Source organism: Platalea leucorodia, assembly GCF_965183815.1.
Source record: "Platalea leucorodia genome assembly, chromosome: 4".
In the NCBI taxonomy this organism is placed as follows: Eukaryota; Metazoa; Chordata; class Aves; order Pelecaniformes; family Threskiornithidae; genus Platalea; species Platalea leucorodia.
Window position 1 is genome coordinate 33,420,948 of NC_138826.1, and position 144,179 is coordinate 33,565,126.

The following is a 144,179-nucleotide window of genomic DNA, read 5'->3' on the forward strand; positions in this document are numbered from 1 at the left end:
CTGCAGGCAAGGTGTGATGCTCTCAGGGTGGGACACCTCGTAGGATTCCAGACACGGCGCTGCCAGAGTGTCTTGTAGCAGACGGCTTTTTCACCGGAAAACAGTGATTCATCGAAACAGAAAGCTTTTGTTGGAATGTGTGTTGTGCAGCGTAACTTTTTTGTCAGAAAGGATATCTCAGATTCAGGAGAAATGAGCTGGCTGGCACCGGAGAGACCCAAAGAGAGAGAGGTGTGCATGCCTCACCCTCGCCTACCTGATTTAGGCAGCCAAACTTTGGGCAGCTACCAGCCTCTCGGGCAGTGTGTCTGGCTGCGGGAACAGAGTAACAGCACCGCTACAACCGAACCGGTATGACTGTTCATGCCGACGCTCCCTCTACACCAGTGTGTGCTTTTGGGCTTGAACTCTTTGTAAGTGACACGAACTGTGCCGTGGTAAAATCTAGCACTGGGATGCTGGGTGTGGATTAACCCACCTATGCCTCGAAGGTGAGGGATGCGTAATGCGGTTTCTTGAGGTGCTGCAGAGCAGCGCAAGGCACTTTGCCATTCTGAGGCTTCATACAGAAAAACCGCTGAGCCAAAAGCCAGGGCCCTCATCGCCATGAGGAGATTTGCCAGCCACGCCAAGCGAACGGCGTTTCCAGGACATGCCGGCAAAACTTCGACTCGCCCGTTTCTCCTGCGCACACAGGCACGTTTCGGGGGGACCGGTTTTGGGCGGGGGTGTTATTTAGGGCCCGTTTTCCAGGGCCGCCACCCCACCCGTCGTGTGTTTCACCCGGTGCCGCACGACCGCTGCCGACCCTCCCTCAGGCGGCGGAGGCGGGACGGCTGAGGGGGCCGCGGGCAGGCCGGCACCCCCCGCCCCGCTCCGCCCCGGGCACCGCTCACCTCACGGCAGGGCCTGCCCCGAGCGGGGGGCGCCCTCCGGGGCGGGCAGGGCGGCGGCGGCGCCCCTGGAGCCCCGCTGACAGGGACCCCGGCCCGGGCCGGCCCTGAGGCGGAGGCGGTGGCGTTGGGGCGGGCATCTCCCCGCCCTCTCCCCTCCCCTCCCTCCTCCCGCCGCGCCGCGCCGCCGCCCCCTCCTCCCGGGCCGCGGCCGGGGATATCCCTGGCCCCTCCCCGGCGGGCCGGCGGCGGCCCAATGGAGGCGGAGATGCTGTGCGGGCTGCGGGCGGGCTGGGGGCGCCGCCGAGCCGCGGACGCCGCCGCCGGCCCGGGGGCGCGCACACTCGGCGGGGAGCCGGAGGCAGAGGCGGGCGCAGGCGGCGGCGCCGGGGCCGGGACTCTGGCAGGCGGCGGCTGGGATGAGCCGGGGGGGCGGCTGTGGGGGCAGATAGCGTCCCGCGGGGAGGCGGCCGAGTGGGGCTCGGAGCGGCGGCGGGGTCCGCCCGGCAGCGCCATGGCGGCTCAGTGCGACCCGCTGAGCGGGTACCTGCAGCAGCCGCTCTCCGACCCGGGCTCCAACAGCGAGCGCAGCACCGACTCGCCCGTGCCCGGCTCCGAGGAGGACTCGGCCGGCCCGCCGCGGCCCCTGCACAGCCCCGAGTGGGGCGAGGAGCGATTCCGGGTGGACAGGAAGAAACTGGAGGCCATGCTCCAAGGTGAGGGCGGGGAGAGGCGGCGGCGGTGGTGGTCCCCCGGGGGCGCGGGGCGGTGGCGGCCCGCGAGGGGAGGGGGCCGCGTCCCCGGCCCGGCCCGCCATGCCCTGCCTTCCCCTTCCCGGCCGGGCCGGGGATCCTCCTGTCAGCCCCTCCGGCGCCGCAGAGGGGCGGCCGCTGGCCGGCCGGGCGCTGGACGCGGCCCTGGGGCGGCGGGAGCCCTGCGGGCCGGTCCCGGGCTCCCGGGCGCCGTCGTGGCCTCCCCGGACAGCGCAGCTGGGGTGGGGGGTGGAGGCTCCATGTCTCCCCCTGGAGCGGAGCCCAGCGTCGCGGCCCCTGTCCCGGCCTCGCCAGCGGCGGGTGGCGGGGGCGCCCCCGGGTCGTCAGATGTCGCTGGGGAGCGGGCCGGCCCCGGCGTCGCGGGTGGCGTCGGTGCCCGGCCCCGCCGGGGCTCGTCCCGCAGCGGCGGCCGGCGCGCTGAGAGGCTGCAGCTTTTTTGAAGGTCGAGGTCTCTCAGAAATCCCTCTTTAAAAGCACAATATCCCCGCTCTGGCAGGGTGGTTCTGACTCTCGGCTTTCGAGGAACAGCCGAGGCCGCCCCGTAGCGGGCAGGGAACCTCTGAAGCCGGGCGTCCCGGCCGGAGGAGCGGGGACGGCGCCCGGAGAGCTGACAGCGGCAGCCGCTGCCTTAGGACTTGCTCTGCCTTTGGCTCCGCTTTTTTTTCTTTTTTTTTTTTTCTTTTTCCTTGAGACTACATATTTTGTCGCAGTATGTTTTGAATTATCTAGCTCTCAGTGGAAGTTACATAGGCAGTTTTTGACAAAATAGTACAAGAGTAGCAATTGCTGGTTTTGTCGCTAAAGAGCAGATGAGTAGATTTAAACCAGCTGAGGATGTTGCTGAGTGGGGTGATTCCCCTGGGGTGTTCCCTGCTGTCTGCTCGGAAGAGCTCATGAGAACAGCGGTGAGTTTCAGGTCTTACATTGTCAGATGTTAGGGTGTGTTTGGATCAACAAGGAAAGATGATGATGTTTTTGAGAAGCGTGCTCTTTCCTCTGGGACTACTGTTTTGTAAACATTTAATGTTACACTAACATGGTAACTCAAGTATTTACATACATTTTTCAAAACAAATAAACCCCTGACAAATATTTCACTGTTGTTCATGTGGCGTGTCACATGGAAGGCATTTCATTCACTTACTGGAAACCGTAGGTACTGGCTCCCTGACCGTCCCCTGTCAGAGTACCTGCCTCCCCCAGCGATGGGAGGCTGCTGGAGCTAGCAGAGGAACAGGAGCGGGTGAGTTGGGTTGGCCACTGAAGAGCTGTGGTTTGACTTGGTGACTACAATGATTGGAATTTTTTTAATTGAGATTCTCTCTCCTGGGGGTGAGTTAATCTTTAATCAGTTAATGCTTTAGTGCTAGTAGAAAAATCTCATTATGTAATGCAGTAAAGAGGAAGGAATTCAGAGAAACAGAAGTCTCCTGATCAGCAACAAGTATTTATAAAGATGTGCTCATCAAAAGTGTCTTAAAACCAAAAACACGTGGGTATTGAAAAGAAAAAAGTATTTCTGTGTATGAAGTGGTAGGAAAAAGGGTCAAAAGTTACAAAGTGCTGTAAGAAGATTGAAGGTTGCCTTAACATTTTCCTCTAGTAGCAAAATAAATTTCCATTATCTCATCCCACACACAGTCCTTCCTTCTACTGCCTGAAGTAGTACGCATGTGAGGGTAAACAAAGCTGCTGAGCAGAATCCAGATACTGTATAGGTTGTGTCATCCAGTAGTAGCCAGTGTCAAAATGTGAGATTTTTTTTGTTTGCTCCTTTTTTAAAATTTGTTTTCTTATCCTCATAAGAGTGTAGTAAAAAGTGTATGGTTGATAGAGTACAGTGAATGAGTGCAAACAGAATGCTGCCTGCTTTTTGGTGTGAGGTTGCTGTATGTCCAGTCTAGAATACATATGCTTCAGGTGATGGTTTGAGGAGTTTTTGCATCAGATAGTTATCCTTTTTTTGTGAAGAAAAGCACGTGTTGGAGTCGATAATAAGTGATTTAGTGTGAAAACCTAAACTTTCTGGCTTATTGGTAATGAAAAACTGCTTATTAGGAAACATGAGGCAAACATAACAGTTCTTTCTGTCAGAAAACTGTGAACTGTTTGTTAAGCAGGATTGCTTTCATTCAGTTTCCCCTCCGTACCTTACAAGTTTTTATCTCATCTCTTGACTTCCTACAAGATAGGTTTTACTTATCCTTTTCTTGTAGGAGAATCTCAAGCATGGAGTAGCTCTGTCAGGGTGTCACAAAGATGTGCCTTCACGATGCTCTGTAAGTGGTACTCAGAAATTCAGAGTCAATTATACTGCTGATTACAAGCCAAAGCTGATTTTATTTTTTAACCTCCCCGCCCTCTTTTTATGTGGCCATCTTTTGGGAGTGGAAATTTTGACTCTCCCTAGTAGGAAAGGAACAATGGAAAAGAAGCAGTGTGCCTTTTGTTAGACAATTCATAGGGTCGTGTTTCCTATGGTTTCTAATACCAGATGCTTCACTGGAAGTTCTTAAAATATGCAGAAATTGCATCACGGAAGGGAAACATCTCTGTAGTCTAAGTGATGATGACCAGATTTCTGATTTCCAAAAGTTATCCCATTTTTTGCCCTTTTTTTTTTTTCTTTAATTCGAGCTGCTGTAAATACAGCTTCTTGTTCATATTAGATGCTTAAAGGCTCTTCTTTTGCTTTTACCAGCTGCTAGAGAGCATGTTTACACTTGGAAAGTTACTTTTTAAATGATTTAAAAACTTATGATTTCTTCTAGTGTTCACCATAGCTTTCTTATATTATGGGAAAGTGAGAATATGTCATCTTTAGTTCAGTTGTCTTTAAAGCCAAGTTTGAAACAGCATCTGTTGAAGAAACCTGTCAGGAAATGTTCTCATTCTTGCTTGAGGATCCCTTATTTTTTTGCTAGTCAACATCTGTTGTTTACTGTACTAATAATGAAATGTAAAAAACCCAATCAGGAGTAGGAAGAATACGAAGAAGCTCAGTGCTAGGCTTTGTGCTTCTGTTACGTTCTGTGATTGCGTTGCTAAATATATAAAATTCATGGCGTTTCTGCCATGGTTATTTTCATCTTTCCTGCACTTGATATTTTGTGGATAGTTTCTTGAGGGACGTTGCTGACTTCAGCAAGACTCACCTGGGCATAGCAGACTATATGGCTCCAGGGAACTGGGGTACCTTACTGTCAGACACAGAGTCCACGACTGTAGCTGTCTTTCAAAAAAGAGTTGATGTGCCTAGTTTGCTACCAGTTGTATCTGAAGCATAAACCAAATCTGAACTAAGGTGTCAGAAAATCTTGGTAGATTTGAGGGTGCTTCTGGTACTTTTTTTCCACTTGGAAATAATTATTTTAGTATTTTTGGTGTTTTGAGGTTTAGTTCTGAATAGACTTAAGGTAAGTATGTTAAATGAAAGGTAGAGGGAGCTTCTCCAAGAGCTTTGCTTTTTCTGTTTGGAATATCAGAAAATGCAAAAGCTGTGGTAAAAGCCTTGAACACAAGGATAATTTTTTTTCATGTTGTGTCCAACTACTTTGTATGACTGTTTTATTACTTGCTCATAGCTGACTGGAATAATGTTCCATAAACAAATCTCAGTCTTTACAGTGGGCTGTAAGCTATCTTATGTTGCATGTCTTCATCAGTTTGTTGGTGAACAGATCTCTTTAGAATAAACTCTTCTTTTGCCAGGAAGCAAATTTGAGTAAAACAGATCAGCTGTTCTTTTCAGCAGTGACAGAAGATGATATTTCATACTAGTCCTATTAATTATAGCTGCTCTTCACTAAATTCTGGTGAATGCTCAGGTGACTTAATACTGTGGGATGATTTACTTAGTGCGTGTTTGAGTGCCTGTCACCATAGCAGCTGAGTATTATTGCAAAAATGCAAAACACTAAACTTAGATTATATTTTTTGGACAGATTTTCTGACAGCTAATGTCACAGCAATCAATAGACTTAGACAAGTTGGCCATGAACCTTAAAAAACCAAAACAAACCAACTAAACAAAAAAAAGCAATACCTTTTACTCTTGCATGGTTTGTCTTATCTTGGCTACAAAGTGTTATGCCAGTCTTGCATTTCAAATAATCTTTTTTCTGCGTCGTGTTCTTTAACAGACATTGGGGGTTTTGATGGGATGTATGTACAGCAGCTGCTTAAACACTTTGTGACTTTATAATGCACTGTCACACAACAGGACTTGGGTAAAAAACCAAATCCATGCTGTCCACTAATAAGAGTCTAACTCTAGCAGTGGTGTGCATGCCATATTATATGTGGCTCTTTCTTTGAAAAAACAATGGTGTGCCTGTTGGAATTCTGTTTTTCTCTGTTCTGTTTTGGTTTTTTATGCATCATCTTTCAGTTTGAGGACTCTTTGGGGTAATTTTAATTATGGGATCTGAAACTTTATGGGTGTGGGTTTGTTGTCGTCCCCCCTCCCCCCCATGAGATAATTCGGCATTTACTTGACTATTGATAAACAGATGAAGAAAAGCACAGACCTCCATGCTCAGGAAACTCTTCAGGAAACTCTTCAGAGTACTCAGCACCACAAGCATCCTGCTTTCTGTTGAGCTCATCTTACCGAGCAGGTTGTGTTGATACTGAGTGGGAATCTTGGAAAATAGCAGTGCCCTGTGCTGATTTAGTAGTGACTGTCATTAGTGCCTTCATATGTTAACTGGAGTAGGTCAGCATTATAGGAATCATGCCAATGTTATGTAATGTAGACTTGATTTCTAAACGTAATAAAGGATCATTAAGGCTAAAAGTACTGTAACTCAAATTTAGTATGAACAGTCAGTACAAGCAGCTTATTGAGTACCTTTGTGTAGCTCTCCATCCTGCCATCGCAGCGTTGGGTGAGCACTCCCCTGTCCTGCTCCCTCAGTTTTGGTGATCTCTGCCTGTCATGGGGAGTTAGAAAAATGCTCAACTAGTTATTTTTTGCCAAGGAACTCCTACTTTTCTTAGAGGGAAGTGACATAAATACTTAGATAACTTCTTGGCACAATTTAATCTAGGTGAAACTTATTTACTGTAAATCTACTGAAAATCAATTGTTAATTCCTTTGCCTAAAGGTCACCCTTGAGGCTGTTGCCCGATCCTAAGACTACTTATGCAATGCCTAGTCCTCATGCTTGGATAATAACCTATTTATTTTGTTTGCTGATCCATCAGGTAAAACTTGCTGTATTTAAACAGGTATATTTTCCCTACTTAATGCATAACTATGTGGGAAAGTGTACTTTTAATACTTTCCTTGGACTTCTCTACTAGTTTGTTTCAAGTACAGAGAATGATAAATTGATAAGCGTGTTACGCAAAGGTTGGGAGGGTGGGGAGAAAAAACACTTATATTTGAATGTACAAAGAAGATGGACATGTTCTAGGAAACCTGGGCTGCTGCTGAGACTTTGCTACAAACAATAGTTTTATTAGAGGCTAGACCCTGAAGACATGAATTAATAGATTTTGAGCGAGTTAGTTGCTTAATGGGCAATCGTAACATAAATAGAATGGTCCTGACTGTGATGGTTTCTGTGTGGGGATGGCAAGCTCCGTGTTAAATTTCTGTTGGGTTTTTTATGTTTAAATGGCTAGGCAGGAGTTACTACTTCTCTTCTGGATTTTTTTTTTTGGTGTGTGATTGTGGCAGAAATCTGTATAATAAAACTAAATGTACTGTGATCCTTCAAATAATTAGTGTACCTTGCTTGCAACCGAAGTGAAAAATACTCAGAGTGCTATTGATTTATACTCCTGTTTAAAGTTTCCCGTGTCCCTGTTGAGCTTTAAGAGATGTGAAGTATGTCTTTTCTTTGACCAGATTCTTACATAAATATCTTCTCAAACTCTTTATTTTAGTAGGTTCTAAACACTGTTTCTTTTCCTAGAGGAAGAAAATGTTTTTTTCTACTAAATTGTGAGACTTCTTTTGGTGGTTTTTATTCTTTTTGTTGTTGTTGTTCCTTGAAATGCATCAGCATAACCTGGACAAGGACATAGTTGTGGGGAAACTGGAACTTTTCTAATAGCATTTACATTTGGTGTTTAACTTGCATGTAGCAGAAAAAAAAATATAAGTTCTTTGTCAGGTTTTCAAATCCCTAAAGTGCTGAATAGTCTATTTCTACAAAAATAAATATATGAAATGAATTTGTGTGACTTGTAGTTTAAAAATGTTCTTGCATTCCATTGTTAACAATTGTAATAATACCACTTTCTCAAGTTTCAGTGTTTTTTAAGTAGTACAACGGACTATCATGGTTTGGCATGAACTGCTAAGTTAAGTATTGCTGGCTTGCACATTCCTGTTGGTTATATTGTAATCTTTACCTCCATTGGAAAATATGTCCTATTTTGAGTACTTATTTCAGACCCTTGGCTTTATGCCTGTCAAACAATGAAACATGCTAGTTTTCTTTAATTTCAGACCTCTGTGTTGAAGAACTAATAGCTCTTTTAATTTAATCTTTTTTACAGTAATATCCTTTACTGTGAAGACTCAGTAGTGACTTTCATGAACTTTGAGCATAAAAACTAATATGACTACGTGTGAGTTAGAGTTCAGATAGCTTATTAATTGGGTGTACTTTTTGTAGCTGAAGGAATGAGTACTTGATTTAAGGATTTCTTCTTTAAGATGCTACCTGTTAATCAGTGGTAGTTTTTAAGATGATTTTGACTTAAGCAACTAAAAGCATTCCTTGAACATATCTGCAACTTTTGTTCAGTGTCTATTTTTGTTTATGACTAGGCTTTCTTGTCTCTGGTTCAGATCAGTATGACTGTATTGCATGGGGCAATGTAACTCTTCATGTTTCAGTGACTTTTATAGCTGATTTATGTAAAGATGTCTACAGTGATATCCTCTTTACTGGAATAGGAATACATAATTTTCAAAAAAATTGTTTCCTGTTAAAGGTTCATTGATGTTGTGAGGGAGTGCTCATGAGTGATAGCAACCCTCTGCCAGGTCACTGTATGTGTGGAGCTATTGCAGTAACTGTAATCCTCATAGAAAACACAGGGCTGTATCCTTTCTGCTGTTATCTCTCGAGTTGATAGAGTCTAAGGAATCTGGCTATTCAACAAGTTTTCTCATTTATATGTAAAAGTGTAGTTTTTGGATACTTGGGGGGAAAAACTCTTGATGTCTATGCAAGAAAAGATGGGTGTGATGTATAGGGGTTTGAAAACAAATACAGAACAGAGATAACACTAGGTGTCTGAATGGGTAAGTCACTTGCCTAGTAGCATAACTATGTTTATTTTTGTTGTTGCAAACCAGATTTCATGGAGAGGTTGATGGGCATGTAGCAACATTGGTCTGTCCCAGTCATTATCCTGGCTATGTAGCTCTAGTGTAACAGAAATACAGCATAGAAATCAGGAAGGCACGCAATAGGCATGTGCCTGCAGGACAGTTACAGAAGCTCTCATACCTTTTCTGGGAAATCCCCATGAGTGGGTACTTCCCTGAAGTGCCTGATGCTAATACAGGCAGCATGGATATCAGACAGGTGGAACTGGAGGTCTGCATGCAGTTGCAGGGCTATGATCTCGCTGAGGTTGGAGAGGTGTTGTGGGATAGCTCTTGGGACTGGAGTCCTTCAATGACTGGATACAGGCTCTTTAGGATGGACAGGTTGGGATGTTGAGGTTGAGGTGTTGCCCTTTTATGTGAGAGAGCAGTAGGGTTGAATGGAGCTCTGCCTTGTGGCAGATGATGAGCCAGTTGAGAGTGCATAGGTCAGAATTGGGTAGACCTATCTGGGTGGTGTTATGCATGTCTTCTACAGGCCATCTGATTAGGAAGAAGCAGCAGATGAGGCCTCCTTCAAACAACTGGAAAAAGCCTCCTGTTTGCAAGCCTCAGTCCCCATGGAGGACTTTAACCGCCTTGCTCTCTGCTGGAGGAACAGCACAGCAGGGCACAAGCAATGTAGAAGGCTTCTGGAGCGCATTCATGACAACTTCCAAACATAGGTGATAACAGGAGGTGCTCTGCTGGACTTTGTACTTGCAAGCAGGGAAAAGCTGGTCAGGGATGTGAAGATGGAGGACAGCCATTGAGAGGGACCTCAACAAGCTGGAGAAATGGGCCAACAGGAATGTCATGAAGTTCAACAAAAGGAAGCATGAAGTTCTGCACTAGGGGAGGAATTGCCCCATATGCCATCACAGGCTTGGGCCTGACAAGCTGGAGACCAGCATCCCAGAAAAGGACCTGGGATTCCTGAGGGACAATCTGATCATGAGCAAGCCTGCAGTGTGGCATTGTGACAAAGAAGCACAACAGCTTTCTGGGCTGCAAGAGAAAGGGTGTTGCCAGCAGGTTGAGGGTGATGATCCTTGCTTGCTACTCAGCCCTGGTGAGACACATCAGGAGTGCTGTGTCCAGGCCTTGGTTCCCCAGTATGACAGAGATATGGGCATACTGGAACAAGTGCAGCAAAAGGCCACAAGCTATTGAGGGACTGGAGCATCTGACTTAGGAGGAGAGGCTGAGATATCTGGGACTGTTTAGCTTTAATCTTGAGAAGAGAAGGCACAAGGAAGACCTTATTAATTTTGTATATGTGTGTCAGGAGGTATAAGCAGATGGAGCCAGACTCTTCTCAGTGCTGCCTAATGACAGGGCAAGAGGAAAAATTTCATTTTATGACTTTTCTCCTTTTTCTGAAAAGGAAACAATCCATAAAATCTGGAGACTTGTCAGTTTTGCAGTGTTTGGTGCTGAAGTGAGATCACTAATGTCTCTCTTTTGGAGAGTGAAGAGATTCTTAACTAAAAAGCTTAATGTTAATTTTTACATCTTCAATTGTTAAAATACTAAATCTAATATTGGACTGTAATATTAGAGCATAATATTTATTAATGTTTTGTATTGAATAAAACTATAAATACACATTTTTAGGTAAATTCTTGATCGGATACCAGTATTAAAAACGGCACTTTGCAGCCTGAACTGTACTCCAGGGTTGGTAAAATTGTGACTGAATATAGGGGTCAACTTGTTTTCCCCAGGGCAACAAGAAACATCTACTGGGAAAAAATGGTCTGTACATCCCACCTTTAAAAGTCCTAGTAGGATTTAGATTTTTTTTTTTAAACTTCAGATTTCTTGTGCCTGATTATTGATGCTTTTTAGTGGCATGTCAGTGAAACTTAACTTTCGACTGCTCCATCAGTATTTTATTTAGGTTGCCTTTTCATTTTTAAGCTGTGGTTCTCTTGAACAGGTAGAAAATCACTAATACTTTAAGTTTTTAGTCCTGTTCTATTTGTTTATTGTGGTTACTGCTGTTTTTTAGACACCACTTTATAATTTATGGTGGCTCCTAAATATAGGCTAATTATCTTCTTGCAAGTCAGTGTTTACCCTTTTATAGTGTCTCCCAAAAAAATAGATGTGTATGATGCCGTTTCACAGGCCAGTCGCTGACCACTGGCCTCTGCCCTGGGAACTGTTGTTTCACGATGTACAGTGAAGATCAAAATGTTGGGGCAGCTGACCTCTTCCTCTTTATACCCACTTTTTATTTTTTTTTGACCCTTGTATCAGCTCTTGTGCCAAGGCTGTATCCTGTCTTATTTCCTTAAATATTTATATATTCACAAAAAAAAAGAAATATTTTGGATAGTCTGTGTTAGGTGTTGATATAGCCAGGGCTTTAAATAAGCAGAACTGAGAACAAGTGACAATGCACAGCATGTTTCATGTTTCATTTGCTTGCACCAACCTGAATGATGCAGTCATGGGTTCGGTATGTGAGACGACGCGTGGTGACCCCGCTGTGTGGCTGGCAGCAGCATGCGTGCACGTGGCAGTTGAGTACGTACCCTAGGTCTGTTGTGTGCAAGGGCTGGGTCCATCTGATGCGGGCTCGGCTGCGCCCTGTGCCTGGGGAGGGTGCTGGCACCCAAGTCCCCACAGCCCCTTGGAAGATGGTGGCTGGGACAGGTGCTGCTGCCAGAGCAGGTCTTGGTGGGCACCTTCTTTTAGCTTGCTCTCCTCCACAGGAGGGGTGCACGGGTGCTGTGTTTGGGTGCAGATTGCAGTCTTGCCAGGGGTGCTGTGGCCTTTGGGAGCGTGACCAGAGGGTCCCTGGCGGGAAGGGGACCTGCAGCCTGGCTGGACAAATTGGGACACAGGTCTCCTGTGGCAATATATTGAGCACTGCTGCTTTGCTGCCTTCGAACAGCTTTTAAAATCACCGTCAGGCAAGGATATAGCTATCTCTAGTTACCTTATGTGCGCTTCTTAACTGTGCGAGTTTAAACTGAGGCATCAGGGTTCACTTAGAGGAACTGGATAAACTCACTGGAGGTTCAGTGGCCAAGCAGTGGGAGCTGGCTGCGGGTTGGAGTGGCTTCGCTGGTTCAAATGGTGTAATTCATGACTTCATGCTATGGCTTACGCTATGTCCTACTGAGCTTTACGTTCTTACTGATGACATGCTAACAAGTTGTGAAAACAGGACTTCCTAATGCAGTTTAGATTGGAGCATAGTCGTGTTATGTCTATCGCTTGGATTCTGTTGTGTAAACCACAGAAAATCTTGTTGCTCAATGTACCCTCCCTGGAAGTCTCTTCCTTGCACATGTGAGTGAGAACAAACAAGAGAGAACTTGTTCATTAGGTTTCTTTTCTTTCAAGGGTGAAGGGTTTTTAAACAATGCTTAAAATGTATCACTTGTGATGAGAAAGACAGATAATAATAGATGTTTCATTTAAAAGACATGAGATTTCCAGTCATTCTGATTACCTCCCAAATGGCCAGCTGCCAGCAGATGCTGTGCAATAAAGCTACTATTTTTAATGCTTAGGGTTTTTTTTAAAGTTTCCCAGGTTGATATCCCCTAGAACTTTAAAGATCAGATTTTGACCCATTTTATTAGAGGCTGAGGACTATTGGAGCACACTGTGGCCTCTTGGGAGGTCACTTGCACACACACCATCTGTGTCACACACAGATCAGCTGAAGATTTTTTGAAGACATAGTTAGCACCTGAAAAGTGATACTCATGTATGCAGTTAAATGTTTTAGCTGTTAGGCCATCTCTAGAGAGGTAGAAATGCAACCTGATAGAAATGTTACTGGACTAGGAGTAATATCCTTCATTGATCTGTCTTGAGACCTCGATTAAATTGCTTTTCTTTCTTCAGTCCGATTTGACTGTTGAGCCTTTTCCCAGAGGTAGGAAGCTGGTTACTGTGGTGCCAGCCACAGCGTGGCCTCAAATTCCCTGTTCCAATGCAATTCCAGTACTCACCTAGTGTGTAAGTGTTGTAATAAACCTTGTGAAAAATACTCCTTATGTAGAAAACTTGATAAACTTGTATGGAGAAGCTTTCTCTCAAATATTAATTTAGGAAAATAGTGACTCCCCGCTCCTCTTGGGGCTTTTTCCCTGTTGGGAACATGTGTAGATGCAAGTGAAGCATGAGCTGTCCATTTTGCATTTGCTAAACTTCTGTGCAGGCCAGGCCTGGGAGGCTTTGCGGAATCTTGGTTCTATTTTCTGCTAAAACTGTGTGATATGAATCAGGTCTGTAAGAATTGTTTTTGAGGAAAAATAAGCAGTAATCTTTGTGCTTATATGGTTATTGTGAGGCTTGCAGTATGAAGATGCTGAAGAATTTCTTTGTAATACTGTGGCTGTCATAGGTACTTTTTTTCCCCCCGTCCCACAGAAAGGTTTTTCTGATATTTTTTTTTCTGTGGGCCTGCCCAACATTTTATTTAAGAAGCTATGGGATGGTCATATTTTAGGTCTTTCAGTCCTTTGCTAAAGCTTTTTAATTTGCAAAGACAACTTCTACTTGTAAGAGTTACAATGCCACAGGATGTTTTTGCTCTAGATGACAGAATATTACAGAGCTTTTGGAAGCAAAAAATATAAATTAAAAATGAGTGCCAAGGAAAGAAAAAATGAAACCTTATTCCAGATGATTCAAGTGAAATAAGTATGTAATTTAAATATGAATATAAAGAAAAAAGATTGGGCTGTGTTATTTCTCACTTACTTGATAAAAAGTATCTATAAAAGCTAGATTAGTTGCCCATACTACCAATGAGATCACTAGCAGAACAAAACCAAAATGCTGTTCTGCTGCTTGTGGAACAGATCAGATCATGGGCTTTGTCTGATAAAACTTCATTCTTGGAAAGGAATTATGCTATGTTTCCTTGTGAGGAAAACTTGCAACATTGTTATAATGAAGTTCAGCTAAACAGTTTATAGTATAACATGTCTGAAAATGGGCATTAAGCCAAGAAAAGACTGTCCTGAAAGAAACAATGTTAATAGATAATTGGAGGTAGAAATCATTAATGATTTATCCTAGTTTAAAAAAAAGTGCCATTTCAGTCCTTTTGAACATAATATACATATGTGATTTTTTTCTTAATGTAATATGCACGTACACAAGCTGTCTATTGTATGATCTACCTGTGCTATTAGTATCATGCTATATAAATTTTTAAAATTTTTAATTGTATTGATATTCTAAAGTTTCATGGTGAGGTTACCAGCTATTCCAAAGTTTTAAATATATTTTCACCATGTCCTTTTTTTATTTATAAAATATTTTTTAATTCTACTTACAGGTGATGATACTTTTTTCCATTTTAAGCAAAGTGTGGTTTTACGAATCTGTATTGCCACTCTGAATTAATGGTTTAAATTAACCTTTGAATTTGCCTTTTTCCCTATTGTCAATAGCTTTGTGTGAATGGAGGGCTTTGATTATATCTATTTTTATGGGCTCTGTTCTGTTCAGATTGTGCCTGCAATAAATTTATTTGAATATATAAGATCAGTAACTTAAGACTAAGTGTCTTGAGAAATGTAAAAAATGAAATCCATAATTCCAAAATAAATATTAGGTCCATTAAGTAGATGCAGTGAAGCATTTTTATGTTACGGAAAGCTTTAGCAGATTGATGTCTTCTGAAGATAGTCCCCATGACCTTTATGGTAAGATAATTGAATTGCTTGAGGGAATATAAACTGGGATTCAGTGAACTGTTTGTGGCATAATTAAACCAGAAGCTATGTTGTAAGGTAGTTCCTGTGCAGAACACTACACTGCACTACAAAAGCCATGATGAGTGAAAGGTTAATCACTTGATGAAAAAAATCTGTGTTTAAAATCATATCTGTGTGTGTAATACATATATTTAAATAACAGATATGTGTATGTATTGTGTGTAATTCAAATGAAGGATACATATGCATGTTGTCCTTACTGTGACATGGAAATACTTCATCATGATCTACTTAAAAGAATACAAGACATGGTCTCACTTCTTCTGGATGTGGAATACATTTTTAAAATATTGCTTTATATAGTGGAAAAGAATCTTGGTACTTTTTTTTTTTTAGTAAAACAAACATAAGTGCTGTTTTTCCTTAGTAAATTTACTCCTGGAGTGTGTGTAAAATAGTGGATAAGAAAGAATCTGTTTCTAATCTATTCCATGTGCAGAAACAGTGAATAAATTAGATCAAATCTTTAGTCCTTTATAAGCAATTCCTTTTTGAAATACAAACATATCCTGCAGAATTTTCTTCTCTCCCTCTGTGTGGAAGACATGACTGTCATTAGAGTCTAGAATACATGGATTCTCAATATGTGTGAAATTTTTTAATGCACTAAACAATTGAACATGTAAGGATGTTTTCTGGGTTGCTTAGCAGCAGTCAGGTTTTTTACTTTAAGTGGCCTTCAGTGACATCTTTAGATTGTTTGGAGATTTGGCAGAAATAAAAAAGTCATTCCGGTCTTTGAAACATGAGGAATCATTTAAGCTGTGAAAAAAGTAAGGTCAGCTTATTGTAAAGTTTTGTTTATATTTAAACATTTACAAAACTTTATATTCTGTGTTCTTGTAAATGTTTGGGAGAAGTGAGTGCTAGAAGAGTATTTTGTTGCATGTTAAGTATAGTTTTGGGTGACTTACCACCTGAAAGATGCAAACTGTGATTACAGATCAATTGTATCTGAATTAATTTTTTTTTTAAATTGGGATATATCTAGTTGGAAGTATGTTTTCTGTATTTATATATAGAGCTGAGTATTGTTAGTGGTGTTTTGAGTTGAGAATATAATTCAAACCAACTAAAATGTAAAATATTAAATATACTCTTTTTTTCCTTATGGTATATCAAATGCATATTTACAAGAATCTTTTAATTGAGCAGGTCTCCTGTATCGCTGCAGAGCTGGTGTAGGCACTGCCTTCCACTCTGACTTGAATAGCCAGCAGAGTTTGAGACTGGTTTTAATACGTGTTAAAGGGTTATGTGCTGGCAGCTTCCTGCTGTGGCTCCTTGCTGACTTAAGATGCTTTTTGCGTCCCTCTTCCCTGCTACCTTCTTTCTACATTGCACAAGTTAAAGAAGCGTTCGTCCTCCAAGCGGAGTAGTCGTTTGGGTCTAGTGGGAGCGTGCTGCTGGACTGAATAAGACTTGGGAGAAGCGAGTGGCTGAGTGAAAGGAAAGATTTACATAGCTGCCCGTGCAGGTTAGCCAGACCAGAGTTTTAGTAGATGGGTATAAAGGCCAAGTTTTTCAGACGGATAGGAAATATTTTTAAAGTGGGAAATCTTGGGACCCGAGAGGTGAACGGAGACGTGACTAAGAGGATTATAAAAGTCCAGTAGCTTTGGACACACACAGGAAAGATCTTGTACGTTGCACGGCAGCCAGACGTGCTGTTCGGAGAGGAGCTGCTCTCGGCGCTTCTGTTCAGCTTCTCTTCTGCTCTTTCTGTTTGTACTGTTTTATGAGAGGAGAGGAGGAGAAACCCCTCACCAGCTCTGTTCTGCCTCCTCCCAGCAGCGTGATGAATCGAGATCGATTGGAGCACGTTCGGCATTTTTGCAGCTGGTACACAGACTCAGGGCTGTTGCCACTTTATGCGAGTGAGAGCAGGCTAAGGGCAGGCACAGGGAGCTGGGAACCCATGGGGGCTTTCTTCCCTCCTCTCCTAACCTGCACTTTCAGAGGGAGTAGAGCTTTGGTGAACACTTAAATTTTTAGTGTGGTCTTTGGTATAAACACTTTCCTACTTACATACCCAGGCTTGCCTTCTTTCCACGTGATGTGTTGAGTAGGGAGACCTAGCGCATATGTCAGAAGAGAGCTACTCCAGTTGATCAGATCTGCTCTACTGGCATGGAGGCAGTGGTAAGACAGTTGGGACGAGTGCGTTTCCTCTTTGCAGCGGTAAAGCAAATTCAGATGCCTCAGTGCATATTGGCTTCCATATTAAAGATTTAAACTGGAGGACCATGATGTAGAGCCGCTGGTTGTACGTCAGTCATCATTGCTTTGCATCATTCTACTCTAAAGAGAAAAGCAACAGCCATAAAATAAATTTTGTAACCTTCTAGATAACGCTAGAGATTTTAAGATTATAGCTTTGAGTACAGCTGAGTATTCACTTTGTAAGACATTGGTATTGTGCTGTTTTACTGATCATCTTAATATCTTGCAAAGTATTTAAAAATAAGTTAGAGAATATACGTATTTTTAAGGTAGATCAATTTTACCTTGTAGTGTGATGGTAATGGTCAATTTATGGAAAGAGTTTCTTTTTCTGAAACAGTTTAAAGTCCTTAGTACTTAGCATTATGTTGTAATTTATCCTTTCTTAGATCATTTTAATAATCAAAGAAATAAGAACGCATTCTTAACAATGTCTGAGTAATTTTATATCCTGCAAAGGAGTTTAACATCAGCAAAAGTTAAAACATTATAGTCTCTTCTAATTATAGAATAGAAAAATCTTTCATTGTGGTCTCTTGTAATTCCTAAGTGATGTAGTCTTCTCAAACATTCTGCTCTTGGTCTGTATCTCTTTAGTTCAGGTTCAGAAATGCAGAGGCAATTTATCTTTTTAAGTAGTTCATGAGTTAAACTTTGTTAAATTTAAAGGGAGAATATTCTAACGTTTTTGAGGACAGAAGAAGAGATGAGGAGGCTTGTTTAGGAGGAAGACACCTTTTTAGGCAAGTTATTATGTAACTTTTAATTTGGGATTTTTTTAATATGCTCTAATAACTCTAGTACTTTCTTCTGTAAATGGCAGTTACTGCCCCAGATGGACCACAGGTCCAAACTAGTATGTTGCCAGCTTCCTTTCCTCAAATACAGACTGTTTTGCGACTTTCTGGCAGGAACTAGTTAATTACTGCAAAGTAGAGGTTGGCATCTGACTGAACATCCACACTGAATACATTAGGGACTGGTGCTTGAGCTGGCTCCTTGATGCTATTTCTCTAGCAATGTAAGAATAGTTTTCTTTTCTGGAGAAATCTCTCTAATCTGTGATCAAGTGGGCTCATGCAGGCACAGTTAGAGCTGGTAAACATTTCACTGTGACAGCTTAGGCAACAGAAGCCAATTTGTTTTTTTCTAAAACAAAATGTTTCTTCTGACACCTGAAATTCGGTGATTACTTTTCAGCAAGTTACAGAAAAGATTTGTATCAATTTCTGCAAATTGGTTTTGCCAAGGTTGTGGGTTCATAGTAGCCAAGCTGTCTCATGATTTCAGGGTAGCAACTTAGAGCTGAAAAGTATTTTATGGTTAAAGCCAGTTGAGCTGTAACAGGAAACCCAAATCAACCAAAATCAAAATAAAAGAAAAAAATGCAAACAGGAAATGTTGCTTTTTTGGCACTCTTAATAATAATGACTTATGAACTCTAGAAATGGAGTAGACCATCTAAACTTTCACCTCTGTTAAGTCTAGATTTTTTTTTTTATTATGAATGATCGAGATTTGCAGAGACTTTCAGAATCTTGTGAGCTTTTTTGACTTTTATTCTGGCCATTCCAATGTTATTTCCTCTGTGTCAAGACAGCTTTGGGAGGTTTACTGTGTCTGTGGAAAAGGAATAATTTATAAACTTACATGCTTTTCCTTGCAGAACAATCTACTAGTCTCAATACAACTTAATTAGTCCTAATTATATGCACTGCCTCATTATTTTTAGTAATGTGCCAAAAAAGCAAACGATAGCCAAATTCTGGTTTAAAGGGACAGCTGAAATAGTCGAAGTAGCACTGGTAAAAACAGCATGAAGGAAGAAGCTTAAAAGCATAAATTAAGTGATAAAGTAATTGTTTGCCACAGTAGAAAACACGGTACTGTCTTGTTTATCTCAAGAACAGGTGGTAGAAGAAATTATTTTTCTCAGATAATGGAACTGTGTGAAGTTTAAAGATTGGAGCCGCATCTGATGCGTCGTACTTGTGCTATTGCATGCAGTTGATGGTTACGCTTTTGTAATATCTTGAGCTCAAGAATAACTAGTACTGATGGTATGTATTGTCTTTAGAATGTGGCCAAATAAACTGTGTGTGTTGTTTATAATTTATTTTTGTGAGAGTACCTGGATTTCAGTATTAGGAGATGGTATTCTGATTCTTGGGTTGCATGTCTGTCAGTATGTGGACTTAAGTTTTTGGTTGGTTTGGTTTTTTTTCTTTTTAACTGTAAAAATAGACTTGATATAAAATCACTAGGAGTCTCTCCTCACTGAGAAACTGGGAAAATTCCTATGGATTAATTGCAACTCTAGGAAGACTCAGTTAAATAAAGTCAATAGTAGGAGGCTTTGCTTGATACTTATCATGTGCGGGTAGGGCTGTGTTTGGCATTTTTCTGGAGTAGGCATAATGCAGTTGTATGCTTTTTATTTTAAGTATTTAAAATGCTCATTTTCTCTGGTGTCCATTGCATCTGCAGAGTGACAGTGAAGCTGAGCATCTGCTCTGCTGCTAGAGTTCTCTCTGCGGTGACTTGGCCTTATCCTTTCTCAATGCCTTTGTGATTTAAGGTTACTGAATGAGGGCTCCTTTAAGATTTCAAGAGCTAGTTCTTATGCAAATACCTCATGTCTGGAAGTAGAAGTTTCCAGTATGATACATTTGCAAGAAAGCTCTGCTAGTATAACTTACAGTATTATTAACCTTCTTCCTCTTCAAGTGCAGTCTTCTGCAGCCTTGAGATACTGTTTACTTTGCTTAAAGACTCATGAAACATGAACTTTCCAAACATTCAACAGAGGAACTAGAGCAGCAAGTCCTCAATTGTCCCTTTCTGCTTAGTTTTAAAGCTAATCCATTTCAAAGGCATGAAGAACGTACTTTTTCTGTTAGCTGGCTTGCACTGCACGAAGCTATAGTTTACGTTGTGGAACATCTTGAAGTCTCTATTATTGTAATGGAAGAGGAATGTTAGGAATCTTTTGTGCACGATTTATTTTTTGCTGCAGAGCTTTCTGTATCCTTCCTTTGGATGGTGAAGAGCAAAGAGTGTGATTGCTTGTTCAATTTTTCTGTTCCTTAGTAGCAGGCATTTTCTGATGCAAGGGCTCCATGATCTATCCTCTCCTTCCTGTCTTAGGAAAAAAAAAAATAAAAATTGTAGCATTGGCAATTTAGGTAAGATACATATCCTTAAATTTACCGTTTTCAGCTCATGGCACACCCCTGCTTTTTGTTTGAGTGGTTGGGTTCCCCCCCCACCCCCCCCGGATGACTTAGTGGCATTATTCAGCGTTACTCAAGGCTTTGCATAGTTCTTGCAAACCTGTGAAAATACTGACCTGTCTTTCTCCATCCTGAGTCACTGTGTGTGAATAAGAAGGCTGAAATAGAGGCTAAGGGCTCTATATTGAGAAGAACACATCATTTAAGAGGGTGGTCTGTGGAGGGTTTTTTTTTTTCTTAAATTCTAAGAGGAAGAAGCATTAGAGGGTAAAGTTAACTTGCAGAACTTCCCAGAAGTATAAATCTCACCCAACACGTGAAAGACTGCTTTTGTGAGGGCTTGATAAAGCCTAGCGGAAGTAATGGAGGACTTGAAAAATTTCAGATTTTTCTGTCATTTTGATACTTGCCTGTATGCATTGCAATTTGGTGTTGAAAAATTATGTGGCTTAAAATAGTCATCAGAAAGAAAGTGAGACTTGAGTTATAGTGTGTCTGCCTTCTAGGTATACTTTTTTTAACGGGGTTTTTATATTCCTGCTATTCATTGTTTATCATTTTCTTGTATTAATCTCTTAATACAGACTTTGGAGAATGAAAACCTGAAGCGATTTTTGGAAGTATTTATTAATTGGATCTGATTACGAACTAGAGCAAGGCATTGTTGTATTTTTAATTTTTTTTTTAAAAATCAACTACTAACTGGTGTTTAGGGGAGACAGTAGCTGAATATCAGTACATAAGGACCAATCTGTGTACTCCAGCGTGGTGATGGTGGTTTTTCACTGAAATACAAAACTGAGATCCCCTTGGCTGTCAAGTGGCAAAGGTGCCATTGTATTTTTACTCTCCAGCAAAACTGACTACTTGAGGTTTGGCTTATCGTTAATTTTTTTGAACATAAAATGCTGATATTGTTCCTTTTTGGCTGAAGATACTACTGATGGCTATTGCAAACAAGCATATAGTCATTTTTTGTATTGATGGGTAACTTGTCGTCCTTCACAGAAGCCTGACCCCAGTACATGCTTATGTCTGGGAATGCTGACTTCGAGCTACTTTACCCTGCTCTCAAATGCACTATATTTCTTTAGGAGGGTTTGCAGTTCAAAGACCCTTGCCTGTTTGAAACAAAACTGTTGTTGAATTAGAAATTGTGTTCATATGGTGTTCTTGCTTTTCCCCATATCAGCTACAGATATGGTTATTGTAAATTAAAAACAATTTATTTATATGATTGAATTGAAAATAATTTATATGTATATGCTCACTTGTGTTTTACATTGTATAAATCAAATGCAGTTAGGTACTTCTCAGGAGCAAATGTGGCTCCATACATAAAGGAGTCCTTTTTCTCATATTACTTATCTTTATCATTCCTAGGTATAATTACTCTCAAGAGCAATCTCTTCTAGTGTTCCTGAATTATGTCTGTTTGCTGTGCTTCTTTTTAAAAGACACTTGGATAATATGTTTCCTTTTGCCAGGCTTATGTGATATTTAAGTTGATGTTTTTGGCTGGTTATTTCTCGGCCTGTTGTAAAATAACTTTATCAATACTTACGTACGTGTTAAATAAAAACATGCTTTCCTTTAGTTAACAGCCTAACATTACCTGCTGCCATAGCAATCTTAATCTTTATGTGTTCTTGGATAACACTTTGTTAATATTTTTTGTTCAACAGCTGGCCGTAGGTTTGGTTTCATTCACTATCAAGTTCTCAGAGTGACATAATGCTCCTTGATTATAAAATATATCTTAAAAAATGATAAGGCTTTTGTAATATGTCAGCTCTGCTTCAACAGTTGGATCTGGATGCATGCATTAATCATGTCGGTTAATTATGACTACTCTAAAGAACACAAATTGTCAGGTAACAGGGCAAATAACAAGGTTTTAAAGTAGACTTGATTTTTCTCATTGGTTCACTGACATTTCTTCCAAATTAGTGAGATTTCCATGTCATTTAAAGTGAGTGTTTTGGCAAAAGCTTTATGCAGGCATGAAACACATGGACAATGTTTATAAAAACTGGGATATTTTGCAAGTACAACATGTTGAGAGGTGTTACACAATGCTTAGTCCAGAGTGCTTTATACTGATAGGTGGTAATGTCATTCTGCTTTCAGTGATAAAGCATTACGATTTTTATATTGGTCACCCCATTACTTAAAATCTGCTCTAATTTGAAAGAGCTATAAGCCTTATCAATTATTATGCAGTGTATTGTAGGCTGTCTTTGAGTATTTTTGAGAAGAGCAGTAAAGAGTAAAAAGGCACTTACCACTATACTTGAGACTATGTAAGCTTTTTGCTTTAGTACTGAATATGCATACAAAAGAAAATGTAAATATAGACTTTAAGGGCACTGTTTATGCTGGTGAATGTCATGTTGGGATATGCTAAATGCTTGCTATGATGCTTACCATCATTTCATCATTAATTGAGATGTGCCTTGCGCTGATCAGCAGACACTTAAAAATGGCAATTTGAAATACTAAGTCATGTTTGAGATCATTTGTAAATGTGCATTATGATGTATTAAAACATTCTGCTACAGATTAGGTTTTGATTAACTTTCTTATTCTGTGTGCAAGTTACTTTATTACTGTGTAAACACTGAAAAAGGAATTGATGCTTGCCATAACACAAAGAAAAATATTCGCATGAACTTTTACTGAAAGGATCTGAGTTGAATAATACTGACCAGAAATGGTAAAAAATTATTCCTGAAAACAGCATTACATTAAATCAGCTGCACTAACATCTTGCTACCTAATACTGTTTTTGTTTGCGAAAATACAGTATTTCTTGATCTAAAGCTCCCACACAGGAACTGGAGGCAGAAGTAGGCCAAATACAAGTTCCTTACTCTTTATCATTTGTTTTCCTAGATTTTGGCAGAAATCGCACATTCTTTGTTTTAATTTTTCACTTCCCCACACTTGACATTTTATATCCTTTAAGTTTACAAGTTTCTTTCCAGTTTATTTTGCATGAACTTACAGGGTTTTGGTGTGGTATCAGCTTTTCTAAGCAGGCTTTCTTGAGTCTTAAAAATGGAAAAGAGGAACTTTAGTTTCAGAAATGCTCAAGGTTACTAGATAAATGAGTTGCGTAACTCAGAATTACAGTTGTCTAACCACAAAACAATGCTTTCTTGTTTACTTGTGGTCATTAATTTAGCTTAAGCATTTCCTGTACTGTATCACAAGGTTGTGTAAATGGAGTTTTGTAGAATTTCTCTGGCTTACATATTTCTTGTAAACTACAGTTTTAGAAATAGCTTTGTGTCCATAAAAATACAAATTAGCTAGCAGGGGGCTACATACAACTCTTTGAGATTGTACACTGTAGGCAACGATTTGCCTGCGTGTAAAAAGAGAGGAGTCTTATGATTTGAGTGACATGTTTTGGGCCTGTTTGTGTAGGCAACATAACTTCAACTCTCCACTTTCTGACTGTTTCTTAAACACCTCGTTCAATTTAATAAAGTTTGAATAAAAGGTTCACCAGTCCACGAAGGCTGGCTTTCAAATCTTGTTAGGCATACTCATAAGTGATGTTTATTTAGAATTATTCTGATACCCATAGCAGTTTAGCAATATTAGCTTTGACTGCTCAAACCTATTGGAGCTTTCAGTCCTCTGCAGGATTGCTTCCTGAATACTGAAAAGTGCAAATGAAGATTTTTTTTTTTTTTTTTTTTTTTTCTTCTTCACATCTTGCAGGTGTAGCAGTTCAAAGGTGTTGCCAGGACTTTGCAGTCTCTTGGGAGCGTTTCAGCTGCCCTATAGCAGGACCTTGCTTCTACAGGGTGGAAATCACAAGGAATCATAAGGTTAATAGATCTGGCTTTCTAAAGACCCATCTGTTAAGAGGGTTGGGGGGGGAGCTTTATATTTCTATACATCTCCCATGTAGCCGGAATACATAAATTGGACACCAAGAAAAATTGACTAGAGTATGTTTGTGTATATGAAACCATGGCCCAAAAATACATGTGGTGTTTGATGGACGAGCTATAAAGTTGGTGATAATCTTTATTCCTATAGCATGTTCATTTTTTTTTTTTTTGTAAAATGCAAAATTTGCATCCTTGACTAATTGTTGTCATCTTTAGATCAGCCTAAATTTGGGAGGAGTCCCCATGTGAAGATGGCTAACAGTTTAGATCAGTGCTTTAAGGTGAATGGGGCAGTTAAAACTTCTCATCAGTTTTCCACCATCCATATGTAGTCTTAGTGATGTGTCCTTCCAGCATGCCTGTAACTTCAAAAAGAACTTTGGGGTCTTTCTGAGGGACAAGTCTCAATAGCGTTGAGCTATTTGAATATATATCATTGTATGTTCTGCCAAATAAGGTTTGGTTTTGTTTTGCTTTTTTAACCTTTGGGTGGCTAACTTGTGGTCTCTTTCCTTTGACTCTGTAATACATAGCATGAGCTCAACTTCAGAATACTTGAACTGTCATGCATTCTTGGGAGGTTCTTGGTTCCAAGGCAATCTGGAGAAGCTTGTGAATTTATAGTACATAGGACTGTAAAGCATTAAACTGAGCAGTTCTCAACAAACCGATAATGAATATGTTGCTTTGCTGCTTGCTTATATAACTTGAAATTCTGCTTTTTATATGCCACCCTTACAGTTAGCTTGTCAAGAATACTTAGGTTTTCTGAAATCGTATTTAGTATACTGAATGCAGTATGCAACTGGTTAGTTTTTTCCCCAATGAAAAAGATTTATCCTCTGGTCCTTCAGCTCTTCATTCACTGTAGAGATAATACTATGTTGTAGTTTTTCCATAGTTATTGATGTAAAATTGACTAGAAATAGTTGGTAAAAGAATGTAATTATCATTCACCTGAAGTTCACAAGGATTTGCTACCGGTCTGCAAACATTATAAAGAAAACTTACTTTGAAAAACATGTTAGTAATAAAAAGTTACTCTACCAGTGTAAGTGTAGAATTTTTTGTGGAGCTGCGTCTTTTTGTCCAGAAGACAACTTTCTCCTGGTGCCAATTTAGAGCAATTTTTTTCTGAATATGTGTGCGCTATGTCTCAGTCCAGTACTGTTTATATCCATAGCATTGCCTCAGTGAAGAAGCAGGTAGGATTTCCCGAATGGAGTAATTTAACTTAGGAGACAAAACTCATGTAATTGTTCTCACTTATTTTTGTCTAACTCTCCAAAATCGGAATTCTTTTGCTTGTCTTAAGCTAGCTGTCATCTTTTCTGCTAAATAGTCCACAACACTGAAGTAAGGTCCACACACTAACATCGCATGATTTGAGCTGGAATGAATGCTAGGCTCCTGGCTAAATTTTACCACTGCAACGTAAACCAGTGCAGGCTTTTATCTTACTGTAAACTGTATCTAGAAATCCTCGTTATACAACATGACATTCTTTCTTCACTCTGTGTGTGTGTGTGTATGTTTTTATTTATATTCATATGCATAAGCGTAATGATTTAATGCTTTGGCAGCTGTATATAGCCGTTGTGTTTTTTAATATGGGAACTGTTCATAAGAAAAAAATCATGTAGATGTTGAAAATGTGGACATAAAAACAGCTGTGAAAATAAAACTTTTTCACCTTTACCAGAAGGGTCTAGACTTCTTCTGTGCTTTGATCTTCTTACCTAAACAATTACTTCATTTCCTTAGTTTCTTAAAAGCAGAAAGATCTTGATGTTGTGAGTAAACTTTAGTTTGGTGAAGTAACTTTATATTGCTGTGTTTTTGTGCAGATACATAATTTGGATTCCTTGCCTAGCTAATGTATGGGAAAATGGGTGATGAAGTAGTGCACGCTTTGTTGTGGTGAAACATAGCTCTAAATTTGATGTACGGATAAGTTTCTCATTTCTTCTACCTCCACCCTTAGGGGAGATCGTCCCACTCTCTCTTCTTTGCACAACTACTTTACAACTTCCACATTGATGTTATTTGCTCTGTATTTTGCAATGCACAGAACTAATTGTATTTTTCTTGAGTGAAACAGATGAACTTGTTTTATTCAAATGTTATCTAGATTATGGTGATATCTAAGAATAAGCCAAACTGGGACAATTTTTTTCTGTCTTTAAAGCTGTGAACAGTATGAATTGAGACATGCAATGCATTGCTGTGAGTTGGGTTACGTGTTAAAATGTTATTTTTACCTTCTGTGTTGAAGTATGAGGTTTTGTATTTTCTCCGTTTTTTAATTAACTAAATACTTCAATGCCTTGCCCCAGTGCCTATGCATGTACTTATTTAAATCTGTTAATATCTTATGCTTTTCTTCTTGGCTTTTTTAACTTTGTCCTTTTCTACTTTGTACTAGTTTATAGCCCGGTTATGCTTTTCATGAATTATCTAAGTGGGCTTATATTTTTCTGCCTGTAAACTTGGACTTCCGGTTTTTCATTCAGGAGGAGTAAAAGATACGAAAAGGATCTGATTTACTTTTACCAAAAACTCAAAGTAACAGTTGATATCAAGTGGTCACTGCTTCAGTAGTAGTGTCAGCTGTATAACACATTATAAATTTAATCTAGAAGAGTGATTCACAATCTTACCCCCAACTGGAAATCAGTTATTCTAAATTTAACAGGCTGCTTCTAGAATTCCTCTATAGTCACATGTCTTACATCATAGAATTAGAATATACTAAAAATAAGACTAAATTGGTTTTGATTAATGCTTGAAATATCCATGAAGGCATTTATGCTTCTGTATGAAATGGAATTTTATGGGCTTGTAACGTATTTTTGTATGTGTATATATATATATATATTTGGTAATTAATAGAACTTACTTTCATTATGCCAATTACATGTAATACAATAGATACTGGATGCTTGACCTGAGTACTAAATACTTTGTAAGGAGACCGGGGATGTGAAGCAAAAAGAATAAAAGGATCTGTGAATGGTATCTGGGAAAGAATTTACATCTGAGGTGATCCATCTGTCTTCAAACTGATTAAAACAAAATAGAAAAAGGCAGACATTCAGAATGCTCAGGTTAAGGGAAGAAAATGATGCCAAACTGCCTGGATGTGTGGATTTGTGAGTGTGGTCTTTTTCATATGAGGTGTTAGCAGCTGCATAGATGAGCAGAAACAGGAGCTCAGATGCCTAGAAAAGGAATCATAACATGTATCCTTTAAAAACTCTTAAGGCTGATTTATTTTTTTTATTCCAAAAGAGACAGAAATAAAAAGAAAGTGTTTTTTGGATGGAAAAAGGGAACTGTTTGTGTTTTGTTCTCCAAATATTCCAGTTGCATCCAGGAAGCTGGAGAGTGTGGGGTTGGTTGTTTTAGAAAAGGAAGAGACCTCTTAATTCCAAATAATGTTTGTTGTCCTTATCCAAATGTATTTGCAGAATCTCATTCAGCATAATGGTTCCAGACACACAGTGTCTCGTTACTGTTAGAAAAGGCTTTTTTTTTCCTTGTAGCTCAGTATGTAACCTGCATTGCAACAGACTTAAACTGGTTTCCTGTATAAAGCTTTGTCTTTGACTTAATCTTGGCTTCTCTCCTGTAACTCCACATCTGTGAATGACTCATAACAAGCAGGGCCATCAGAAAAATATTGTGTACGTTTTTATCCAAATCTGTAGGGTTTTTGTTTCTAATTTTTTTACAGCCTTGCCGCATTCTTCCCTCCCATGTAATGAATCATACAGTATCTGTACACATACCTGACAAGAAAAGTGGTTGTGCATTGAGAGAAAGTTGAACACTAAACAAATAGAAAGAATATCCCCAGCCATCAATCTGCTGAGAGCAGAGCTTTTGTATTTGGCAGTTATCCTCTGTCAGCCCCTGGGGCACTTCTGATATTATGATTTTCTTTCCACCTGTAAACAGTAAGTTCTGTTAAATGGATACTCTGGCTTGAGGGCAGAGCTGGATCTGTCAGGCACTGGCAGCAAGAGAGGTTCTGCCTCCTGAGGCACTCAAGGGCTTTTTTTTTTTTTTGAGCCCTCGCAGCATCCAGTGACTCAAGAAGGCAGCCTTGCTGCAGAGCTTTTTAGAAAAATGCCTTGTGTTACATCTCTTACTTCTCTTACTCTTACGTGAATGTTTTGACTCATTTCCAGGTGTGTGACAGCACAGGGGTAGCTCAATCAACTCTCCTGTCCCTTCTGGAGCATTTATGGTGGCTAGGCTGCAGGGAACAGGAAAAATGCTACACCCTTGTCCTTGTCTTCCATCTCTTCCTCTCAATATCTTCCTAGGTGAACAACACTCCCCAAATTCAGCACGAGTTAAGTGCATGTCAGTCATACACTAATAACAATAAGGGAGTCATCTGAGGTAGGCAAGATGAAAGCATGCCTGGAATGGCTTAACCCTACTGCATTGTTTTGATCTCTTCCCTTGTGTCAGGGAGTAAGCATATAGTAATGGAAAAGTCATTTGTTGGCATAAATAGCTTTTCATTGCTGTGATGAGAAGTATTTTATAACAGCAGTGGGTCCTATGGGATGTTAGTGAGATTTTTAAGGAAAATCTTAAGTAAAGTTTTTTGGTTTGGGTGTGGGTTTTTTTTAAGACTTCAGTTGAATTTTTATTAGCTAAGGAATTTCCAACAAGCCCCCTGCTGCTCCCAGAAGCAAGGCCATTGATTTAATCTCTGTCAGTCATTGAAATCAAGAATTCAGAAGGGTTTTTTGAAGAAAAGTGTAGAATATATAGTGACTTCCAAAGAGACTCTTTACTCTCGTTTATTGGGTTATGGTTGAGCCACTGAGTACTCTAAGGGAAAAGAGGCTTTGGTTTCAACCTAGATTTTGACAGTGAGAAATAAAAAGGTGAGAACAGGCTCTAGAAATGCTAGCATCAAACTAAAGACATTGGTAAAAGTTTGGATGGAGGAAGAGGAAGTTGAAAACTTCATCTAGAGACGTCAGCTGGCATATCTACTGTAGGAAACAGCAAAAGTCCTTGAATGCATCTGAAGGATGACATAGGAGACTTCCAGGAATATTTTACCCAGTATGCTAAAGCACAGAGTAGAAGAATTAACTTGCACAGTGTTGAGATAGACTACCAGTAATAATGTTTGCTTTTTGGCCTCTTCCTGATATGACTGCAGTTCTACCATAACAATCCTAATCAAGCTGTGAAGGGGAAAGTTTCGTTCCTGGGATTTCCATATGCAGGGAAAGAGAAGCCAAGTAATAGAGATGACAGGGTGTTTGGGGCTTTACTAGTGAACAAGTGTCAATCTGAGGCAGCTAATAGAGTAGTTTTAATCAGGTAATACAGTGCTGACAGCTAGTTGGTTTTCCTGGCTTCGTTCTTAAGAGTAGCTGGCAGGAAGCGATGCATTCACTTCATTATCTTCATTAAAATCCTAAATCTTGTGCCACGCACTCGACTGTGCTCTGCATCACATAAGGAAGCGTTCTGTGGTTGTGCGGATGCACTAGACCCATGTGTGCCTTTCAAAGGAGGGATTTCTAACAAGGAAAAGGGGGGTCCCAAAGTAACCTCAACTTCACAGCCTGCTTTCAAGCTGTGACTGGGCTATAAAAATAAATAAATAAACAGACTTTCTCTATGCAGAGACTTGGCAGACAGCTTTTTCCCTAGAGATAAATGTTTTGCAAAATTAGAAAAATCTGTTGTTATATATCTAAAATTTACAGTTGTTATGTATTAGATCATTGGTTCTGGATAGACTTTTATAGTTTCGCAACTCTAAAAATATTGATGTAGGGGGGCAAAAATTGACAAGGCAAGTAGCCTTCAGTGTAACTCAATTCTTTTTCTCTTCCCCCTGCGCCCCCCCTTCCCCCCCCCCCCCCGATGCTATTAGTTACTAAATCCATGGAGTCCTTATGGAAACTAGAAGAAAATCTCTAGGAGTATTTGTTCAAAATCAATGTCTTTCTGGTCTTTAGAGTGTATACGGCGTTTTTTTTGTTCTTGCATTCTTTCTTGGCAATGTATGCAGAGGCAGGGGAAGTAAGCATAGCTTATCTTAGTCTTTCCCTTTTTCTCTGCGTTGTTCTCTTTATTCATTGCAAATGATGGATGGATGAAACTTTATGAATTTTGGTTGTAGGATGGTTTTAGTTATTTGCCAACAATCTTAATTTTAATATGGTATGCAGGGGAAAAAAGTTATTGAAAAGTAAATATTCTAATAAGTGAATACGCCTATATAGTCTTCATGATTCTGTATCTGATAGTAAATGTGGGCTCAAGGGGACAATGAAGAATATGAATGTCTTACCTGTCTGTGTTTACATCTGCATTCAGATGACATAGGGCTTGATCCAAGAAACCTCATCCAGCTAGCAAGTAGTCAAAAAAGAAGCCATAGATACTGGACTTCTAGGGAGCTCATAGACACTGTATTTCAACGGCAGGGTAAAAGTATCCTATACAGAGTCTACTTTTTTCCCAGAATTAGTTTTGTCTGTCTATGAAGTTATAGCACATCTGGCCTCTTTATGGATAGCTTAGTAGCTTGCGTATCAAGTTCCTTCTAACAGAAGGCGATATAGTGGAACCCACCCAAAAATGTCCAGATATTTAACAGTCTATTTATTGTCATTTACTGAGCATGCTGAAAGTCTTCCAATTCTTCTTTGGCTGCTCTACCAGAGGAAGAATGCTCCATATAAACATTTTGAGTTTGTGTTATGGATATCTTTTTGTCTGCATTGGTTTTGATTTTTTTTTTTCCCTAACTTCTTAATAAAAGGTAACACTCTTATTTTCATCTTCAGTCCAAGAGTCCTTTTGTCACATAATATGTAGACATCAGGTAATTTTTGTAATATTCCAGATATTGTGTAGGTCCTGACTTGACCAATTTGTCAGCATGGTGTATGGACAGGTATATTTTTGATAGTTTTCTTGGTTGTTGAGTGTGCCAGTAACTTCTTGAGTATTTTGGATTTTGTCTCCCTTTGCCCACCCCACTCCCCCCTTTCTGATACCTCCAGTTGACCTTGTGGCTTTACTGTGACCTGTCTGGTGAGCATCCTCAAAACCTAAAGTTTACTTTTAAAATGTGAATTTAAGAAAGTTTAAATGCCTGATTTTTATTCATTGACTCTGGAAAACTTGGTCCTGTTTATGAAGCCACTTGAGACCCTAACATACTGATATTGATGATATGTTACAGGTTACTTCATGAAATTTATTATAATAAAGTAATAAAGTGAGAAGAATATGTAATTGAAAAATAGTATTCAAGATTGTTTGTTATGCAGATTTCTTGCTTGTTTAGGCCTTATTACTTTTCTTGTCAGACCCTTTCATTTTAGCCGAGTTGTCTCTCTATCTAACAACTTAGTTTCTAATCTGAAAACTGGAAATGAGACTAGCTTTGTAATTACAAGAAAAATGGAAAATTGTTTTGTTTGGATTTCAAGAAATCCAGTTTAAGGTCAGATTTTTTCTTTAACAATGTGTGCTCTATCTTTCTTGTTCCTAAAGGCATATTTTCAGTAATTTGGCTTAACTCTGTGGCCATTGGGGTGGAATTCTTTATCTTGGCTTGATATAAGCAAGCTTTCAGAGTATGTATGGGTTAGTGTCTGACTTTGTGCACAGGAAAACATAATCTTTTTGTCAGGTGGTTTCTGGTTCAATGAAAAAAGTTTTTGGTTGGGTTTTTTGTTTATGATAACCAGCTTGGTAACTTCTGAGAAATAACTCAGGCTTTCAGTATGAATAACTGTCCATTTAATTTAAAAAATAATAAGTAAAAAACAACCCATCTACATAGCTAGCATGTTTCTATGGCAGTTTCAGAAAAAATCAAATGTAATTACCATGAGGACAATGTCAACATAAATTCTTTCTCATTCAGTGGATAGGCAAGGTAAAGGATAATTGATTACTTTACTTACCTTCAGGTGTATTATTCTACAGTTTCAAGAAACCCTTTTAGGTTGATTTGTCTTGCTAAAATTAAAATAATATCTAGTTCTCTCTCTAGTGTTTTGATGCAAGGAATGATTTTGTTTCATCATAGCTGAAACCTGAAGAGCAGAACATGCTTTTATGTTCTCTTACAAATGTAGTCTTTCAATGAAGATGGTGGAAGACGTTTTGATACTAATCAATGTAAAGGCAAATTCAAACATATATTACATTGCGTTTTCAATAACAATTTCAAGAGTTTAGAAAATGAGACACAAAGCTGATGTGTGAGATCAACACAAAGTTACAATAATTCATTTACACTGATTAAGTCAAGTTTTGTTTATCTTGGGTTCAGTGCCTGTAAAATATGGCCTGTATTGTAACAACTTTTTTCATAATTAAAATAACATTTGAAGTAAAAGTTCAAATTCATTTTTCCATGTGAACTTAGCAGAAATTACAACTGAGCTTTTTTATGATTCGGTGATTAAGTAGACAAGTGGTGTACTTCATGGGTACCATAATAGTTAACACCTGTTTCAACTGTTTTATATTTGTATTGGATGGAACCTCGGCAATCCAATATATCTTGAAAAGCAAAAACCTAATAAAAAATATTTCATGGTATGGAAGAAATTATAATAAACAGAGTACAGCTTAAAATATAAAATGCTTATTATGCACATTTACATAGCCTTTCGTCTGTATTTCTGAAACCAGTGTTACCATTTTGTGTAAAAATAATCCTAGTTTTCGCAAAGGTCAGTTAAGTGATTATTCAATACCATAAAATAAATACTGTTTCTAAGAAAACAGTATTTCCTGAGTAGCAGAGGTTGGCAGAAATGAATCAATTTGTCAGTCAGAAGTCAGTGCACTGTATTAATTACCATTTGGTTTGTGGCTTCTCTCAAATCTGGTTTGGGGACAGGCACCACTGGCAGAAGGGTGGAGTGGTCTCCCAAGGCGGGTAACCAGGCATGGCTTTACAGAGCTCATCTGGAAATCTTGTCAAAGCACTGATGCTTTCTTATTTCTCATTAGAGACACTGTTAAGCAGTTGTCATTGTACACATTTAGTTGAGTTCATGGAGTACTTTCATTGACTTGGTAGCACTTTTGCTGTAGAATGTGCTGTTAGTTAATTGATCTTCTCCTACTCGGATCATATTTGTGGTGCCTGGTCCTGCTGGTGGAGGAGCTTGTGGTTCTGGAGAGGACTTACAAACAGGTAATTTTTGGCTGCTGCTGCTGCTTCTTGAAGCTGTGGTTGTCCAAACATCGTCAGCTGGTGTATACCAGAGCTGCCAGCTAAGCAAGCCCCAAAGATCCCCTTCCCTTTGCCCTTCCCAGCTAAGTAAGACTGGGGGGCTATTCCAGTAAATGCTACTTTTTCTACCAAGTATAAAGCTAGACCTGGTCCCCGCCATGGCTGCACAGAATGCTGTGCCATCAAACAAAGGAGAGCAGCAGAAGGTGGAAGTGAGCAGCAAAGGCTTTTTCTTTTGGTGGCTGAAAGTGTTCTTATAAAACAAAAGCCTGTCTGTCTTCCACAAGTAACTACTTGGGCTTGTTTCTTAAAAATTCTCACAGCAGCTTAGGGTAGTGGGGCTCTAGTGACCTGCATCTGTAGCAATAAATCTCTAAAAGTGTGTTTTAATCATTATTTGAAGTGGAATTTAGCAAGCCATTAAATAACTGAACTGCATTTGTTGACATAATATTTCCTAAATAGGGATTAGTGATGGTAATTTAATAAGCGTAGGCAATAGTATCACTTCTTAATGTTGTTTGTTACTGGTATGGTGTTTTGAAATCATTAATTCTGTTTGTAAAGTCAGAACATGTAAAACCTATTAAAATCTGAAAACTTATTTCAAACGTAATGATCAGATAGGCTACATTGTGCCTTCCATGCAGCACAGGTACGGCACTGCCGGCCCCCTTCGCCTCCCACAAAAGACTTGTTCTCTTGGGTGTTTGAGACCTTGGAAAATTACTGCTTGTTGAAGAAAGCTTGGTTTCATATTGAAATTTTAATTCATATTAGTAAGATTACTAAAATAATCTGCCAGGATACCTTTGTCAGATGTAAATTTTGAGAGCTTCTTGATATGGTATTTTGAAGATGAGGTTTATTTTGAGAGTCAGAGTTAATACTCTCAAAATTTGTTTGGAAAGAAGTTGAGCTTAGGATGTCATGACCTAGCAGACTTTTTCGTAAACGCAAATTAACACTTGCTTTTATCTCAGTTTATCTGATTTGAGGGTGAACCTCAATGACTTAATTGCAGCTTGCTGTAGCGAAAACTGTAACTGGCTTCCGCTTTTAATGACTTGTGCATGAATTTCATAACTCTGGAATGCTTCTCTTGCTCATTTCCCTTCAAAAGATGCTGGTTTTGTCTTGTTGTTTGAACAAAATCTGTTTAACCTTTCAATTATGAAAGAAATGGATAAATTTCCCCTTACTACTCCTACCGTTTTCAGAAGTGCTAGAACTGTCTTTGCGTGGTTTGGAGAGGAAGAAAGGCTTCAAGATAATTTCATATGAATAGCAAATGTTTCGCACACATGTTGGAAACTTTCTTAAATATAAGCACTTAGTTTGGAGATGAACAGATTAAAATGTATGTAATTGTGGGTAGCATCCCAAAATTCATGAAGTACTGATGAAATTTGTTTTTTCTTAACTGTAATTTCTCCTCATAGAAATTAGAAAGCAAATTTTAGAAAGCTAAGTAAAATAAGAGCAAACAAATATAATTGGTACAAAGAGTTATATATCAAGAGGAGGGAGGGCAAAAGGAGGAAATAGCTGGAGAATTGCTAACCTAAAAGGAAACCTAGTATACTGCTTCATGCAGTTTATCTTCAAATTTTTAAGTATTTTTTCTTTTATAGCAAAAGATACCATCCTAAGTGTAATTCAGTACTTGAAGCCACAATTCTGAGCATTATCTTTTTTTTTTTTAATTCAGTGCAGAATGGAGATGGTAATGACTAGATCACCTTAATATACCAAAAACATTTTATATGAAAAATGATCAGAGGTGTACCTCTTTGTGGATTAAATAGTGCTGCATCATGGATGCACAGTGACAAAATACTAATATATTGTAATATGTTTTGAGTCATGTGAGGAACTGCTTTAAGGTATACAGACCTTAAACTTCAGTTCTTTTCCAAAAAACACCATGCAGTCTTCCCTGCCTTTTTGTAGATATCATGAGATGTGACAAATGGGTTATCATAAAACACAACTTACGTGCTGAAAAGCTACAATGAAAGACCATGTCTTTATAGTATGGTGTAACAACTAAAACCACTGTTTATTCACTAAAGATGTTTCTAAAGTGCCATTTGCTGCAACTTCGCTATTCTCTATACTGTTTTGTTTTTTTTTTTCTGTGAACTCAGTTTAGGATATTCTTATTCCCTCTTCTTCCTTACTTTGTCCGTGCTTGTTGGAGTCCATCTGTTGTGACATATAGTTGTTGGTGGGGCCAAGCTGTAAATCAGGTCACCAGAATGATTCAGCTTAAAAATAAACCTACAGTAAAAGGCTTGAAATTTTGCTTTGTCAGCATTCTGTCTTAATGCCCTGCAGAGCATCACTGCTATTATCTAAGCCATCTCTTGTTTGTGTTCAGTTTAGAAATCATATATTTGCAGCTGGAACAAAATCTGTCTATTCTCAAAACTGAAACTTCAGCTTCACATCTGTCATGTTCTCATCTCCAATTTATCTCCTGCACCCCCTGATTAAAAGCACATTGGTCCCACGTTTCACATGAAATAGTGTGGTGGTACTCATTTCCCAAAAGTGTTTCATAGCTCTTCCTGAGTCAATGGAAAACGTGTAAAACAACATGCATCTATGAAGTGGCTGCTGTCAAAAGAAAGTTATGTTTTTCTGCTAGTATCTGTAGCTTGTAAATCTGAAAAACCGAAATTGTCCCCAGTTGTTTTCTCTGCTTCCCGAAAACCTTGTTCTGGTGAAACTTGCACGAGTTTATTCTTCCCTTTGAGGCACTTGCGGGTTTTGAGGGCAAGGAGGGCTTTGTTTTCTTCTCAGACTTGTGGAATTGTGGAGTCTGGAATTGCTCTGCAGCAAGGTGACTGCTTGACAGGCTTCATTCACTGCCTCTGCTCTGACTACACTTGAGTTAAATACATGAACTTCTGAACTGTATTAGATAAAACTTTGTAGTGTACACTTTCTCCATGGTATTTAAGTGTTGTTATCGATATCTTAAGCCTATTTCAAATGTAGTGGCATTGCTTCCTCTGGGGTAGAAAAAGTAGTCTCATGCCTCTAGCCTATATCTGCTCGCTTGCATTTGTTTTACGTTGTGCTAGCTGAATTAGTGCTAACTTAAGAGTTTGGGATTGCTTGTGTAACCGGAAGAGTGGGGAGAACCAAGTACCTGAAACAGAGAGTTTTGAAGCCAGGGTAATGGGGTGAGCTAGCGGTTTATTTTGTACATGAGAAATACAGAAGAATCACAATGTCAGTGAGCTGCTTCAGTGATCAAGTACCATTCAGGAAACTTCTTTTTTGCACTTGGAGTTCCATTTGGAGGCATCCCTTTCTCCAGGGAAAGGGAAATTATCCTCTTCATAATTAGCTTGACCTGCTGTGTTTTGAATTGGTTGCTAGGTCTCAAGTTGCAACACAGATAAGCTACAACATAAGCTATATGCAGTTGTATCATTGTTAGTGCAGTCAGTTCCATTAACTAAATATACAATTGTGGGTTTAAATACATGTGGGAGATAATCTAGGCCCTAATCCAGGTCTTGCTCGTGAAATCACTGAATTATATGATCACTTCTCGTAAGCTTCCAAGCTGTCTTCTGCAATGAAGTTTTGTTCCGCCATTGTGGCATTGTCTGCACTGTTTTTGAAAAGTACTCTGAAGGCTCTACACTTTGTTTACAGCCTATATGTATTTAGGTATTATTCGCTCTTCCTTTTCTCAGTGTTTCCTCTTATGTAAATACCAATGTGCCAGTGTAACCAGTACAGCCCTAGAGTCCAGGGAGCATTTCAGTGTGCTGGCACATGTTCCTCTGGCCATGCCTGGTTTCCCTGCTCATCCTCTCTGGAGCCGAGGTCCTGGCCCCTGCCATGCTTAGCCCCTGGCACTGGGTCAGCTGGCATTGCAGGAGGTGTGTGTTGGATGGCAGGGGGAGGGTGGCATTCTCCGTTGTTTCTTCTCCTCCAGATAGGATTGGTGTGAAGACTGTTTTCTGATGATGTTTCTCTTCATAAAGTCAAGATTTTCACCTTTCAGGCTTTGATTTCCTAGACTTAAGAGGGTCAGGATCTCTTAGTTTTTCCTTGCTTAACAAGTGCTTCTTTGCCCAGAGTTGCCAAACCCTACCAGTAGCTGCATTCAGTGCCATTTTTAGCTTTGAGTCATCTTTCTTGAACATTGTTTTCAAATGTTCTAGTGGTAGTATCTAGGGTTGCCTTTGGTTTTCAGCTGCTTTGAATGTTGTAGCTCATAAACATTGGCTGGTGGAAAGTATGTGTTGCAAAATTTCACTGGATAAAAAGCAATTGAGAAAGGAATATTTAACAGCACCAATAAGTGTTTAGATTTTTGTGGCACTTTCTCAGGCTCAATAAACCATATAGCAGTAGCTCTATATTTCACTTCAATGTAAAATAATAGCAGAATAGAGGAAAAATGTTTTTGACATGATTCTGGCTTACTGTAATGCTTATTCTTGTTTTAGTTCTAATTTTTAATCTTGTGCCCTCCTAGCTTTTGATCCTCGTATTGGTAGAATTACATGGCAAAGTATGCAGCGTGAATGAATCATTAGACTTACATGACCATAATTGCTTTGTAACTGAAATACGTATCAGTATATTACAGCTCTAGTATGCAAATACAAACATCTGCTTGGACTCCATCCCTAGCAAGTGACTTGCAAAAGGTTGTTCCAGGTATTAGTCAGTAGTTGACAAATGTTTATTGCATGAGAAAAATTACCCGGAGTTATAACTTCACAGAAGCATGTACTCATTGATAATTTCTATATGTAAATCTGTAAATTTTTCTCCTATGTATTTTGTAACCAGATCACGCTTTTGTTTTACAGCTGCTGCAGAGGGCAAAGGGAAAAGTGGGGAAGACTTTTTTCAGAAGGTAAGAAAGGTATTTTAAGTCTATAACATTAATTGACTAAAAGAAAAATTACGCCCATTGCTCATTCATGAGATCAACTAATTAAACTTAATGTGCAGTTTCCACTGTGTTGATGAAATCTTTTAAAAATGTTTCTGTCATTTAATGTGTCTACTAACTATCAGCTGTGCATGGAATGTGATGAGAAATATGTTCTTTAGTGTATGCTACTGTCATTCATGCACAACAACTTAATTATTCTTTAACTGAAAATGTCAAAATAGGCATTATGAAAGTTTATTTTGCTTAATAGCAGGGCGTTCATCCAAAAGATGTTGTGAGGTGGTCTGAAGGTTTTTATGTCTATGGATACATGCTACATCCTGTTATTGAAAAAACGACATGAAACTTATTGTGATATTGTTGAAAGCATAAATATTTGGTTGAGAAATGCAAAGGCCTTTTAAGAAAGAAATGCACAATCCACAGAGTGATTCAATAAAGTTTGTGGTTAGGCAGAGTCACGGAAGGACTGGAAAAAATAGTCCTGCAGCAACTAAACTACAAAGAGAAACATGGTCAAGAGTAATGACTTTGAAACTACTTTTGCAAAACAACATAGGTTGTTGTTTGTTGTTTTTTTTTTTTTCCAAGAATAGTGTGTAAAATATTATTTATGAGTTATGTTAATGAAGATCTGCATATAGTATGCTAATGAAAATGATGAGCTGTTTTGTCTCTCTGTACTATAGAGAAGAGTGTAAATCTTCATGCGGTATACTGAAATGCCTTGGAACTCTTTTTGACTGGTTGTCTGTTAAACAAGTAGTTTGCTATATTTACCATGTTTTCTTCATATCTATAAGTGGTACTTCTAAAAGGTCTCTCTTTAGATGTGAAAGGATACTTATCCTGCACATGGTTGTCAGATGCTTTGATGGAGGCTGGTGGGGAGGAGTATGTATACTGCCAAAAATGTTTGTTTTAGAAAGTATTTTATGGGAGTCTTCAGATTATGTTGCTCTTGACTGACAATGAGAGTTACTTTTCTGAATGTGGTGCTTGTGTTTAACTGTCTAATATTAGGGTGCACAGAGGAGAATGTGTCAATAATTCTTCCTTAGGATGTATCAAAATGCATGGGTTTTTTTTTTCACTTGCTGCAACAAAGCTAAGCCATAGTAGTGTATACTTCATTCTACATATCATTCATCTTACAACACAGTTTTTTCTCACACTTCTGGAAATCTGCTCATAATTCTTGAAGCTGTAGACAAAATACTTCCTCTGGGTGGGATTCAGTGGCTTAGATACTTGTGTATTTGTGTACTTGATTATTTACTGTAGATATGATGTACCTTACAATTATGTAGTTATTAGTGTAATAGCAAAAAATACTGTTTTGAATTTAATAGAACGAAATGTGCTAGAACTTCAAGTATGTGAATAAGAGTACACTAATCCATATTGATAATAGATGTAGCAGCTATTTTGACATTAATATATTGTTATATATGTACATAATTATTATATAGGCACAGTGCGGATGCTGTGATAGGTTAAAGCTGCTTCATCTTGACTGGCACACAGTCTCATCAACTCTATAGTTTAGATTACCAAAGCTTCTAAGTACATACACACAATACTACAGTTAATAAAAACAGATGGAAGCTATCTTCTTTGAGTTTTCCTTTGTTAAAAAAATCTTTGGACAGTTGCTCATAGCTTACTCACCGTCTCTGTCTGTGCAATTTCCTTTAATCAGGGTTAAGCTTTTTCCTTTCTCATGTGAAATGAATAAGGCAGAGTTTCTGAAGGTAAAATGAAGACTCTTTTCATGTGTTTCAGGTTGAGTAGTGAGGAAGAAAGTGATTTGTACCATTGAAAACACATTGTAAACTAAAGTGGCATGATACTTTCAGAAACTTAATATGAATTCGAAGCTATAGTAAATGCATTTTTTAAAACAGTTTTGAAAATGAGACTTTCTTCAGGTTATTGGCAGGCTTTTGAGTGGAACAGGGAGGGGAAGTGCATCATTTAAGAGGCACATCAAGAACTGAGTTTATAATTTGCATAAATAATGCTATGTCTAGTATTTTCTGACAAACTCTACCCTCAACGTGCTGAAGGTATTGTTGGGTGGAAGGAGTGTGTGAAAAGTTTTCATATGAATGCTGAAATGAGAGAACTAACAAGGCAAGGATTTGAGAAGGTGATTCTGTATGTCAAGGTATGCAGACTAAGAGGGAGGAGAGAGGAGGCCGGTACTGGAGGGAGTGAGACAAACCTGACTTCTTCAGATGTCTCTGTAAGTGGCTGCTGGGTCTTGCTTGGTGGCTGGTAAATGGGGGACAGCGCTCAGTTCTTAGCTTGCCCTCAGGAGGAACAGAAGTTGCTCGTAAGCTCTCTGAGCTCGTCTTGAAGTCAGGGATTCAGCCTGGATTGTTAAGCTACATGTGGTACGCTCCAATGAATCTGTCATGCTTTTAAAGAAAGTTAAGTTAATACAAGGTTTTGGTGCTAAGTAGTCTTTTACTGGTCTTGAAACATGTGAGCAAGCAGTATTACTTTCTTGGATTTTCATAATCGAGCAGATGCTCAGTGGATGTGAGCTGGTCCTATGAACTTTGAACTTATGAAGTTTAATAATAACAATTCAAATGTCAAAATGCATTATTTCGCTGAGCATTTTAGCAGAAACAAGTACATGTTCTGCAGTTGCTGGTGGAGTTACAGAATAAGCCCCAGTTCATGGCTGCAAGGGACAAATTAAGCTGATGCTTCTGCCCTGTCATGGCAGGGAAGATCAAGTGAAGCACCCCTTCCTCTGCTCCTGAATTAAAGTGAAAAGCAGATAGATGGTAGTGTCACTTTAAAAAAAATCTGTAGACTTTAGTATACTTTCTTCTAATATTTCCAAGTTTTAGTACTGCTTCAAAGGAGGGGGAAACCTAACATAGTCTAATGTGGATTTTTCAAAACCATTGGGAGCTGCTAATAATTTAGCAAGAAATAAGTAAATACTGTGATAGTTTTCTCTCTAGAGCTCTCCTATCTGCAGTTCAGTGACAGGTAATCTTAAATAAACATGGATTGGTTTGCTGTTGCGTTACATACTGTTTATGTAAAAGATCCTTGTGGCCCATGCTCTATATATTATTGTCCTAATTTATTCCATGAGAGTAATATGTAATATGAAGTTATTACTTATTCTTGATCCAAAGCCCATTTTCAGTTGATGCTTGAATTTTTCCACTGAGTTCCATAACATCTGGTTCACGCCTCATGTGCAAGCAAGGCCCTTCCTAGACAAAGCCAGGACATTGTTCCAAGTAACATATAATTTATGTAGCACTATAGATATGCGTGGCGCTCTTATATAAGATCTAAAAAGGTGGTGGGTCTCTGCCCTGAAGAGTTCATAATCCAAAACAGGTGAGGGTTGGCCATGTGGACAGAGGGGAATTTAATGCATCGTTTCTGTTTGCTTTTGGTTCTTGCCTTATCAAGTTTTTGGGTTTGTGTTTGTTTTTTGTTTTGTCTTGTTTTTTTCTTTTTTTTTTTTTTTTTTTTACCTTAAACAATTGGAAATCTTAGTGCTGGTGATAACCTTTCATTCTGAAATTTCTCGGGGCATGAGTGTACATCTAGCCTTATCATGGGACTGTCAACAGTATGGTGGGCGATAGGCGAAGGTTGTGGGTTTAGAAGAAGTTGGATGGAGTTCTTGGGCTAACATGGGACTGCATGTGTAGAAGGTAGTGACTGGAAATGATGCACATGTGGTGCTCTACCCAAATGCTTGACTCTAGGTCAGATGTAACCTGCTTATTTCAGCGTAATTCAGTGTATATGTGTGTTAGTCATGGGCTTTTGGAGTATTTCTGAAGGGGCTCCTCAGCTCTTCCTTTCCTGGCTTTCAAGAGTTCATCTGCAGAATTTGGTTTTGTGCAAAGCACAATATGCTACCAGCCAGCTGTAACTTGTGGGTTTTATTGTTTCTGAATGTTTGAGATTATTTAGGTTTTGTGGTGGATTTTTTTTTTGTTGTTTTTTTTTAATCAAAGAGAAATGGTATTTGTAGGAACATATTCATTTGCACAGTTGCAGATACTTAGGGTTTTTTAAGATATCACTGGATTAAGGCAAAATGTATTTTTAAATGCTTATGCTTCTCTTGACTGCAGACTCTCTTATTCCCTGAAGGGGACGTAATCATGCTTGGAAGTGTGAAGATGCAAATGAACAAATGTTGCATGTGTGTACCAAAATATCTTCTGTTAATTATTAGGAGCTTAGGAGTGTAAAGGAAGACTAGGGTTTTCTTTTTTCATTTTCCTTCCTGTCCTTACATGTAACACGTTTCATCTGTAGCTTCTTATTTTATTAAATGAGTAGCACCTTAAAAGATACTGAGGCTATTTTGTAAGTAATATTTGGTGAAACCATCCTTTAAAATGAGTTGCTCTTGCAGTATAGATATTGGAAACAGTAGCAGTAAAAGATCTTACTTGGGATTGGGATTACCTGAAGATGTGAAAAATAAGGATATCTAATTGCATTTTTAATCACCTTTCTGTTAAATTCCTCTTCTGTATGCAGTAGTTATTAATGAATGTACATTACCTTTTATTTGTCTAGGAGGCTCTGGCAGCAAAGGCAGTAAGGAAGCTGCCTCAAACTGCCTTTGTTTATCCAAGACAGTAAAAGAGCTTGTTTTGCAACAGTTGTACCTTTGTTTGTTGGGTTGATCTGGGGCAAACCTTGTAACTTTTGCAAAATTCTTGTGTGTGAATGTATTGATACAGTGTTTATGTGTACATGAATGCTTTTGTAAGTATAGATAGTATATATTGATACAAATAAATTCAATGGAAAAAGTTATATTTTTGTCTGCAGTAGGTCAGGCTGAAAGTTAGTCGGTCTTCCTTTTTTATCTCTGAACATGAAAACTGTAGGTAAAGCTTCAAATGTGAATGGCTTAGGGCATTTTCAGGCATAAAAAATATTAATTATTGACCTGAGACTAAGATGTCTCAGGCTGATTATTATCCATGTTCAGCAGTAACTTCTGAAGGGCTTTCCATGTGTCTTCATCCATGACTTCTCTTGAAGTGCCTATTTAATTATAGTTTCCCTAAGGCTATGCTCCCGTTTCTGATGGCAACCCCTCAGCTGTCGTTTTCTTCCAATGCTGTTTATTTTGCTAGTGAGACAGAGTTCATGGTTATTTATACATTATCCATGGGTTTTGTCTCCGTTTCAACCACAGGAGCAGTTTTGAACTGAAGAAACTGGTTCCACACCTTCCACTTTTTCTGGGTAGAAATCAATATCTGCATTAGCATTAAAATAACCTCTTGATGTAGAGTTTGGCTCATAGCATGTGACAAAGATGTATTAAGGCCATACGTTTCCAGAATGTGCTTGAAACGCCCAGCTGTGCTAGGCTGTGATGGGAACACAGGCATGAGCTTCTAATTTACATTGAGCTTCCTCTCATTTAGCTTCCCAGGAAGAGGAAGCGACGGCTCAGAGAGGGTGGTATGGATTAGAGTTGAAAGAATGTCAATGGCAGTCAACATTTGCAGGAAATCTTGAGATTGAGAGGTTTGTCTCCCTTTTGGCAAAACCACACCCAGTGGAAAGGAGGAGACTATTTAGGTTGGATTGGTTTCTCTAAAAAGGTAAATCAAGAATGCTTACTTAACTTTTTGCTTAGTTCAGGCAGAGCTAAGTGGTGGGAAGGCTTCATTCTTGTGGAAAACTGCATTCGTCACGTCTCCAGTATAGCAATCATTCCGTGAAGGGAATGGAGTAATTACAAGGGTTTTCTTATAGGTTTTTTATTTCATCTTTCGTTTCTTCTGTGTTGCTTCTGATATAATGAAGACAACCTTGAGAGTGCTTCAGGACATGGTTTAGTGTTGGACTTGGCAGTGCTAGGTTAACGGTTGGACTCGATGATCTTAAGGGTCTTTCCCAACTTAACAATTCTATGATTCTAATAATAAAATGCTTTCTGGGCCTAATCCTTGAAGTGCACACTGCAGGTAGAAGTCTTAAAACAGCAACTGTCCTTACTGAGTTGCTTGTGAATAATGCCCTTGGACAGGAACAGTGGGGACTTGGATCCTGTAGTATTCTACTGAGTGAGTCTCTACATCACTGCCTGGAGCTTGGTCTGAGTTCCAAATGATTCAGAGTTTTAGTTGATTATGAAGTCCCATTTTATGCCACCTTATTGCTATACTTAACACTTTGTGCAAGATCTCTTGCATTGTAAAGCAACAGACAAGGAGCAATTTGTCACCACAGTCTCGATTGAGATGCTTAATCCTTTTTACTCTGAAAGTTAAATCCTCTCTATAGAGGAGGGATTTCAGTCCTCAGAAATGCTTATACTCTTTTTCTTTCCCGCTGAAAAAAAAAAAAATGAAGAAAGAGGAGGTCAGTATGAGAAAAATACAAATTAATAATATACACTGGGTTCCTGATTTGTAGGGAGGAGACTTGCTGCTTCTGCTTTTGGGGAGAAGAGTTGACTGCATATTGGTGTTTATGACCATGTGCTGTGGGGGCTTCATTGTTAAGTAATATTTTTCTTGGATAGATTTCCCCTTTTTTCTATTACTTAGGTAGAATTCGTTAAAGCTGTACACACAGATACATTTATAGCTGCTTTTTTGCATGCTTAGATAATCCCTTTACTTTTTTGACCTGTGACCTCTGATTAATATTTCCATTGAGGGCGAACAAAACATTAAAGTCAAGTAAAGGAAGGACTTTAATGTTTCTCTGTAGGTAAAGGCATTTGATAGTTTTCTTCTCACTTAACTTTATTTGCTGTATTTGTAAATTAAGTACAAAGTTCTGTAAATGTTATTGTTGCCGAAGGTTCACTTAGTGCAGTTTTTGGACACAGCGACAATACTGCAATACTTGCTTGCTTAAGCAAGACCCTTGTTTTAAGATCGTTTTAAGAATGATCTTTCCCAGTTCATTTCAGGTAAAGTGAAGGTTAAAAAAAGATGCAGTGTGTGTGCATGCATGTGTTCTCTTCCCTTCTAAACTAAAAATGCCTTAATGGAAAAGGAAATAATATGAATTCCAAAGCTATATCCACATAAGTAGCTTTCCCCAATTCTCTCTTTACTGATTTAGAGCTTTTATTTATAGTCTGAAAGTTTGAGTTGTAAAGCTGATATTGTTTACACTGCTGCCTTGATTGCCTTTACCTGTAATCTGTTAATTAGTTTTTTGAAGTATTGTCAGCTGATACCCATTGATCAAAGTTATGAATAAATGAATACCTTGCCTATGATGTTAATCTTGTCCTCTAATTTTAGCTTCAGTACCTCTTCATTCTGCACATGCTTGCCTTAATTCTTAATAAAGTCATTAGGAATAGCTGTGAATACGTAGTGAAGATGTCAAGGTCTATATCCTAGCCCAGATTAACTCTAAACAAACTTACCAACAAAGAGTGTGCATGCTTCATTTTGGAAGTCTCAAAGTCTGTACATGCAGACCACAAAATTATTGGTCATCGGAAGTTGGAGGAAAGCATGTTAGTATTTTGCTTAGTTTAACATGAAGCTGTGTAGAAGTATGCGAATGGAAAACAGGCATGTTTTCCTTCTGTTCCCTTTTTATACCTGAATTTAGACTAGCTGCAAAATTCAGACACTTTAATTTTTTGAATAAAGTTATTTTGGCATTTAGTAAAGTGAACTTAAAATAAAAATCAGTTTAACAAAGATGGACAAGTTAGTGTGTGAAGGTCAAAATCCTGCAGTATTGAAACAAATGACTTGCAGTGGAAACAAAAAAAAAAAAATGTATGGTGGTATTGAACCTTATCCATACAGATTATCCCATATGATAGTCTCTAAAATAATTTAAATATTACCCTTTTCAAGGGCAGGTGAAGTTAGGGGAGAAGGACTAGCCAAGTAGTCACATACAGATACTTTTCTAAAAATGTGTTTGGGGTTTCTGACAGTAAGAATATAAAATAGGAAAATGGCGTACCCCTACCCTACAGGGGAGACATGCACTCATGTCCTTGCACTTGGAAAGGCATGTTTTTCATACTGCTCCTTCCTGTACGGAAACTCCATGTCCTGCTTATGCATCATTTTGTCGTGTATTTTTTAGCAGTATCGGCAATCTAAATTAAGAACAAACTTAGCGTTTTCTATATTTTAAAGTTTTAATTCTCACTTTGCTGCCACTCTGCATAGGAGATGGTTTTTCTGCCATGCAGGAGCATAAACTGCAAACTCTAAATGGTGTTTTAGTCTGGAATGCGTAGGTGCCTCAGGGCCACCTGCTACTGCTCCTGCTCAGAAATAGCCTCTCTCCCTTACCTGCGGAAAAGTATCATTAATACTATGGAGTCAGACACACTGTGCTGCCCTCTTTTTAGAGTAGTAGTTGTACTATAAACAATGAATTCTAGTTTTGAATTTCATATGTAGACCACCTTAGGGGAAAAAAAAAAACAAACACAACAGTGCTTGGGATAGGAATCCATTGCTGTACCCCAAATGTAAGCCAGACTTGCAAAAGAGCTACATATTTGCACCAAGCTTTGGACTAAGTTTTGTTATCTCCTCATTTTTTAACTTCTTACCGTGTATTTCCTCACCAAACCCAGCAGTCCTTGATGGTGTACCATTGATGTGTTCTGGCTCCAGCATCTCAAGTGCTTACGCTGGCCTCACCAGTTTTAGAGGCTGAATTCACACTGTCAGTTCCTGAGTAACTTTACACAATTCTTTTTTGTGTCTTGTTCTTCCTTCCCATCCTTGTTCTTCCCCTGCTTTCTCTTCCCCCCAACCCAAAAAAAACAACAAACCATTAACTGTAATACTCCTGGTTCCAGCTACACCCATTGCACTGTTCTTGCTGCCAAAACTCATGTTCAGGGATTAGTCATCCTCTCAGATACTGTTGCTTCACCACTTCACCAGTAGAAGAAGAAATAAGTATCAGCCCATGTAGAATTTTAGTTGTCTACTGTGACTCTTCAGCTCAGGTCTTCTCCTGCCTATATAGAAATATTTTTTTTTCCTCAATTTTCATGCGAATAATATTCCATGTTTCAAATAAACTGTATACAGCTCTAAATGCATACATACTGAGGGAGCCACACTACTCTAATTAAACTTCTCTCAAAGCAGACGATGCAAGATGAACGTTTTGTGTCTGTGAACCAAAATATTCAGAGACTGGCAAAATTTGTGCGTGTTTGTTTTTACATCCTGAGGTCTGATTTTAAAATTGTCACATGTCACCATTTGGTCAATGCTGAATTAGATTGTACATGTAATGGTTTCATTTTCTAAAATTAAATGCTCATTTGAATGTTAAACTTTTTAATGAGTGAAATATGCAATACTGACTTCTGGCTTTTTTGTGAGAGCTAGTAAACTGGATAATTAATCCCTTTGCCCTGGTACTCTTGCCTTGTTAATTGCAAGCAGATTTTGCATCAAAACTGTGACTGTGTTTATGTTGAACTTATTTTGTCTGCATGTCTTCCTTCTTAGAAAGAAAAATGTTTTTGTTGTCAACATTAAAATTGCTGATCAACTGGAACTTCAAACTTTTAAACATTCTGTGCAGAGCCCCAGCATTCATTATGGTTCTTAAAGCTGTATTCAGAATGCAAAGTTTTATGCTTTTCATGTTCAGTTTGATGTAGAAATACTTGTTGAGTTGCCTGTTCACTTTTTGTGGCGCTTTTGTTGAGAGGAAGCAGTTGGAGTACTTGATTTATGGAAACTGGACATCTTAGGAGAAAATGTTGGTATCAAACACAGCTTCTGTGCATTTGTAAATGATGGTGGGTAAGGACCTGTACCTGTCTTAAAATGAGTATTTGTGTCTACTAACAAGCTATTTTGCAGATGTTGCTGAGATTAAGATAGTACTGCATGTCAGTTTTATATTAACCAATTTCACTACTTATTTAAGATTGCTTTAGGTGTAAAGGAAAATAAACAGGCATAAAATGAAGGTGATGTTCATCTTGTGGTAAGATAAATGTGATCAGGCTGCTCTATCATAGTTTTTTCAGTTAACTACTGAATTAATTTTGTGTCCTGAAGAATATTTTAGGTACTATTTGGAAAAACAAATGCTTAAAAATCTGTATCAGGTGATGGATGACAGTTAGTAAAGTTCCATCATGCTTTGGTCTCCTTTTTGTAAGAAACCTGGCTTTGGAGTGGGTTTGATGCTTAAAAAAAAAAAAAAATCTGACTTGTTATAGCTGTTGTTTTTAAAGCTCACTTTATCATTCAAAACCATACTTACGAAGCTTTTGCAGTTATTTCATCTTAAGGTTATTCAACACCATTGTGATTTAACCTCACTGCTTACTATTTTCCATTTTATCCTTTGAACAGTGTGCTCCCTGTGAATAATTAAGCAATTAAAATGTACATGTAGAAGAGCAAAAAGATATGCGGTAGGGTTCAGGAATCAGTTGTGCTGGGAGAAGTTGGGATGGCTGTTGATGGCAGGAATCTTTCTGCCTGCCTGCAGAGCTTAGTAGAATATCAACATAATGCTTGGCTTCCTTTCTGCACCTACAATATCAATTGCTTGACTATTTTGGATCTGCAAGAAGAGTGTTAGTTTTTATGACAGTAAAACCTTCTTTCCATTGATACTCCAGGTTTATGGAGAAACGTATTTGTCAAGTTTTGAAAGGCCATTACCGTGGTACTACTTTTTCTTCTACTATTGATATTCCTGGATTTCATTTTTTTTTCCTCTGCTGTCTTGCACAGTAACTTTCATCTTTGTCTTCTGTAAAATTGATGGAACAAATTTTCTTGAGGTTTGGGGAAAAATGGTTCTCAGAAAAGTCCCATGAAAAATGGGGATGGATACAGTGATGTAACAAAACAATCGGTCACCTTTCCTTCAGCAGCTGGGTATGAAATATTTCTTGGGTACGAGTTATCCTCCATAAACTTATCAATCTATGGTAGCCCATAAAGAATTGCTGTGTTTTCTTTAACTTGATGGAGATTCAACTTCAAAACAAGGTTGCCTAAACATCTTATAGAATTTCTATTATCGTGACCTTTATGTAGATAATACTTTTTCTAATCTTCTCTGTCCTTCCCTGTCCTTGTCCTACCCTCACACATGGGGTTTTCTCCTCTGCAGCAAATTTTAACTGAACACATTTACACTGGGAAGCACTTGTTTCTTTAGTAATATGTGTTGGGAGTTGCTTCTGCAAGCTCCAAACGCTTTATAGTTCTCATCTTATGTCAGAGGAGAAAGGGGTATTTATTGATGCTTTGTTAAAATGGACATTAGGAGCCATCTTGAACTTGCAGATGCAATTGGCTCTGAAGCTCCAGATGGTCATGTTGCCAATAATAATTCTTTAGAGGTGCCCTTATACTTGCTGCTCCGAGGTGTGCTCACAGAATATGAACGAAGAGAGTCTATCCTGCCTATCCAGTCCCTCCCCAATATCTGATTGATGGAGAACTTGATCCTTGCAATTTTTTTTTTGAGGGGGGGCAGCTGCTGCTGATGCAGCTCAGCCATCTATATTTTGTCTCATACTTCAATGTGGTTTTGTTCATATTTTTAATTCCCAGTGGTTTCCCGCTCTTTCCCCATTTGCTTTTTCCCTTGACTTGTTACATTAGCACTGCATCAAACTTTATTAAATTTTAAACTTCATACTGCTTGGGAAAATCACATCTTATTTGACCATACCTTTCTGTTTTGCTGTAAGGTGATTTTATACTAAAAAATGCTCTGTGAGATGTGTAAACGCAGGGTTGAGAGTGACATGAAGAGTGACTCTAAAGATAATTCAAAATATAATTTGGGCCCTGTCTTGATTGTACACTTTGTGGGAATTTTTTTGTCTGCACACAGAGGCAGTTTCTGAGAAAAAAACAAGATCTAGAAGGATATCCTTTTTTTTCCCTATGATGTCCTTTTTTGCTTTGTCAATTAACCTGCTGAAGGAGAAAGACTTGCCCCCAATACCCCAGAGGGGAACTGGATCACTTTTAGAAGGGTTAATTAAGTTAAAATCACTGCTTGATTCCCTCCCCTGCTTCTCATCCACCTCTGTGTTTTATTCTGTCTCAGAGACAATGATGATTTTTATTTTCATGGATATGATCACCTGTAGTTATTCAACTTAATTTTGTTTTGTATAATTTACCCAACCAGTCTGCTCCAGCTATTTTTACAGTCAACTCTTGTAAGAAGTAACTTTGCCTCCAGCCTTGAGAACGCTAGAGGTAGTTCCCCTTGTTAGGGAAAGGATTTTTGAAACTTATTTCTTGGTGCCAAATTAAAATGGAAGTTAGTTGCTTGCATTATCTCCACTTACTGAAATTTGAGGTCCTTGCTTACAGTGTATTCTGGATTTTATTGGAGTGTTGTGGGTTTTTTAAGTGAAAATGCTTCATGCAGGATGTTGAGCTTAGAGCGTGTGTCACCAGGCACTTGGGCAGGATTTGCAATGTGCTTACAAGAAATGGAGCGTAGCCTCTGAAATATTCCAAGTAGCAAAGAAATTAGGTGCTCTCTGAGGATTTCCTTTGTTTGATAGTAGAAAACAAGGTACTGTTGCAGTAATTCATATGTTTAAATGTCTAGTGCCATTGATGTTGTTGATCTAAAAACCTATGTGTTTCTGTTTGTTTTTAACCTGCACTGAGGAAAACCTAGGAAAACTCTCTGAACACAAAAACTCAGCTGTTCAAAACATGACAAAGACAGATGAATAGAAACACCAGTGGGCATATAATTTCATTGCTTTCTAGGGTCTTTAATAGCATGAAAAATTCAGGGTCTCTACAAAACCTGGTATTGTGTACTTAATCTATATTTAAGAATTTTTTTAAGATAGACATGTATCTGTTCTAAAAATATAATTTAAATGTGTTTACAAGGTTTTTAACATCTATACTTACTCATTGTCTAAGTACTCTGCATGTTAAAATGGTGTATATCTCTTCTGTTGTATTAAGCAATGTTGAACTGAGGAAGCTAATTCCTCACACTGAAAGAGAGGGTTTTTCCATTGATGAAATAACAAACTGGCTTTTTTTGGCAGTTACACTTGCAGTTTGGAGAGTTACTTTTGTCATTTCAATTGGAATGAGCTCGTTGAGCTAAAGTTGAGAAAACCAATTGCAGAAACCCACTGGCAGGTTCCTCTCTTACTCTCTTTTCCTTTCACTGTGAATAAGAACTGATGCTGAAATGGACAAGATGCACAAACCCCAAAGGTGGAAAGATCAGAAATAGATAACTTCGTAACACTAACTATAAAGAATACTACTGTCATTTAATGTGCTTGTTTTAAACAAAGGTCTTTTTGGTAGGTTGTTCTTTTTCATCTACCGCCTGTAAAATACTTCCTTTGAATTCTGAAATGCTTGTGGGCTTTTGGGGAGTCTGGGTTGGTTGCTTTTTTGCATTCAGGACATTCCAGTTTCCATCCAAGATCAGCTAAACAAAAATTACAACGTAAGGAAAAATAACTTCTTACTGTCTTAATGTAAAAACTCCCCAAAGTGCTTAAACTATACATTTTTCAAGCTGGAATACAAGGAAGCCAAAAGCTTTTCCTCCAGCTGCCTTACAGCTAGAGGTTTTTTCCATGAAGGCACAATGATTTGTAACTAGAGCCAGTTTTCTTCAGGGTCAGGGCACAGTCTTATTTGTTTTGTTGGTATCTTCCAGTATCTTGTGTCGTCTTCTGTATGTTCTCCACTGAGAACAGCTTACATATTTTGGCTATGTAAACACCATAATTTCTCTTGAGGAAAGGAAGATGTAGATAAATTATTTCTTAGGGTTTCCCGCATTTTAAGAAGCAGCAGCATGAGATTATTTACTATGTGATTCAATCTTGCTGCCAAATGTTCCTGCTCCTTCTTCAGTCAGTTGATCCTTCAAGGTGAGGAGAGTACCGATTAATATAAACCCTATCACTTCTTTTATGTGAAAAGGGAAGCCTAAGCAGAGATGCTGTTCTGCAGTCTAGATGATCGTGAACTCTGATTCACTCATCCCTAGGCTGAATTTCCTCAAAATGTTTTGTAACTAAAGTATTTATAAAATTAAAATACATGTATATATCTACATCACTTGTAAAGTGAGTTCTGTTTTCTGGTTTTGTTCATTTGAGGACAGTACTGCTGTTTCCAGAGTATGTGGCATAACACTGAGTTTTCACTAATAAAACTATTCCATTGCAACATGCAGCTGAGGGTTTTATGGAATGATTTCAAATTTGTTTCAGGGGAAAAAAAAAAAAAAATATCCTGGCACTTAAAGCTGCCTGGGTTAGAATGGTAAAACAGAACTAAAAGTTGATGCAGCAGTGATCTACGCTATGCAGAGTCTTACTGTTGCACAGTTTTCAACATCATGGTTACCTTCAAGTTGAACAGCTGTAGTAAAAACTGTTTCTTGTTTTCTAGAGCTTTGCGACACTCCTGCTGGTATAATAAATACAATAAATAGTTAAAAAAATAAATACAATAAATAGTTAAAAAAATAAGTGGTGTAGTTTAAACTCTTCTTAAGGGTTCTTATGAAAGCCCTGATTTCTCAAAAATAAAACCAGAAGTTACTTTCCATTGCAAACCTTTTTAGGCAGTTAAAAAACCTCTAATTGTTTTACAGGGAAGATAAATTATTTTCACTGGTGAAAAAACAAGTGCTGCAGCAAAAACTATTTTACTTTCTTCCTATATAATATGTGGTTTTCAAAATTGTGGAACAGATTATTATTGCAATCAGCTTGGAATTTATGATAAAGTATACTGCTTGGAGTTGAAAGCCAGCACGTACTCTGAGCATTTTTATACTTCAACAAATGCACTTCATTTAAATGCATCCAGACTTACTTTTTTTTGCCTGACTGCCTAAGTCAGGAGATAAGCTTTGTCTTTGTAGTGACCAAACTGAGTTGTCTTTTTGGTCTAATGTGGTAATTTTTAGCAGTGCATTTTCTGAAGTGCTTAAGGATATTAGGTGGCCAAATCTCAGTGGCTGGCAGTCAGACTTCTTTTCCTTTGAAGTTCTCATATGCATCTTGCTCGTATGTCCCTAGAATGTGTGCATCTCTGAAATTGTGGGCTTTGATTTTGTTTTGGTTTAGCATGAGAAATGGGGAGGATTTAATTTCTTTAAGACAAAAGTCTCCAAACTTTAAGAGGGTAAAGGACTGATGGGATGTAAGATGTCTTGAATGACATTCATTCGCTCCTCTTCTGTCTCCTCTCCTGTGGTTCCTTTTATGTTGGATCTTCTTTAACTCAGTCCTGTGTTGTTCTTTGTTTTAGCATCTCCCTTCTCCTTTTAGCTAATGCCTTCCTATTTTCTATGTATTTCATCTCCTGTTGCACAATTAATAATAATCCTGGCCCAGAGCCCTCTATCACACACAAGTGAATTCTTTGAAATAGTTTTTTTCACATCTGGATTGGAAAATTGTGAAAAGCATGTGTATGTTGCTGATAGAATTTCACCCTACTGGAAATGTCTTGTTTCAGCTGTAACTTATTATCCCATAGTTGCTGAAACCAAAACTATAGTAGGATGAAGTCTGGCTGACACCTCCAGTTTTTCCACATGGTGTACTAATCTGGAAGTTGTTGTGGTTGCCTAGGGATTTGGATGTAAAAGATAAGAATTAAGAATTGTTAGAGAAGTCTGCCTTAGTTCTGAATTATACTATTATGGAAAATGTACTGGTATTGTAGCTGTTTTCTTAATGCATTCATTCTCTTCTTGGAAGTGGCTTTGTTCATTATTTTGGAATTTAAATTTTTTTTATTATTGCTTATGCTTGTTGCAGATAACTAGAAGTACTAAAGTGTACTGCTTTGCCCTAATTCCCCCCACCCCCTCAATTTTGGTGAGTTGACTTTTTTGGGTAGTGTCCGCTTTTTGTGTACTGTAATTCTCATTTGTATCAGCAATCAGAAGAGCAAAATTTTTTTTTTTTAGTTCTTCTGTGGAAATTGAACAAAAAATCATTATGCAGGAGGAACCAGACCCTGAGAGTTGCTATCTGAAAGGTTCTCTCCTTTCCTTTCCTACCTCTTTCCCACTTAGAGCAATCAAGTATTCTTTCAGTTGTTCAGTTGATATAGGGTTTTTCTAGTTTACAGCCCAAGTTTACAGTGAGCATTTGTTTATTTGTTACCATTATATATATTAAATAATCTCCTTAATACTTATTAACTCTCTTTTTGGAAAAAGTATTTTTACATAAACTCACTAACTAAAGTAGTATGACCCACCAAATCAAGGGAAGTGGTTATTCCTGTCTACTCAGTTACTGTGAGCCTGCATATGGAGTATGTTGTCCAGTTTTGTCCCCTTCAATCCAAGAAAGATCCTGACAAGCGGGAGTGACTCCAGTGAGCAATCACCAGGTTGATCAAGGGCCTGGAGCAGTTCATGTACAAAGGGAAGCTGAGAGCAGGGTTTGTTCAGCATGCAGGAGGTGAGGTAAAAGAGGGATCTAATACCAGTCTTCACCTACCCTGTGGGTGGTTAGAAGGTATACTGCGTCAGGCTCCTCCTAAAAGTGCACAGGTAACAATGGCCAAAGGTTGAGCAAAGGAAAAATCAACCAGATAAGAGAAAATAATTTCTCAGTAAAAGTGGCCACACACTGGAATAAGTGTGCAGAGGGGCTGTGGAACCTCCTTCTTTGGAGGTAATGAGAGCTTGATCGGCAAGGCCCTGACAGCAACCCGACCTAACTTGGCAGTTGTCCCCGCTGTGAGCGTGAGGTTAGATTTACACGACTTCCAGAGGTCCCTTTCTTCCAAACTTGTTCTGTGATTCTAGGACCCTTTCTAATTAACATTAGTCAAGCTGAGCAGACTGATCACTCTTGATCTCTTTTAAAATAAGCTACTGAAGTTTTCAAAGGAGTGAGGGCCCTTTTGCTTGTTGCTGTACAAAATCTTGTCCATGTGTGAGCAGAACTGGACAACTTGTTCCAGGTGAAAATTCATCAGGGCCTTTTAAAATAAACATATCTATTAAAAAAAAAAAAGCCATGTCTGATGCAGCCTAGCACAATATTTGTTTAACAGATGCATTTTCTTGGCATCCTACAACCATCTTGTCATGGACTAATATGGGCAGATCTTTCCTGTTTCTTCAGGTCCTCATAATGATGAGATACTCTCTTCTTACTCATGATAATCAGATACTGTCATCTCTCAAGTGTGATGAGAAGTACTATCTCATCATACTTATTGATGAGATCTCAATATAAAAGAGAAGTTCTTTAGTCTGAGTAGACAGGCCCAGCATTTCTTAGAACTGAATTTCAATTCGTATATGTGACGTCTTTGGTGTCATTCAGTTCCTTCTCCTGTTTTACTACATGTATTAGTGATGCACTGTAACTCTGTGCCAGTATTAAATTTCAGTATAATATGCCTATGGCTAGTGGACTTACTCACTGAAACAAAGGCGGCAACAGAATGAGGGTCTACATGGAGTCAAATGACTACATGGATTTCAAAGTGTGAGTATGTGTGTGTTGAAGTCTGGATATTGCTTTCAGGTAAAGGCGAGGCAAAAAAAACACAAACAAACAAACAAAAAAAAACAAACCAAAAAAAAAAAAAAAACAACAACCCAAAAACCAAACCTGTGAAGGCAAACCAATTTATCTTGACTTATGGAGACTCAAAAGGACTTGATTTAAATTTGATAGGCTTTACTTAGAAGCCATTTTAAGATAACTAAAGAAATACTTTTATTGAACTGTAAAGCTTTGAAATTCCCTCTGAGATGGACATAGAGCATGCTGTAGCAAGTAGTGGTCACTTGAACTTTGTGGAAACTGCTGAGCATCTTGGTTTTCTCTTTGGTTTTCTTTTGAATTATCAGAACTCAACTCCACCTATCACCAGACAGAAATTCTTCTCAAGAAAACCAGAAAAGTAGTTTTGTTCTATTTTTAAGTAATAATAGTCAACAGATGTAAAAATGGTAAACATAATCTTTTTCCAAACAATGAACTTTTGACTTTGTAAGAGAACAATAAAAACCTTAATTTTTCATAAATGCTTTCTTTCTAACAGATTATGGAAGAAACAAATACACAGATTGCTTGGCCATCAAAGTTGAAGATTGGAGCAAAATCGAAAAAAGGTATTTTGTTTTGTTCTTTTTATTGGATGGAAGTAGTTGTTACAAGTAGTAAAACCACAGAATAAACAAATCTGTCTTTAGAGTCACCATATCAATATTGGGCACCTGAAATATTTTCATTTCAGTTCACTGTTTTTATAAGAATTTCTTGTTGAAGTTATCTGAGCTTTATATAGGTATTTGATGTACAAACTCATTTTAAGTAGCTTGCACTTCTGCAAATACTTTATTATCAATACTATTGGACTTACTGTCTTTGGCATGTGTGCTTTCTTCTGTATAACTCTACATCTAATCTGGACAGTTTCTTTATTTTACAGCAGCCAAAGACAGTCTTTCTGGTAACATTGTAGATTAGTGGGTGTTCTCTGGGGTTTTTTGTTTGCTTTTATAGAGTACAAGGATGTGTGTTGGTCAAGCCCAGTTAGAACAATACATATTCATTGTGTCACTGACAGAGACAGTCTGCATGTTTTTTTGGTTTCTTTAAGAAACCTAAGTAGAGCTGTTTATTAGGAATGGCCAGTATTATGTGTGTTAAATTATGCTTCTTCTGGAAATACAGCCTATTAACGTGAACCAAGTATACGATCTGGAACATCTCTCTTTGAAATAACCTTTCTAGTTCTGTTCTTAAAGAATCATAGCTGTGACTAAATGAAAACAATAATTCCTCTTCTGCAGGAAAAATGAAATTGGGAGTGGTTTTTAACATTGCATGTATTTTTGTTCAGGCCAATACATATTAAAAACCAAGAAAGTGGAGTTCAAATAATTTCTCTGTACATTATATTTAGGATGTATAGGTGGAGGTGTGGGCTAGCCTTTGTAAATGAAGAAGGTTTTATGGGAAGAAAAATAATCTCTTTAGAAAGGTGCAGGATTAATAACATTTTTATGGTGTAAAGTGAGATTCAGTCTCTGAGGTTCCCACATGGTTTTGAAGTACAGATTGATTTACTTTTTTTTTTTCCCCACTCACATGGAAAAAGAATCTCACTTGAGATGGGGAAAAATGGGAAAGGAATTCAGACTGGAAAAAAATGCAGGTGTCGTGTATGTATACATTCATATGTGGAACTAATGTTTATAGTAATGCAAGAGTGACAAAGTCTCTGTGCAAACCTGTGCTCTACCTGTGTTGTTCTGCATACTTTCTGCCTGAGGTGCTATGAATTGATACACAGCTAAAGATCTGCGGGAAACTGAGGCAGGAGAGTTTGTTTTTCTTTTGAGGGGAGAAAAGAAGAAATAAAGCAGTACCTGCACTTGTTTTATTTCAAATTTAAATGAGCCTGGTTCTGAAGATGAGAACCATGGATGAAAGGCCATGAAGAGAGGAGTAAGAGAAGTGGCTGGCTGCGATTCCGGATTGGTACTTAGAGATGCAGCTTTCTATGTAGATTAATTTACCCTCTTTATTAGTGATCTCAAAGGGAAGATAATGTTAGATTTGTGGTGAAGCTCTATCAGTATATGGAATGAATTTGAATACCAGGGGAAATAAAACAGCTAAAAGTTATAAGCTGATAATAAAACTAAAAATTGAGAGGAGGGAACGCATAATACAGCTGGGCATACTGAGTGCATCTGCAGTGGGAATGAATATCCTGAAAAGTCTTTATGCCAAAAGAAACTTTAGGCGGTGATGGGCTGCAAACTAGGCATTTTAGCAATATGCTATACTATTTAAAAAAAAAAAAAAGTTTCAAATGCCTGTGGGCTGCAGGGTAGCTCTAGAGTTAAGACTTACTCTCTGGCTAGCTTTGCTCTGGGAAGTTTTTTGTGTATATATGCACCTAGGATAGTAAATTACAATATGTGTACAAAGAACCCTTTAACCTAGAGGTTCCTATTTCTTGTGAAATAAAGTGTAGTTTATATATTCTGTTTACACTTGGTATCAATTGTTTGCAATACTGTAACTTTCCATTTGCAGCTACAGCAGCTGTTTATATAGGGAAAATATTCTAAGTGTTTAACATACTCTAACTTCACTTAATGACATTTTGTGATTGAGAGGAGAGTCTGCAACAAATAACTGGCTGGCTCGCTGGGGACTTGAACTCAGAACATGCTATCTTTCCCCGTCTCCTTGGCTGGGAACTGAGTGCTGATAAGCAGTCATTCAGTGAGGGAGAAGCAGTTACGGATGGACAGACTTGTACTCCAGCCAAACACTGTACCCTATTGTAACCAAGTGATACCAAATTATTCACATCATTTTCCAGTATAATTTGCCTGCCGTTTCAGTAGCATCACATTCTGTGGATGTATGTTGTGGCCTTTAGTCATTCACAGCTTTCTTCCCAAAATATGAAGGGGAAAACAATCATTAGGAAGACATCTCTAGTTGTTGTTGTTTCTGTTGTGTTGTTTGGTCTGTCGTGAAACATCTAGGGATTAATGTAGTGTTCTTCTCACTGCTCTTGTCAGTTTTTAATTTGAGGTCGTTAATACTAAATCAATAAGGACAGAGTACATATTTTCTTTCTAATTACAACACAAGTGTTGAAATTTGCAGACAAGGTGTGCATAATAAGGTTCAGCAAGGTTTTAAGATTAAGTTCTGTACAAGACCCAGAATCTTTTTCTGATCTTGTGGAAAGAAATTACTGTGATGAAGCTGAAGTGCTAAGAGTAGATGACCTGCAAGTTGCTAAATTCTTTCTTTTCTGTGTTATGCTGATTACAGCTTTTAAATTGATTATTGCAAAATACTATATATTGAGTATCATAATGGTGATTCATTAACTCAAACTTGATAAATATTTTCTGGTAAACTTTGAATTGCAAAATGTTAATGTCTGGATTTAGCATTATGCAGAATTTAAATAATTTGCTAAGTAAAATTTCCTTTTTACTATGAAATTGCTAAAATAACTCTTTGCAAAGACTAAAATTAAAAAATCAATTATCAACTCTCAACAGTTTCATAAAGACCAAAACAGGAATTTCCTGGCTTTAATGAGTCCCAGATGCTGCAGTCTTACTCTAGTGATGAGGGTTAAAGTATTCTGAAATACATGTTTAGAAAACACAAACAGATATAAATCTTTCAGTAACATCTCTAAGCAAGCCATTTGTTCAGGTTGACAAAGAGATCCCATAACATTAAGGCTTCAGAGAGGGAAGTGAAACAATTTAAAGCACTTCTGTAATGACTGATTCCTGTCCAGCAGTAATGAAACAGTTGGCACTGGTATGGTCTGCTCTGCTTTGCATGGGTGCTGAAGAGTTCAGGGCATACCAAAACCCCATGTTCTGGAGGTTTCAGATCTTCTGTAGTCCAATAAATTAAAGATCAAACTGAGAGACAGTAACTTTTCTATCTATTCCCTTTTTGCTCTCAACATACTTTTTCACTCTGTTATGGTTACTGTTCCTTAGGAATGCCATTAATTGTCTCTTAAAGATTTATTCAGTGGTATAAAAGTTCAGAGTAGATTGCCAAATCCTAAGTGGTCAGATGCTATAGTTCCACAAACACTTTCAAAGCAGGCGTAAGCTAACATTTTTTCCCCTCTCCCTTCCCAAAATACTGACCTGTCCTGCTCTCCTGTTCTTGTTGTCCAGCCCTTTGTGCTGTGCTGTTACATAGGGAACCAGGCTGGCTTAAAACTAACCATGGATAATTTTTACTATTGGAGAGGGTTGGGGTTTTTTTTGTGCATTTGCTAGCTTTAACCCTAGCTGGTTTAATGCAAACTGTATCCTCAGTCTGCTTCACCATGTGATTGTATGAATCTGTAATGCTTCATGCATTGGGAGCAGGTGAACACCGTGTTCTTCAGCAGCAGTGCTTGTTAATGGTAATTTAAGGTGATCTTTAGGAAATGGGTATATGTGAGTTTAGATTTCACCCACGTTCCTTACTCATTTTCTTTCCTTCTTTTAATTTTTCCCCGCCTCTGTACAGATGTGTGTCTTTATATTACAACAGCCATAAAGAAGTTATGGGGATATGTGTGCGCTCAGAATGCAGACAGCCTTGAAATAGCATTTGGGTAACAACCAGCATAAGAAGCATTTCAGCTCCTGGAAGCTTAGTGGCTCTAGGCAGGAATTCATTCAGAGAGTTGGAGCAGGGAAACTTTTGGGAGGTTAAAAAAGGTGGTAAGGGGAAATGCAAAGTAAATTGAACTTATGGAGGATGGATAACTCTGGGATCTCTTACCATTCACTTTGAAAAAGGGCTGTTTTTAGTGAACTTCTGTTGTTCTTTTTTCTTTCTTCCTCTTCTTCCCATATTTTCATTCCTCTCTTGCTTTCTCCAGATTACTATCTCCAGCTCTTCTTTATCTGTGTCATCTGTTGAAGTGACCCACTTATTTCTCTTTCTCTTGAGCAGCTCTTACTGCATTTCACCTGTTCTTTCATTTGCTGTTTCTGGTTCTGGGATTTGTTGGGTTTTTGTTTGTTTGCTTTTTGTTTGTGTTTTTCTGTTTTTCCCTTGTTATTACTGATGCATTTTAAGTTGGTTAAGAAAAAAAAAAAATCCAGTCCATGTTCTGTTTGTGTATGTTTTCCTCACTTGATTTTTCTTTTTACCTATTCTTTCATCTTCTGTTTCAAAAATCAAGCTTCAGTAACTTTTTAAAATTTAAGCCAGTTTCTGTTATCAAAACGTTTACTTAATGCTATTTTTCATTAGCGTATCTCAAAGGCAAGTCAAATACATAACATGTCAAATTCATATGCAAGGAGAATGGCAGGAGAGGAGGAAACATAGTGGCACTGAAGACATTAGAAGAAAGGCAGCAATAACTAGCAGTGGGCACTGCTGGCATTCATTGCCTGACAATTTGGTTTCACACTTTTTCCTTAAACTTTGCCTTTTGCAAGCTATCTTGCAAGTAGGCTCCGCTATTTCCTTCTTGTGTCTTAAGCTGTTGAGACAATATGCAAAATAAAGTTAGCAACTGTAATGCTATATTTGAGGCAAGTAACTGTACTGAGAGACTTCAACCAAATTGATAAATACTGCTCCCATTTATTTGAATCTTGTTTAGACACAAGGGAGGAGCTTTGCACGTTCCAGGAGGCATTATGATAAAAGCTTGAGACTTAATTTTTTATTAAAACAGAAATGTCACTGCATGGTGAACTTAAGGCCAAACTTGCATGCCTCAAGAGTAAGCTGAAATGTAATCTCTGTTTGTTGCTTCAGACCTTTAAGTCAACTTTCAGTTGTTTCCCAATATTGTAATAAAAGCTGAAGTTTACATTTTGAGAGGAAGAAGGGAGGGAGAGAAGAGAAGATGTGGCGTCAGGCTGTGCAGCTGTATCAACGTGTGCAAATACAATGCTGGGTTATTTACTCTTTTGGCATAGGTTGTCTGATAAATCTCCAATCTGATATTATGCTTTTCAGATAATTTCTTTTTCTCTTTAGAAACACTTAATTTTCTCAATTTAGTTTGTCAACAAAATCTTTAAGAAGAGTGAAAACTGCTTTCAGTGCTAAATCTCTTATAGTAAAATATCATACATGGAGAAGTGGTTAACGTAAGAGCAGTTCAGCATTGTACTTGCCAGTTTTTAGTGTCCTGTGTGCAGATACTTTTTAATTTACACGTGTTCCATGGAGAGATTACATCATTTCTTAAAACATAAATGCATCCCTGACTGTTATGCAGTATTGCTTTCAATATTGGAACTGAGCTGAATCCCACATTTGTACAAAGGTGAGACTGCCTTACCCAAGTAGAAATTTCAGTGAAACCACGGCAAAAAAACTATGTATAAAACCTCAAACTGTTGGTTCCCATGTATTAATGGATGCAAGTAAAACATTATCAATGGTTGTGTTCAAATCCAATATTTTATGGAGAAATGTCAGTGAAAACGGAAGAGTTGTTAACCCTGTGCAGCATCATTCTGTAGGAGTTATGTGAGTGTTAAACAGCATCATAACCTCTTCTTGTGTGTCTGGAGGTCACTGGGTTCTCCCTCTGCCCCAAACAAAACCCCAAACAAAAACCACAACCTCAAAAAACCAACAACCAAACAAAAAAAAAAAAAACAAACCAAAAAAACCCCACCAAACCAAAACACCTCTAAGCAAAGCAATGAACCTAATGAGGCTGCAGTTGACAAACTGAGTACAGTGAAAAGTGTCTGTGTGGCATAAATTGGTCTTGGACCCTCACTTCAGGAGATGCTGTCTCATTACACTGATATTTTGTAATAAATGCAAAGTTTAGAGCAATGAATATATTTCTCTGCTTTCAATTATCTCTGGGATTGCTGGAATATTAAAAAGATTTCAGTATATGCTACTAAACTCTAAGTTACATACTTAATCTTTTTGTAAATACCAGGTGGCTTGGTGTGCTTCAGAGGCTGGCATGTTTGCAAAGTGCTGTTATATAATCTCAAATTTTCCCCAAGAAATTGGCCAAGTCTGAGTAGTCAAACAAGCGCAAAATTAACTAAAAATTACCTAATAGTTTAGGCTATTTGCTACTTTGTCTTATGTAACTCCTTAAGTTGAAAACTGTAGACTCGGTTTCCAGCAGTTTGGCATCTACAAGACTGAAGACCTTGCAGTTTAAATATATAATGCTATGCTGTATACGTGTGTGTATATGCATATAGAACAATGACTGTTAGGATTGCTTTATTTTTAAAGTCTTCAGTGTTTTCCTTTTCTCAGACTTTACATGTACATGTTATCCCTACTTAATATAGTTGCAGCCATAACAGCTTTTTCTTTCTGTGTTTTCCCTAAATGAATTCGTTATTCTGGACTGAAGAGAGATTAGTTTCTTTTTTCCTTTTTCACAATGCATATATATATTACGCCTGCTTTTAATTTTGTTTTAATTTTGTTAGAAAGTAATCTGGAGCTAGCTGTATTGTGGAAAACCCGAGGTTGTTGGCAACACCGCATCTATTAATTACCCCTATTGAGCTCAGAGATCTTTACCTTCTCATTTTGGTTGTGGGTATAGAGGTAGTGTTTCTTGTTTGGTTGGTTTTTTTGGGGTTAAAAAGAAAATATCTGCCCCCAAAAAACAAAAAAAAACAACCACAAAGAAAAGCAAAGAAACCCCACAATCTCAGCACAATCCAAAACCTAATACGGGGCTATGAAAACCCATTGATTTAAACAGCGAGAGTTCTTTTATAATAAATTCTGTCCCTCTGTGTTGCTTTCAATAATGGTAACATTCTGTACAATATCATAAGACTATTTCTAAAAGTTCCTAGAACTGAATGGTAAGGAGGAGTTGTTTGATATTTTTTCTAAATTAATCTACATATATAAAACTGGCATTTCAAAAAATGACCAGATAAAAATATCTAACCTATTTTGGTACTCTGTTAAACTCGAGTCACTTGTGTCAGGCTAGCCTGGTTGTGTATGAACTTCTCTGCTGTTTGTACACTGTAGGTGAGGGAGTATAATATCAGCTTTTTTACATTTGAATTATAGTCTGGAAAATTAAAGGTATATCTGGAGGCGTGCATATATTTTTATATATAATGGAGGAAAATAAGGAACTCTCTTCTGTGAATATTGACACTGAAGAATATTCTCAGAGTTCTTTATATAGATTTAGACAGTTTATGGCTGCAACCTGAACATAGGAATGTTTCAAATCAATTGATATTTATTATATACACTCTGCTTGGCTAATTGAGACTTAAATCTTAGGGCAGGAGGAAGGGGAATTTACACCTGCATGTAAACTTGAGCTACTGCATCAGTGCATGGGTTTTTTTGGGGCGTTTTTTTTGTGTGTTTTTTTTTTTTCCCCCAAAAAAGAAATTAAAGGTTGTATATTTCAGAGATGGCTTAAGTTGCATGAAAACACTTTCTTGCAAAGGCTAAATTTCTTAATTACACTTGATTTGATCTTAATTCTTTGAATATAAAAGTGAATCCTGCTACTTTTCTAAAGAATATGCCTATGTAAATTTTGTGTTAAAAGTCTTCATGTGCGTAAGTTCTACAAGTCCTCCTATAATTTCATTCACTTCTAAAATGACAATCTCTTCAGTCATAACCATATATAACCTCTGAAACCGCATAAAAACGATGCGGTGAATAATGGAAAACAGAGTTTAATGTGCTGGAGTTGCTTGTATGCTTGCCAGTACGTATCTGTGTAGCTAAATTATCAGTCTTTAAGCTTAAGAAAAATACTCTGTACTTAAATTACTGTAAAAGGAGTTCATAGTTTGTGTTTCTGTAAATGCAATAATGCATTGAGTTTTATTTTGCCTGTCAGTCTTAAATGCTAAGCCAGCCCCACCTGAGGAGGTCACGCGACATCACAGGACAACCAAATACTTCAGACTTGTTTATGGAACAAGTGCTGCAACAGTAATTTTTCATTATTTTGGTCAACTTTTGTTCTTGACCTACTTTCACCTCTGTGTGCCATTTCTACTTACAATAATTGTAGCTTCTGCTGTTCTAACAAAAAAAAAAATCGAAACAAATAGAGTAGAAGAGTGTGAATTGGAATATAATCAACTAATTTTCCTACATTAAATTCAGTGCTATGAATAGCCACTTAATTGGCTCAGAGCCTTAAGCTTCAGTTAAAAAAAAAAGCGGGGGGAGGGTATGGTTAAAAAAAAAAAATTAATCAGGCCCTTAGAGACCTGCAGTGGTATATGGAGCTTTTTGACAAACTTTAGCTTCTTACCCACTAAGATGCTTTTGAAAATTGTGCCAACTGTCCTGCAAGGCTGCACCCTAGCTCTTGATAGGAACTGAAAATGTATGGAGTCATGTCCACTTCTAAGCAACCACAGCCTGTTCTATCATCTTTAACTAGGGATGTAAAGTGATGCAGAAAAGAGAGCAGCTAAGCCTCTGAAGTGCTTAGATGCCGAAGTGCTTAAAAACAAAGGTAACTTTTGTATTGGTTCATGATCAAGTCTTAATTTCTATTGTCTCAGCATTGATTTCAGTGCAGATGAATGGAAATACAGGTTCAATTTGCCCGGTGTCATGCTGCTTCTTAAAAAGAAAACAACATACTGTATACCAGCTGGAATTCTGCCAGCAGCTCTATCACTGCTGCCAATTCGAGGATTGTTTTAGGCTCTCACAGTGCTGTTGGGTGACTTCCCTTGTTCGTGTGGATTACCGCCTTTACAGGGCAAGGGAAATAGTCCCCCATCAATAACCGATCAGGTAAGGTGGGTGGTGGTGATGATTTGATGGCCCTGTGCTGTAGGTACCTGTTCCCTCAGGAGAGGAGCTCTCCACCTGGTTACACGTAGGTCAGCAAAAAGCTGCTATAAGATGAGCTTTTGCAGTTATTCCATGTGTCTTTCCCATCTGTAAGTGGAAATGAGATCCTAGTGCATCAGTTTGAGACAACTTCACACACTAGCAGTAGGCACAGAAGTTTTTGATTGCCACAGCCCTAGGACAGCCTTATTCTGTATTTGGCGAAGAATGATAAAGCCACACTCTGTAACGCATTTTCCAAGTACTCCTAAAGGGAAGACTAGTAACTACTTTTGCTAGAAATGAAATCTGGGGAGACAGAGCTGTTTTTACAGCAGCTAAACAGCACAACTGTGGTCTTATCTCTCCTGCCTTACTGCATGCTTAAGGTCTGCCCCTCTGCCTCCATAGCTACCTGCTAGGCAGCTCAGCCCTCCAGCCTGGCATGCCCTGGTGTCAAACCCACTGACGGAGAGGGCATTCAGGGCCGCTGGTTTATTGAGGCCTGTGCTCTTTTGTCAACAGCATTTTTCTTAAAGCTATTTAGTTTTGGTTCCCAAGTTATAAAGTTGTAGGTCTGACTTTATACCAGTTCAGTAAAGGTTTTCTTAAAAATCTTGGCATTTAGATGTTTTTTCCTTGTTGGTGCCCATGACAACAGAACCGTTAGTTTGGGTATTCTGTGTCAGCTGTCTGTGTGGAGCAAAATTCCTTTGCAGCTTTTATTTGACCTCACTAAAAACAAGAAAAAAGATTTATGCTGTTATGCAGTTGTCCAGCTGATAACTGTGTATATAAGTAGATTTTTTTTTTTTTAAATTAGTCTCATATCTTGGAAGCACATGAATTTCACAACACTATGTTTCCGCATATTGAAGGTAGTCATGTCAGGAGATAAAGAAAGTGCTATAACGTTTCTTGAAAGTGCCAACAAGATTGGGGGGGGGGGGATAATTTCTTATATCTGCAGTTGCTTCATAAAATAAAATTTAAGTCAGATGTGGTACATGATCTGCGAAACTGCAAGTTTTTTTCTGTTTCTTAGAAGAGCATTAAAGTTATTTCTGTACTTGACCTTTCTACAGCAAAACTAATACTATTTTGCATTTCCCCATAGGTAAAAATGGATTAACTTGATCAATGGGGCATCTTGTGTAGCTTTTGTTAAATCATGCAACTTAGGTGAAATAAAGCTGAACAGTTACATAATCTGAAATGCAGAATACGTTCATTTGGGAAGTTCTTTATAAGACGCAGAACTACTTGCTCAATTATTTTGTGCCTTTCTCTAATTATGCTGGATTGTAACTAGTGTCCTCTGAATTGCTTAAAATTGTTTTATCTGACTTGATCTTGCTCTGATCTAAATCAAACAGGCAATTTCAAAAGAAACAAGATTACAAAAATGCATTAATAGCCTGTGTCATCAGTGACACTTATCAGAGTACAGAAAATGATGATTTGATAATTCCTAACAATGTTATGTATTTTAGCCTGTCAGGCTTTAGAATGCAGCTCTTGGGGAGGCTGCAGTCATCTGCTTGTAATGCCATACAGTATCTGCTTGTTAACTGTTACCACTCATTAATACTTCTTTCCTTTTGAGAAGGGATTATTCATACTCTGTAGGACTTCTCATAAGAGAAGATAAACTCTTGGTGTCAAATGTCAGTTGAAGCCCATAGTATGGTTTTGTTGTTTTGTTTTTCAGCATGTGCTTTTTCCTGGGTTTGGTTGGAAAGCATTGAGAAAGGGGAAGTGTCATATTTCATCTTTTTTTAAATATAACTCACTCCTGCTTCCATGTGTTTAAATCGTAATGGTTCAGAAGGTTTCAAGGGATGCTGAGAAGCTCTTTATGCCAATCTAATGCATTATTGTATGCAAACATTTGACACTAATATGAAAAACTTATTGCAAGCCTAGTTGAAGATGCTAATTTAAACACATCAGGTATGCATTAAGCATTGGTCAGTGAATGGTAATGTTGTGTTAGGTTTGTAAACGTGATTCAAATTTTTGTTTTGTTTTGGAACAAAAAAGGCTTGAGTGGAGGATGCCAGGACCTCAAAAGAGCTTTTTTTTTTTTTTTTTTTCTCTAAAGCATGGAGAAACTAGCATGCATAGCAGAAATCCATTTGAGGATCTTGTCACAGTTTAAAAAAAAAAAAAATAATCATATGCCCACCAGTATTACTGGGGAGAATACTACAGTTTTATGCTCTGAAGGAATAATACCTAATATGTGATATTCTGTAGCTGATAAAAAATTTTTAGTCTTTCCAGTTTCTAAATACTGCATTTCTGTAACTGCCATCCAAAGACCAATCTTCGTCAAAGAAAGCCAGTGCCTCACCTGATGCTCCAGGCTTTCCTGCTGATGGTAGCACTTGCAGGCAGGGCTGGCTACTGCATTCCCCTCTTCAAACCTGTGCAACTCCTATGAACTGTCTAGAATTACAATGTAAGTGAGTATCATCCTGTCTCTGCAAATCTCTTTGTATTATAAATGAAATTCTGATTATTTTTTTAAATTGCTTTGGTTTCAAACATTCTTTATACTGTGCATTCTAAATATAGACTGAGTCTGTGCCAAAGACCAAGTGAAAACATACAAAACCATCATTGATAGAAAGTCTCTTTAATGACTTCCTCTGGAAACCATAATTTGAATCATATGATTTTTCTGGAGCAGCAGTAGGAGAGAATATCTGAAAAATAACTATAATATGGTTTTCAGAATTTTAAGCTTTTCATCTGTACAAACTTAACTTTGTATAAACTGTGCTAGTCATTTTATTCCTTGATTATTTGGCAAGACTAACACTTCCTGCAAAGCAAGTCAGATCTAAAGAAGACAAAATCCAGGGCATATATAGTGTTCTCATAATTTTTTTTTCAGATTTTTAGCAGTTACAAAATAATTGTTATTTTATGGTAAATGCTTGTTGAGAACTCGATAGCCTGTAGTTTTGGCTATGCGGCAGTAATTGAAGTTGCTGAATTGGTATAGTTTAACTAGTGAGACTGATGCCATCTGGCAATGTTTATCAAGCAAGGCTAGTCACTGAGGATGGTTGGCAACATATACTCCCCATATTAACTCCTGTGAAAGGGAAAGGCAAATGTTCTCTTGTTAATGGGAGGAAAGCTGTGGGAAAGGAAAAAGTTGAGAATGAAGTGGAATGGGGCAAGCAAGAGACATGAAGAGGAAATGAAGGCAATGAAGAGACTGAAGACAGTTGGAAAGAGGTAGATGTGATTCAGCAAGTGAATGGCAGGAAACATGAGGTTAGAGTGGGAGTCAAAGAAATTAGGCTTTTGAAAGAGCAGAATAATAAAGAGTAACTGATGAACGTGGTATAAAAATAATGGGAAAACAGATGTGAGATGGAAAGAGTGTGGAAAAATGTAGGGGAAGGACCAGGTGAAAACATATATACCAAGAAGAGGAGAGGAGGATTACAGCCCAGTGTTCATAGGTGTCTGGCGTGGACTTCCAATATATATCCTAGTCTTGGAAATGAGATTGGACACAATTCTGAAGTTTCTACTTGATGAATATCCTGGGGAAAAGCTGGTAAACACCTCTGTATTGATGCAGACATTCGTTACTGTCCTAGACTGGTGATTAAGTATCTAACGTGTCAATATTCTCATCTCTAATATCTTTGTGCTACTTCCATAAAGCTGCAGTTTAGATGACTGCAATTTCAATTTGTTAAACATTTAACAGATGTCTCATCTTGCAACAAAACATATGTATGATTTAAAATACTGGGAATGCAAAACATTAATTTCTAGTCCATGGGAGTTGAGGATATTGGCATTTTCTGCTAAAAATCACAAAGCAGAATTAGAATGTGTGCAAGTAAAACAAGACAGCAATAAAAAGGATTAAATTTGAGCGCAACTGTCATCCAGTTTGTTAGATTTGTGTCCAGTGCAATGTCAAATAATGTAAACTGCTTGGTTTTGCAACACTGGAGCAGAATAATAGGCAAGAAAGTAAACTGAGAAAATATTGGGCTTCAAGAAAATGCAAGCTGCTTTGTGGAACTTGCTTAAAATATTGCAATGCCAAACAGTTCCCACCAAGATTTTCAGCAATAAATTTATGGAGTTATACTAAGCTATACATGTGCAAAGTACATTCCTGTGTCTATTTCTCATCTCCAGTTTGTGTTGTAATGGAGTGCAGTGAGAAGTTAAGCTCACATTAGCTTTCCTGCCTGTGGGTACTGCCATGTGGAATTACAAACATGAATTGACTTGCTTATAGAGATACATTTGGTCACTTCAAAGAATTCCAAACTTTCGGAATGAAGATACACTTTCTGGGAGGGGAAAAAACCACTGTACGTGACTGGGTGCAATAATTTTCTTTTCTGCTTGCAGGAAATTTGCCTGAAACCTAAGGAGGTCTGATAACTTCCCATCTTTAAAATGATCGGAATGTAGCATCTTTCCTTCTATTAGATATTCTGATGCACTGTCTCATGCTGGGCAGTGTTTTCATTGATCATTAATTGATGGGATAGTATGTATGTATAAAATTTGCAACTGGTGTCAAGTTGACAGAACAGAATTTACACTCCAAACAGATTGGAGAAACAATGCAAAATTAGTAACAACTCAGTAATGGTAATTCAACACAGGCTGCTTGGAGAAGAAAGATCAGGTGCACAGCATTGAAGAAAGGGATTTAAATGTCGTTGTGTGCCACAGATTAAACAGGCACTGGAGTGTGATGCTGTATCCCAGAATAGAGCAGACTGGGATGTATATTCAGGTTCATTGTTTGTAAATAAAAGAAATATTTATTTTGTGCAATTTAGCACTGCTGAGGTTTCACCTGTGGAATCATACCAGTTAACAGTGCTGGTCTTCAGAGTTTGGACAATTTGGAGAAAATCCCGGGGAAAGCAAAGGGGATGCTTTGAAAAGAAGAATTGGGAGGAGTTTAAAAAAAGTAATGTTATATATAATTAAAAAAAAGAAAGCTATGTGGAAAGAGGAAAAAGGTGATTGTTATCAGTGTCTACTTAAGATTAAAAGCAAACACTTCTGTCATAGAGATCTCTCTTGGATTTTAGGGAGGACCAGGATAGCTAATTATTGTAACAAGTTGCATAGACTTTGGGGTCCCTACAAGTAGTGGAGATTTTTCAGGACAGATTAAATAGTTAACAACAGTGCACTAGGATGCTGGATCCTGCCACAAAGGTGGTTTAAATGGCCACCTGTAATAGTTCAGTCCCTCACTTCTGAGACTTTTTTTTTTTTTAAAAAGAACTGATACAGATTTAGATGCTTACTGAAGGGTGTTGCAAGAAGGAATCCATGTAGAACAGCCACAACAGCACACATCAGTGCACTAGGGAGGGAAGCAGACTTTTGGATTCTGTAAGTGAAGATGGGGTTTGTTGCAGAGTGAGGGGGTTAGAAGAAAAATAAACCAAAAAAAAAAGACTATAGAGAAGGCCATTTGTAGCATGAATTATAGGTAAAATGCAGGACAAAAGACATAAGTCTATGAGCTTATGACAAAATGGATTATCCTTTTAACCAGCTGACTTGTTATATTAAAAAATACTACTTAGCAGCGTAAATAGCATATCAGCCCAAAAGAGGAAATTGTCAAAAAGTAAGACTCTTTGCAATTAATTTTTTCTTTTTTACCCCTCCCAAATATACAATGACAGACAGGGATTTTTTTTTGCATATTTTTTGCTTTTTCCTCTTCTGTCATTTTAGTAAGTAAAACTTGAAGTGCAGTCATTGACTTCAGCAGCAGCTGAAAATTAATGTCTTGTAACTTATGTCTGAGTGCCTAAATTTAGGTTCCTAAATCTGTATTTGCAAGCGGTGTCCTTTGCTGTTCTGTTCTTGTCTGCTGGCAGGGAAAAGATGTGAGCACAGAGCTGGGCTGAGTCAGTGCTGGGAGGGACATTCCTCATGTGTGAGAGACTGCAGAATATTTTGACGTTTTCTTAAGTTCCTGTCACTTTTCCTGCCACAGCCCCAACTACAAGTAGTTGTATTATTTCACAACCAGTATTCTGCCATTAGCAGTACCTAGGTATTTAAAGCCAAGTGGTGAATATTGTGCTGTCCCAGCTGGTTTTGGTAGTGGATGGCAGGGGACCCAGATTTGTTGCAGTTTTGAACCAGGGCAGTTATGTGCAGTGACTCAGCCATGCTTCCCCTGGCCTTTCGCTGCCTTATTAGGTGGAGAAAAGCCGGTCAGGTACAGAGCAAATGTTTGGAGTAGATCAGTGAGTGGCTATAAAGAGCTATAGGACAGCTCTGCATGTCCATGCTTCGCCACCTGCTAAAGCAGAGGAGAAGGAAGCTGTAGGACGAGCAGCTCTCGGACTTGCGCTGAGCTGAAAGGGCAGGCTCTGAAATTGCTGCAAAGGATGGAGAGTTTGCTTTTTAAAGCTACTGTGCCTCTCCAAAGGAAGGTGGGACTCAAGAGGGTTGTATGAGTAAATTGGGAGTTCTGGGAGACAGAGAGTTTGTATTTGTGCCACTGAAGAGTTTTGTTCTGAAAATGTTATAAATCTCTACTTCCTGCTATTAAAATGGACTTTTTCCCCCTCGGTTGCTGACCACCTTCAGTTGCCACTGGCTTAATCACCCTAATCATACAGTTTTTTCTTCTTTTTATTTTTTTTTTTTTTGGCATGGGAAGGCTAAAGTTTATCCAGACAATGTGGTATGTAAAACCATAGCTGCTAATTAAAATATTGACATAATCCTATGCCCAGCATTTTAATTCAGGAGTTAACTGGCATGGTAGCATAGGGGGAGTGCTAGGTTATATTATTGAGTTTTTCTCAAACAACATCTTTGTTTTGTAAGTCTTGTGGTTGCAGGTAATTTTTGGAGTGACTCTTATGCCTGGTAGTAGCAGTAAACAAAAACAAGTATTTGCAAAAATTCTTTGTTTAATTCCAGTTGAATTTGTCAGAGTAAAATCAGTTGAAGGCAACTTTTTGAATATGGCATAAACTTACTATTGATTGAATTATCAATTTTTACTTTTTTTACTGTACTTGTGAGCTAGAATTTGATTTTGACTTTTCTGGACTTAATGGAAAATTTGTCTTCTCCCACAAATAGACAGGTAAACTGTGGGGACAATTTTCAGCTGTCTTATATTGGTTGTCCACAGCTGTTGCTCTGTGTTTTCGTGGTTTAAATTGATGGGACATGACGGATTCATATGAGGTGCTGGAAAGGGGCTGTAATTTTTTTTTTTTTTTTTTTTTTTGCTATAGAGAAACAATTAGTGGAAAACTAACACTGGATTTTTTTTTTTTTTACTTTAAACTGTGAATATAGAACTTGAAACAAAGACCACTTTTGAGTTTCTCAGCATCTCAGATGAAACACCACTGCCACACTTTTTCTAAGCGGACATACTCTCTACCTGAAGGCCAAAATTTCCTATACCTCACTATCTTCTAGTCTACTTTTTCTATAATTTGCCAAGATTGACAATATTTGCATATTTTGCAATCTGAAATGCATGCACACACACAAAATATCCAGCTTCTCTTTTGTGAGTGGCTGCTCTCCTCAGGCTGAGATATAAAGCTGGAAAAGTTCAGCTGTTTTCTCTGTTTATGATGTTTGGCTTGTGAATACGTTAGGGAAAGAAACTTTGTTGTTTTAATAGTTCTCCAAGTATTCACCCTAAGTACTCACTGCTAGGCTTCCCAATTAATTTACAGACTACCTGTTGCAGTTTTTTAACTATTGCTTGTCTTAACACAACTTTGTAAATGGTAAATATTTTCTGTAATGTGTTGTTAAGGCAATCAATGCGTAATTGGCTTAAAGATTTAAAGCAAGTCTCTTGCTGACATTGTGTTTATTGTTTGGAATGCCAGATTAATTACAGCATGTATTGCAGTTGCTGTATTATGAGCTACATCTGCTTTCTGTTAACTTTTTCTGTAAATGAGAAACTGTCAGTGCATACTGTTTCTCATACTCTGAAGAAAAATTCCCCAGACCCTATAATTGTGTACTTTAAAAATTAAAGAACCGTTGTGTTTAGATCACAAGTTCATTTATTTCCTTTGTTTCTAGAGGAGCTGACCCAAGCATAGATGACTCCTCCCTGTTTTGCAATAAATAAACGAACAGAAGACTGTCCCAGGCCATTTGAAACTTGGCCACAGGAGTTCATGTTGATTCTCTTCGATCTGAGCAGTTAGACACGCACAAATCCACAGCATCACTTGTGCCAGCAGCTGGCAGCAAATACTTCATTTACTGGAGTTATTTAAACGAGCCTCCAGATCACTGCCATTTCGGAATCCAGCCAGATCAACTAATTCTCCCCTCTTTGCGTGCAGTGTAGGTGACAACTCAGAAAGCTTTTAAAGAAAGTCACATTTGCATGAGCCTTTTATCATGTTTGCTGTTAGCTTGTTGATTCTTCTGTGCTTGGTGTGTGTGTGCCTACAGCAATGAATGCTGGTTCTACCCAAAACCATAAAATCATTAATTTGTACCAGCTCAGAGAAAGATACAATACATTTATGGTCACATTTCTGAATGATATAAGGAAAAAATTTCTAAGTAGCAAAGGAGCCAGCAGGTGGGCATGGTACTTGAAGTACACTTAGAGCAGTGATTTGAACTGTGTTCATTCCTGTTAGAAGAGTAGGAGTTTTGGGCTTTTCTATTTTTGATTAGGGCTTGCTGTACTTGCCGTAAAGAACAGCAATTTGCTTATACTTAGGCAGATAAGGGAGAGCCAAAATACAAACACAGTACTAATATGAAGGGAATTATCAAGGGGCTCGACATCCAGTGAGAGTGCTTGGCAGTAACTGTAGTAAAAACTGAAATTTCACGCTCTGGAATGTAGTAATATCAACTCTTATCATTGTAATTAAATTACTTGGGAATACAAATTTGTCACAATCTTTCAGCGAAAACTGGAATTAGCTGATGTATTGTTTTTGCATTTTTAGGAGCTTCTAGCCATTAGCAGATGCCTTGCAATGTGCTCCATACTGCCTTTATATGTAAACTAGAGCCCCACATCATCTTCCACTCTGTGATCGCCATCCTACTATTTAAACTTAGTTTTGAGGCACACAAAGCAATTTGTCAGAATGACTGCTGAAATTTGCATCACACAGATGCTCAACAGGCAATTAATTTTCTAGATGTGAGTTTTGCTATTGGTCTGATACTAGAGAGAGACAGGTGGACAGAAGAGATGGAGAGAAAATTCATCTGAGAACAGCTCAGGGATGATTTCTTGATTTAGAAGGCAACACTTAACATCTTTCAGGTGGTTTTTTTTATAGCATATCACAAAGAAATTACTCTTACAGAGGAACAATGTGGGTAGTGTAGTGATTACTTGCTAGGAACCCCTCCCTGAAAAGAAAAGCAGAAGCTTTTAAGTAGGTCAGTGGTCTTCAGGAGATGAAGGTTCACTTCCCAGATCAGCTGCAAACTGCCTGTCATTCTGGAGAAAATCATTCAATATCTGTCAATAAGAATAACCTTTTAATGTAAGATATAAAACTGTTACAGTGCCATATGAATATTACCATGCTAAAAGCCAAGAAATTGTAGATTATTATATGATTAAAATGTGTAATTCAGTTTTTGCATCAAAAATTGCTTGTATAAAAGCATCCTGAAGTTTTCAACAATTCAGATAATTTCCACTAGATGACTAATTTTTCTTGATTAAATGCATCACAAATGGATTTAGAAGAAAGATGGAAACACTACTTCCCTTATCTACCTATTTGCTTTTTTCTTCCTGGAGACTACAGCCTGCACAGTGGTGATGCATGGGGCGGGGGAAGCACCTTGTGCTTTTAAAAAAATAAAAAAAAGAAATAATCTTGTTCAACGAATGGCAGAAACTAGTTGATAACAATCATGGCAATTTTGAGTCAAATTTCATGCACTTAATATTATCATAACTTCAAAATACGTATTGAAATCTAACATTTCAAATTTCAAACCCAAGATGTAGAAATGTAATGTAAGTGACAATGACCTTTCAAAAAGAAAATGACTGCTGCCTTTATAGCTTCAAAAAGAGTTAAGGAGGTTTTTCTTCTATAGTATTTATCTGTCTATTATAAGCAATGTTATTTGTATCTGGTAGGTGAAAAGACAAAATAGGCAGTGAATATGATCTGCTTGCAATTGAGTTCTCTTTTGTAAGAGATAACTAAGCCATTAAATCAGTGTTAGACAGGGGGCTGTTAGACTAGAGTTTTACTGGATGGTCAGCACTGTAAGAAAACCCCTGTATTGTGCTGCTGTGAGTCCGTATTATGCCTGTGTCTGTTTGCATGCTCTGTGTACTAACACCACACAGGTAGCTGATGCGGATATGTCATGCACTAGGATTTATGAGCAATAAGCCAATGACTTTTCAAAATACACAGGTGTTATTTTTATTATAAGTAAGAAAAAGTAAGTATTGTAAATCATGTGTGTTCAAGATGAGTAACAAAAGGTCTGTCAGAGCTCTAAACTCGGTCTTTAACAATAGTTTACTATAAGGCAACTAGTGAAACCATCTAGTGGGGCTTTTTATGCTTGGTGTTTGCAATACTTGCTCAAATCTTACTGTTGACAATGCAGTGGCCAGAAACATCTCTCTACTATCTGCCAATTGGTCATATATAGCCATTCATATTCCCCAATTGTAACTATTCCTGCTGTTGGGCTTCCAGCCTCAGTGGGCACCAGTCTGTTTCTCAGACCTCCTCTTCCAGCTTTTGAGCTACTTGTTGTTCTGCCTCCAGTATTAGCTCATCAGAACCTGCCTGTAATCTCCTGCTCTTGCAGAGGCTGTTTGCTCATGGGGATCTCCTCTGTGGGGCTCTGCTCCTCTGTGGGGTGTTGCATCTTTGCACTATGTTCATTGCACTTCAGATCTTTACTTGGTAGCTGATTAAGTGCTTGATGTTGTGCATTCGGGTTGGGGTGGGAAGCTTAGAGGTACTCTTTGAAGGCAAATACACTCCTAATGCATGATCTGACTGTGCCCTACTGTAACTTGAAATAAGAATAGTTTTCATGTACTTCGTGTAGCTGTTGCTACTTGCTTAGCTCTCAAGAGATTGTACAGATGTTTCTTTATTGGACTTCTTACTTTTCTCTTTATTAAAAAAAAAAAAACACAAAAAAACCCATTCACTGTGTTCATCAGAAACACAGTTAAAATAAGAACCTATAAAAATATAATAATCCAAGAAAGGAAAAGTGTGATACTAAAGCAGAGAAAATAATAGAGTATTTGTAATTGTAGCCAAAAGTATTATGTTCAGCTGTCTTTGGCTTTAGTCACCAGGTGTCTGATGTCCTATCAAGAACCAGCTGTTTCCATCTTTCTGATAACATTTCCTTTCATGCTGATTCTCAGGAGGACGGTTCTGCTTGTCCTGTTCACTCAGGTGCGTCTAGTGCAGTAGTCTTTGCTGAAGACTAACTGCATCCTCCTATTCCAACCACAGAATTAATACTTTCCAATGGCTGTATAAAAAAATCGGCTCACACAGTGGAATGCAGTCAATTAGAGCAATAAAACATTAAAAGGCACAGCAGTAAGCAGTAAGCATGAAGATGCAAAGTAAGTGTAGTTGGATTTGAATGTGGGAGAATTTGCAAAGAAGGTTGAGCCCCAGGCATGCATTTAGCCTCATGAGTCAGATGTTATGATTCTTTTTATTTAGCAAAACACAGCCACAATGACTTTTTTGCAAATGTGTGTGTAAGAAACTAAAATTATCCTGAGGCTTGTGCATCAAAATTGTAACCTTGATTATAAGTCTGTGTGCAGTGAAGATATAATGGTGTTATTTTTGATTGGAATGTTGTGGGTTAAGTCTTCTGTTAAGTTGATCTTATAATACTATAGCTTTTTTCTTCCCTTTATTTCTTATCTTCTTTCCCAGGCATTGGTGGGGTTCTGTGTTTGTGCTTTGAGATACAACGAGAACAGACATTTAAGTAATGAACTGTGAATTCATTGGTTCCATGCTGAAAGAATAAGCCATAACAGACTTTGTGTCCTACTGAGAGATTGCCTTGCTTTGGGTGGCTGCTTAGGCTAAAGGCTGAAGAACAACTGGCCAAGAAGTAGCAGAATTGCAGCATGGCGTGTGCCTTTTAGTGTCTGAATGCATTTATAAAATGTCCCTAATGACCTTTTATAGAAAAAGTAAAACAAGGAATTTAAACTAATTATGCTGGTAAGAAGCTAAAATTGTGTAATTGAAATGGAGTCTCTGGGTGATTACAATTAATTCATTCTCATTTCTTCTTTTCAGGTTTTCTTCTTCTCCACCTTGGCCTTCCCCTTCTCCCTTCAAATCCGGTCACTTTTCTGTTTAAATTGCCATACGTTCTGTTACCTCTTCCTTATCTTACCTCTTTGCTTATGCTTTAAGAGAAGTCTTTTCAACTTCATTTCCTCTGTCACTGGGTCCGAAATCCAGTCATCAGTAGTTTATTTCTCCAAAAATAATAAGTTGTACAGGTAATCTTTTTTTTTTTTTAAAGCTTATCTGATGTTTCTGGCTAATTTTCACTTAATTCTGGGCATTCTGACCACTAATTTTCAGTGTTCTGCTGGGATGTTTCAAGGCTGCTAAGAGACCCGAACGTGGGATTCAGCTATGATTTGATGTAGAATTGCAACTCATTTTATTTCTTTTCATTTGTGAGGCTACATCAAACAGCTATTTCACTTTTAAGTAGCCATTTTATTGAAAGTAGCCTGTTACAGGTTTTAAAGTTTTCTTTTGAACTACACTATGAAACCTTTGAGAAACAAGATTCTTTGCTCTGCTCTACCAGATGTTGCACAGCATTTCTTCGTTTTTGTGTGTGTGCAAGGTTTGTGGTGTTTTACTCGGTCTCTGCTTCATGTGTACTATGTATATCTGCGTCTGTGTATGTGTATATATACATGTATTTTTATAAATGGTAGAGAGAAGTAAGGAGGGGATAGCGGGCTTCACCATCATAGAGTTGTTACTGTGTAGGATTGAAAAGCAATGCTCTGATAGTTAATGCTCCTCAGGTGACTACATAACATCAACCAAAATGTAAAAACACCAAAGGGTTGCATGTAAACTGCTGTCACTGGAGCTGTGGCAGAAGCAGTGCAACGTATTCTGAGTAGAACAGAAATTCTTCTAAAGACAGTTTGGAGTTAGATGCCAGTAAGGGGGAAAGTTAAGAGTCAAAAAGTTCTGAGAAGACAAAGAGTCTTTCAAATTTGTGTGCACATACAGGCAGTGGCTCTAGCTCTTCCCAAGGATGTTTCATAATCAGCTGCTTGTCCACAACAAACAAATCCCCTAGAAGGCCTAGAGCCTCAGGATGTGTCTACTCCGAAGACGCTATTAATTGCTTGCAGACCATGTTGAGTTTTGTGATGCTTTCGGTAGGCTTTTGATCATGCCCGAGTTAGCTAGTTGAAATCTCGTTCAGAGATGATGATGCTGCAGTCTAATTTAAACTACCAAAAAAATCCCCTCAGACACAAACCAAAAAACCCCATGTTGTTGAGTGATATGTTTTGGGGTACATGGGGAGTCTGCAGTAGGAAATGGCCCATTGCATTCTGCCTTAATACATGAGTAGCTTTTTTCTTCTGTGGTTTAGATACTGGGAGGTGAAGTAAGTGGACTGCGGCGCATCAGAGAGAGGATGAGAATTGTTTTAAACTGATAAGCCAACAGCAAGAAGTGCCCAAGCGACAAATTTCCTTTCTTATTCAATCGAGTTGTTTTGCTTATGCCCTTAATCATGAGCATTTGCTACATGCTTTCAGCATTAATGTTTCTTCTCCACGGGAATAGATAGAGCCTATTTCAAGTCTGTCTTGGCTATCATCAATCCATCTAGTTTGGTCAGTGAATATCCACTCTAACAACTGTACATACAGTATTTCCTAATTTATTTAAAAGCATTAAATAAATTGTTTCAATTCAATTATTCCTTTTTCCCTATTAATTTGGAAGTCCTACTTGATCTTTTTGATTAATTCACCTGTTTTATAGACATATGTTTTATCTTGTTGTTGTAGGGTGAATAATGTACTCGCTCTTTCAGTTGAGAACATACTAACTTACATGTGTTCATTTGGCTTTCTCTTTATATTTTAACTTCTCATATAGATATGTGTGTTTTTGCTAGTAATTTGGGGGCAGATATTGTCATAACTTGTCCTTAAAACTGCTAGGTCTCTTTTGTTTCTGTGAATGGCTCAAGTTCCATAATACTCATGGGCTATTCAGATCTTAATCAACTGCTTATTAAGAATGACTGTCATCTGCCCTGGTGTTGCCTAGTTGTCTAGCTATTTTTAGACTAGTGGCATTTCTGTAACTTAAGTAAAGTCTGTTCATCCTGTAAACAAGCTAGATGCATAGCTGTGGTCTGAAGAGCTTGCCCAGACATTAAATGTAATGTCTGATTTGCAGGAGAGGCCTACACAGTTAAATGTCTTAATTATTTGAAATACTTCTTGCCTGGCAAAAGTTAGCGTAGATGCATTTGCACTGGCACAAATGTATTTTTGCTTGGAGGAATTTCATTTTGTTTACTGAAATGTTGCACACAATAGTAGCAAAAAAGCTGGAGGCTTGCTGGTATAGCTGTGGACAAAGACTGAGGAGGTGGAAACTCTGCCAAAGTGTGAAGTGAGGAATTTGAGGATAGGAGCAATAAAAGGCCACTTCAAAGCAAGAGTCTGGAAAAATGGAGACTGAGAAAGATTTCCAGCATTTTCTGTTGTGTAACTTTAGCTTTCTATTTAATGTAAATATTCCTCCATTCTTGGGTGGGGGCGGGGGGAGGAGCATGGAAATCTGTTAAAATTAAATTTATCTTTTCCATTCTTAGGGAAAAAGATACTGCCCATCAAAATAGATTAGAAGATAGATTACTATACAATGAATTTTTTTATATTTTGCAAGACACTAATGTTGTTTCTTATGAGTCAAACTCTTTTCCAGTTTCTGATACTACACTTCTATTTAGAGTGTTAGAGTCTTATATGCTTTTAGGACACAGACTACTTCTGAAGCCATTGTTCTGTGTTTGCAAATAGTTTGTAAAGCTTTGGTGCCTCATTTCTTCATTTATGGTAGGCATCTGTCCTTTGCTGTAGCTCCAGTTTTATTTAAAGTATACTTCCAGTTGTGTTCAAAAGCTTGGGGAAAAAAAAAAAAATAAAAAAAAAGGGGGGGAGGGGAATGGAATTTTTTCCCCAGTAAAAATAAGTACCAAAACCAGTGTTCCTCAGGGGTAAAGAATAGCGTAACATCTCAGTGATTTGATCCAGTTGTCATCTGGACAAAAATGGCATTGTTATGGCCCTAGTCTCACCAAGAGCCATTTCTATGGGAATCAGTTGGTCCTGTTCAGTGGGTGGTCTCATTCCAGTTAAGACTGTGCAGGTGCCGTGGTCAATCGGGTCAGTCTAGATACTGACTGGAGGGTGCTTTTATGCTTATCTGTACTGACAGTACTATACATTTATGCCTGACAACCCTCTTCAGACTTTTAAGAGTGCTACTTACCTTGTTTTGGACTTTGAGAATGCATTGCTACAGTCACACCCTGTAGTTATTTCAAATATTAAATGTAGAGCTTTATCTAACAAATATTTTTGTCTTAGTACTAAGGCAAGGTAGTAAGTTTTTTCTAAATTAAAAAAATGTAACTATAAATCCATGGAATAAGTAGTTGCACCTGGAAAATAGGTGGCAGGGAAGAGTTTTATGTTCAGCCTAGGCTAATGTAAATACAATAGCAAACAGACATCACTTGTCATACACAAGTACTGAACACCTTGAGTTTGTGGTGCCAAGAAGTAACAAATTGTCTGGAACCATTTTTAATGTATTTGGCTCCTTATTGGTGGCAAAAGCTTCAGAAAACCTTTAGAAAGCTTAAATTAGCTGTTTTAATTACTCCCTTGTATTGATGCGCAAAGACCTTACATAGTCATTTCATTCCTACTCAGATAGAAATCATGAAAACAATTTTCAGATACTATCCAGTTTCAGTGTTTTCCACAAAATAATTCAGGTTAACTAGAAAGCTGAAACTGAAGGTAAATGCCGATTCCATTAGTGACAGGTTTTCTCTATTTAGCAGACAGTTGTTTGAGGTCAAATGCAGCCTGATCTGCACTGGGATTCCAAGAAGTCTGAGAGAAGCTTGCCTTTTGCTTATCTCCTGTGGTGTAGTGTTGAAAAACAGAAACAGAAAGCCCTTTACTTTGAAAATAAATAATTCAGCCAGGAAAAAAAAAAAACAGGCAGCTTCTCTAGCTCAGTTTTCTTAATGATTGGTCAAATTAGAGTATTTAAGGTTGGGCTCAGAAAATGAGTTGGTATAGTGATAGGTGATTTGCTTAACATATATGGACCTTCACTGGAAGACACTATTGAATGCTAAGGGTTCTTTAATCTTGGGGCAAGGGGTGCAGAAAGATAGTACAAGAGCCAGTGAGCCTGAGTGCAAACCGTGTCACAAAGCAGGCACGAATCTGGGAGGCGGATGAACTGATGAACCATTAGAGCATTTTCCACTTTTCCACATTTTCCAGAGGAGCTGCAATGCAAGCAAGCTAATTGATTCCAGAGAGATGTATATTTACGAAATTTAAGGGTCTGTAATCTACAGAAAATTAGATTATATGATCTAATTGCCCCTTTGAATTTTTAAGCAATTCCTGAAGTTAGTTCATTGATTCAGTATTATTTGGGTACCTGTTGGTTTTCCTGCAGATCATACATAATTTCAATGTACTTTTAACTCCTGCAAAGCTAGTTCAAAGAATTCTAACCCTATTAGTTGCACGTAACTCCTTCTCATGCAAAATTTTGATGTGGATGTCGTATCTAGGTTGTGTTTCCTTGAAGAAAAGAGTGAGCAAGTCTCAAAGGAAGAATTCTGTTAACTTAAAAACAAGTTGCCTCATATCCATTACCAACCACTGTGTCATTGAGAAGAAGTCAAGTAAGGAGAGGGTACTTAAGACCAATTTCGAAAGATTTCGTAGCATATTTTAGAATTGTCACTGGCGTCAGTGGATTTTTTTTTTTTGCTTTGTGGATTCTTCTTTGCTTTTGTTTTTAAGTGAGCAACTGAACTTTTTTTCCTCTAAAAAGAACAAAGAAAGGATAAATGTAGAAATATGGGATTTTTTTTTTGCTGAAGCTGTCAGTATCAACAAAAAAGAGGAATCCAACTGAGGTGAGAAATGGAAAAAATAGGTATTCTAAAATCTATTTTCTCCCATGGCTAAACAAATAGCATTATGGAATGGTAGTAATCTTCTTTGGTACTAATAGGATGACAGGCTTATTTCAGATATTTTTCATACTTGTGACCAAATGTGTATTAAAATATAATGTTTACAAATATGTGAAAAATCAACCCCAAAGTGGTGGTGGTCTGGTTTTGTGTTTTTCCTGGTTGCCTCTAAAGAGCACTTGTACCATACATAGCGTGCTAGAATCTGCTTCTGGGAATTTCTGCCTGCGACATCCACTTCAAATATCATTCACAGCTTAAGCACATTAGAACCACATGCCTTAGTGTCAACTTAAAAAAGAGAAGAAAAATTGCCCTTAAGACTATTTTGGTGTGTGTTTTTGTTTTGTTTTTTACTTTGCTCCATTGTGAAAAGGCTGAAGCAGCAGATTTTTAGAGCTTCTGTAGATTCTATGTGCATACCATGTTTTTGCGACTACAGTTTTTCCATTTTTAAAAATGAAATGTATCCAATTCTCAGAACTCAAAATGCTGCATTTTTCTTGACTTTCATGAAACTTGGCAGTGAACCCTGTGTTCTTTCAGTGTTTCTGTATCCCCAGCTGAATGTGCTCAGAACTTCCCAGTGCTAAAGACTAGAGGTTTTTTACTGTTGGAAGGAAAAGAGTATCCGGGCATGGCTTAAACAGTTTCAATCAATTCAATACAGCAGGTTTACAATGTGAAGTTGTATCATTTGGCATTTCTTTAGTGGTGAAGTGATTTCAATCATTGAGATGATGGGAAAGGCAGATATGTTGTGTTATGGCTGTTTTCTCCTGCCATTGAGAGTATATTTACTTTTATATGCTAGACAGATACATGTATCTTAGGGTATAATGAATTAGATTAATTCATTAACCAGAAGAGGGTTTAGAATTTTTTTTTTTGAGAGCAGTTAATCACATCACAAGAGAAAAAGCACTGTTACACTGCAAAAGGGCAGAGGACTCAAGAACTGGGGAAAGAGAAATGGGCATCACCTGCAAAATCATATCCTTGTTTCTAATACTTAGAAATTTGGGTGGTAGTTGGGGATTTTTTTGTTTGTTTTAATTGAATGTATATTTAATGCTTTGACAGTAATTTTGCATTGTGGCACTTTATGCTTCTGGACACCAGATGGTGCTGCTAAACTAGCTCATGTGTAATTTTTTGAGTAATTGATACTTTATTTAGTTCCATAGCCAGTTTGGTACTTTCTGACGAGGTGTACTTTCCGACCAGGTGTATATTCCAGGATGCAAAACTGTACCTGATAGCTCAGCACACCACCTTCTGCTGTTTAAGGACAGTGGTCTGAAAATTATAATGTAAACTGAAGTGTGTTGTAGAATCAGTATTTTAGATCTCACTGGGCAAAAACTGCCATCAGCTGGTGTTCCTCCTGGGTATATAGCTTAGTAGCAAATCTTAATTTATATACTTGACACTTCAAACATTTGATTTATTATCTTGAGTGTCATTTAAATTTGTTTTGATAACTTCAAGCAGAAAACTTCCGGTGGAGGCACCTTTATTGCCAGGTTAACTGCAAAGGATGGTTCTAGAGACTAATTAAATATAACAAAGTTATGATGAGGGTGGGTTTGAGTTTGAGGTTTTGTTGGGTTTTTTTTCCAGACATTGTCTGTGTTAAGCTTGAGTAAGGCTGTCAAAAAAACTTAGCTGTCCTCTGTTAATATTTGTTTGACAAGACATGATGGCTTAGCTATGTAATTGCATTGCAGACAATGTTTTTAATACTGTGATGTACATTTGGCCTTTGATTTCTATTTATTTTAAGTTGGTTATCATGTTTAATAAATTTATCTGGTAATCCTAACCGTGGGGCTCAAAGGATGGAATGATACATTTGTTTTGTAGCTGAATCCCAAAGGTTGGTGGTACAGTTTATTGCTGAACCGTAAATAATGCATTCAAATTTATTTAAGCAGTGAGGAAATTTTTGATAGATATTTTACTGTATTTTTCTTACAAGTCTTTATTTCTTTTATAGATCCCCATATTAAAGTCTCTGGAAAAAAGGAAAATGTTAAAGAAGCGAAAGAGAAAATCATGTCTGTCTTGGACACAAAAGTAAGAAAGAAGTTATTTAGAATGACACCTTAACCCCTAATTTTGTGGTGACATTGATCTCTTTAAATGGGCTCATTTAAACAGAAGATATTTATGGGTGCTGTGAAGCTAAGCCTCCAATATATTCCTTCTGGATGTTGATATTTGGTGTATACACACATATTTAAACATGCAACAAGAAAATACTTGCTCAAAGCACTTTATCCACATCTGAACTATATAGAAATAATTTCCATCCGTATGGCTAAAAGCATATAGTTGGTTCGTTAGGTTGGGTTTTTTACTTTAAAATCTGAAATACAGCTTCACTGCAAACAGTAGATTATACAGCCACTTCAGTGAACCTAAAATTTTGTTTTTGTTTGAAATTCAATTTTAGGGGCATTTATGCAGTTCTATTTTTAACTGTTACTGCATTCTTATACTCTGAACATGAGGACCAGAATTTCTGAAGTGTCTAAATTTTGGCCAGGGGTCTCTCATGTTCATCAGATTTTCTTTTCATCCAACAGCAAGTCCTTTGGGGCAGTGTATATGGCTTCTGCGTAGTTGTACGCCAACTTTTTGATTCTCTAAACAGATTGCCAAAAGGAACACTCCAGTGATAAGTGCAATTTTTTGAACTGCTTTTAACAACGTTGTTATGGACTGTTCACAATATAGCTTTTAAGAACAGCTGTAGGCAGTGTTTGTGTATTTTAAAAATCAATGTACCGGAAAAATTTAGTATGTTTGTTAAAGGAGGAAAAAAATCCGGTTGTTTTAGGTCCCATGGCTTTGTGAATTGCCTAAGTCTTCATCATATGATCCTTTCAGATCAGACAGGGGTGTGTGACTGCAATTGAAAGAACGCAGAATTAAAATATATTAGAAAGGATTGCAAAAGGACATTTAAGTCACAGTTGATAAAAGCCAGGGCACGTTTTAAAAGCCTTAGACGTTTTTTGAAGATGTACCTTTGGGGTATTTATTTCCATGTTATTTCCTCATTGGAAAGAAAACGTGAATGGTTTAGCGCCTGACTATGATCCACCTTAAAAACATCTTACTTGAGTAGAAGTTAAGCCAGCTAACCTTCTGCAAAAATACTTTGGAAATACGACTTTGAATGTCATTCTTGAGGTTAGATTACTCTAAAATGCTCACGTTCTCCTGTGAACAAATTTAATCATGGGTGCTTGATTTCCAGAGCAATCGGGTAACCTTGAAGATGGATGTTTCACATACAGAACATTCTCATGTGATAGGTAAAGGTGGCAATAATATTAAAAAGGTGATGGAGGAAACAGGATGCCATATCCATTTTCCAGACTCAAATAGGAATAATCAAGCCGAGAAAAGCAACCAAGTAAGTGTTGTTTAATATTTTTAACTCATTTATACTGTAATTCCTGAGAGTATAAAACATTTCTAAACTTTTGTCGGTTTGGGTTTTTTGCGGACTGGGTGAGTTCATGTTCAGGGAAATAAACTTTTGGTATGTACACTCTGTGGAAAGTATGGGACTTCCTAAGTGAGCAAATCTTCAAAAACAGATGGAAACAATTTGTGATGGCTTATGAATAATTTTCATTTTTTTAAATAAATTATTTTGAGCATACAGATGTCAACAACTTAGTGTGAATGGTGGAGAAACAGTATGAAAAGGACTGCTTTTGTAACTTTTTTCCTGTTCAATACCTGACTTACTTAGCATATTGATTAATTTCTTGGTGCTTTTGGCTTATGACGTAACTTAGTTGAAAACTAAACTTGGTGGATATCTAGCAAAAATGAATGTCCTATTGTAAGAGTTCAATTTTATAAGAATAAGTCATTGAACTGGAATTGTACATCTTTTGTAATGCTAATATTACTGGAATGTTTACTTTCAAGTCTTTCATCACTGTATTTAGAATTCCCTCTTGTGCATCCTGGTGGCTGCTGAGCAAAATACAGTAATTTCAAAATGTTCAGGAAAACCTACTGCTGTTGAATATTAGCATTGAGCACGTGTACACAGTAGTAATTCCATTGTTTGATCCAAACAGCCGTATTGTTTGAGGTATCAATTTTTTTAGTTGCTTAAGCCTATGTAACCTAAGATGCTATAATATTCATAGATTATTTTTTTAAACTGTTTTTAGTTTTCAGCCACTGTTTAGAGAACACTTAGGATGTCACCAGGTGTGAAATAAGTGTTGATTTTCTTAAAAAAAAGAACACAGGTATCTGAATAACTTTTGCAATGCCTCATTTGAAAATGTGATGCTATATTTTCCATATTCTTGCCCTTCTAGGTGTCTATTGCAGGACAGCCAGCTGGAGTGGAGTCCGCAAGAGTTAGAATTCGGGTAATAGTCTATTTCAGTATAGTGTTCCCTTGAAAACACCTGACAGGAAAAAAGTTATAGCTTTGAGATCCCTAGGGTTGTGTGGCTCTGTCTTATGACAGCAGAAATATAGGAACGATGTGAGTATCCATATGAGTAAAATACAAAGGGTATTATAAAAACAGTGATTCACATTCTGGCCAAATTTTTAACTAGCCCAAGGTGGATCTTGAACGTGACGTCTACAGTATAAGAAAGATGTAAAGTATCCCATATTGTGTCTAAAATTGCATCTTACCTTACCATCCACAGATGACCTGTAGAAGCTCAGGCATCCTGTGTGAATCTGTGACTTAGGAAAGGCACTTGCTGCCTTTTTAATTTTAACCATTTTCATGTATAATTTGTATAAATAATTTTGTGGAATTCAGTTCCATTCTCCACTTGTAGTACTTTTCCATCTTTACCTTCTAGCTTTGATTTGTATGTGTGCTTTGGCATGGGTAATAATAAATCTAATAAATTATGAAGACTTTTTCACAATTGTTGTAGTTCGGTATGTCCCTTACACAACCTTGGTCTTGGCAGTCATGAAAGAAGCTGATGTTTACACAGCTTTGTAGCTGACTTGAGAGCTCCAGTTAATCCATGACAGAAAAGAGACTTCTCTAGGAAGTTTTACAAATATTGACCTGTTTGTAGGTCTGCATGGAGAAGTATAGGAAATTACCTGGCTTTATTGTTGCTACATAGTTGCAAAAGATCCTGGTATTTTGGAAAAACAAACAAACAAAAAGCCCACACAAAACAACAAACTCTTGTGTCCCTGGAGAAACAGGTGCCTTTTTCCAGCTCAAGATATGATTATATTTTTATCAATGAACCCTGGGCAGAAGATGTATTGTGTCAATTTAATCATCACTGACCAATACATCATGATTCAGTAATAAAATTGTAGTTTTAGTGAGTATGATTTTGTTTTTCAATATTTGCTCTTCAATGTTGTTGCAGGAGCTGCTTCCATTGGTACTCATGTTTGAATTGCCTATTGCTGGAATTCTCCAACCAATCCCAGATCCTAATTCTCCCACAATTCAGCATATATCTCAGACGTATAATATTTCAGTTTCCTTTAAACAACGCTCTCGAATGTATGGTGCTACAGTCATTGTCAGAGGGTCACAAAATAACACTAGTGCTGTGAAGGTAATGTGTCTTCTTAAGTAGGTTTCTGCCTGCCATAAATATAATCATAATTTAGATAATTAAGAGCTATATTAATGTTTATATCCTGCCTCTTCAGTACATGTTGTTATTGTATAATCACTTTTGAAGCCTGAGGTTTTTTTTTTGTTTTGTTTTGTTTTTTAACTTAACTGGTATAGGTGAGGTGTAAAAATGCATAGAAAATAGTTTTAAGTTTAGGATTCAGCATTGTTTGTACTAAGCTTTTAATTTGTTTTTCATCTCTTGCGTGTCTGTTCAGGTTTCCAGCAATACTGGAATATGTGCTGATCTTACCCATCTTTTTATTTAAAAGCAAACAAAAAACCCCAAAAAACAACCACAAAACAAAACAAAAAACCCCCATGAATTCTGCATGCTTTGATCTTTTCAATGTGCTCTCAAGTACATAACCTTGAAAGTTGCCCTAACAGTCAGTAAAACTGGTCTTGCGAAACCAGAATTGGGAGATGTGAATTTGACAGTCAAGTAAAGGAACTACCATGAGCCTATTTATCTTAATAAAATAAAAAAGTTTTCTTGTTAACAGCTGGCAGCGAGACAAATTGATATGGCCTCAGATGGGTGTATCTCAAGCCAGTAAGAACATCTTAGGCCAAAATTGAAAGACAAATTTTACTAGTATACCTGCCGAAATGAATCTCTATCGACTTTCTTATTGCTATATGTGGGCGCAGAAAGTCTATTGGGACCAAACCATTCGATGACATCTTACTGCCTTTTACAGTGGCAATTAAATGCTGCATTTGGTCATAAAATGGGAATAATAGGTAGAGTTTAGTCCATCTATTTCCTTTAACAAATCAACCAGGTTTTTAAACAAAACAGTTTTCTTTATCTTGAATGTGGAATGCCTGACAAGTAAGGAAATGTCATTTTGTAGGCCTATGAGCACCGTTTCACTGATTCCTTGCATTTTCCCTGCAGGAAGGAACAGCCATGCTTTTAGAACACCTAGCTGGGAGCCTGGCCTCTGCAATCCCTGTGAGCACACAACTAGACATTGCAGCACAGCATCATCTCTTTATGATGGGTCGAAATGGCAGTAACATCAAACATATCATGCAGAGGACTGGTGCTCAGATACACTTCCCTGACCCTAGTAACCCACAGAAGAAATCCACTGTCTACCTCCAGGGCACAATTGAGTCTGTCTGTCTTGCCAGGCAATATCTCATGGTAAATACTTTCAGTGAAACTTGCTTGAAAAAAATGTCAGATTATAGAAAATATGCTCATTCTGCATGTATTTATTGGTCAAATGTAAATTAGCCTTAGAGAAGGAGGATTACTACTCACGTTGCAAAAAGTTGATTCAGTTGAGTGCTCTATTTTTGTCAGTGTTTTGTGAGTGTAGTTATCTAAAATATTTGTAATCTCTGGTAGCATGATTTGAAAAACAACCTTGGCAATATAAATGCAACATAAGCAATTTAAATTTACGATAACAATATATGCTTCTGAGTAGAAGGCAGACTTTTGGAGGGTTTTGTTGTTGTTGGGTGGTGGGTTTGTTTTGTTTTGCCAACCTGCCTTTTCCGTGTTTGTCAGGTAAGTAGAGTTCTTTTGGGAGGAAGTGGCAGGAATTTCTTAGTTCTTATGTAGGCAAGTCTTCAAGGAAACTGGCAAGTATAGGAAGTACTTACTCATTCTGCAGGCTTACGTTCTTTCTAGTACCGTAGCCTCGGTACTATAAGGCCTGGTGATGTTCTGGTGATGAATATTATTATTATTTGTACAGGATTTTGTTATATTGGTCTTTTAAGCTTCACAGGAGCCTTTAGACCTTGTTGGAGTACTAATGTTTGTATATGGATTTTTATATATATGGATATTTACGAACTACACATAGAAGGATTGGATTCAAATCCATTTCAAAGCTGGTAGCAGGATAAACCATGATACCATTAAATTCCAGAAGTCCACATCTCTTGTACATTGCGCTGTGCCTTGCTGTATAGTGGAAAACAAAAGCATAGTGTCTTTATACAGTTATATTAATGATTATTATATTTTAGGCTATTATTGTCTGTAATACTGAGAGCGCCTTATTCTATGTATTTCCTTGGTGAGGTTTAAGTAGTACTCTTTCTGGAGGTTCATGAAGTAGAAGGAAATGCAAACAAGCTATCATATGAACCTCAAAGTACACCTTTACTCTCAAAACTTAGAATTATGTGAGGGCTGTGTTTTGGTTTTTTTTGGTTTTTTTGGTTTTTTTTGTTTTTTTTAAATATTGACGTTTGATTTAATAATCCCAAACACATCAGCACAATTTAGTATCCCAAATCACATCCACTATGTCACCCTTTAAGAACTGTACTGACCAGGAAACTTGGTCTGTTTCAACTCACAGGCATTATATGTCCTGAAACTGTTGTTTCCAGTTTTGTAGATAAAACAAATTTTAAAAGCAAATTTTGCAAAGAAGGAATATATCTTTTTAAACAATAAAAATTTGAAAAGCTGAGGGAAGAAGTAACTAACCAGATAAGAACTTACTTCCAATTCCTAACTTAGTAAAAACAGTATTTTTCAGCTTCAGATAAAAACACTTAACTATGCCAACCGTGCCAATACCTACATACAGATAGATAGCTGCAGTCATTCTCAGCTTCTTTTGAAGTAAATTTCACTTGACTTGTTTTCTTCTTGGTCATTGCTCAGTGGAATGAGATTCCTGTGTTGTGGAGTGATTTCCTGCAAGGTGTGACTGCATGCTGGCCTTCTCACTGTGGTCGCCATAATTATTGCCTCCTGCCAGTTCCTCTGATTCAGTCAGAATAACAGCTGCTGCTGTTCCACAGCTAGGCAGCACAAGTGGCCTATGGAATTGGAGAGGTGATTTAAAAATAGTGATTTGATCTCTGCAGAGCTCCTAGGAATAACTGTCTAGAAGGATCTGAACATCAATACCAAGAAAAGAAATACCATAACATTTTTCTGAACTACGAAACTGTTGTGAACTGTAATTCTAATAAGAGATTAAATTTGAGGCAGAGTTTACAATATCAACAGACAATGCAATGCAGTGCATAGATACGTTGCAGTAGGACATAGGTAATGTATTGGTGCTATCTTTAAAAATTGTCTAAATGGAAACTTTAATTCAACTAGTATCTAATTTCATTGAGAAGGCTATGAATTCTGTGGTGTATAAATTGTGAATATCCCTTCTCTCTGACAAGCATTGCAAGTCTCAGTTTCTAATCATGACCATATTGCTTGCAGGAATATATCAATGTGGTGGTTAAGAAAATACTCATAGTAGTGATGAGGGCAAATTGTAAAAGGAAGAAAGGATACCTAGTAATTTAAAATTAAACACTTAGATAAGTGAGAGGGGTTTGGGTCTTGTTTAAAATGTTCTATGTCTTCCCCTCATTCCAAACCCTTTGGCTTCATCTGTATTTTGGTCATCACTAAAAAATAGTGAGACTGACTTTTTGCTAGTTTTGCATATAATAATGAGGACTGTACTGTATTTAATTACAGAAGACATTGACAATTCTAGTTTTGTTCTCTCACCTCCTGTCAAAGAACATTGTTTAGTCCTGTTCCTCTCATCATCATCATGTAGGTGCTCTAAACATACAATAACAACACAGTAGTGTAAAAAATGAGCCTTTTAATATACTTAATAAAACCTGACGTTTCACCTTTTAAGTTTGTTTCCTTTTAACCTGTAGTTGCATTTTCATTCAGTAGACTTTCAGGGAGACCTTCAGCTATTACTTTCTGTAACTTCTTTACAAAAATATTTGGAACATTCAAGCATGAAATGTCTCAGCAGTTCTGTAAAATCCTTGATTATTGATTTCAATGTTTTTAAACAGACTTTGTTCATAATTGCTCTTTTCAGACAAGTTCACTTTGTGGAGTTAAACTGTGTTTGTCAGTCTTCCTGAAGTCAAAATAGTTAAGATGCCTTGCTTTAATTTTCCTTAAGTTAAAATTACTTTAAGTTTGGGAACTACTGTGTAGCTATAGGTGGTACTGTTGAGAAGTCCTATTTAAATACAAAATAATATTGAACTAGCGATCTGAAGAATAAATATACCAATTTGCTGCTTTTCTTTCTGAAGCAGAAGCAGGAAACTGATTAAATAAGAGCGCTTTCTTGAATGTATCTTACTGTGGCTTTTTTCCTGATGCGTGTGACACTATGTTTACTTAATTGTGAATCTAAATTCATAAAAAGGAGGATTTATTTTTCTCTGACTTTGTACCTTTTTTTTTTGTGAGAAGTAGCAACCTAATAATCTAATATCCTGTGACTGAGTCTTTTGTTATTTGGGGAGTTTGGGCTTTTTATAGGGGTGCTTTTTTTTGTAACTTTTAGTCTTTCAGGTGTTTCAGAGTTGTCATCCATATCCACTGGAAAATATTTATCTAGCTTATCTAGGACAGGGTAAGAAAAAATGTAAAGTTAAGACTGAAGCAATGGTGACTTACTGAGAAACTTTTTTAGAATTGTGTTTCCTTATCTCAAACATAGTTTAACGTGAGCCTTTGAGTATGTGAGAGTCCTGCTATCAATTCCTGACAATATATTGTTCTATTTAATGGGTAACAGTGGTTTCTGAATTTGTATCCTCTGGACACCTCTAAGTCTGTATAAATAAATAATGCAGGGTGCATATGTGCTGATTGGAATGTCAAATATTCAACAAATCATTTCACCCTTATACCACCAAACTGTTTGTTCAGAATCCCGGGGTAGAAAGATACACCTGTATTCTTGCATACAAGGAAATGGCTTTACTTAAAACTTCATCCTTGCTATTTTTTCTGAACTTACTGTATCATGATGTACATGTGTTACAATCTCTATATTTCACTTTATTGCTCACCTTTTCATGGGAAAAGGGTAGGTTAGAAGTTCTATGAATTTTTGTCTCTTGCCTTTTCAGGGTTGCCTTCCTCTTGTGCTCATGTTTGATATGAAGGAAGAAATTGAAGTAGAACCACAGTTTATAACACAGCTAATGGAGCAGTTAGATGTCTTCATAAGCATTAAGCCGAAGCCAAAGCAACCAAGCAAGGTTGGTGGAAAGCTAATATATTCTTTTTAGGCTTTCATGACAACTTTTCAGAGCTGATGAGTTGACATGTCTGCTCCTCCTCTCTAACTTAATGGATCATAAACTTGTAAAAGGCGTATATATTTTATGCTTGAAATATCAATTTAAATGTTACAACAGCTCTCCTTTATGGTAAAATGACTTCCATTAAATATTTGACAATACAGAGATTAGCTTTTGTATGGAAGATACCGATGAAAGAAATAAACTATGAGGAGATAAGTTGTATCTGACTAGAACTATTTTTGATTTGTTTTTAAAGAGATTCGTCTTAAATTGCAGATTCCCCACGTAAGTGCAGTGTTCTTTAGCAATCAGAATTAAAAAAAAAAACCCAACAACAACAAATAATGTGACTATGAGAAAAGTCTGTGTTCTACACAAGCTGTTGAAAAGAACCACAAGAAACAGAATTACAAAATACCTCTAATGGGATATGTTCATTGTAAAATATTCAGGCGACTATGGATAGGAGACTGTTATCTGTGGTGTTGTATAGAATGCCATAACAGACAAAAATATCAAAATATTAAATCACCATTCCATTATGTCAATAAGTAAGCTTCTCTGTGTAGGGATGTATAAAATCAATACAAAGAAACATCGTGTAGAGAATGTACAAGACACAAATAATGGGTTTTGTAATTTAATTTTCCAGGCCTGTGTTACTTTATTCTCAGACAGCTATGAATTTAATAGCTGAATTTAATATGAACAACTTCTTTGTCTACTTTGTGGTATAGACCTCTGATAAAAGAGAAGATAAGATTTTAATTATTGGTTCATTTCTCTAGATCTCGGGGCGCTTCAGATTTGATATACCAAATAGCAGCAAGGTACAACAACAATTGTTTTTCTTAAACAGAAAGGACTTTCATTATTCTCATTCTCAAGTGCATACAAAATCCCTAAACTTACTGTCAAGGGCACTAAATTTGAGTAGTTTGTAATGGACATTATCTCATGCCATCTCACACTCCTGTTACTGATAGCCATGAGGGAGTATTAAGAAGAGTTGTGTGTGTTGCAGATCAATGTTATACAGTTGTGTTACTCATTGGTTTTCCTTTTTTGTTGTTTTTTGTTTCCCTACAGTCTGTGATTGTAAAAAGTGTTGAACGAAATGCCTTAAATATGTATGAGGCACGGAAATGTCTCTTGGGACTTGAAAGTAGTGGAGTTACCGTAGCATCAAATCCTTCTACTGTCTCGTGCCCTGTTGGTCTGTCTTGTCCTGGTTTGGATATCTTGTCCTCAGCAGGACTAGGACTCACTGGGCTTGGTATGCATTCTACTCTCTCTATATATCTCTTTATATTTTTTTTATAGATATATATTTGTTTGAAACTTAATTCACTTCTACTAGAAAAAAGGACCAGATGTGTATTTTGCGTAAGGAATTATGTTAAAGCATTAGAGAATTCCAAAAGCATCTGGCCTTTCAAGGGCTTGTTGTTGTAAAACTTCCTCAAAGGCTTTCGTAATCAGCTGTGTGACTCATCTCTGTAGAAAATCCTCTGGAAGCTCGCAAACCACTCAGCTGACAGTGAAAGGGAGGGAAATACAGGTGAAGTAGGACATTGCTTTTACAACTTTCAGAAGAATCTCTTTCAAATGAAATTTTTTCTTTGGTAATATTGTGATGTCTCAGGCTGTCCTGAATTCGAGTAGATGTTTAAGCCTGTCAATAGTACCATGAAAGTTAAAATAGCTAACACCACGTTTCAGTTTTGACTGTATCTCACTGTAATTGAGGGATGCATGTGCTACTAGTTTAGACCTTACTTATCAGTATGAAGTTAAGGACAGAAATGTGTAAGCTTTCTGTCTTAATGTAATTTTGTAGATGAAGCATATAGTCCAGACTGGAATTACCATTTTTTTTCAAGCTCTGCAAATACCCTATTATCAGAAATGTATAGAAAACCAAGCAGTCCCAGAAGAATTTAGTGACAAATCTTGACACTGGTTCTTGAAACTGAGTTCTCCTGTCACAACCGTGCTCCCTTGCGACCTGCTATGCAGGAGTGCTGCATAGTTCCATGTCAGATGCTTTCTTGGGGGCCGCAGGAGGGCAAGCGTTTGTGCCATTTGACTGTGGTTTTTAATGCTGCTTTTGTTACTGTTCTTGTCATGCCTGCACTTTGGGGTTGTGTTTTTACCTCTTTATAGAGTGTAGTGCTGAACTACCTTGTGAATGCTCTTACATGAAGAGCTGGTTTGAGGGAGTGCTTTGGGAATAAGTAATAGATTTGAGGGATGATTTGCAGTCAGTATTGAAGATGCAAAAAGGAATTGAATGGTTCTTAGTGTGGAAGCAGTGGTTCGTCCATATGAGCTTCTGAGAAAAGGGTTATTGTCTGAAATGAAAGTAAGGTTGTGAAGTGCTGTTGCTTTTGTGTTCTCTAAGTGATGCTTCTTTGAAACAAACTGATGGAAGCAATGAAGAGAATACAAAGGGATGGTGGGGCTGAGAAGCAGCCAGTGCACTCTTTGTTCTGACAATAGTTAGAGTCCAGTAGGACATAAGAGATGCTACAATTCTTCCTGGCTATATGATTCCCAGTTTAAGAATGCTTGTTCTTAATGTGTTCTCTGCATGAAATTAACAGCAGGTTTAATGTTAAAATTTGTTTGTAAAATACATGTGGGGGTTTTGTTTGTTTTTAATTGATACTTCTGTAAAAATGTTTTTCTGTGAGTCTTAACTAAATATTCACTTGTATAATTCTTTGCAGGCCTTTTAGGTCCAACAGCCCTGTCAGTCAACACCTCAACTGCTCCAAACTCTCTATTGAATGCCCTTAATAGCTCTGTGAGTCCCTTACAGAGTCCAAGTTCAGGCACGCCTAGTCCCACGTTATGGGCAACATCTCTTGCTAACACGAATGCCACAGGTTGGTAGAAGTTAAATGTAAATTAAATTAATTGTGCAACAGTAAGTTGTTAGAATGACAATTGGAAAGTCCAGAATCATTCATTCTTTAGAGCCTTAATAATTCTTAAGTTTATCTTAACACAGAGTAATAAATATCCAAATTTAAAGTTATAATTTAATATAAATTTATGGCATGCTGCCACATGCAATGTTTTGATCTGTTTTATATAGGAAACTACATTAACCTACAAAGTAATGGTTGGATAAAACATTATGGTTTTGGCATGCAATTCTAAAGGAAACTTGTTTAGTGATGTATCAAAGCTGCACAGAGATTTATAGTAAGTACTATAGTACTTGAGGAAGTTAAATGAGAAACTTAATGAGAACATGACCAATTTTTGTTACAGGTTTTTCTGCCATTCCACACCTAATGATACCATCTACTGCCCAAGCAACTTTAACTAGTATTCTGTTGTCTGGAGTACCTAGTTACAGTCAGAACACTCCATCTCCACCACCAGGCTTGACTCCTGTTGAAGTCCATGTCAATGGCATGCAATCAGAGAGTAAAAAAGGCTCACCTTCTTTAAACGGTCACGTAAAGGTAAGTGATGTTATCTCTGGAGAATCAGATGTGTTTGTAATAAACCTCTACTAAGAAGAGCTGAAAGAGAAAACTAGCTACATTAGTAGATTCTTAGAGCTACTAAGTTTAGAAATAGAACAGTGGTGTTTTCAAAATATGACTTAAAGATTAAAAAATGGAACATTCAAGCATGTTGTTCTTTATCAGGAATGAATTTCTTGTTCTCCTGCACAGATAGAAAAGGGAAATTCTTTTGATGTTTCCTTAAGCATAACAATCACTTTAGTGATTTTTGACAATCATTTCAGACCTCAAATATCAAGTATGCTGCACTGTCTGCCACATCGCTAGGAGAAAATGTGTTGAGCACAAACCACAGTGATCCAGTAAGACAAACAAGTACTCATGGTGCCTCAGAACAAGTAGCTGCCAAGTCAAATAGTGCAGAAGGTAAAATTTTGATATTTTATTCTTTTGTCTGGTAGTGTTTGTGCAGTCTATGTACAGTTCATGAAAAAGAAATGTAAATATATTGCCTGTGCATTGGCTTTGCAGCCATGTTGAAGGAAAATAGCACCGGATCTCCCAGATTTGTTGTCAAAGAAAGTAAATAGGAGTTGTAGTATGAGCTGTACTGTTGATAGAAACACCTTAAGTCAATGTAAATGCACTTGTAACTTTTTATTTGTTCCCCAAGAGCAGAGGGAAACAACCTATGAAAATTTTAGTATGATTTACAGCAGCTTAAATTTTTTGCTTAAAACAGTCTTTGCTGGGTTAAACACTGTTGTATTTTTGCTTTTTAATAAAGCAAAGAATTAATGCCTTTGAGAAGGTTATTGCAGAAAATTATGTGTAGATCAAACCTAGATGACACTGTCAAACAGAATTTATTTGCATGTTTTAAAACAACATTTCAGTTATGCTGCCTTTTAGGAGCTAACGGAACTAATAAACTGTTCCCATCATTCTTGGAGGGAGGGAAAGCTAGTTCCACTTCAGACTTGAGCAAATATGTGTAAAGGCCTTGTTTCCCTTGCAAATACTGATCAACAAGGAGGTGCTCTTTTATTAAGGGTTGTGGTCATTTGAAATGCTGATTTGAATAAAAGGTACATTGCCCAGTCAAGGTGATAAATATTTGTAAAAACACATTCTAAAGATATTTGAATATCAAGTGGGGAGCTTTTATTCCAGCAAAAGTTATCTTAGCACCTGGCAAGGTTTATTAAAACTGGATATAAAGTAAAATTTGTTTGAAATACTTAATCACTTCTGATTGTCGGTCTGCAGATTTAATATTAACTAATCACTTAAAATAATTTTTTTTAAAAAGAAAATACATAGTGTGTCTGCTATATATGTGGATACTAACACCTTTTTTGTGCATTTCGACTTACATTTCCGACTTCTTAACCTTGACCAAGTTGTTATCCCTGAAGACTAGAATAATTCTGTAAGGAGGAATAGCAGGTTTTGTTCCATAGTTGTCATTCCTTCAGTAAGTTCACTAGAGCATAAGAGGGTTTTTGTTTAACTATTCTCTTTATTGGTCTTGTAGGTTGCAATGATGCTTTTGTAGAAGTGGGCATGCCAAGAAGCCCATCCCATTCAGCAAATACCAGTGATCTGAAGCAGATGATGAGCTCTTCCAAACAGGCCTGTTCTAAGAGACAAACAGTTGAATTACTGCAAGGCACCAAAAACTCTCATTTACAGTAAGTTAAATGTGCAAATACAGATTAATGGAACTTTTGCCATGCAAAAATACTTAACATGTTTTTGTAGGTCGAAGGGGTGGTTCAGACATAAGATAGTCAGAGCTGATTTAAATTGAGCTTGATTTTTTTTTAATCCCATTGAACATTAATATACCCCCCAGTTTGTCTGATAATTGCAAACTTTGAATGCTTTTTGCCCATCCTAAGTATTTTTCTTTGGTTTGGGAAAACTAAATGCCTTTTCTCTCCCACAAAAGAGTGGGGATTTTTTTCAGAGTAACTTTCATTACCTATTTCTAAAGGATACATTTTTGCACTTTCCTTTTTTCTTATTGATTGCTTTGAGAACAATTGCCAACTGACAGACATTTTCCTTTTGTGTGTACTTGAGTCTGTTTTCTTAGAAAAACGATATTCAGGGCACAACAGCATGTTGTCAAACACTTGTCTCAATGATTTTTTTTTTTTTGGTTGGTTGGGTTTTTTTTTTAATGAGCCTGCAGTGGAAAAGCTCTTTTGAGTCATAATGTGTCTTGGCAACACAGGTGTGTGCTTAATGCAATGTTTTGTCCGATGTACTTTAAGTAATGTTTTCACTATTCCTTTTGGGAACTGTTTATCATCACTCTTTTGAGCTGCATATTTTCTCTTACTTGGTGTATTTACACTGTGAAAGCCATAGTATGTATTTCATTAATTCTGCTCTCATAGTTTAGAAATCCAAGGATTCCTGCTAACCAGACTCAGTTGTTTGTATGCTGTCTTTTTGTTGAGGATATAGTGCTCACAGTTTCCTTGGCGCATTTTTCTGGGGTAGTCTACAACATCTAAAACATGGTCACTTTGCTTTGAAGTAATAGTTTATACTCTTCTACAGTAGGCATAAAATGTGGCTGATATTTAGAAAGAAAAGATTACCTTAAGAGGTGCTTTGGCATGTGGGACTGCAATTATTGAAGCTTTAAAAGCAAGTAGGACCCATATTAACTTCCTTAGTCCCCATTATGCATCTCTCTCTATTCTACTACTATCACTCTGTTAGAACTGCTGAGCTGCTGGCCTGAGCAAGGCTAAACAGTATGAAGTCACACTGCAGGGACTGCATGTGATAATTCCAGATACCAGACTACTCAAATCTGACTCTATAAACTATGCTTCATACTTGTTAATATAGGAAGCAGCAATACATGCTTTGTTTCACTGATGGAGAAACAGGTAAAGGAAAGCCGAGACTTTGGAAATATTGCTAAAAATGCTGAGATGGTTGTAGACTGGCATTTCTTGAATTTTGCTGCCAAACTTCTCAGGGTAAAGCTCAATTACCAAAATTGCATTGAATGTTCGCTGCTTTTGAAAAAGAAGACTGGAGTTAATACTGGCTTTGTTCCTGCAGTACTGCGGAGAGGCTGCTCTCAGATGCAGAATTAAGTGCTTCTGAAAGTCCCATGGCTGATAAAAAGGCTCCTGGAAGTGAACGGGCAGCAGAGCGAGCAGCAGCTGCCCAGCAGAACTCTGAAAGAGCACGTCTAGCTCCGCAGCCGTCTTATGTAAATATGCAGGTATGTTTCTCTGAATAAACCCAAATCTAGTGCAAAACTTGATAATTGCAAAGTGAAATTACCACAGAACGCAAAGGTGACTGTTGACCAGCAGACTGACTTGCCATTACCATTTCAGTAAAAGCATATCCCAGCAAAGTCATTAACTCTTTCAACTAAAGAGTGGGTTGTCAACTAGAAGTCCTAAAGACAAAAAAAAGCCCTTATGCTTCTGTTGAATAATAAAAACTTAAGTACAGAATAAATTGTATGGCTTTATTAGTCTACACAAGCATCACTTGTGTGTAAAAAATCTTTTATTGTTGCTTTGAGAAGAGACAATTATATATGCAAAAGACATTTTACAACTTCTCATAAGCAGTGTCAACACAATTTTTTTTCCCATAACTTCAGGTTCATATACAGGGGGATTTACTGGAGTAACTACACTGGTTTTGCTTTAAAAATATGGATCTGTACATATACTCTTTTTTTTTCTTGTACTGTTTCTGCTTGGTTAACTACAGCCTACTACTATACTCTAAACTACTTCCATGTTATTGCAAATCTCCCCAAAGAGAGAGACCCCTTAAACTGTTTGTCAAGCTGTAGTAATAGAGTAGTGTTCAGTGTAGATTATCAGTGTGGGCATAACCAGACTACTTGGAGTAGTGGAACAAGAGGTTAGTGTTTTGCAGCCCTTTTCCTTATCAGAGCTCTAGTTACTTCCAGTAGTGAATTTAACACTTCAGGCTAAATACTGCATCTCTGTAGGTTTATGTGTATGTTAGACTTGCTAATCTGTAATTCAAAGAAGTCTGACGTACTTAACCAGGGGTATTTAAACTTCAAATCTTCCATTGTCATAGGTAGTGCAAATACAAGTTGTTGTGTTTTTTTGTTTTTGTGTTTTTGTGGGGTTTTTTTAATTATCTCAAAACTTGGGTTCTTTTCCTTTCAGAAGATGAGTGCATGGAGAAGAACTAAACTTGAAAGAAGATTATTAAAAATAACTGTGGTGCCTAGATTTGCTGTCTAAGATATGCATTATCTTTTTTGTACTGTTGAGGAATATTTTAAATGCTAAGGACAGATGATTAAGGAAGAGAAACTATGCTTGAAAAAATGTCTTATTAAAAAAAAATTTTAAAATTCTGCCTAAACAGTTTGTAAATACTACTGCAGCCTCACTCAAATGGATATCAGATAGCTATTTAAAATCTTTATCTATGTTTGAGTGAACACTTCAAGTAACTAAGCTTCTAACTGGCCTACTGTCAAATTATTGTGCAGTACTTCAGGTTTCTCCTAGATGTATTCACTGGCCGCTTTAAAAACCTTTGTTTTTACAAAGAGCCCGAGTACTGGAATGACATTTAGTTAGAATGGCAATTAAGCTATCTTCTGCATGTTTAATTTTTAGGCATTTGACTATGAACAGAAGAAGCTACTAGCAACCAAAGGTATGTGGATAAAGAGTGACTTCTGAAAAATTTGTTAGTACACAGCTGAAAGAATTTTCTGAAGTTTCAGTATTGTAATTTGATTTTTAATCAAATTTAAAGCTGATAGTGAAACATTTGTATATCAGTTTTCATGTTCCAAAAATTTCTTAATACCAACATAGTATAAAATACAGTATAAACAACTTGCAGATGGGATATTCTCTGTATGAGTATATCCATATGCAAACGATCCATGTTGTTTTCAGAGACCTCACAGCTGTAATACTTGATTTTATTTGGATGCAAATTAAACTTTAAGATGTTTGTTATTGGCAAAGTTGCTCCTTATTTCAGGGATAAATTAAGTTACAAAATTGATAAGGGACTTAACCATATCTTTGATTCTGTTAATAATAAACCAAATACCCTCCACACCAAAAGAAAACCAGAAACCTTTTTTTTGAAACAGATATGATTCTTTTGGCTTCCTTGCAGCCCTGTGGAGTTTAACTATCTTCTGACAGAATAAATTGCCTTAAGGAAAGGTAGGATTCAAGCTGTGTAGCAAGTGGAGGTGTTTAGAGTTTACCGTTTGGTGGGTTGAAGTCTATTAGCGTACACAACTTCAGGGTTATCATCTCGGTACCTTTACTAAGGTTGAGATTTATTGATTTGTCTCTTTTTTCAGCTATGTTAAAGAAGCCTGTTGTAACAGAAGTGAGAACTCCAACAAATACATGGAGTGGTTTGGGGTTCTCTAAATCTATGCCTGCAGAAACTATCAAGGAACTAAGAAGAGCGAATCACGTGTCATACAAGCCATCTATGACAACTACATATGAGGTATAAAAAACTATACCGTAATGGAAATTTTATTTCTAGTGAATGATACAGTTGTTTCTCTTGAGAAATGTCTATAACTTTTGTAAAAAGAAGTCTTAGAGATAAGGTTTTTAGCTTTCCTCTCAGGGTTATGATGTTTTTTTATTGTGAAAAATGTTTCTTATGTAAATATTAAGGCATATGGAATACATTCAGCCCAACACAAAAAATTATATCCGCTTTGTAAATCTTACTCTAGCTTTATAGAAGTCTACTCCTGAAAATATATTTGATTAAAGAAACTTAAAACAACTTATGGGACCAAATGTCTCAACAGTTGTAGGCAAGTGGTAGAAATTTTGTAACCTAATTAAAACAATGTGTATGTAACAGATAAACTATATAATGTGAATCACTGCATAGTGGAGCAGAATGTTAGAACAAGAAATAGCTGTAGCTCAACTTATCTTTTGTTGACAAAGCTGTAGAAGTAGAAGAGCTTGCTCTGTTTGCACTATTCACTGGGCCCAGAAATTTCCCAGGGAAAAGGCATCCGTAGGGTCCAGCAAGTCTCTTCGGAGTCCCACTGTGGGAATATTGCAGGGAATTTATGTTCCTTTCTTTTCAAATGCATTCTGAAGTAGCTTTTTAGTATGTTTTCTTGCTGTAATCTTTCCCAGCTTCCACAGAGACACCTTTTTCTTTATTTCTGTCCTACTTATATAAAATGTAAATGGAATGTTTCTTCAGGGCTGGGAATTCATACAGCTTTTCTCTAGGATATACCTATCTTTTAATGCAAAAGACATATTCAACCATGGTAAAAATGTGCCTTGGTGTTTCCCCACTTGACACGTGAATTTTTTGTCATTCAACTACATGTAATAGGTTTGGATAGACATAATGAGCTTGCAGTAATAATAGGGGGAGAGAAAAAGCTACAGTCAAAATCTGTGAAATTTTTTTTTACATAATTTTCTATACTGACTGAGCTGGGGTGGGGTTTTCCCCCAAATCATGATGCACTGCTAAAAGTCTCTAAGCAGGCATGCCATTCTAACCAACAACACTGTATCTTAGCCGCTCAGAGTCTGCCCATGTGCAAACCACAGGCTTAGCTCTTTCCAGTGAAATGATAGCATGTTAAGACTCCTATTTCCATTGTTTGGTATGAGTTATTGTGGAAACATCTGGGGAAGCTAAAAAAACTTGGATTCCTTCTATCCTTCTTCTATTTAGCAGTCTTCAACATCATTGATATCAGAGGCAGTACCGCCACGCTTCCTCCATACACGTGCACTTTTGAGATTAATGTGCTGAAGTCTTTGAACAGACATAGTAGTGGTATTATAGTCTAATGTCTGGGAAGTTAATTTGTAAAATAAGCTCACCAAACATATTTCATCTTCACTGTAATGTTTTACTGTGTATTCAGGTTTCCAGAAACATTGCATGACATCTTTTTCACTTCACAGCTCTTAGCCATCACTATGATCTAACATAATGTAGAGGGCCTGTCCTTTCTTGCTTTTCTGTAAGACTTGAAGTCAATTCCTGCTTTTCTTCATTTGTTGAGTCATACTAACCATAGCTCACACCTTCTTGATTTTGCCAATGACAAGGAGCTTTTGCCTTTTTTTTTTCTCCTTCAGTGGCATTAATTTTCCTGAATAGTAGAAAAGATTGCTGCCTTTAAGTTATGCTTTTCAATTGGAATTTGATGGAATAGAATTAAATTGTTCATTTGGTTCCACAATTTTTAGTTCATGTAAATGTGTGGTGTCAATAATGTCCATCTTTTTTGTGTACATCCCCACCCAATTCCATAGTTAACTGCTGCTTTCAGAGAATACTGTTGCCTTATTTTAGAACATTCTGACACACAGTGATGAGAGTTGATAATTAGTACTTTACAGGAATATTAAAATCTATTTAAAAAAAAAAAAAGCAAATTCACAAACCATTGCAGATTTTTTGGTTTTGTATTGTATACCATATTGTTGTCAAGTATTGTGTACTTGATCCACTTATCTTCAGATAGATGTTCTGTTACATTCTCTTCCCCGTGAAGGGATATAGTCGATAGACTGCTTTGTCTAGAATTCGTGTGGGAATTTGATACCATGGAACATTTTGGAAACAAATTTGGAAATACTGAGCAATGTATTTTGAAGCATGGTCTTTAAATAACTTCTGCTTAAAATCTGTAAACTGCATATGTTTTAAGCACACCTGCTGTTTTTGTGTCCAGTTTGCAATTATTTGACTATTGATCAGCTGCCAAAAGAATGTTTGCAAGCATTAAAAGCTGTTTTGTTTTTTTTTTTTTTTTAACTGAGCTGCTTCAAAGAAAGCATCTGAGTCACAATGAAACTTGTTTTCTGCCTAAATTTTATTTTTTGGATATGCAGGGTTCATCGATGTCTCTCTCACGGTCCAACAGTCGGGAGCACCTGGGAAGTGGCAGTGAATCTGATAACTGGAGAGACCGTAATGGGCTTGGACCCACAGCTCATAATGAATTTGTCTCCTCAATTGGCAGCCCTAAACGGAAACAAAATAAATCAGGTTAATAATTTCTTAAGATTTGATTTAAAAAAAAATCATATTGATATCAGTTAATATTTATTTTAATATAAATGTTTCATGACATCACTAGGGTTTTAAATTACCAGCACCTGTAAAGTAAACTTATTTTACAAATTGAAAAGTGAAAGCGTATGCAAAATTGTGTAACATGATAGATGAATAATGGTGCAAAAGGAAAACGTTTAAGGAAATTTTTTTAAATGCAAGACATTCTTGCTGAAAGCTCTTTGCTGTCTTGGAAGGGGTTTTTCACGGAGTACTGAAAACAGGCCTGTAAAATAAAGTTTATTTGTAGACTGCTATTGTTCTGCTCTGTTATGGATGCAACAAGAACAGCCAGGTCTTTATTGGGCTATTTTCTTACTGGTGGAGAAGGCATAATCTGTGCTGATCTTGAATTTTAAAGCATGATTCTCTTTATGGTGATAAAATAAGACTGTCCATATGTTTGGCATGGCCTAGCACATGATTTTAAACACTGGTTTCTGTGGATACAGGCTGTAAATTTTGTAATTACTTTTAAAATAATGTTTAAAACTTACAAATTAAAATTTTACTTCAGTTGAACTCTTTGAAACTTAATTTCATTCTTTTAATAACTTAATATATGCCTTTCTGAAAGAGCGAAGAATGGAGGTAGAGTATACTGGTCCCTGCTAACTAACTGCCTTCTGGGGAAATAGCTACTATGGTTGTTTTTACTTTTTTTCTTTTTGTTGCGTATTTCTTATAAAGGTGAATAAAACCTAAATCCCAGATTAACTGCAAAGTACACAGATAGTAAAAGTTAGACATCCTAAGAAAGGATAGCTTCAATTAGAGGAAATATTCATGGTTGGTGTACTTGTAACTATTTTATTTTAAAAAGCACATTAGTTCAGCTGTGAATGGCTGCATACCATATTCTAAAGTACTTACAGAACAAGAGAGATGAAAAGTTTATCTTTGAAATCAAGCCATTGATTTCCAAGTTAATTGGATAAAAATGGAAGCTCTAGTTTAATCAAAATAAAGGATTAAAAATATATTTACATATGCATTAGAAGAAAATTAGAAATGTGAATACAGTGGCAGTGGGGGAAACTCTGTTCTATAGCAGCTGTAGCTTTCCTAGAGAATGAAATGTGTGGAGGAGGGACGAAAGAAATAGTTTGAGTTGACTGGACAAACGTATTTACCTTAAGGTATAGGTGAGAGAGTACTAAAAACTAAGTCTTCATTGACACAATTGCATAGTAGTGTTGATTTTTTTTCTTTGTTTTTAAGATAATGCTTCCTGACTGCACCAGTAAGAAGTATTTCTTAATATTCAGTTTTCAATACATGACCTTGCATGATCTGCCCTGAGTGTAAGATCATGAATTTCTGTTTGGGTATTTTTAGTGTTATCTTAATCTGATAGTGAAGAAATTGAAGCACCACCTTTTAAAGTTTAAAAAAATCAACTTAGTTATTTCTTCATTTGTCAAACTTAATGTTCATATTTTCAACCTTGAAAGTTTTACTGTATTTTAAAACTCTTTTCCAAAATGGAGCTGAGATTGATAGAAATTCTCCAAACTCTGTGAGGCCGATCCCAAATGCTTCTAACTAGTCCATGCCCAGAAAATAAGAAATGTAGCATAGCCAGTTGTGAAAAATGGTGGTTTTCACATCTTATTGGCATTCTGTGGTGGAGGCCATAGCATAAATCTCTGGGGCAATCTTAGTTTTACTCACCTAGGAAAGTATCCTTTACCTCCTGAATTGTTCTGTTATTCTTTCCTGTGTCTGTAACAAGGGAGGGAGCACTCACAATGGTGCCATTTACACAAATACCTAATGCACTCCCTGGGAGCTATCCTTTTCTTACGCAGCATGAGGAAAAACAATTATGAACTATGTGATTGTATACTATCAGTATGCACACACAGAGGAAAGGCATTGCACTGCTAAATCAGTTTTCTTGGGTTTTTTAAGCTACTTAATACTTAACAAAGAATTAAACTAGGGTTTGGTGGTTTTTTTGGTTGGGTGTCGTTGTTGTCGTCGTCGTCCGCCCCCCCATTCAAAGAAGTTTAAATCTTGGCTTCTACTTGTAAACTAGGATGCTAACTAGAATTAAATAGCCCTGGAAACTTTTTAAAGATTTACCTTTTAGGAATGTAATTTAAAACTGTATAGGGAGTGTATTTCCAGTTTTAGTCTCTTATAAAACTATTGCATTTATTTTTTGTCTGTTGTACTAAAATAATAGCTAAATCATGTGGCTACTAGGTAGTTCCTTTACCAGGAATTGCTCCAGCATGGTTTACTCCCCATCCAGACCAAAAAGGGCTGGTCGCATTTGTGTGCAATGGTGTTTTCCAAAATATTTGCTGGAGAAAAGAGGAGAGGGCTTAAGAGGAGGAAAAGCAATGGAGTCCTGCAGCTCTTTCCCCTGTATGACTTCCTGACTTGTATCCATGTGACAGTTCACATAATGTGATTTTATTCTTTCTATAGAAAACAAACACTGGAACTTAATAAAAAACTTGCCTTATGCTGCCCATTGCTTCAGACCACTGAGAGGGTTTTTTGCTGAATAATAAAGATTTAAACAGTTTGATAATTTAATGAACTAATTGAATCCAATGTTGATACGACAGAAAATTGTGCACTTCTGTGATGTGACTAAAAAGTGCACTTCTTCCCTTTCAGCTGAACACTATCTCAGTAGCAGTAATTACATGGACTGCATTTCCTCGCTGACAGGAAGCAATGGCTGTAACCTGACCAGTTTGTTCAAGGGATCTGACCTGCCTGAGCTGTTCAGCAAACTTGGTTTGGGCAAATACACAGACGTATTCCAACAGCAAGAGGTTAGTATTCCTTTGAAAGACACCTTTCTGTCTGTAGCATGTTTTCCAGCAGTAGTTGTTCTATCTCTTGACCAAAGCTACTAAGAAGCATCACTTTGTGACAGGATTTTCGTGAGCTATTCTTTCAAAGCTGTATCATGTGTCTTTCAATTTCCAGATAGCCAGCCTGGACATGAGTACTACTTTGTCCTGCGCCTTTGATTTATACTTAACAAAGAATTAAACTAGGGTTTGGTGGTGGGGATTTTTTGGGTTTTTGGTTTTTTTTTTGTTTTGTTTTGTTTTGTTTTTGGTTCGTTGGTTCCCTCTGCCCTCCCCTGCATTCAAGGAAGTTTAAACCTGGGCTGCTACTTGTAAACTAGGATGCTAACTAGAATTGAATAGCTTTTGGTCAACTTCATGTATAGCTTATGGAAATCCAGCCTGCATTCAGTAGTAATGTCTTATCTCTGCCGATGCTGGGGTCACATATATTCATCCCTTGCCTCTTCCCCTGTGTGCCAGCTGGTTTCCTTTGATCCAGTCCCAACAGGGAGATATGATTAGTCATTTCTGAACTTTCCACCTCCACAGCAACTAATCTCAGTTTAGTCCAAGTGGTAGTATTTCATATCTGTAGAATACTACAGTCAACTTGGTTATCTGCAGATAGCTTATTCCAGTAACAGATTTAACTGTGTCACAAAGGTACAGCAAGCCCAGCTGCAAGACTTACTGGCTTAGACATAAAACCCCTGAGCTTGTCCTGAAAGCACTGTAGTTGTATGTGTCACACCACTGGAATTGGGTGTACTAGGGAGCAAAATATATGTCTGTGTGGGTTGTGTCAGTGCCTCATGTGGTACAGGGGAAGGACCACAGTTGGATTCAGCATCTTCCTCTGTTCTGGACCCATATGTCCACTTCACATCTTTATGAGCAGTGAGGTCTGCACCAGTTGCTCATCTCGGATTTGCACCTGCATGTTTTCTCCTAATAGACCACACAAAGTGGATTTTTGCACAGATTGCCATGTCATTAAGAACTGTGCATGTGTTCATGAAGAGCAAGCTCCAAGAGGACCTTCCATTCATGTTGTACAAGTTGCTGTGGTGTGCCAATATTTAGCTTCAGATTTGCTTCCACGAGAGGAAAACTGTGCACACCAGGGGCACAATGAAACGTGTACTACACTATTACAAGCGTAGACATGAGGCAAACTTGTACCTTCTCCTGTGCACTAAGGCACTCATGTATATGTACTCACAGAATCGTCCTGAGTCCACTGAAGTGTATTGCTGCTGTCTCGGCCCAGGGGCAGCGGGATCTGGTGTTTCCTGCCAGCATTTCTTGTCTCTCTCTAATCATGCTGCTTAAGTGATGTAGGCAAATTTTATTCCTGTGCAGTACTGCACAAAAGTGCTTAGGAACTGGCTGTACCTGAGCTAATGAACTCTTTTTGGATTGCAAAGCACTGGCAGGTGTGGGATAGACACCAGCATGGGTTTTCCTGCAACCAGGCTGAAAGTGGCAAGGTTAGTCCTCAATCTGAGTAAATAAATCCAGCTACGCCTCAATTAATTCTGTGTACGGTTCCTCAGGTTTATCTCCTCTGTACTCCCCTGCATGATTCATAACACATATATTATCCAGTCATTAATCCTTTCCTATTATCTTAGTCACTCTCCTAAAAAGGAGAGATGGCTGTGTTGGTTTCTAACACTAAAGATGGCTTTTGTTTGACAGGTGGGTTTTCGTTTTGGTTTTTCTTACCTTGAGTTGCTGATTAGGTGTGAGATGAGCCAAGGAGTCTGGCCAGAGTGAAAACTAAACAATTTTCCACTATGTGAAGTCTATTGGGAGCATAAAAAAACCACAAGCATACGTGGTTGCGCACACTTTGGAATGCTATGAAATACTCAGTGCTTTAACTCAAACGCATCACCAGTAGCTGGGCAAGCACCTACCATATCTACAGACGTATATACCTGGCTATTCCCAAGTACATTGTAGCAATTATGGTAAATTCTCAAAATCTCAAGAATCACAAATAAATAAGATCAATTGATCTTCTGTGCTTTGCTAAAACTGCTCGCTTTTTAGTTTATCTGTCAGAAATGCAGAGTAGCAAATTGAACAACTGTGTGAAGAAGCCACTGGATAGCAATGATTGCTGTTCACGTGCAAGGAATAGGTTGGCAGAGTAACTGTAAAATGCAGTAGGAGAAAAAAATTGTGAAGCTATTCTGAACCATATTTATGGCTTAATACTTTTGGGGAGAGACTTGTTTTGCATAATTTTCCTATTTCTTTTTACTCTAGATTGATCTGCAGACATTCTTGACTCTTACTGATCAAGATTTGAAAGAGTTAGGAATTACGACATTTGGTGCCAGAAGAAAAATGCTGCTTGCAATCTCAGGTAAATAACACAGATGATCATTTGTTGATTTTAAGTATTGTTTGTATTCTTCTCACTGGAGTTGTGTGTTTACAGTTGACAAAGGATCTTGGAAAGACTGAAAAGTAAGGATCTAGTCCACAGAGGTCATATTGGCTTGCCCCTCATCAGAAGGCATTTAAAACCAGGCTTTATAGAGCTTTCACATTACCAAATAAGATTTCAGTTGTATAGTCCTGTGTCCCCTTGTAAAGTTGGAGCTTGGTAGAAAGTTTGTTTCACAGCAGATGTGAACTTTGTTTTATGCCCCAAAACTGGGGGTCCTAGAAGCTCTGTGATTACAGGCTCTGCGGAGTCTGAATGGCACTATGTACTGGCCAGAACTGGCATTTTCAGGCTTTTGGTTCCCTGTCCTCCACTTTATTGATTAGCAGATCAATCATACTACTGGGAAAAACTGCCTCGTTTTTTGGGGGTGGGTGGGTTGGTTTTGGTTTGCTTTTTTCATTTGTTTGTGTGTCGTTCCCCCACCACCACCCAAGGCCAGTTGTTTCTGCAAACTATGTAGGTTTGAAAAGAAACATGTAATGCTTATTTGGAATTTTCCCAGCCCACTTTAATTAAAAGGTTGTCTTGTACCCTAAGTGGAGAAAGATAAAGGCCAAATATAATTTCTTGCCATGCATTGCAGTATATAATGTCTAACTAGATTTTTTCTAATTGTAATAAATAGCATGAGATTTCATATTACATTGTCTAGGCAATGAATCTATGTCAGAGGAAGAGTTTTCTTCAGATGCTTCATTGTGACACTACATCATTTTTCTCCCAATTGCATCTCTCCCACTGATGCCATTAGTGAATGTTTTCTATGAATTTAAAATGGTGGCATAAAGAGGGTGAAAATGCAATGTACTTAGTTCAATAGCAGTCATGAAAATCTGTGTAATCTTTCAGTGATTTTTATCTATCATGGAATTTGTTTACAAGAATAGAAAATTGGGGAAAGGAAAAACATTTTGGATGAGCATTTGCTAATACAAGCTTAGGGTACATGTTTGAATGAGAGGTGAGCATCTGTTTTTTCTAAAGACCTTATTAAAATATTATTTCAGTGTTTTAAAATAAAGAATTGTGCATTGAGAAATTATTAAGTGGCTAATAAGCTTTTCTGTCATCTCAGTTTACATTGCATGATTGTGCTGCAGCTGTACATTCTGTGTGCGTGTTCCTTCAGGAAGATTGCAGCCTTTGAGTAATATAATAGAACACTTTTAAAGTGTTTCAGCTATGTCAATTTGATCTAAATCAATATTGCAACATATTATGTACTCCACACTGTATCAGTGCCAATTAAGAATTGCACCAAATAGATGCCTGTATCCCAAGCAGCCTCTATGAGTCTTAACCTGGCACTCCTACTATCCGGTTGAACTGTTAAACCGAACGAGTGTCTCACAGACATTTTCACTTCATACTGTTCTGTCTAAAATATTTTGTTTGCTTAAATAGAAGTTTTGCTTTTGGCTTAGATCAACATATTAAAGTTAATTTCTGATGAGAGATTTTTTGTTTGTTTGTTTGTGTGTGACCTTTATAGAACTGAATAAAAACCGAAGAAAGCTCTTTGACCCAGCAAACGTACGTGCCTCATTCCTGGAAGGTGGAGCTAGTGGAAGACTGCCGCGTCAGTATCATTCGGACATTGCTAGTGTCAGCGGTCGCTGGTAGCAGTAAGTTGTGGCTCAAAAAGTCAGCTGTAAAGATGGACATGGCAATCCTGTGGACAGCCTTCACTGCACACCACCCTCTGCACTTTGGGAGTTTGGGTGTCAAGGACCAAAGCATTTTGTCTGCACAATACTGTGCCAAAAAAAAAAAAAAAAAGAGGAAACACATTTTGTCTGTTGTCTTTCAAAACACCAAATGTGGGTTATGTTTTACTCATGTAGATTGGACAGAATTTGCAATAATAATATTATAGGGTTCTTTTGTTTAGTATTTTATTACCTATAACTATAATGTATGCACTGAATTTTTACTTTGTTGAATGAAGGAAGAATGAAGAGCTGGGATGCCAGAGAGCATAGATTTTGGTTTTATCAAGATGGATTTTTCTGGTACTGCTTAAAATAATTATTGAGGTCTTTCTGCACTTTACATGTTCTGATTTCTTGTCCTGTGGAAATTTATTTCTCTTTCATTTCCATATCAATTTTTATATTGGCACTAATCAAAATTTTTTCAGGTGTTTCTGCATTAAGTCACATCTCACTATAATGGTACTAGAAACTGGTTCTTATGCAGATTTTTCCCTCTCTGTCTCCCCGGTAGTTATCTGAAGAGATTGTTCCAAAATCAAGCCACTTGGTAGTGGACCAGTCCTATTACACTCTTATGAAGCAGTGTAATGCTGCTTGCAATAATACTCACTCACTGTAACAGATGCAATGAAAGACCAAAATGGACCTTGCAATATTAACCCTTTGCAGTCATCATATTTAACTGCTGCCTGTTATGCTAAAACTGTTTTTAATGGTTGTCTCAAAGCAAAGGGCTATTTTTAGTACCCTGCCATTAAAGGACACTTATTTATATCAGACTTTTATTTTTAGATTCTATACACCTACAATACGTAACAGATTAAACTGATCTACTGCAGATTTATGGTAGAGAATGAAAGGCATTCGTCAAACTAGAGCTCTGGGCTGTCAGTTTGATTAAACAGACAACTAATCTAACTTGACAAGACAGCACTGTTGCCATTTAATAAATGACACATATTACTTACATGACTATGCATGCAGCAATTAACCGACCTACAGAAAATAGGTGTAATAGCATCTGTTTTGTTCAACCTAGATTTGTAATTGTCAGCTGCAGAAGTGTTTAAAACTCTGGAGATGAACTATTTCTGAAACAAGTTATGTTCAACAGAAAGAGTCCATATTATAAGTGGCTAGAGCTAACTATTGCATTCTTATACTGTGAAAGTCCAAATAATTTGGCAATATTATTCCTCTGTCTTTTCAGATGTCTTGTTATGGGTTTATGAAGGGTTCTGATATAATGAAGGAATTCATAAAGTGCCTCTTTCTGCAATGCAATATGAAGTTTCCAACCGTTAATTTGTTGAAAAGCATTCCCATAAGAAATATTGTGAATTACCTCTACTGTAATGTATTATTTATGTTCAGTGTACAAGCCTTTTGAGATGGACATAAACCACTGTCAAGTGCTCTTAACAGAAGGCATTAGAATAACATTTACAGTAGTTGGTTTTTATGCAAAAATGGGTGAGAAATAGTTTTGACACTTTCCGTGGATAATTCTTTCTTTTAAGGTGAGAATACAAAATGATGTGTAGAGAAATTTGCACACACAAAGGGAATTTAAAGAAACTATTACTTGAGGGCATAGATGATCAAGCAATAATATAAAGTCTTGTTGCGGTTAGCAAAAAAATAACTGCTCAGTACTCATTTCAGCCATATCTACTTAATGGTGTATAGCTGGGTGACTTCCCCTGTAGATCAAGTAGCAGTTCGCTTCCTCTGGTTTTAAAATTGTACTAGAGATCTGAATGGATAAAACTGCATCTTGTATGTACGCAGTTGTTCACATCAAAGATACTGTGCGCAAATGCCAAAAGTAAATATCCACATATCTATGAGATATTTGTGTGTACGTGTGTTACATGGGCAAGAGCAACTTCATGGAAACCCTCGTGGAAGCCACACTTTGTAGTTCTAAGACTATTTACACTTGTCCTTACTTCTAAGCATGTAAATAGTTCCATTCACATGGACTACCTATGTGTTTACAGATAAGCTGTCATTTAAATGTTTGCATTTGCAAGACCAGTGTTTGCAAATCAAATTGTATTCAGTCATGTTAATTTTATAAAATATTTTTAATGAAATAAATATTCAGCAACACTTTGTACAGAATTTTCCGCAACCCCTTCTTGCTTATTTTGCCTAAACTTAAAAGCATCAAAAAACCTTTACACTCCTAGATTTTTAGTCTTTCCTAAGTACATACTATGTATCTAGACAGTACTATACTCATAAACTGATTTTATTACAGTATTAAGTTGATGTGGTCTTTTGCTGAGCAGTGCTTATATCATCTACACCAAAGTGAAGAATTTCCCATGAACAACATTATTTTTCAATAGGGCTTCACACAAAAAGGAACACACTGGAAGAAAAAAAAATTTCTCACTTATTTTGATTCCACAAAGGGAATATGACAGTACAGCGTACCGTATTGTTAGTGTTATATTATGCACAAATATTTGACTTGCTACATAAAAATGTTAGTTTTAAATCTGTGCCTTAATAGTGACCAGTTATCTGTAAATATAGAGCAGATACAGATTGTATTTTTGTGGGTTGTGTCCTTTTAGTGATTTTTTTTTTTAAATAAAAGATGAAATTAAAACATTAAAAATGGGAATTTTCAAAACTAATCAATGTTGCATAAAATAAATTTATATAACTCCCTTGTATTCTGATTGGTTAATGAAGTATTTTTATATAGACCCAGTTCCAGGGATGCTTGCTTGTTAATAAAAATATAAAAAGCAGTATTTGACATAATTGCAGCATGTTTCTTTCACATGCTAATGCTCTGTGTGTTTTACTATTGTTTTTATTTCACAAACAGTGCGTTTGGCTTTCAAATGAGAATGCTTTTTTTTGAGATACCTCTCCTTAAAAATGAATATGAAAGGAGTTAAATTATCTCAGGTTCAATTCATAGCAGGTCTTAATGGTTTGGCTTACATGAGTTTTATTCTTTCGTTGGTCTTCCACTTTATGACTATGTATGTGTTGGTGTGGTTAGCAGGACAGTTGTACGTACTCTTTCATGACGGTTATTATACTCTCACTTGCAGTGTAGAAGTGGAAAAAAACCAATATGGATTCTTTATTTGGGACGCTGGCCATGCAACCAGTCAGAATCTAGCAAGAGGCATAGCTTTCACGCTGATGTAATATGTACATAACATTACATCAGTCTTGTCTGTTTGCTTGACATGTAGTGATACAAGTTTAATATTACTTACTTCACTCAGTGCACTCAGGCATTTCATTATTCCAGCCTAATGTGTTTTCTTTGTTAACTATTTTGTACACACAGGTCTCCACTTAAATTACAGTATTCCTGGCTTGCTGACCTTTTAAAAATCTGTGAGTTATTGTTCTGAATACATACTGGGAATTGCAGATGTGGGAACAAGTCTGTGAAGGGGACAGATCAACAAACTCTTCTGTTGAGGACAACTGCAGGGTATGGTGCTAAGTACCAACTCACAAGGCATTGGCATAAACTACATGGAAATTGCACATGCAGGTGGACTTGCAAATTGCGCAGTATTTCTGATGCCTGAGCAATAGTGAACTACAGAGGTCTGAAGCAAGATAGTTTCCTTTGTGGACCATTTATTTGGAAATATTGCTTCTAATGGACCACCATGTGGCTTCAGTCAGCAGAGCGGTAAAGGTGGTGTGGGAAAGGAGGAACAGTGATGGAACGTCAGAGCTAGGTATTCTTGCGGTGCGAGCAGTGTTCCCAGCAGCTGGCGTGGCGTAGCATGAACAGGATTGCTCCATGAACAAAGAGGCTTCACTGTCCGGGTGCTCATCACCTCTCTCTGCTACCAGTCAGAAGAGCAAAACTGGTGATTTCCAGCCTGAAGATGAAGATGTCTACTAAGGAATGTTGCGAATACACAAAAGAAGAGAGATGGATTCTCCAAGCTGTGTAAAGGTTAACAGTGAGACATCTGTCCTTACTGTTTGACCCCAGTTCAATCAAACGCTTGGTGGAGGAGACTTATTTTTCCAAAGCCCTGGAAAACATGGTTACAAAAGGTGTATGAATACTGTTGCAGGCTGGTCAGGAAAGGTGTGGTAGGCAAGGATATTCAGAAATTTGTGCTTGTACCGTGAAGTAAGCCAAGAAGTATTTGATTACAGACAAGTCTGGACACTGTTGGAGCTACCTTCTTTACTTGAAGAACTGGCTTGCTTTGTGTCACGCACAACTGAGGAAAAGAAAGGTTTGGCTTTTATTTGAAGTTGCCACAAAGTTCTTGAGGATTTGGGAAGATGGAAAAGCAAATGGACTTCTGGAAATTTTTGCAATGTGCATCATTGGTGTCTACGCTATTTTTGACAGCTTCTCTGAAAGTGGAGAACTGTAAAGACATGTAGGCAGCTAGGGAAATTGTTTACAGAATGCCTGAAATGGTTAAAAGATAAATGAGCTCTTATTTTGAACTAGGGAGTAGTTGTCAGCGAGGAAAACCTGAACCCTGAAAAGCACCACACAATAAACTCATGCTTTTGATATATATTTCCTTTATTTTTCTTTTGGCATAAGATACCGTCCAGGGCATTTCTATATCTGAAAACTAAATTCAGAAATGAAAGAGGCTTTTTGCAGGTTATGATTTGCTGTTAAGGAACATTTGGGCTTTATCTTTGTTTCCTGTGCTACAGATGTACAGAAGTTTCTGTTTATGTGTTCCTGATTTTAATGTTTTACATTACAGCAAATTTTATAAATTTTATAAATTATGTAAATTTTATAAATTATGCAGGCTCAATAGGAGTCAGCAGTGTGCCCTGACAGCCAAGAGAGAGAACCGCATCCTGGGGTGCATCAAACCCAGTATAACCAGCCGGTCAGAAGAGGTGATCATCCCGCTGTATTCAGTGTTGGTGCAGCCTCACCTTGCATACTGTGTGCTGTTCTGGGCCCCACAATTTAAAAAGGGTGTGAAGGTCCTTGAATGTGTCCAGAGGAGGGCAACAAAGGTGGTGACAGGGTGGAAGGCATGTCGTGTGAGGAGCGGCCAAGGACTTTGGGCTTGTCTAGTTTGGAGAAAAGGAGACTGAGGGGCAACTTCATTGCTCTCTGCAGCTTCCTAAGGAGGGGAAGTGGAGAGGGAGGTGCGGAGCTCCTCTCCCCAGTATCCAGTGGTAGGATGCGTGGGAATGATTCAAAGCTGCACCTGAGGAGGTTTAGACTGGATGTTAGGAAGCATTACTGAGAGGGTGGTCAAACACTGCAACAGGCTTCCTAGAGAGGTGGTTGATGCCCCAAGCCCATCAGCATTTAAGGGGCATTTGGACAATGCCCTTAATGACATGCTTTTAACTTTTGGTCAGCCCTGAGTTGGTCAGGCAGTTGGACTAGATGATCATTGTGGGTCCCTTCCAACTGAAATGTTCTATTTCATGAATCAAAATAAAGTAGTAAAACAGTCATATTTGCCACTTTTTAATATTGACACAACTATTAGGAGGAGCTAATGGTTGTTAATTAGATTACTTTTTTCCTCTCACTTTGAAGGAAGTATACTATTAAAGAACAGACTCAAATGTTAACAGACTACTTACTGTAATAAGGTTTAATAGCAGAACAACCATAAGGAAAAGCAAAAACAGTTACTGTATAACTTCTCATCAAAAAGCAAGTTTTCAGCCTTGAAGGAAAAGAATTGTTTGCAAACTCTCAAGTTGTTTGTTTTTTTTAATAAATAGTCCAGAAAATACTCTGAAATTTTTGGAATTACATGTAAGTATATTTACAGTGTATTGTTTTGTTATTCCTAGTACTCTTTAGAATATCTTGAGCTATAATTCTATGAATTTCTTTTGACATTGAATTGAATCAGAGTAGATATGAATTATGTTGGGAAATTAAGATACTTGATTATGAAGTTGCAGAAACTTATGCATTAGTCAAAGCATTATCTAGTGTCAAGTTTCTCCACTCTTCTAAGGAGTAAGATTTGGGCAATATTTGCTTGACTGAGAAATGCTGAACGATTCCAGATGTTTGACGAAAATATGAAGATTAATACATTGTGATGGAAATTACCCAGTTTGTGCCAAAACTGTGTTGCAACTTCATGGAAACTAACAGATGGAAAAAGCAAAACATAATATGAGAAAAAGAACCAATTGTATAATGAAGTAAAAATTTGTCACTTCTAACAATGGGTGATGAACATTTTAAGAAATAATGTTGCCACTAATGTAATAACCCTAGGACCATGAATTGATACGGATGTTGTTACAGTTTTTTGCTATGATAAAAATCACGGTTTGTCATCTATGAAGGACAGAAGATTTGAAGAGGCCCAAAATGCACATGGCATTAGGTTATGGTTCCCAAAATTAAAACCATCTGTGGAAAATGCAGTCTCATGCTGTATATGGACCATATAGAAGAGAAGTAGAAAAGTTATAAGATTTTGGGGGGTAACGGTAACAAAGAGACCTTCAGTAGACAGTAATCTTGCTCTATGCGATATGTGAATGTACTAAGGGAAAAGGAAGGTGGAACCTAAGAATGAATCCATTTTAAAGCAAAAGAAAATTAAAGTTCAGATACAACAAAACATTCACTACCTTTTTGTCTGGCAGGAATCTTTCCACCATGCAACAGAACAGTTTTTTGTTTTAGCAAGTGTAAGCTTCTGTTTTCATGCCTAAGCTCACCTCAATGTGAAGTTGCTATTGCACGGTACCAAAAAGGTCCTTACTCTGAAATAGCTTGAATGCAGCACTGGATGCTTAGCAAAGACAGTTCAGTACTAAAAATGCTGATCCTTTTGGTACTGGAAGATATTTTTTTATGTAGTCCAGCATCTAGAAATAAGTACAAAAAAGCTAACATGGCAAGTGAGGCTAAATTGCTGACAGATTTGAATCTTGCTTGGAAACTGGATGGGAAACAACTAGCTAACTAATCCCTATGAGCCAATAGATATTTTTGTGCAGTGGTATTAAAGTTATCTTTGTCCCAGCAGTGTTTCTTCTTGCACCAAACGGTGACAATGGCCAGCAAGCTGGAATGCTGAAGGCATCTGTCACATAGGAAGGCTCCTCCTGAGCATGCCTCCAGCACTGGTTTATCTTCCATCTTCACTGGAAGTGGTTGCAGATGCTCCACTGTTGACTCAGTGCTTTATTTCCAGTATACTTTTGGACTCCAAATGCTAGAAGGGGCTAATTTTTAAATTTTACATGCAGTTTCATGAGCTTTTTGCTTGCACAAGCACAACATTCACTTCTTTTCCTAGGAGTGACTAATGTGGAGAGTATCCAGAACCGCTAGCGTGGATGAGAGCTTTGAAGGGCTTTTTTTGAAGAGATTTAAAACTCATGACTAGAGACTGGAAATAACACTTCTGGCACTGCTGCCTTTCTTGGCTGCTGGTGGTGTCTGCTCACCTCTCCTAGATCTTGGCTCTCCTATACTTGGCTCTAGTTTCTGCTCTCTTCTGGTGAGCAGTCAAGTTTTGAACAAATACCATTGGGAAGTTTTGAAGCATTTTAAATTTTCAGGCAGACTTGTGTTTCCTTTGCTTTTTGTGTTGGACTTTTAAAACTATGGCAGTGAAGGTACAGATACTAATGGTCATCACTGGCCAGTGTGAGGAATGAAATTTGTAAGCACAACATAAACAGTACATTGTGATTACAAGGCCAGTTTAGATGAGGGCATGATTTCTTCAGGTGGGCGGTTGTTCATGAAGAATAAGTAAAGGAAATATTCTTTTACTTGTTTGGTTAATTTTTTTATACAATCATAGAAAGGAGCATCTGTCCTTTTGCATGGTGTTCTTATTACAGTTTAAAAATGATTATGCAAAGTGACTCCACAGGGCACTTCTTGTAACTAATAATAAATACATCATTATTCATAGATAGAAGGATTCTTTAATGTCCTCACATTTCTTCTTTAACATTAGTTATTGGAGTACAACAGCACGTTTCTTCCTTGCTTCCCATCTGTCTGTAATATTTCTGCTGAGGCCAATGGGCAGTGCATCCATGTTCTTCAGTTACATATTAATATATAGTTATTCTCAGCCCTGGAGCTGCTGCAGAGACAAGATAGTGAAACCCCCACAACAGAATTGCTTATGATCTAGTTCCTAGTGCATCTTCTCACTGTGTGAACAATTCTGGAGGTACGAGAGAATTTCTGGACTAAACAGAAATTGATCTGCTGAAAACTTTGGTCTGCTGAAAACTTTGAAACCCAGTATTTTCAAGTCCTTTCTCTGCTTAATCATTATGTGATGAATTTGTAAGATTCAAGACATTTTACATCTGGTTCTGTTTATCAAATCTCTTTCAAGTGTTCGTTTTTTTGTGATTATGCTATCTGGGATAAAATAGGCATTAAAACAAATACTGTATGAAAATGCATTGTCTTTTCAAGGCTGTACTAGAAATTGAATATTGGAGGGGCTTTGTACCCTTGGTCTATTTGGAGTTTAAGTGAAATTTTATGGACGTTTCAGAATGTGTGTATACATCAAAACCCAGAATGTTATGACAAAGAATCACTGAGATTCTGTCCCTTCCACCTTACTTCCTAAAACCAGATAACAGCTCAGCGTTTCATCTTAAAGCAGTTTTTTATCTAATTAATCTATTTTTCCAAGCTCACAAAATTTGGCAGGAGACAAATGAAGTTCTTTATGGTTCCTGAAGGCAAATCATTTTCTAATAAACATTCTGGTGTGTTTTCTTGTGCTATTCAACATGGGAGGTGTGCGGAAATATCAAAAAGATGTTGAAAGCTTTCTTGCTTGACCTCTAACTCTTCACCAGGTCAGCTTTTCCTTTTGCTTGAATCTAGTGAAGTTGTTCTGTGTTTAAGCACAGAAAAGAAATCCACAGTAGAGCACTACTTCCTTCCCTTGTGCATGCTGTGATCTTGCCTACATTTTTTGAAAACAAGTTCTCCAGACTTCTAGACCTGGTAGTATGTTATAAGAAATGTCTAGCTGCTACATGTTCACCTTCTCAGAGACGTGAAGTTTGTGCTCCATGATGTGTTCAGAGCCTGTTGCCTCTGAATTTGTGTACCCAAGGGAACCAATTTATGCCCGAGTTTCATGCTGAAGCATGAAAAGGCAGAACTCCAAGATAGTATAAATTTTCAGCTCTTCCTTTTTCCATAAAAGCTGTCTCTTGCTAAGCTGCTTCTGTGAAAGTAGAGTTCTTTCAATTCCTGTTAAATGAAGTGGACTGCCCCTTTTAGGTAGTTATTTGTCAAGACACATTATGGTCTATCTCCTGGTGGCTACTCAAGTCTGCATAAAAGTGAGTTTTACTCTACGGGGACCCATAACTGAAACCAACAGTGGCAAATGCTTAATGGTTTATTTTCCTTTTGCAGCATTCACAACTTTCATTACATAACATCCTAATGAAGAACTGTTCCAGCACAATTTTCTTTTTATTTGCAAGATATAATATTGCCATGTTATAAACAAAGTGAGGAGTTGGATGGTCAAAGAGTAACATGAACAGCTATTAGGAAAACTGGATGAAAGTGTTCATATTTGACTTTGGGAAGAGTTGCTACAACAGGTCATGAAGGAACAGAAAATATTGCAAACCTTTGCTTTGCCCTTGCTTATTAGTTGGAGGGGTAATGATTAATGATTAGAGGAGGAAAACAATTGTGCGGTGCACTGTGCATTTTCAGGAGCTTTAATTCAAGTGAAAATGGGCAAAGGGAGCATCTGCTTGGAAGTGTGGTGCACCTTTGAAGAAACATCACCAAATCACTGCTCTGAAGAGAGAGTAGTAGTGGTTCATGAATGTTTTTAATATCTCATCAAGTACTGAGCCTATTTTTGATAAAGGTGGGTTCATACCTCTACTGAGAAAGTGTTCGAAAGTTTTCAATTAATAACAACAAAAACCCCCACACTCTTCATTTTCAATGATTTGCCAATCTTTAGCAGGTGTTTGAATGGGCGTTTCCCTTCTAAGCAAAAAGTCTAACCTTACTTTAAATCTAGATAAAGTCAGAATCTATTTCCAGCCACATCTTAACATTTGTCATATAAATTAAATGAAATCATACCTCAAATTTCCACAAGGAGATACTTAGGTTGCAATAAAGTCATGCTTTGTTTTTTGCCCCCGCAATTTAGCTAGATGGAGTTCCACATATCTTTTACTGAAGGTTTTTGGATCTCTGTAACCCATTCTCCATCCTTTCCATGCACTGCCATTTAGTTCTTCAGCATCCCTTATGAAATGGGAGCACCAGATATGGACACATTACCTCAGCAGCACGGGCAGTACCTAAGACAACGGTAATACTCGAGCTTGACAGTGACACAGGGATACTGGATCCCAGATTTGGTGTGTTCCCTTCCAGCCCTCAAATATTCTGAAAATTGAGCTTGACTGAAAACTAGAATGTAGTCTCCTGGCTTTTTTTCTTTTTCTTTCATTATTTCAAATCTGAAAGAAAAGCCTTTTTTTTTTTTTTTAATAGAGGCAAAATCTAGAAAGCTTCTACGCCTTTGCTGTATAGGTGGGTGCTACCACTGCTGTGTGCCAGTGCTGCCCTGCCCCTGCTGTGCTGTGGGGGCTGATGCAGGGGCCAGTTGCTCTGAGCAGTGCCTGGGGCGCAGGCAGTGGGGGCTCAGTGAGGATCAGTGCCCCAGAGCACCTGCCTGTGCAGACAGAAGTGAAAACAGAAGCTGTTTTTCAGAAGACATCCAGGCAGCTCTGAGCGCACCTTTGCTCTTTACTCGCATAGGAGTTGGAGGAGCTCTCCCCCCAGCTTCACCAGGGAGCTCCTGGTCGACTGATTTACCTCCCCTCTCACTACTTGCCTTTTTCAGTGCTTCTAAATAATCTGTCCGGGTCACAGTCCCAAGCTGGGTGTCTCACAGGACATGGCTACATACAGGTTTTATTACTTTAATTGGTACAAAGTGGCCCAGATGCACCCTGAGCCCCTGTGGCTGGTCAACTGTGGCCAGATGTCAGGTGCCCACCCAGCTGTTCTTTCACACTCCCATCTCTGCAGGGCAAGGGAGAAAATAAGGTGAAAAAGCTCACGGGTGGAGATAAGAATAAGGAAATCCCTTAGCAATTACTGTCACAGGTGAAACAGCCTCAACTTGGGAAAAATTAATTTCAGTTCTTGACAACTAAAAGAGGTTTGGATGGTGAGACACGAAGACTAAGTAACCTCACCACCACCTCTTTTCCCCGTCTCACCCTCCCTCCTTTGCTCCTGACCCTTCTGCCTCTCCCCGCTGCTGGCGGTCGGGCGGCGTTTTCCCGCCTCTCACCTCCGTTCCCCCTGCGGCGCCACCCGTGGGGCTGAGGGGCCCCGAGGGGCTGCGGAACCTGCCAGAACCGGACACAGCCCCGGCCTGCCCTCACAGAGCCCCCTCAGCCCTGCTGCTGCCCTGGGGCATGGGTGCCCGCTGCTGTCCCAAATCCCTCCTTGGCCCGTCTGAGCTCCCTCTTCCCAGGGTGGGTTTGGGAGCAGCCCCGGCCAGCTCTGACATGGAAGATGCTGCCACTGCTCACAGCGTCGCCTTCAACCAAAGAGAGGCTGTACCTGCGGCCGCCTCTCCCCCTTGCCTCAGCACCTGCAGGCCGGGGATCCGAAGCCAGTTGTGCTGGTTTAACACACAAAGGTAAGGATGTCCCAGCTGCGGGGAGCCATTTGGGACTGATGGCTTTGGTGCACAATGAGGTGCACCTGGAGGGGCTACTGGTGAGCCACCCCAGGTCCAGGTGGGGGCTGTTGCTGGTGACGAGCTGCCCTGGGTCCAGGTGGGGGCCATTGCTGGTGATGAGTTGCCCCCAGAGCCCTTCCTTCCCTGGGCACTGGCCAGATCAGGGCAGGATGGGGCTCCTCAGCATTGTGATTTGGGGTTGCAAGCAGTGTGTGAAGTAGACGTCTTCATTACTACAAGCTCCTGCCTGAGTTACCCTGAAAAGAGGAATGCTAGCCCTGGCAAGCAGAGGGAGGTGAGGCAAGGCAGGAGGAGCAGTGCAGCAGGAGCACCCACAAAGGTAAGTCCTCTGTTAAAATCCCATAGAAGAAACAAGTTGGTTACAAAGCTGCCTGTGGGGCAGCTGGGTCCGGGCAGCGTGTTCCCTCTCTTTGCTGTCTGTTACATGCATGATGGGATGCTTCATAACAGGGGCTTGGGTCTGCAGTCCCTGTAGGCAGTATGTTGTCCACATGCTGGGTTGTCCTATAAAAGCCTTTAGTGTCTGGCTGTGTGGCTGAGTATCAATGCCTGTATTTGGACCACAGAAGGATTGTAGAGGATGTTTTAGTCACTAAATGCTTATTTTTCCTTGTTCTAAAATGCTTCTTTGTAGCCAGGCATATTTTGAGTTTCATATCTAGCTTCATCCAGGGCTTTGTTTGTTAGGTGTGAGTGTAAATACTTAAGTTAAACCAAATGGTAGTACCCTGAGGAAGGTCATCTCCACAGCTGCATGCTCAGTTTCTATCTCTGGGTGTTGCAGGGGTGGAGATAGTGTGTTTCTGTGTATGACATTGCATGGTTTTAAATTGCATTCCAGTATAATAAGTTGTGTGATGAATTTTGGTCTTGGATTTGGGAGAGAATCATGTGTTATTCACACAGGTCAAAAGTCATGCACGTTACAGTTTAAAAAAATGTTTTTGTAAGAAATAAGTTTGGGGTAAACTGTTGAATATATCTAGTTATTTAATATCCATACAATTCTGACCTTGCATTTTTATTCCTTAATCTGTGCTGATTTCTTATATTTGTGTGAATATAAAAGCAATCAAAAGGCAGTCATGATTCAAATTAACAATATTTTTAAACATCTGACAAAGGAATTGCTTTCCATTTAGAGTCACCAATATTTTTGTGAGGCATGGGAGTAAGGGCAATAGCAGATGGCAAAAGTTTCCAGCAACAGGCAGTGTGACATCTAAGCAGAGCTTTCCCAACCCCCCTGCTGTGGTAGCAGATGGAGAGATTGGCAAGTAGGGAGGGCATTACTTTTATAGTGCACAGTGCTTCGAAAGACGGGCTTTGCAGGGTGAGAGGGGCTTGGCAGAGCTGAGCGTGCTGCAGCAGCCAGGGCTGAGGGGAGAGTAACAAATGCTAAGAAAGGGCATGCCAAAGGCACCGCAAAAATGTAGCAAAACTCCTAATGGTGTTTTGAGGTTTTCCTTGCTTTTGACCTTTTATGACTTTTTCCAAGGCAAAATATCAGAATTGCGGCTTTCCATCAACCTGTGTGTGCGCATGCATGCACATGTAGAGAGAGGCATTTGAGCATTTTGTAAACCTCTGCAAAACATTTGGAAACTTCAAAACCTTTCTGTTGTTTCTGGGACAAATCAAACTTAAATATCTGAGCACATCATTCGGATAATTGCTGTTATCTGCACTTGCTATCAGAAGTGTTTAAAATAATGTTTAATTGTGCTAGAAAATGAACCTACCTTTCTTCTGTTACAACTTTGATTTTTCAGAGCTGGTGGAAAATTATTTTTATGAAAGCTTCTAGGTTAGTTTTTATTTTACGTCATGTGTTATCTACCCTGTTATGCTTTCTTGCAACTTGTTTTCACTTAACCTATCCAAAATTATAAAACTTTATCATCTCTTTATAGGCAATCTCTGTAGAACTGATATTTGAAACTGTCGTTCCAGTGGTCAGATCAGTATGTGAAAATCTTCACCTTTTGGGCTTGTGTTGACTAGGTTATAATTTTTAGGAGCTTTAAAATGATATCCTGATCTAGTTGAAGATGTCCCTGCTTGTTGCAGTGGGATTGGACTAGATGACCTTTAAAGGTCTCTTCCAACCCAAACCATTCTATGATATCCTTAACAACTAAGAAGCACAAATTAAGACTCCCAAATAAATCAGTTTGAAAATTGAGGGTTTTTAGAGAGTTGTTGATTGATTGTACTGCTGAATAATGAGTATGTTTAAAGGGAAACCACTTACGGCATTTTCTTGTCAGCTTCTCAGGCTTTGTTATCAGCTTGTGAAATAAAAAGTGTTTCTTCAGGTAGCTATGGGGCTGGCACGTTGAACAGACATGAATCTCCTAATGCAGCTGTAGAGAAGCATACTGGGACTTCACGGTTGCTCTGGTGTGGTGCAATGAGGAGTGTGCATCTACTGTGTTGTTAGACTGGTATATGGGAGGCTACAGAGTTTCTGGTGTCAAAGAGGAGCACGAGGACAGCTGCAGCTCAAATTTAGGTCAGAAGCAATAGAAGAAACCTCCCTGTGAGTGTCATTGATTTATCATTAAAGTGAAAGATTTTTCTTCCTTCGCATGTAAAATTACAGTAGGCTAAAATTGCACTAGGTGGGTTGTTAGCACGATACGCTTGTATCTAGCTGAAGCTTTGTCTGAGGACAGTGACCTGTGAATTGTATTTTAAAAGCTGCCACTGAGCTTTGAGGTGCCCAGAGGCACCATCTGGACTCATCAGGAATTGTGAAGCAGCTGTATTTCATAAGAGCCTGGAAACTCGCCAGGTAATAACCTCACAAAACAACATGGTTCTGGCTGAAATGATAAACTTCATTAGGTCAATATAGCTACACATACTAAAGAATTTAAAACATACTTTTACAAGATTACATAAAAACATCACATGCTTACAAGCCTTACAACTAGTGAAGTCAGGAAAATTACCTAGCGCTTATTAAACTTTCTTCCATCCTCTGAATTCTGTAGTCAACAACACTGACATACTTTGGCTATTACTCTCCTACTTTTTAACTAAAAAGAAGAAAATAGGTTTAATGGTTTTGTAGTTTAGACATTTCAATCCTAAATAACTACGTATTGTATACCATTTGTGGAATTGCAGTAACTTCCGCTTAATTTTTTTTATTTGAGTATATGATTTACGTAACTTCAGGAAGGCAGGTAGAAGACTTGAGATGAGGTTAGGGAGCCAATAGCTAATGTTTTATTTCTGTGAATGTTGTATTGTATTCTAAACAACTTTAGCTTTTGGGAAGCTGTTTTTTGAGAAGTCATAGGGAGATGGTGGTGATGGTGTTCTGAATATATCCCTGTTCTCTTCAGTGGCTAATATTGAATCAAATGTAGTACTGGAAATGGGAGATTTAGTGCATCTCCTGTTGTTTGCACAAAAGCTTAAGGTAGATTAAGTGTTTTGGCAAAATCTGATCACAGGAGTTAAGCGTGTGTGGTTTGGGGGGGGGGGGTTTGTTTGTTTGTTTTAAACCATAGAAAGGTATTATTTGCATGCGTCTGTGAATGTGGAATTTTAATGCAAGTTTCTACGACATGCTATTTTTTGTCTTGTTTTAAATTGGGAGATTGACTGTTGGCTCATCTTTAGAGGTCCTGAAGTTTGTAGAGAGGAAGATCTTCCTGGTAATAAATGATAAACATATTTGTGCTCCCTAAACAATGGAAAGAGGAGAGGTAAAACTTTTATAACTGCAGTGTGCTGCACAAGTACTTCAGTTGTGTGTACTTAAAAAAGTGACTTTGTAAAGCCCTGTTTGATCGAAGCAGAAAATGGCATACCTGGGAACAGCTGCGCTGGGGTAGGTCAAGGTCTGTCCAGTCCAGGACTGTGCTACCAGGAGCTGTGAACATTCCCTAGGATTTCCTCTTGGGTTCCAGCAGATTGCTCAGAGGCTTCCACACAACAGGATCAGCTTTCATTTTGATAGTTATTTTGAGAACGTGGAAAAAAGGTCCACCATTAAATTTTCTAAATGTCTTTTTTTCTGAGTGCGTGTGAGGATGACACAGTCTGGGTGCCCGCCTTGGGGCAGCCTGAGCCTTTCTTTTCTGGGGTGTCCATCCCTCTCTCCCCACTTTGCAGGTACAGGCAAATTTCCATTGGTGCTGCAACATTAACCTAGTTTCTTCAAACTCATGACTTCTTGGGATTTTTGCGTTTGGGGTTTGTGGTTGGGGTTTTGGTTTTTTTTTTTTTTTCCATGTTTAAAAGCGTTAACCTCATTTCTTGATCTACCCTGATATTGCCTAAGTAAAATACGTGGACGGGGGGGAGGCGGCAGTGGCAGCAATGTTGTCCACATGTTCCTATGTTGTCCACACAGTAAAAAAGGGATGAAACAAACTCTTCGGTGGCTCAGGCCAGGCTCGTTCCTTGGTTATACAGATTGCAACACTCTCCCCATGAGTGATGCTCTTGTGGTACAATGCTGGGAAAATAATGTTGGGGTTTGGGTTTTTTTTTTTTTAGAAGAAAAATGTTGTTTTTGTTTTTAAACTCTACAAGTTTCCTTTCAAGTTCTCTAAGAAATCTCCAGAGCTTCCCCTTCCCAACCAACACTGCCCTTGATTTGCAGTTGATCCCTGTGGGATGAAGTCATCAGGAGAAAGTTCTTGTTTTCCTGTATCTGTTTTCTTACACAGCCTTGTTATTTTATTAATTTCACCAGAGTAAGCATGTGTTTTAAGTCTGATTACTTGTCTTACATTAGGAAATCCTCCCACAGCACAGACCTTTCTAAACATTGTTTATTGACTTACGGGAAAAAGATCATTCCTGTTGCTCCATGCTGGCCTTCGGAAACGGGCTGACATTTGTGTGTGGCAGCCACATGCTCTGGGAGATGGGGACAGCTCAGTACCCTTCCTGTTTGCAGAGTCAAATGAATAACAACAACAACAAAATAAAAAAGCTGTTGTCTGAAAGGGGCCTTTCTGTGTTAAAATGCATGGCAAGACAGCTTTGAAGAGGCATCACTTTTATTAAAAAGAGGTGTTTGCAGCCAGGAGGCTCCTGAGAGCCTTGCATGCAAGCATTTAGGGGGTAGGCGGTATGTCTGTATCTGTCAGCCTGCCTGAAAGAATCAGGGCAGGAGCGTCCGACTGAAAAAACAAACAGGCACCGACTTCCTCTCATCCTAATCCCCATCCACCAAAAACGAAGCGAAAAACTGGGGAGGGGGAGTATTTGGCATCGCCCTGAGGAATGCAATAATCCCAAACGTGGTGTGAGAGCACTTCACTATCACACACTGGCACTCGCTCCCCGTGGTTGCTGCCAGTTTCCCTCCCACGCGTGCTCAGTCTCGGAGGTAATGCGAGTCTGGATGCTGGACAGTTAATCAACTGCAGGAAAATTAACATTTTGGAGACTGTTCTTCTGTTGTGAGGTGCTTGCTGTTTAATAAAACGCAGCACGCTGCCACGTATCGCATACTTACATGACCCTGCTGGCTGCCTGCTCTGTTGGCTTTTGTTTTTGGCTGGGGTTTAGCATTTCTCGGTGTTGAATTTCTCAGTTTCTTCTGTTGCCGTGGCCGAGGGGAGGATGGGCTGCGCCATGCTGGGGAAGGCAGCTGAAGTCCGGCCCCAACTGCCCTGCGTTTTCTCCAGGGCTGCACGCCCCCAAGGGAGCGGCGTCCCGTTGTCCCTGGGTACATGCGTGCAACTGGGAGAAACACTTGCAATGCGGAAATTGCGTTTTGAACAGTCCTTATGAGGCTATTGTGGGGAGAGGATGGTGAAGGGGAGGTGAAGGGCTATCTGCTAAGGGGTGCACAGGTGTTTCTTATGGTCATTTCTGTGCAAATGAGAGGCTGCAAAGCTTTTTGCTAACAATGGCTATAAGCCTGCAGGTGTGGAGCCAAAATTCCCTCCTATGGCAGACCCTTTCTCCCTTGAGGACAAGGATCCTTGTACAGTGTGGGGAGGCTTTCCAAAAAGAGTCTGACAGCAGTGGTGGGGTTGTTCCCATGAGGGCAGAGCTGTGGGACACACAGGCCAGCCATGAAGAAGAGAGGAGAGGAGGTCTGCAAGCAAATCTATCACCTTAGGTTGTCCGCACCTGACAGTGGTCAGGACCCTGGCATGTGAAAGCCAACCCATCCCTAAAAAAACCCTTAAAGTCATTCTTTTGCTATGATGAAATATATGAAAAGTATTTTCTATGAAAAATAACTCCATTGAGATGCACGTGAAGTGTTTTGCCATTTACTGCCTAGAGTTTGGGTAACAGTAGTGCTGTCTCCTTCCAGCGAGGGTGATTTAGGGAGTGGTGTGTAAGTGATGTACGTAAATCCTCTGTCAGAAGTATGTGTCTTTGGGGCGTGTTGTTGCCCAACGCGGACCGATACACAGCCTCTGTGCTCTGGCCCAGCTCGTGTGTTTTGCTCTGTAAGGGCTCAGTTTGCCCCATCCCACTGGCCAATGAATGTGTACCACTGCTGTAATTTTTTTGCTTGAGCTTTAGCTTTGGTTCACTTTTATTATTTAAATAAATGTATGGAATGTGATAAAGAATAGAGCAATGTGTGTCCTGTGATATAATATCCAAAAGACACTGCAAACAATACACCCTGTCTCTTAAGGAGGATTTTTCACATTGGCTTTGCTCAGATAGAAATCTCCATTACTTTACCTTTTTCTAAGTCACTTAAATATTCTATTTTCCAGCTCTGTGACATTTGAAAAATGTAACAGTAATCTTGTTTGCTCCTTTGCAGTTTCTTACAGGGCTTGGCAGCTCTGCCAGCCTTCTTTCTCTTCAGCACTGATCTCTGTCTTGGTAAAACACCCACAAATTCAGCACTGGAAACATAATGGACTGAAGTTGCTCTTGTGAAAGGTTTTCTTCTTTTTTTTTTTTTTTTTTTTTTTTTGTGGTATATGGAGTGATTTTAGGAACATAAGGAAAAAATATTCACGTAGCATATATTTCATTGACCTTCACCTTCAGAACAGTTCTTTTTGTGCACACTGGGGAAATGGCTGGAGAAGCTCTTGCCAGCCCAAAAAAAACCTGGTTGATGTCGAGCAGTTGGGATGGTGTGGGTAGCGCGTTGTGCTCTGGGGTTATGCTCACTGACCAGAAAATGAAGCCACAGCTCAGAAAACAGCAGAGGCATGTGGCTGGAAGAGGTATGCAATTTTAGGCTTCTCCAGAAACAACTGAGGTAAGGTTTTAGAGGGATAATTTAGCAAAAGGAAATCGCTCCCCTCCCACCCATTGCACGCAGGCAGGCAGATGCAGGGAGGGGTGGCCAGACAGAGGCAGAGGAGGGGGAGAACAGCAACAGCGTTGTCTGGAGAGCAGCAGAGGCTTTGTCACTGTTTCAAAATAAATAGATTACTTTGGACACAGGAGAAACTACAGCGATTCCTCAAGAAGACATTGACTGCAGCCATCAGCAGAGACGTGCTCTCTCACCACAGGAAGAGCAAAGTTTTACCCCATCTTTAAATTCTTTAAATGAGGGCTGAAGGAAAAAAAAAAAAAAAAAAAAAGGAAAAGGCGGGCGGGGGGGGGATGTTTTCTGGCCAGGCAAGAGAGGAGCCTCGTGGTCCAAGCTACTGCCCATCCGGGTCTGTTCAGCCTCCGGGGGCTGCTTGCCTTTCCAGACAAAAGCATCATGATGCCTCTGAGGAAGGACAGCACGTGACCTCTCGCTCCTATGCTCTAGAAGAAAAATCACTATGAAGTCACTACAGTTATTTCCACCATCAAGGAACAAATGGAAAATATCAGCATGGGAAAAATTTTAATTGTTAGGGTGTTAACCTTTCCTCGCTAATGAAACCGGTCCCAGCACGCGTCAGCTCTTGTTAGGGAGCCAAAATACAGTCCCAATTCAATTTAAGCTCTAATGCTTTATTTTATTAAGTACTTTTATATCTTAATATTTGTCTTAGATGCCTCTCTAAAGTCCTGTCAGTAAAGTAGACATTACTGCAGCCAGCTGAGAGGTGCAGGATCTCGAGTGCGTTCCCATAAGCTCATGAGGGCTGCTCCTGCCTTGGGAAAACACTCCATCATGCTCCTCCTCAGCAGTGCTAGTCTGTGATGGCCTCCCTGGTGGTGGGTGTTGAGAAGATTTGCGGATGTTTCGCCTGTCTCAAAGTGAGGCTTCTCATTGAGCCAGCCTGCTGCTCTGCTTATTGCAAAAATGCTAATTTTGCACTGTGGCTCCCCTGTCCTCAAGCTCTCCTCTCTGCCCCTATTCTCCAGCAGACCAAGACTGGCCAGGGCCTGTTAGACTATTGAATTTTTTTTTTATCTAATTAATTTTCTATTGCAAGGCTGCAGGCACGGCATTGTTTGGTATTGATTTCTGACAGCATCGCAAGGGGTGTGCGAGGCGTTGTGTTTGCAGGGCCAGCCCATCAGTGGAGGAGAGCTGAGCCCCTGTGCCGCAGAGCTGCACATCTGCGTCCCCCCCAGTCTCAAAGGAAAGCACAGGGGGAGAGGCCTGATGTAAGAAGGGAAGGGCAGCACCTGTCGAGTGGCTGACAAAAACATACACCTGGGTTTATCAGTGGAGCTGTGTTGGGCTCTGACTGCAGAAACTTGGAGTTTTCAGAATCTGAGAAAACCCATACCATTTCTCAATCTGTTTCAAGAAAAATACTCTGCTGCTCCCAGTACACAATAGGGGCTAGGTTTGTTCAGCACCTAAATAAAGACAAAGCAGAAGTGAATTTTTCTGCACATCATAAGGCACATCGGTTCCAAAGAATTTGACCCCAAATTGTTTTGGTCATGCAAGGGTCTGTTCCCCTTTGACAGTTATATCCTATCTTGCTAAACCTCCAATCACACTTTTAGTATATGTCTGCCTGAATAATTTGTAACAGGCCTAGGACTTCTGTAATGATGCTGATGACTGATGCTTAGACTACGGTGCTATGTGCTCCTGCTGTCCACATTTGAATTGGGGATAAGTACAGCTTTGCAAAGCATTTGATCTAGATCTGGACATGAAATTTAGCATTTGAGAGTTTTTGCAGCCTATCAGGGTACATACAGCGCAACATTGATGCAGGATTTTAACTGACTCAGAGTTCAGAATATCTGGGAGTTCAGTCCTGTGAGCTTTCTGAACTGTTTTCAGCACCAGTTGCATCCCAGGGCTATAAATGGAAATTGCAGCTCACGGATAGTGCAGCAGCAAGGGCCATAACCTGTGGGCTTTTTAGCTTATAGCAAGTAACAGAGGTGCAGGCAACAGCATGCCAGTGGCTTTTGTGTCCCCAGCAAATACAAAGTTTGGGTCCTAGGATGATGATGTGGTAAAGCTAAGGTCAAAAAGAGAAGACTTTCCCTGCTGCTCTCGTCTCTCTTCTTTCCTTGTGCCCTTCCCTTGTGCGGGTATTTTGCAGAAGTGTAAGGCAGAGTTTTTATTACAGGACCTGGGTGCTTCGTTAAGGCACAGAGGCTGCCAGAGACCACACAGCTGCTGTTCAACCAGGAGCAGGGCAAATCCTCCAGTGTTCTTTAAATCCCGTGGTGCAATGGGTACCCTTCCAGCATTTACAGCTTGAAGAAAGATTAAAAACTGGGACCTATTCAAGCATTTATTCAAGTCCTTCTGGCAAAAGTCAAATGTGCTTCCTTCCTTCTTGCACCCCTATTACAACAATTCAGGCTCCCCATACAATAAAAGGCAAATTAGTTCTCCAAGTCCGAGGGAACACCCATACATAAAAAAAACCAAAACCACCTCGTTACTTTTAATATATCTCATATGCCACTTACACAACTGTTTTCCTCACCTTCCTGGTGGCCTTCTTACAAGGTGAACTTGCCTGAAAATAAATGAGACAAACTGTGTGACTAATGGCTGTAAGGATGGGGCTTTTTTCCTGTAAAGCAGGAAAGAAAAAGAAAAAAAAAAAAAAAAAAAAAAGCTGTTCTCAGTTCATCTGCTTAGGTGTAAAACTTGCCAGACGGCTTTCAAACCATGTAGGTGCTTAATTCCCAGGAAAAAGTGGGATTTGTCTCCACAGTAATGAACTCACGTTTCTAGAAGATGTTGCTTCTATAAGAGGGTTTTCTCATCCTAGTGAGCATTTCCATTGCTTCATCATCCTTCTTGTAAAGTAACCTAAGAGGCAGCAGAATGAAATGCAATGTAATAAATTGATGCATTTAATAAGCTACCAAAAGTCTTCAGAGTTTAAAACAATAAATAAGCAAAACCAAAACCCAAAACAAACCACCCTCAGTAAATCCAAGAGTGGTTTGAATTTTTTTTCCTCCCTTCAGCTCAGTCTGAGCTTGCCTATGTCCAATCCCAAAACAGTTTGGTCAGTGTATGTTTGGAGAATGATGGCTTGACTAAACCATTGATATGAAATTTCAGCAACCCTGTATGTTTCTGATGTTTACAAAAAGATTTTGAACTAATAGACATTACAGAACCATGACTGATGGTTTGTGTTGTTTGTTTTTTGTTTGTTTGTTGTTTTTTGGTTTTTTTTTTTATGGAGACTTTTCAAATTAGCATGCATGCAAACTTATATATTGTTTTGAAATTAAAATGAAACAAAATTCGGGAACTGGGGCACATAGAAGCTTTTCTTTGCTTAAAATCTCTACCAAATATCTCTTCACTAGTTTCTGTCTGCATATGAGCTGGGAATGGGCTCTTACTAGGCAGATTTTTGCCTGAGGAGCAATATCATCAAAATATTTGCATTCGCCTTTCAATCTGAGGCACTTAGATGAATAGCAGCTTGATTAACTGCGACTACTTGTTCCTTGCACAGCTATTTTAAAGACACCAGGGCCTGTAAAGACACAGCAAGTTCTGAAAGGGTTCTTTAACCTATAGAGTAAGGAAGTGAGGAACTTAAATCTAGTTACACAGACCTCAGTGGTGCATTTTGTTGGAGTTGCATTTGCTGCAGGTGTGCCCGTGCTTTCCACCCCAGCCCCAAGCAGCGGCAGCTCCTGAGCAGAGGGGCATTTAGTAGCCGCTAAACTTACTAGCTTATAAAGCAAACATGCTTTGGAGAACCTGGTATCACTGTAATAGTATAACTGGGCGTGAGTCAGTGTAAGCCATGGTGCAGGACCGAGTGTTGGGGGCATCTCTTGACCTGTGGCTGAGAGCGATGGTGGTGGTGTTTGTGAAGCCTCAGAGCAACTCTGAGGTTTGACATCTCTTCTCGCTTGAGATTTTTCTTAACTGTGTACTGCAGTAATGCATTAATCTCACAGCTTCTAAAAACATTTGCTGTTAACAATGAAAACATGTTGGTCTTTGTGGGAAACTTGCTGCACTTCCAGAAATTATGTCAAGAATGGAACAAATTCCCATGTTATCAGCCAGGACAGTTTTATTGTCATTCATAATATAGCTGAGAATGCAAAATGCAGTGTTTCATCAGGACTTTGGTATAAGTTTCTATAGTGCATTTTCCTTCCTTTGAAATGTTCTGCGTAATTGAAATTGCACAAGTCTTTTTTGGAAAAAGGAGAAAAAAAAAAAGCCTCTGCAAATAAAATCTTAATGTAAATATTGTACAAACTCTTTTTCACCCACAAAAATCTTTCTAGTCCATTTGGTTTTTATCTAGTTTTCCCCATATGTTGGGAAGCTTTCATGGACCTGAAGTCACATTCCTGCATGCACTAGGAAGAAGTTATATCCCTAGGATAAGGAATAAGCTATTTACAGATGTCTTAATAGCAGTTGTTTCTCTTTTCTGATGAAAGCCCATTGGAGGTATGCTTAAAAAAAAAAGTTTTGAACATTTTAAGGTGTTCTGGTTTACATACAGTATTTAAAGCCTTAGTGAAAGAAGTGAGTGAAATTAATCTTGTAATCAAAGCCAAGCTTGCCAAGGTAAATTCCCTCAGTGGAGGGAGTTAATAGCCACAGCCTTGGTGGCTGCCATGTGCCCCATGGAGGGGTCCAGGGAGGCTGTGGCTACCTGGAGGAGCTGCTTTACCTTCCTCCTCCTTGCTGGCCAGAGCTGTTAGGGAAAACGCTCCCAGGAGAGTGAACTTGGCTTTTGTGATCATCCCCTCGAGCAGCTGTGGGGATCTGGGCAGTTTTGCAGCACAGTCAGTGTCGTCTTCAGCTGCAAAGTGAAAAATCTCCACTATAATGCTTGCAAAGAGCAGAAGTGCTGCCCTTTACAGAAAAGCCCTTTTCCTGAAATATGGAAACTAGCCCAAAGTCCCCTACAGCTTTGGACTCTGTGGGTATGGCACAGCACTGGTCTGCTTGGGAGCTGAAGGGCTGCAGTGGTCCAGAGTGACAGTTTCCAGCCAAGGATTCATTTGGGTGAGGAGAAGTACTATGGATGACTGGATGAGGTCTGGGCTTTTGCCACACGTGTTTCTGCGCCGAAGGTGTTGCAAATTGCTATTGTGCTGCCAATGCGCTGTGAATCCAATGGCAAAGGCTTTGGAGCCTAGGTCGGGATCAGAAAACCCATCACTGAGAGCGGAATTGTGTGACTTCCTTCACTCAGGAAAGATCTTTGTGTTAAATGCACGTTAAGCCCTTAAAGCTCAAATGGAGTGTAAGCCAGCACAAGCCTTTCTCATAACCATAGAAAATATATTTTAAAGTTAGGGGGGAAAAAACCCTAGTATTCATTTGCATTTATCTGTTTCTGTATTTCCCCATTTTCTTCGAGCTAGAAAATAAAGTCCCCAAATGCCGAAAGCAATTTTTTCCACCTCCTGTTTCTGCTGCGAGCCCAAAACAGAAGTTCTGCGACTGATAGGAAACCTGTTCTCACGGAATAGTCAATCTGTATCCAGCTCAGGCACTGACTCGGCTTTAGTTCAACAATAAACCAGTCTCCACATGTTTGGGGCCGGTACTAATAGCTGAGTTCACCCATTTGTTCTCCAATTATATGCCTTTTGGGTTGCAGAGAGCGTTCTTTGACAGACAGCCAAATATTGGCAACCTGACTGCTGACTGCGAGGTCGATGACAGCTGCACAGGCTCAAACTCATAAATCCATTTTTCAGAGATATGCATGTATGTACTAGAGAAAGTGTTAGACCTTGGATACGCAAATCAGTAAAACTCAGCAACGTTAGCTGGTGACCTTGGATACACAAATCATTAAAATAAGGCAACAGTAGCTGCCTGGTTTCCGAGTCACTTGGCTATAGCATCACCCTTTGAGCGGGGTGTAATTTGTTCCCTGCTGTCACAGCCAGATTGTCTTTGCTGTCACTGTTTTTGAAGATTGACAGAGTACCAGTCAGATTCCCTATTTCCCAGACACATTAGTGTAGGCAATGTCCCACGCAAACCTTGCTTCGTTAGCTCTGCCATCTTGAGGTGTCTCTCATTTTCTGCAGTTCCCTGGGTATTTAGCATTGTCTCAACTCGAAAACAGAAGCTTCTCCCAACTTGTCTTTTCAAGTCCCTTATGCTGAGTTAGAAGGACCTAACCTTGCTCTGTTGAAGCTCTGGTAGATCCTAGGAGGACTCTGGTTTACAATTACACTTTTTTCTGAAGCTCTGTGGCCTGCTTTGTATCAATTTAACTGCATTTCAGAGCAAGCCAACTTAATTAATGGTTTCCCTCAGGATATCAAACAGCAGTATATCAGATTTCTTACTGAAATCCATAAAAGTTAAATTGTTTACAATTAATTTCTTTAGTCTTTAACTTTTTCAGTTTCTTTTAAAGAAATACAATCAAGCTTGTTTGGCAATATTTCCCTTTAATGAACATATGTTGTTTGATTGTCAAGACGTGATTCACCTTGACCTTGTTTTCAATTAGCATTTCATGCTCAGTAATGAATAAGATGCCACATCATCTGTTGAAAATCCACTTTTCACGTGAGACTTTGGAAATTTTAATTCCAAATTGCCACATAACCAGTTTTTCTCCTTCCTCACAGACAGCCCTCTGTCAAGGACACTCCTAAGCAGAGAATAGTTACCCCTGGACTTCTTAAAAATAATGATTTACTGCTGAAAAATATTCTGCTCCAGTTTTCCTCTCTGCTGTTGCTATGCCAGCAGTTTCTCAGATCAGGGAGGCTTCATCTATTCTTTTTTTTTTTTTCTTCTTTTTTTTTTTCCCACCTCATACTTATGAAAACATCTAAGGGTTTGATTGTGTTTCCATTTCAATCTGTAAAAATTGTGCTGCTGAGGTGGAGAGAAGACTTGCCCAGGAGTGCAGGGGAGGGGAGAGAGAGAAGGGCTGGGGGGGGGGTGTTGTATTGATGGCTGTGCTGTCACGCCGAGGGTGCTCCTGCAGAGGCACACGGGATGCGACCAACTGCAAAGTCAAGGCTGAGAAGTAAAGGGGGACACTTAGTTGAAAAGGTAGCCCTAGGATGCAGAGTTTAGGTTTCTTTGGAAGTGGGACAGCTTTTGGAGTAAGTGTACACAAGAAAGATGGGCTTCACCTGAGCCAAGCCTGGTTGGTTATAGTTGTTCTGGTAGCATTATACATCACCAAGGCTTATATGCACTTTTTTTTTTTTTTTTCCCCAAACTGGAAAAGCCATCATGCATGGAAGGCTGCACAGATCTGGGTGACACATCACAAGCAGATGAAACAATGAAAATCTTGTAATCCAGGAATAAAAACGATAGTGTAATAAAATTTGTGAAGGAAAAACAAAGAATATTACAAGCAAATAGCTCCTGATAATCATAGCACATAAAAACAGGCAAGAAACAAATGTAGAAGCATTTTATACATAAATGCTGCAGATCTAAACAAAAACCAACTACAGTGCATGAAAAGAAATGGCTGGTTTAAATCAGAATATAGATATAAAAGATATGCCAAAAACTTGGTAGAGGCAGTGTAATGCTGTAATAAAAAGAAATCATACAGACATGACAGCTTCAACCATGAGAAGTCATACTTACCAATCTATCAGGTTTTTTTAAGGTGTTGTCAAGAACAAAGCAACCTACTTCATATAGTGTCTTTGGATGTGTAGAAAAGTTATTGTAAGTGCTGCAGCACATGTTTCTATAGATACTAATCTGTTGTTGGGTAACAAAGATGTTTTTTTTTTTTTTTTCCCATGGATTAATAAACATAAATAGATGAAGTGGAAAAAAGGGAGGAACAAATGGCCAGTCTTCACATGGGAGGAAGGTCTTCACTGAGAATCCAGAGCAATCCACTGTTCAATGAACTCATAACTACATGGGAAAACAGATGACTATTGAGCAAAAAGGTTTGCTGAAGATGTCAAATTATTTGAGATGGTTTAAGCAGATGTTACTTAGTATTATTCACCATGGTGGGAATGTGGTTCTTAAAATTCTGAGCAGCTAGATGAGAAAATGGCAGCAACTTTGTATTGATATAAACTGAATTTTAAGTTCAATAGTGGTAGGAAACCTGTTGCTCCAGTGGTGCTAACCCAGGGATAGGCTCCAAATGCGCTACTGCCTTTTTAGGAAAGAGTTGGTAAGGTCATTACAGAAACTTGTCTGAAAATATTTGTGCAGTGCCACTAATGAATACATCTAATGAAATTTTCCTCCCTGATGACAAACAGGTAGGGTTTTCCTTATAAGATGTCTCTTGTTTCAAGTAAAGGATCCTCCTCTTGCTATCATGTTAAGTAACTAAAGTACATTATCTAGCCCTTTCACTTCCCAGTTTAACTGTCTGGTATTTGGGAGCATGTGTGCATTCCTATTTGAAAACGTGCTCTCTTGTTTCAGGTCCAGCCTAGTTTCTAGTGTAAAGTTTTTGCTCTGAATTTTCTCCAAAGCTTTCTGACAACATTTTCTTTTAATCAGTTTGTATAGAATTTTCTTAGTGTTAGAAACCTCCACTTCCTCTACATAAGGGATTTTCTTAATTCAGTGGAGATCTAACACTGGTTAGGATTTCATACAGTTGAGGTGATCTATAGTTTGCAAACTTGGTGGTATGTGTAGATTTTCTTGAAAGAATTTGTCTTTTTGTTTTATATGCACTAGTTATCTATAGTAGATATTCACAGCTTCTTCTGTTTGCTCAGTTTTCTCTTGACATTAGTAGGCTTGGATGCAGTTTGAGAATTATACCAGAAACAGTTGTTTAATAAGAACAGTAAACCGATTTCATAAAAGTTTAATTTCTGAAGGATTAGGTCTTTATGTGAGCTTTCATTCAGAGGTTGGCTGTGTGCTGTTTAAAATAAACTTCTCTTAAATAATGAGAAAAGAACCTTCAGGTATAAAAGCCTCTTGAAATCTCCTTTGTGATTTTCACCATTTATTTATTTATTTATTTTAAATACGTTTTAGTTTTTGCAGCATTATAATATGGACATGAATATTTAAATTACGTTTGTATTGCTGACCAGAGCAGAAGCTATTGCAGAAGAGTCTCTTGCATTCACTGACTTGAGAATTGTGTACAAAAATAATCAAAACATGGTAAATCTCTATCTTCCTTTTCTGGATCATTACACACAGAACGAAATTCGCTCCCCCCACATTCAAGCTCACTTTTGCTAATCCAAACTGCTGGGTGGGTGAAATTTATCTCTTCAAGGAACTGCTTTTGGATTCTGACCAGGTGCCTGAGAAGTGGGGCCCACCGCAGTGCAGAGAGCATGAGGGAGTAGATTGTTTGCTTTATGAAATATAAGCAGCAAAATGAACTGTAAAACAGTTTTTCATGATTGAATTGAAGGGTCTGTCTGCATATAGAAGTATTCATATTCAAATGTATTTCATAGAGAAATATTATACAACATACAAGCTTTTCCTTCTTACTGCCGAGATACTCATTCAGCAGATTTGTTTCCTGCAAATTTGTTCACTCCGTTGACCACACAGATGCGTTTGCTATTCTGTACTGAGCCGATCCACATTAAAAAACCCTTAGAGGGTTTTTCACTGGAGTTGCTTTTCATTAATGCTTTGCTGATAATATATGCAGGAAGATGGAAAGAATAAGTCATTTATTGTTTCATTTGAAGAAGTCACTTAGGATTAATAAGATTATTCTTTTTTTTCATGGAAAATGTAATAGCTGACCTTTAAAAGAATGGGTTTATTGTTCTGACAAGATATTGAAGTCCATTTTTTAATGAAAATATTTTTTCTAAGCTTCACATTCTTAAATGAGAAAAATATAAATTATTTCATTGCTCATGGTTACTTACGCTGCACAACTGAAATCATAAACAAGAATTTAACCAGAAGAAAGACTAGCGGCTTCTTCTCTTCTTCCTCCCATCCCCTCCAAGTCTGGTACAACTACGAATGCAAGTTGTAAATAAGATATTTTAGAAACAAGTGTTTCTTGGTTGCATTGGAGCTCAACCAAAGTTTCAAATCTAGAACACAAATACAGAATTATCACTATATGTTAATTGCTAATTACTTAGACTTAAGCTGAAGAATGGTTGCAACTGTCACAAATATTTCTTTTAATATCTTTTAAAATGAAATCTTTTAGAATATATAAATACTTCTGAGAATCACATTGGTTCAGCTGAATTACAGACAACTCCTCAGAAAGATAAGCTCAGTACCCTGCAGCAATTTATTTTCCTTTATTTAAGAAAGTAATATATCATCCTATTTTATCATCTTCTGAAAATATCTGAGGAGTATCCTCCATTAAGTGAGAACTAACCTGAGCTGTTATCCACTTTCTTTTTCCCCATCACTTAGACAGGAAGATTAATGTAATGCCTTGCTTTCAAGTAGGAATCAATTCATAGGATCTTAAATAGGATCAAATAGGAGAATTTAGAATTTCATGCCATCCAGTGCATGTTCCTCCATCTGGGATATGCCCAAATATTGCTCCCATTGCCTGCTGGCTCCAGAAAATATAGCAAGGAAAGCAAATGCCTTTCCCCGTGCATTTGTTGCACAAACAACAGAGGCTCCTGTTGGTGGTGGGTCTGTAACCCTGTTGTGAAGACCCTTGCTTTGTCAAGTCCAGGGGAGGGACGTGCTTCCCCACCTTGGCCTGTGTTTCTCACCTTCTTCCTCTCTGTGCTGTGTGCTGCCAGCTCCTGAATTGCAGCTCTTTAAGAGAAAGGAACAGCAGTTTCTGCAAGATGATGATGATTGGCAATAAAAATTGTCCTTGGAAAAAACAGCTGGACATGAGCGGAAATGGTTCCAGCATCAGAGGAAGCACGCTGCCACGGCCTCCCAAAGCTTAAAACAAAGGAAAACAAATGCCTTAGAAGAAATATAAAATTGTGTCTAACAAATCCCACCCTCATCACATTGCTCATGGAGGCAGCAACAGCCTTGTTTCTGCCCAGCTCTCTTCGTTCATGGCTTCAGGTTCTTGCACAGAGGTTTTCAGTCCCACCGCAGTAGAGCTGTGGAGCTCCCTAGAGACTGAGAGCGCTCCCATTTGTCCTCGACTTTGCCCTACCCAAACTTTGGTGACTTAATAGGAGCTATTATTTCCATTGGTGTGAATAAAGGGCTCAGCAACAAAAATGCTCATTTTAGCCTCCCAGAGAAAGGCTTATAACAAACCGCTATGTACTTTCTACCTCTGGACTCTATTGATCTGCAGGAAGAGCAAAGATGAGCCTGTGGGTGGGGGGAGAAACATCACAAGAAAAATTTTTATTTCCTGAATGCTCCCTCCCACCAGTACCAATATAACATTGATCCTCTGCTGTCCCTGAGGTCTGTGACTTTTGACTCCATGTTTTATAGTGCACAGAAGCCTTGCAAAGAGGGCACATGATCTCTCCTTGTGCCTGGAAAGTACCTAATGCATTTGAGGCAGTAGGCTATCAAGTAAGAAAGAGTTTATCTGTCTGGAGACCTGCACAGCCTGTCTCCTACTTAACCTATCTTTTGTTTGTTCTACCTACCCAGAGAGGAGACCAACCCCACCATTTCTCTGGCACCACCCTTTCAAGTTGGCTGAACTGTGTGTATTTTTTACTCATATGTGCGTATATATGTATTAGTTTGGGGTAAGCTAATGCAATTGTGAGAAATTTTCATTTGTGTCTTTTTTCTTTTTTATTGCTATTGGCAGAGTTTGAAACCATTTGAAATGCAGCCACATTGGCTTGTGCTCTATAAGAAACGGGGGGAAAGAATCGGCGTTTGCCAAATGGAAAAGGATAAAACTGGTGTAATGATATGTTGCAATCATGCTGCAAAACCTACCACAGTAAATTACTGCTGTAACAACCTCCTTCCTGTTGCGAAAGGCTTGAGCGCAGGCTTTCTTGTGTCTCTTCTTGACGTTTCAGTTCTTGAGAGAAAGTTATCTCTGTGACCCTTAGCGTTGAGTGACTGCTACACTTCTTGGAGGACAAATTGAAAAGCGAAGATGGAGGCCAGGAGGGGCAGGTGCCTGATTTTGGGCTGGGTGATGCTGCCAGATGTGAGCGCCATCAGGCTGTGGCGGCTGACTCACAGTGCTGTAGGCAAGGCTTCATCCGGCATGTTAGTCTTGCTGTGTAGAGTCTTTTCCCCCATGTTTGCTTGCTGGTGGTCGGTATGAGTAATTGTAGGTCACCTGAAGTTTTCATGGCATTGCCTGCACAACCTGACTGCTGGGATGCTCTGCCCTGTGCCTGCAGCAGCGGTTTGGCCAGGCTCAGTGGCCCAGGGGGAGCATTGCCCTCTGAGGTGGCCTGTGGGAAATGAGCTGCAGCTCCTGCTTTCGTCCATCCCAGATGCATCTCCTCGCCACAGACGTTACGCTGTGTTTGGCACGCAGTCGTGTTTTGTTAATGCTGAATGAAAGACTGAAAAGGGAAAGAGACAGAAAACCAAATTACTGTCCTGGTTTCAGAGTGATCCTCCTAAAGGGAGGGGAGAAGGTGACAACCTCAGTGTGGGAAAGTTTTCAGGCTGCTCTCTGAGTTGTTTATATTCTGTGGAGAGAGTGGTTTGAGTCTCCTGAATCCAACTGAATATTTGAGAAAGAATTATTCATCTGTTTAGGGGAAGGAGGAAAGAAAGCCTCCTCTTCGCAGGGAAAGCAATGAGATCCTGGTGGTTTCAGAGGTGTAAGGTGATGGCTCTTTGACAGCGCTTTCCAGAAGATCATCATACAAAACTTCATCTGATGGTTAGCATTAAAACAGGAAAACACTGGAGGGA

The 144,179-nt window shown here is 38.4% G+C and overlaps 1 protein-coding gene across 1 annotated transcript; it reads left to right on the forward strand.

The window, feature by feature from the left end:
- Positions 1-1,392: 1,392 nt before the first annotated feature.
- On the forward strand, positions 1,393-112,242 carry BICC1 (BicC family RNA binding protein 1; the record flags this gene model as incomplete). Its single annotated transcript, XM_082309735.1, has 21 exons — positions 1,393-1,609; positions 38,221-38,267; positions 56,381-56,450; positions 84,989-85,068; positions 86,258-86,416; positions 87,348-87,401; positions 88,392-88,586; positions 89,553-89,804; positions 93,539-93,670; positions 94,805-94,991; positions 96,448-96,606; positions 96,998-97,194; positions 97,485-97,626; positions 98,738-98,894; positions 100,291-100,456; positions 101,859-101,898; positions 102,569-102,723; positions 105,114-105,270; positions 107,971-108,131; positions 110,433-110,532; positions 112,112-112,242. The coding sequence occupies exons 1-21, from the start codon at positions 1,408-1,410 to the stop codon at positions 112,240-112,242; spliced, it is 2,943 nt and encodes a 980-aa protein (XP_082165861.1). The 5' UTR covers positions 1,393-1,407.
- Between the last annotated feature and the right edge of the window lie 31,937 nt (positions 112,243-144,179).